This window comes from Papio anubis, chromosome 2 (assembly GCF_008728515.1).
Source record: "Papio anubis isolate 15944 chromosome 2, Panubis1.0, whole genome shotgun sequence".
Taxonomy (NCBI): Eukaryota; Metazoa; Chordata; class Mammalia; order Primates; family Cercopithecidae; genus Papio; species Papio anubis.
In genome coordinates this window covers 35125812-35269990 of record NC_044977.1, presented here as the reverse complement: position 1 = coordinate 35269990, position 144179 = coordinate 35125812, and the positions used below count along the sequence as shown (strand labels likewise).

Here is a 144179-nt window from a genome sequence, read left to right as displayed (position 1 = left end):
GATGTTCCATCTGTAGTTAAACTATCAGCTAAATGCAACCACATAAATGACCTCAGTTATGCTATGGAACAGAAATACTGCTCTGCTGAGTCAATCAACTCCAAGAATTGTGAGAAATGATACAGCCATTGCTGTTTTAAGCCAGAAATTTGTAAACTATAGCCTTGCAGGCCAAATTTGGCCTGCTACCTATTTGTAAATAAAGTTTTACTGAAACACTGGCAGGGTCATTTGTTTACATCGTATCTATGGCTGCTTTTGCATTACAATGGCAAAGACTACATGGCCCATAAACCTGAAAATGTCTACTAGAGAGTTTCTATAGGAAAAGTTAGCCAACCCCTGTCAAACTTCAGCAGTGGTTTGTCATACACAGTATATAAATGGAGCAAGTGGCTAGAGAAAAGTGTAAGTCTTTATTAAGTGAGCATAGGATACAATAAGAGAGGCAAAGGGAAGAAGAGAAATAAGAATACAAGAGAGAACAAGTGCCTAAAGGGGGAGATGAGATGCAGGAGGAGATGTGACCAAAAGAATGGGAAGATGAGGAGAAGGCAGAGGGAGAGAAATAAGAGGAAGAAGAACATCTCCTGTGGAATAGGTATAATAGTCAAATTGTGTTTGAAACTTGGAATTATTTGGTCAGTAACTATGAATTATGTTTTTGTTTTGTAGGTGGTCAGTGTTTATACTGTAGTTAGTAAAAGGATCAGTGCTATTGGTTAGCACAATATCCATTTTCCCTTAATCTGTTCCTCAGAGCTATGGGGTTGTTTTTTAAGTATAAAATATGCTCAGTTAAAATATGAATGACCCCATACTTCCTCCTGCTATGAGTGGCCACGTGACTGAGTTTCCCCCAAGATGTAAGCAGATCACTGGAAGGTCTTTATGGAAAGCCTCTTAAAAGTGGACAGACAACTACTGGCTTTTCACTTCCTTTTGCCCTTAGCTTTTGTCATTTCACTTTCCTGCCTGGAACATTGATACGATTTGCAAAATTGTAACCGTCATCTTGTAACCACAAAGATGGAAGCCCTGGCTGGAGATGGAGAAAGAAGAAGATAGAATGAGCCTCAGTTTGTAAGAGCACCTTTGAATGGCTACATCAGCCTTGAACTATATACCTTCATATTTTTTGTTACGTGAGATAAAGGAGTCCAATCTCTGTTTATGCCACTATTTTTCAGGTTTTTGTTACTTACAGCAAAAATAAATCATAACTGATATGGATAACGCTCTTGCTTTCCCTGAGTTATCCAGCCCTATCTTCAGAGAGTTGGCAGACAGAAGGATGAAGAGTAGGAATACAACATGAGAGCTGCTCTCTTTTTCTCTCTAGCTGTAATTTACCGTTGATCAAGCAGCCCTTGCTTTCATCATTTTATAAGTGATAAAGAGTAAGTGCATTCTTCTGATACTTTGGCTTGTTGTGAGTGAGAAATAGAAATTAAACTTAATTGCTGACAAAATTACATTAGACTGCTTAAACTAATGTACTGTAAATTGTCCCTAAATTGCATGTTTCTTATAATACACTACTCGGGTCGATAGAAGATTTTTCATGTTTTATTGTGGAAAGATCTATGGTACAATTAGATCAAGTACTCTCTCTCTGTCTTATCATTTTTAAAACCTGTGAATTGACTGACTGAATCTGTCAATGACTTTCAAACCAATATTCCCCTCTGGGGCGTTTTCTCTGACACCAACGAGCTTTCCAATTTTATAACACCAACTTGGTGTCCAACAGTTCAATTCTGACACTATCTAGAGTCAACTCAGATCCCACAGTTTAATGACTCCATCCCATAAGACTTCAGGCACCAATGGTAAGTTTCAGAGACCACCCATACTCTAACCAACTAGCTACGAATCAGAAGTTCCCATGACACCCTCCTGATGTTTGATAATTTACTAGGTTGGCTCACAAAACTCAAGAAAGCATTTTACTTACACCTAACAGTTTATTATAAAGGATACAACTCAGGAATAGCCAAATGGAAGAGATGCATAAGGCAAAGTACGAGGGGTGAGGCATGAAGCTTCCATGCCCTTTCTGAGCATGCCATCCTCTGAGCAAGTGGAAATGCTCACCAACCTGGAAGTTCTCCAAACCTCCTTCTTCAAGAGTTTTTGTAACCCATGGCAAGGCACAGTGGCTCACGCCTGTAATCCCAGTAGTTTGGGAGGCCAAGGTGGGTGCATCACCTGAGGTCAGGTGTTTGAGAACAGCCTGGCCAACATGGTGAAACCCCATCTTTACTAAAAATACAAAATTTAGCCAGGCATGGTGGCAGGCGCCTGTAATCCCAGCTACTCAGGAGGCTGAGGTAGGAGAATCACTTGAACTGGGGAAGCAGAGGTTGCAGTGAGCTGTAGTGCTCAAGCACTACAGCTTGGGCAACAAGAGCAAAACTCCATCTCAAAAAAAAAAAAAAGCGGGGGACAGAGGTGGGTGCATTTTCTAACCCAATCTCCAGCTCCTCCTTCCCTCCCCAGAGGTCAAGAGGCAGAGCTGAGAGTTCCCATTCGTTTAACACACATGTGGTCTTTCTAGTGACCAGCTCTTATCCTGAAGCTATCTAGAAGGCCCAACATAAATCACCTCATAAAAAGAGTTATCCAAAGGGGCTCTTTATGAATAACAATAGACATCCCTATCACTCAATAAACTCCTAGGGTTTTAGGCACTCTGCGCCAAAAACAGGGGACAAAGTCTAGAGTACTTTCTCCAGCGGTTAATGAGATGAGTATGAAATTCATAAAATTCTTAACTCTTACATCTTGATATGGTTTGGCTGTGTCCTCAACCAAATCTCAACTTGAATTGTATCTTCCAGAATTCCCATGTGCTGTGGGAGGCACCCAGAGGGAGGTAATTGAATTATGGGGCTGGTCTTCCCCATGCTATTCTCATGATAGTGAATAAGTCTCAAGAGATCTGATGGGTTTATCAGGGGTTTCCACTTTTGCTTCTTCCTCACTTTCTCTTGATGCCACCATGTAAGAAGTGCCTTCGCCATGATTCTGGGGCCTCCCTAGCCATGTGGAGCTGTAAGTCCAATTAAACTTCTTTTTCTTCCCAGTCTCGAGTGTGTCTTTATCAGCAGCAGGAAAAGGGACTAATACACATCTGTAAGAAGAAGCAATGGTAGCCAATTTAAAACCTTCAGATAATCCTTGTATTATCATTATAAAATTCAGATAATCCATGCTATCCAAGACTGGGTAATTTATAAAGAAAAAGAGGTTTAATGGACTCAGTTCCACGTGGCTGGGGAGGCCTCACAATCACGGTGAAAGGTAAAAAGGCACATCCTGCATTGGTGGCAGGCAAGAGAGAGAATGAAATCCAAGAGAAAGGGGTTTCCCATTATAAAACCATCAGATCTCATGAGACTTATTCACTACCATGAGAACAGTATCAGGGACGGTCTTTTAGATAATGGAGATGATTTTTTAGTTAATGTATACTAATTAAAAGAGGAAATCTATAAGGGACAACAGTTTGGTTCAACTAAGCTAATTGGAGTTCTGCTCCCTAGAACAGGGGTCCTCAGCCCCAGGGCTGTGAATGGGTACTGGTCTGTGGCCTGTTAGGAACTCGCCACACAGCAGGAAGTGAGCAGTGGGGGAGCTAGCATTACCACCTCAGCTCTGCCTCCTGTCAAATCAGTGGCAGCATTAGATTCTCATAGGAGCACTAACCCTATTGTGAATTGAGCATGTGAGGGATCCAGATTGCACACTTCGTATGAGAATATAACTAATGCGTGATGATCTAAGGTGGAACAGTTTCATCCTGAAACCATACCCACCCCACCCTCTCCATGGAAAAAATGGTCTTCCACAAAACCTGTCCCTGCTGCCAAAAAAGGTTGGCAACCACTGTTCTAGAAGAAACAACGGAGAAGTCCGAGATTTTGAGACTAAAATCTTCTCAGGCTGTCAAATGTGTTAAAGCTACTTCCACGGAGCTGTTCAGACCATGGATAGATTCTGTCTGAAGTGCTCTCTTATATATCCAGAGCCACCCACCCATCTGACTGCCTTGCCTGGAACTTTGTCTCTCTGACTTCAAGCACCCTTAATAACAGCTGCCCACCCTGACCCCATCAGATCCACATCTGCCCATCATTAATCCTTATAATCAGTTTCCTGATCCAATTGGTTGTCCATGACTTTATCTGACCTCAACTATCATCCATTTCAGTAGCATAACATGAGGCAATTACACACAGCATCTGTACTAACGTTGTTGCAGTGAGTCCCCTACTGCTACTATTTTAACTATGATAACTGCCATAAAAAAGGCACCCACATATATGCATTCACACACATACACACACACATACATACACACACCAATAATAGTGCAACACTCAAAAGTTATCAGGTTATAAGAAAGAAGATTAACAGAAAGTCGAGATAATTCTGATCCAGTTTTCTTTTTTAAAAAAGAAAGCTATATTTTTTATATAAAACATTCTCTTCAGTCAAAAGTCTTTTCAGGAAACAAAAGTCTTTTCAGGAAACAAAAGTTTTACAAAATTATTTTCTGTGACTACATGTACCAAGCATTTGATCAATTCTAATCATTTCATTAAAAAAATCAGAAAAAAAGTTAATTTTTCCCCAAATTCACACAAAAAGACAACTATTAGTTTACCGAACATTTAACTTCTGGCTAATGAAGTGTTGTGTATGCTCAGCCTAGAAAAGCTGAGAGCAAAACAGTGATACAGCAGTGGAATCTGACCCCTATAAAAAGATACGCAGTATTAAAGCTGGATATACAGTTAAGTAGAATTCATGAGGGAAAAAACAGACCAATCCACTTGCAAGATATGAGATGGCATATCTAGAATAGATGGTTAAGTATTTGGATGTGGATTACAGCTAATCCAAAAATACATAGGTGGGTATATATTTAAGCTAAGCACATTTAGGTAAATGCAAAAATGTCAGATGCATTTATTATGTCTTTGCTAATATGTAAAATATTTAATTTATACTAGTGTTTTGCTTGAGTTAATGCTATCAAAGAGAAGTAAGCAAATCAGAAGGCTCATAGAAATGTAGCAGAGAAAACTGAAACAGAAAAAAATAGGTTTTCTAACAAGACATAATAAATAAGTAGGGATATAAAATGAAAGCTGGCTAAAAAATAAAAAAGTACCAATTGCCTTAAAAATCTGTCCTAATAGAAGAAATGAAGAAAAGTAAAATCAACAGAAACTAATGGTAATAAGCAAGGTTGAAGATAAAAACTTGGTGAGTTGAGTATTTCTAAGCAATTGGAATGAGGGAAATGCATCTGAACTACAAAAGGCATAAAAGCTAGGAGCCAGTATACACTTGGCAATCTCATCTGTGTAGCTTTACTGAACTGACCAAAACACTGCCAATTTGTTTTGTTTTGTTATCTGCCATTATAATGAATAGTTACTGAGCAATTGATTGTATCATTGTGCACTTGGTTGGATTTGGTCATTAAGATGGATGAAATGATTGGACCAAGTGTTTCATGGTCTGGCGATCTTAGTCACCTTACTGACCCAATTGCATTGACCGTGGAGAAGCCTGACTGCCATGCATTCTCTCCATCTTCAATGGATATATTCTTATAATCCATAAACTGTACTTCTAGCTGTTTTCATGTTGCCTCTATTTTTTAAAAAGTCTCTGAAAACTAAGTTGCCGCTAAAGGTCTAAAATGAATATAAACTAATAACATAACTATATGAAGACACAAATCTGTAAGCATATTGTAGATAAAGAATTTAAAAATAGTACCTACAACTGAGATGCTTTAAAAAAAAAAAAAAAAAAGGTACAAGATAAAACTTCCACTATGGAATCATTAAATTGAGATTTGTAGATCCTGACATGCCTTTTTCCATCCTCCACCCACAGTATAATTTTAGGTCATTAAGTATAAATTGGATTTTATCAACTTCAGGGTATGGTGTCCTGATCTCCCAGCTGCATTCAATAGAGCCTCAAGCCTGTAGGCTTAGCCCTGTCTCCCATCCTGAGGCAGTGCTTATTGAGGCTGGTGAGGTCTTGAAATAAATCTAGACACCTAGACTGGAGGCCTGAAAATTTATCTATGACTGTTAGGGGTTTTTTCATGACTTACAACTGTCTTTTCCTGCCCGTTTAACCCGAAAACTGTAATTGCAGGGTGAATCGTAGGTGTCCTTGTAGCCCATGTTAGAGCTCTCCCCCTGATAATTAGCCTTGGCTGTGTTATCTTACTTCTGCTTAACGTACTTCTTTTTGGTTTGTGACCAGTTATCATGAGACAGGCATCCATCTCCCTATTCCCAGAGCCCAATTCTGCACTGTAGTATATCTGGCTAGAGCCTGGACCCCACCTGGCACCTGTCAGCGCTCCACCCCAGGAACTGGAGCTTTGCCTGAACTCATCCTTCTGGAGGGGATTCTGCAACATATGGGCACATCTCCCAGAACCATGACTGCCACCTGCCTGGCTCCCAAGGGCTCACCCACTGCTGTGCTCTGTCCTACCACATTGGACCTAGTGTCCAAGATTGCCTGAACCATGCCTGAACTTCCTCCGTGTTTTTCAGCTGGGCTTTGTCCTTGCCATTTCGGGAACTAACATTATAGTTTCATCTCCTTGGCTTCTGCTCCACTAGTCTGATGCTTCTAAAATCTGACATCTTTCCTATACCAAACCCCTTCATACCTCAACCTACTAGAAGTAACATCAAACTGGAGGCCCAGAAACCAGTTTCTAGCATTATTTCAGACACTAACTAGTTGTTTTTAATTTTCCAGTCTCAGTTATCTGAACTACAAAGTAAAAGCTGTTGGAGCACAATGCCAGAAGTTCCATTTGATTTTGATCTTCATTTATTCTACAGAAAGGCTTAATATTTGGTTTAGAAAAGTGAAGAAATTGTAAAATGAGCATTCATAAAGTTGGTGAGAAATGTTCCTGTTAGGATGACATAAAGGTCAATATTATACATTCTGATTTGGTTCTATTTAGTGTTATATTCATGATCTAGAAGGGAGTATGCAGCACACAGTGAAATTTGTAAATTGTATTAAAATTTAACTTATTGAAGACAAAATAATATAAATGGACCTAAAGTGCTTAGAAGACAGGTAGAAAATATTAGTATTTGGACTATAAAAATGCCAGTGAATATATCAGGGATAATATTATTCAAATAGACGTTACACAGGTAAGAAAAATAGTAGAATCCATGTCCAAACTATTCAAAGACAAGTTCCATAAAAATTTTGAATTAAGAAAGCAGTAGAGTAATATAAGATGAAAATCAATTCTAACTTGGAAACAGAGCGATGATTACAGAGTGACACCTGATCTTATCCCCTATGGCAACCAGGAGCTGTTTTCCAACCCCCTCTCTCTTGCTTTCCTTCAGCTATGAACACAGTCGGGGGAAAAGCAAGATACTTACTTTTCCAACCTCCCTGCTGTCCAGGTATGATCATTCAACTCAATTCTGACCAATGCAGCACAGAGTAGACTGCTGGGAGGATTCTGGGGAAGTTGTTACTTTTTTACAAAAGGGCCATGTATTGGTACTCCCACTTCCTCTCTTACCTGCCTAAAAAACATCTGTAATACCTGGAGCTGCAGCAACCATTTCACCATCAGAGACCACACCCAAAGGACGGGAGGAAGGCAGAAAGGGGGAAGGCACACACACACACAAAATGGTTAAAGATGTCCGAGCATACAAAAGTAAAGAGCTTGAGTCCCTAACGATGCCATCCATGAGATGAATAAATGCAAGCAACTACTTACCGCCATGCTTCTTATTACGGAATAATGTTCAACTCTTATTTTTATTTATTTATTTATTTATTTTTTTTTTCTCTAAGAAACAAGGTTTTGCTATGTTGCCCACACTGGACTCAAACTCCTGGGCTTAAATGATATTCCTGTCTCAGCCTCTTGAGTAGCAGAGACTACAGATGCACCCCATTGTGCCCTGCTTCAATTCTTAATTTTTTAAGTCATTATTAATTGGGTTCAGTTACTTATAGCTTTAAAGCCTTCCTGGTACATCCGTTCTATGCCTGGTTTTGCACATACACACATACACTCCAAAAAATTTTACCCAACAGTTATGAGTCTTATATAAATGGCAGAGTATAAGTAGCATTTCTGGTGCAAGGGAGTTGGGTTTAAGCAAATTTTATTTCTGTTTTCAAAAAATTAAAATGAGGAGAAAAATGTTTATTCATAAAACTAATGAATTTATTATTGGTTCATTAATCTAGAGTTGAATATTGCAGTTATGTTTTGAGAATAGAGAAAAAAGTACTAATCCCAAAGAACCAGCCTCTGTTCACCAAGAGCAAATCATGCTAGTTTCTATATTTCTTTCTTTGAATGGGATATAATGTATTAAATAAAGGAAAGTCATTCGTTCACTGAAGATTTACTGAGTGACTTAAGATGTGATGGGCCATGTGCTAAGAACTGGAGATACAAAGATAAATACAATTTAATTCCTTCCTTTCACAAATTTGTTACTTTTTTAGTTCCCCTCTAGTGATGAAAATAGGCAGGTAAATAAATACTGTCAACATGTGATAAATGCTTGACAGTGGCCTGTACAAGAAAGAATTGTAACGTATAAGAAATGGTGGTATGAGGAATGTCATTTTTCACAGAGGAGAGTTGGTTTTAGCTGTTACTCGGAAAAAAATGAGAATTCAATCACTAAACAATGGGGAAAATTATTCTGTGAATTGAAATCAGTGTGTATAAAGACATAGAAATAATTAAGCAGAGATATATTTAGAACATGCAGTAAATTAGATATTTAGGGATGTCATTGGAGAGGTAGGCAGACAGGTTACGTGATGATGAGGCATTTGGACATGTTTCTGACATGAACTGAGAGCCACTGCGGGGTATTAAGTAGAGGAGGACCATCATCTGGCAGGTTTGTTTCAGAAAGCTGATTCTGGTTGTAAGTAGAGGAAAGATTAACAAAGTGAGACTACAGGCAGGGGAAGTAATTGGAAAACTACCATTAAAAAATCTGACAAAAAAATGAGAATTTAAAGTATTGACATCTAGAAGGTTTCGTGACTTATTGAACGTGGGTGAAGAGAAAGAGAGAGGTTTCCAGGATATTTCTGGCTTGGGCAAGTGGGTGAGTGGTAGTCCTATAAACAAGAATAGGGATTGCAGGAAGAGGTGCATATTTTGGTGAGAGGATGCAGGGGGAAGAAAAAAATGTTCATTTTGGGAGAATGAATCATGCATATGGAGATCTACATTTGAAGCAAAATTCCAACAAGGTCTAGGCTGAAAATAGAGAATTTAGAGTCATACCCAAAGATGTGGTGGTGGTGGAAGCTGTGGGGATTGCTGAGAATGCCCAGGCAAGTGGAGACTGAGGAAGAGAAACCTGACAAAAAGAAAGGGAAGGCATCCAGTGATGGAGAAAGAAAATTAGGAGAGTAAGGTGTCATTGAAACCAAGGTAAGAGAAAATTAAAGAAAAAGCCAAACAAAACAGGAGTGGTTAGTCTTGAAGCTTCAGAGAAGTCATATAAGGTAAGAAATAATAAGGGTCCATATGTATGTATTTGTGTGTGTGTTGCAACTATGAACTTCCTGGTGAACCAATGTAGTGGTGAACCCAAAAGGCAAATTGCTGAGAGCTGAGAGTTGAAGATGGGGTGAACAAGTGCAGATGGTGGGCAAAGGAGTACAGTAAGATGGAGAACTAGAGTTGAAGGATAATGTTTTACTTATAAAGAGAAGAAAGAGGCTAGAGCCATCTAAAGGATGAGGCTAAAGATTCAGTTGAAAAGAGGGTGATGATATAAGAGATGGGATAGGAGAACCAATGTCTCTGAGGAATTACTGTGAGAAGATGATATTCCAAATATGGAGGGGAAACTTCCACCTCCACTTGGCCAGGTTCGGGTGCTGATAAGTCTGAAGGTGGCAAAGCAGCAAATGGGTGGAGTCCCTGCCTGAATGCATCTACTTTGTAAGTGGGAGCAGGGTCATGGTATTAGTCATCTGCTGAGAATAAAGGGGGACAGATGGAATAGTAAGCCCAAGGAGAGTGGAAAAAACTGAAATCTGCAATATGCCAAATGGGATAAAAGACAGAGTGGAGAAAAAAAAATATTTTCAGACACAGCTTATATGTTATGTTTATATGCTAGAAAGTGGAGGTAGAAGGAGAGGCAGGTTGAAAAGAGAGATGAGAGGAGGCATAATTGATGCATCCTGGAGAGTGTGATCAGCTTTTCATGGGGGAATGTAACCTTTTCCTCTGACATCAGAAGGAATTAAGTGAGGGATTTGGGACTCAGTTATTCACTTAATAAATAATGTTTCCAGAGTCTTATGCACAAGGTGAAGAAAGAAATTTGGACTAGATAAAAAGGCATTTCAGTAGGCAAAATACCTTGCTGAATCAATGTTGATTAATGATTTGATGTTTGTGTGGAGGGAGAATTCTATTTGCCTGGCCAAGGATTCTGTCCTTGGCTCTGTCCTGTAAGGTTTTTTTGTTTTTGTTTTTTGAAAAATTCAATACCTTGGGTAGGAAAATATAAGGCTTGCTCATTAAATGTGTACAAACAAGCCAGAAGGGACAAAGATGATGGAGATCTGGGATGACAGAATTAAGATTTAAAGAATATTGACAGAGTGAAATGATTGGTTTTATCTAAGAAGATAAAAATAAACAAGAATATATATCCAATATTCTATCCTGGTGAAAACAATGAAACAAAACTATAATAGAACTGAAAAGTTCAAGATGGTATAAAGAAATGTTTTGATATTCTAGTTGGAGTAAATTAGTGGTATTCTAGACATGGTAGTATGGGCTTTTGTGAGCCAATTTTTTCTTAAATTTATTTATTTCAGTAGGTTTTTGGGGAACAGGTGGTGTTTGCTAACATGAATCAGTTCTTTAGTGGTGATTTCTGAGATTTTGGTGCACCCATCACCCAAACAGTGTACACTGTACCCAAAGTGTAGCATTTTATCTCTCACCCCCCTCAACCTTCCCTCTGAGTCCCCAGAGTCCATTGTATCATTTTTATGCCTTTGCATCCTCATAGCTTAGCTCCCACTTATAAGTGAGAACGTACAATGTTTGGTTTCCATTCCTGAGTTACTTCACTTAGAATAATGGTCTCCAATTCCATCTAGGTTGCTGAAATTGCCATTATGTTTTTCCTTTTTATGGCTGAGTAGTATTCCATGGTATACCACATTTTCTTTACCCACTCATTGATTGATGGGCATTTGGACTGGTTCCATATTTTTGCAATTGCAAATTATGCTGCTATGGACATGCATGTGTGAGTATCTTTTTTGTATAATGACTTTTTTTCCTCTAGGTAGATACCCAGGAGCAGGATTGCTGGATCAAATGGTAGATCTACTTAAATAGTGTGGAATCTCCGCACTATTTCCCATAGTGATTGAACTAGTTTACTTTCCCACCAACACTGTAAAAGTGTTTCCTTTTCACTACATCCATGCCAACATCTCATTTTTTGATTTTTTTTTTATTATGACCATTCTTGGTAAGAGTGAGGTAGCATCACATTGTGGTTTTGATTTGCATTTCCTTGATAATCAGTGATGTTGAGCCTTTTTTCATATGTTTCTTGGCCATCTACTGATCTTGGTTTGAGAACTGTCTATTCAAGTCATTAGCCCACTTTCTGATGGGATTGTTTGTATTTTTCTTGCTGATTTGATTGAGTTGCTTGTAAATTCTGGATATTAGTCATTTGTCAGATGTGTAGATAGCAAAGATTTTCTCCCACTCTGTGGGTTGTCTGTTTACTCCTTTGATTATTTCTTTTGTTCTGCAGAAGCTTTTTAGTTTAAGTCCCATCTATTTATCTTTGTTTTTGTTGCCTTTGCTTTTGAGTTCTTGGTCATGAAGTGTTTGCCTGAATCAATGTCTAGAAGGGTTTTTCCAATGTCATCTTCTAGAATTTTTATGGTTTCAGGTCTTAGATTTAAGTCTTTGATCCATCTTGAGTTGATTTTTATATAAGGTGAGAGATGAGGATCCAGTTTCATTCTTCTACACGTGGCTTGCCAATTATCCTAGCACCATTTGTTAAATAGGGTGTCCTTTCCTCAGTTTATGTTTTTGTTTGCTTTGTCAAAGATCAGTTGACTGTGAATATTTGGCTTTATTTCTGGGTTATCTATTCTGTTCCATTGGTCTATGTGCCTATTTTTATACCAGTACTGTCCTATTTTGGTGACTATGACCTTATAGTATAGTTTGAAGTCGGGTAACATAATGTCTCCAGATTTGTTCTTTTTGCTTAGTCTTGCTTTGGCTATGTGGGCTCTTTTTTGGTTCCATAAGAATTTTAGGATTGTTTTCTCTAGTTCTGTGAAGAATGATGGTGGTATTTTGATGGGAATTGCATTGACTTTGTAGATTGCCTTTGGCAATATGGTCATTTTTTTATGAGCCAATTGTTAAGTTTTCAAGAATTTTGAAAGCCAGTTGGTAAACAGTCATTATTACAAATTAAATTTTATGAACACAAAATTAAATAAATATATTAAAACAATGATAAATACTGAAAATGCATCACTTCTTCATTATTATTATCTATTCTCTTGTGATTATTTATGTCTGTTTTATCTGTATGGTAGACGTACTATATAATGTTATGCTGTGCATCATTTTCCAGCTCTGCATTTAATGATGCTCATTGGTGGCTTGAAATATGTCATGGTGGGAATGTTTACATCATGGAAATTGAAAAATGTTACAAATAATACCTTCTCCTTCCCCCTGAGAGCCAGTCGTTAAACATTTAGCAGCCCATACCACTTAATAATTTCACAATTAATTGGTATGATGGTGAGACACACACACAGAGAGAGAGAGAGAGAGAGAGAGAGACAGAACGGAGCTCTTAAAGTTCTGTGATATATTATTTAATATTTAATATTAATTATGGCAGTGATTTACTCACTTTTCCCATCTCATCCTTTCTCACCTCAAATATAATTATTAGTTATGGATCCTACATTTTCAAGGATATAGATAAATTATAGTGTGTTCAAAAAAGATAGGAGAGTATCCAAAATGAGGAGACTCAAAATCTTGTAAAATGAAGACTAGCTCAAGAGATGTGTAGCATACCGAAGACTTGGGGAGGATGCAGGATTTGTATTAAACCACTTGCTGAAATAATATGTGAAAGTAATATTATTGTTGGTGGCCCCAAGGCATCCAAACAGGACTAAACAGGTGAACCTTATATGGAGACAAACATCAGTTTTTATAGGAAAGAATCTCAACAGTTGTTAAAAGTTAAAAATGAAAAGCTTTGGAAGTAATATGCTTTCCTTCAAGCACAGGATGTTTTAACATTTGGTAACATCAAATGGGGAGCTGTGTGGATTATCTTATAGGTATTGTCTAACCTGGAATCTTTGAAGTGCAGCACATGCAATGCAAATGATTGAAGTTAAGCAGAGATAAATTTCTGTGAAGCTAATTTTTCAAAGCTTATTAAGAGGGAGCCCATATCCTCATTGTCATTCAGACCATTAAACACATCCACTCTGATGGAGGTCCAAAAGATGACAATTTGCTAACATGAAGGAAAGACACTCCTAATATATCAGATATTAGGAATGAGAATGACAAAACTAATGAGAGACTTCCTTGATTAAAAGAAAAAGTAAAACTTCAGAGTAACTAGTTAGTGGTAGGAAAATAGACAAGAAGATGTTTTTGAGCTCCAACTTCAAAAATTGTAACCTTCCAATGCTGTATAGTCTAAAGAAATGAATTAAAAATGTAATTAATGTATGTATAAAATCACCCTCTTATACTCAACATTCATATGTGGATTAGGGAGACTATGGTATGGATCAAAATACAGTTGACCCTTGAACAACATGGGGATTAGGAGTGCTGACCTCCCACCCAGCTGAAAATTCTAGTATAACTTTTGGCTCCCCTAAACCTTAATTGCTAATACCGTGCAGTTGACCAGAAGCTTTATCAATAACATAAACAGTTAATTAACATATATTTTGCATATGTAGTATATATTGTAGTCTTAAAGTAAGCTAGAGAAAAGAAAATGTTATTTAAAAATCTTAAGAAAGAGAAAATATATTTACTTTTCATTAAGTGGAATGAATCATCATTATCCCCATCATCTTCATGTTGAATAGAATGAGGAAGATAAGGAAGAAGGAGCAACAGTCTTGCTCTCTCAGGGGTGGCTGGCAGAGGTGGAAGAAAATCTGTGTAAAGTGAATCTATACAGTTCAAACCCCTGTTGTTCAAGAATCAGCTGTATAGTGCAGTATAGATAGCTAACATTGTCTTAGAAGTTCAGTGAGGGACCTTTTTTATCAACAAAAAATTTTGAAAGGCCTTAATGGTGACGTGTTTGGTTGAATTTTAGAGAAGTTTGGGATTTTTAGATGAACAAAGGAATAGAGAAGTTGACGTAGAGAACTTGGAAGTAAAGAACTGAAAACCAGCAAAATAATTTTGGAGTAACTAATAGGTACTAGAAGCAATTTAAAGGAAGATCGAATGAAGATTATTGCAAATGTTTATCCCAGCCCTTTAAGGAGAGAAAATGGGGAAGTTTGTTCAGAAAATTCTGTGGATGGGTTACATTAGACATTCTAGGTGTGTTTCTGATACCTCCACTATGAAGAATTTTAATTTAAAGGAGAAGGGTAGATGGATTTCAGGCATAAAAAGACCAAGGTTGTTAAGTTAAAAAGCTCAGTTTTTGGCTTGACAGAATTATAGAAGGGTGGGGAAAGGGAACAATAACCCAAAGGATTAAATTACAGAACGAACTTCCCTCTTTGAATGAGGGTTGAAATCAGTGAAATGTATCTGTGCCTCAAGGCAAGAAAGCAAATTAAGTAAAATGATGCCATATATCTGAAATTTATTTTACCGTACAACTATAAATTTTGTAATATATGAAACCTCCCAACACTTCCCCAGTCTGTAGAAAATAGTGTATTTTAGAAAGAGGTATCATAAGGTGTTATAGTAAAAGAGGTATCATAAGACAAGAGAAGATAAAAGGTGATGCATTTAGGGATATGGGTTTTGAAGAAAAACACCTCTCTGATACCCTGTGTGATGACAGTTAGCATTTAATGGAACCCAAATGGAGAGCTTCATGTTTAAAGCCCACCAGAAAGGCTGTGTTTTATCATTTCTCCAAACCATGTGTATTCCAGAAGAAAATTTAGAGTGGGACAAATGCAGGATATGAGTGGACATGGTGAGAAATCTAGCCGAGTCTGTGCAGAACAAAATAACAACAGCAGATTGAAACAATTTGGTATTCTGAAAACTAGTGTTTGAAATTTAGCTAAACCAGCCTTCCTCCCTCCTTTTTTTTACCTTATTCTCCAGTTTTCTTCATTATCTCTTCCTTTCTCCCTCCCTCCTGTTTTTCTTTAATAATGAATTGTTTCTTGAAGATCCGATAGCTCTGTGTTCAATCCAAGAGGCCAGAATCACATTAACCAAGAAACTAATGTGGCCTAAGCTTCAGAGCTTCTCACTTGAATGGACCATGTGTCCATGGTTCTGCTTTTGTATAATATTTGAAATAGCAAAATATTTTAATAGCAATCCATTGAGACTGCTATCTCTTTCTGTTTAAACTTCCCCTCTGCAATATATCCCCTCAGGTCAGGTTGTGTTGAGTGGCTGTAGGAAATTTAGGAAATCAGCTAAGATGAGGAATTGTATTGGTATTACATGCAGATTGGGTTTAATGGGATATATTTATGTTGCAACTAGTGACTTTTATGTAGAGTTAAGTTATTGCCAGTCATCCTGGTGTAGGAATGGCTTCAAGTAATGCAATATGCCAACTCACTGGGCATTGTGACCAGAAGGGCAGGACCAGAGGTTGAATTACAATATAAGCATGTCATATGTCACCTGGCACCTGAAATGCATAGTAAAGATGAGAATCAAAGTTTGAAATGTATGAAGCCAGAAGCTGGTCTGGGAGAAATTCTTCTGATCATTACCTGTGTCAAATTGTGAGTGGGATAATTCAGTTCTTATCAAAACCTGATAAAAATCAAAGTTATTTTTATCAGAAATAAGTTTGATAATGCTGTGTATACAACTATAAACATACATATTTTCCTCTTTCAATAGCAATTGTTTGAAATAGAATTTCTCAGAATTCATGTGTTTTTGTATTACTGCTAGTGCCCTACACAACAAATACATCTGTACATGAAGTCTCCCGTTTTAAGACTCCCAACTCTCAACAGTAAAATCAAATCCAACTATTTTAGAGGAAATACTGGATTATCTTTCCATTCTCCCATAAAAAAATTATATTACAAAGTCATTTTCACATAAAGAGGTTGTTGAAGAGCAGAGAGCTAAAAATGAAAAAAAAATTATTACAGAGATCTGCCAGGCAGTTATTAGAAAATATTACATTTCTTAAATAAGGATCCCTTTCCCCATTGCTTGTTTTTGTAAGGTTTGTCAAAGATCAGATAGTTGTAGATGTGTGGTCTTATTTCTGAGATCTCTATTCTGTTCCATTGGTCTATGTGTTTGTTTTTCTACCAGCACCATGCTGTTTTGGTTACTGTAGCTTTGGAGTATAGTTTGAAGTCAGGTAGCATAATGCTCCAGCTTTGTTCTTTTTGCTTAAGGTTGTCTTGGCTATGCGGGCTCTTTTTCTGGTTCCATATGAATTTTAAAGTAGTTTCTTTCTAATTCTGTGAAAAATGTCAATGGTATTATAATTTAATGGGAATAGCATTGAATCTATAAATTACCTTGGGCAGTATGGCCATTTTACTTTGGGCAGTCTGGCCGTTTTCATCATATTGATTCTTTCTATCCATGAGCATGAAATGTTTTGCCTTTGTGTGTCCTCTCTGATTTCCTTGAGCAATGGTTTGTAGCTCTCCTTGAAGAGGTCTTTCACTTCCCTTGTTAGCTGTATTCCTAGGTATTTTATTCTCTTTGTAGCAATTGTGAATGGGAGTTCATTCGTGATTTGGCTCTCTGCTTGTCTATTGTTGCTATATAGAAATGCTAGTGATTTTTGCACATTGATTTTGTATCCTGAGACTTCACTGAAGTTGCTTATCAGCTTAAGAAGCTTTGGGCTGACAGGATGGGGTTTTCTAGATATAGGACCATGTCATTTGCAAACAGAGACAGTTAACAAATGGGGCTGGGAAAACTGGCTAGCCACACGCAGAAAATTGAAACTGGACCCCTTCCTTACACCATATACAAAAATTAACTCAAGACGGATTAAAGACTTAAAGTAAAACTAAAAACTATAAAAACCCTAGAAGATAATCTAAACAATATCATTCAGGATATAGGCACAGGCAAATATTTCATGATATAATTGCCAAAAGCAATTGTAATAAAAGCAAAAAATTGACAAATGGGATCTAATTAAACTAAAAAGCTGTTACACAGCAAAAGAAACTACCATAAAAGTGGACAGCCAACAGAATGGGAGAAAATTTTTGCAATCCACTCATCTAACAAAGGTCATCCAGAATCTACAAAGAACATAAATACATTCACAAGAAAAAAAAAAAACAAAAAAAAACAAACACTAAAAGTGGGCAAAATACATGAACAGACACTTCTCAAAAGAAGACATTTATGTGGCCCACAAACATATGAAAAAAAGCTCAACATCACTGATCATCAGAGAAATACAAATTAAAACCACAATGAGATACCATCACATGCCAGTCAGATTGGCGATTATTAAAAAGTCAAGAGGCTGGGCGTGGTTGCTCACACCTGTAATCCTAGCACCTGGGGAGGCCAAGGTGGGCGGATCATGAGGTCAGGAGATTGAGACCATCCTGGCTAACAGGATGAAACCCCGTCCATAGTAAAAATACAAAAAATTAGCTGGACGTGGTGGCGGGTGCCTGTTGTCCCACCTACTCAGGAGGCTGAGGCAGGAGAATGGCATGAACCCAGGAGGCAGAGCTTGCAGTGAGCCGAGATTATACCACTGTACTCCAGCATGGGCAACAGAGTGAGACTCTATCTCTTAAAAAAAAAAAAAAAGTCAAGAAACAACAGATGCTGGTGAGGCTGTGGATAAATCGAAACACTTTTACACTGTTGGTGGGAATGTAAATTAGTTCAATTCAACCATTGTGGAAGATAGTGTGGTGATTCTTCAAAGACCTAGAACCAGAAATATCATTTGACCCAGCAGTCCCATTACTGGGCATATACCCAAAGGAATATAAATCATTCTATTATAAAGATACATGCATGTGTATGTTCATTGCAGCACTGTTCACAATAGCAAAAACATGGAATCAACCCAAATGCCCATCAATGATAGACTGAATAGAAAAAACATGATACATATACACTGTGGAATACTATGCATCCATATAAAGGAACAAGATCATGTCCTTTGCAGGGACATAGATGGAGCTGGACGCCATTATCCTCAGCAAACTGATGCAGAAACAGAAAACAAAACACTGCATGTTCTCACTTATAATTTGGAGCTAAACAATGAGAACACATGGAAACAGGAAGGAGAAAACACACACTGGGGCTTGTTGGGAGAAGGGGAGTGGGAAGGAGAGGATCAGGATAAATAGTTAATGTATGCGGGCCTTAAAACCTAGGTGATGGATTGATAGGTGCAGCAAACCACCATGGCACACACCTTTACCTATGTAACAAACCTGCACATCCTGCACATGTATCCCAGAATGCAAAATTAAAATAAATTTAAAAAAGAAAATAATACATTTATTTTTCTGAATGTTGTGATGTTTGTGATAGATATCAATGTTTAAAAATATATAACTTGTGATTTCTTTCCTTATTCTACATAAGTATTAATTGCATACTTAACTCATATTCTTTTTCTTGAAGAAGGACCCCTCCAAATCATATACTCTTTAAGTCCAATAAGGTCCATATGTCTCTCTGCTGGAAACACCAACATATTGGCGTTTAAATTGTTTAAATTAAAAACAAATGTAAAACAAATTTAAAAATTGAGACGTGGTGCTTGCCATCGAGAAATGTGCATTTTAGGCAGGATACAGGCTTGTAAACAAATTGTCACAATACCGAAGGGGGAATACAAAAGAGGTATGCAAAAAGTTCTGTGGCTACTTCAATGACTAAGTCTAATGGAATGTTTTGATTTCAGCCTGTGATGGTGTGTTGGTGGTGGAAGTTGGTGTAATTTAATGGAATTTTTCACCTTACCTGCTTAATGCACTAGTAAGCCATGAGTTAGATTTGTTCACTCAATCATAAACTTCCTCTGGAGCTGAGTGACAGGTGAAGTCTTAACTTATGGGCTACATAGACAAAAATCTTCTCTTCCCATGCCACCAGCACAGGGCTCCCTCATTAAGATTTCTTTGTTCTGGAATATTGGCTATTGAGAAATTCAGGCAGCCTCCATGGTGTGCTGGAAGGAGGAACTTTGAAAGGACTTGAGACAAGTCTGGAAAGATGGGTGGAGATTTGGAGGGTCCCCTAAATCAGCCAGATCTTGGCTTCAGAAATCTTGTCTGCCTACAGGAAGCAGGGTGAATCCTGGCAGTGAGGACATACTGAAATGCTATCAACCTAATTAATATGGTGACATCATATCATAGAGGCAAGCCTCTCCTTGGAACCAGATGCAGCCATGTCTGCCTGAAAGCTTTTGGCAAGCTCTGCCTGGCAGCATCATCTCAGAACAACAATCCAGGTCCAGTCAGAAAATGTTTGCTGAGTACCTGTTATGTGCCAGCCACCAGACCAGGTGCTAGGAGTAAAAAGATGAATAAGAGAGGGCCCCTGCAAACAATGAACTTACATCTGAGTGAGGACAGTAAATAATATTAGTGTGGTAAGTGCCAATAAAATACTGTATCCTGCATGTTATGGGACCCAGAGGAGGTGAGCAAGTCTCTTCTGGGCGTTCAGTGAAGGCTGCTCAGGGAAATTTACTATTTGTCTGGTTACTGAGTTTTCAAGACTCATATGAAGTGGGTAAATTTTTCTAAGTATACGGAACAGAATGGCTTCAAGAATGGAAACAAGATGGGATGTTCATTGAATGATTTCTTCATTACATTATAAAGTGTAAAATGGGGAGAGGTAGAAGATACTGTCAGAACAGTATCAGGAGTCATGAATTCGAGCTTAAGCTTTGTCCCTCAGACCATTCTTTCTCAAAGTGTGATCCAAGTATCACTGTTCTAACCTTATCCCCAAATGATAACTATACACATTGCAGATTCAGAGCACTTCCTCTCATCTACTGAGTCCAATGATCTGTTAAAGAGCTCCAGAGAATCTGCATTTTTAGCAAGTTCCTCAGGCAGTTCTTTTGTGCGCTGAAAGTTTGAGACAGACTAATTATGGCACAGGGATCCACAGAGGGATTTTAGGAAGGGGAAGGGTGTTGTTTGATTTTCATTTTAGATAGATCCATCTGGGTGCAGTGTTGAAGGTAGAACTAAATGGTGGGTAAATACAAAAATAGCAAAACCAATTAGAATGTTATTGCAATAATCTTGGCCAGAAATGCTGAAGGCCTGTGTTAGAGGAATTGAAGAAGAAAGACTTAAAAAAGAATATTTCAGAGATAAAGATGGGCAGAACATTTAGGAGGAAATGAAAACTGGTTGGTTGTGGAGTGTGGTTGTCATGGAGTAGGAGGAGGTGATGCTGACTAGGGTGAATGATGAATCATGGGGCGCTTTACTAATACTGGGAATACAGGGAAAGGAACAAGCTGGCAGCCAAGAGGCCAAGTTGAGTTTTAGTTTGAGATTGGGGTATCTATGAGCCATCTGTGTGTATTCACAGCAAGTAGATGAATACCTAGTTCTAAAGTTCCTATCTGAGAGAGATTTTATTTAATGTTGTACCGCTGAATGCCAAGCCATGGAACAGGGCAAACATGAGTAATCCATATTTAGGGTGGTTTGGTGCTAACAGACCTTGAGAAATGTGCCCCAAACCAAGGTCATCTGAGCCCTGAATGCTGTTAAAAAGTATTTAAAAGTCCACAGGAGTATTGAAGATTTCCCAGTACACTCCTAGATATAATTATTGTTGCAGCTTGATCTGTATAGAGCAAGGATCTAATTTTGTGATTTCTGCTGCTGTTGCTTCTTCACCTGGTAAACACACATGAGGCATCTTCTGCTGTAGAAAATGCCCCACTATAACTGAGAAGGTGTGGAAACCAAGTGCTGTATGACTCTCACCACTGAAAAGTAAAGATTTTAATTTGGAGTTTTCTTTGTTTTGTTTTTTGTTTTGTTACTTTTTAGGTAAGAGGATGTTAGTTTAATGTCAGTGCACCTCCATGTTGTCCTACTTTACATCTTGGGTCTTGATGATATATTGTTTTCTGACCAGCTATTGTTATGGTTATGGTTTTTGAATTTCAATATTTCCATTCAGGATGTTTAAAAATAACATCTTGAGACAGCACAATGTAGAACGATCCTTTCTTCTGGAAAGACGTGTGTCATTCCTTGAATAGTTCTCACTATGGATACTTATAAATATCACACCTGGTTTACTTACTTATGCAGGTATTTAAATGACAAGTCAATTGAATTTATAAATGACATTTTAAGAGGATAAAGGCAAGGAACTTTCTCAAGCATTTTTTAGGCTATTGTTACCTCTAGTTTACCCCCATGATGGCTTCTTTTCTTGATCCTGTCTTTGAGTTCCTGAATCCTGAACATTTCTCAAAGTTCATTCTTTGGTCCTCTGATTTCTATAGCACACTGTAGCTCACAAAATGAATTCCCTTTGATGGCTCCAACAATGACCCGTAGAAAGACAATTCTGACTCTTGTTTCTTACCATCTGATCCTGTATTACTCTTGAATGTGTCAATGCTTTCATAAAATGAACACTTTCAAGCTTGACTCATCACCTTTCTCACAAAACCAGGTCCCTTTCCGACTTTTTTAATTCTCATTTTCCAGGCTGTCTAGGTTCAATCTCTGCACAATTTTTGGTTCTTGCATTCTTCTCTCCCTCCTAGATATTCTCCTGTGAGATAAAAGAAACAAAATATGTAAAGCACAAAATATGTGGTATATGGAACACACTAGGCACTTAACAGGTGACAGTTCACTTTTTCTTCCATGGTTCCTCCCAGATATAGCATTAGAACAATTCTATGTTTTTCTTAACAGGACCCCAGTTTATCTTTCTCACCATTTTATACTATACGTTACCAGAGGCATTCTTTAAAATGTCCCCATTCATAAATCTGAGGTCTAATACCTCGTAGTGGGGTGACTTGCGTCTCCCAAAAAGCTATGTCCAAGTCCTAATTCCTGCTACCACTGAATGTGAACTTACTTGGGGAAAAAAAAAGTCTTTGTAGGTAATTTGTAATGAAGTTGAGGATATCAAGATGAGATCATCTTGGATTTAGGGAGGGCCCTAAATTTGATGACAGATGTCTTTCTGAAAAAGGGAAAGATGGGGCTGGGCACAGTGGTTCACGCCTGTAATCCAAGCACTTTGGGAGGCCAAAGCGGGTGGATCACCTGAGGTCAGGAGTTTGAGACCAGTCTGGCCAAGATGGCAAAACTAATACTCTACTAAAAATACAAAAATTAGCCAGCCATGGTGGCACACGTCTGTAGTGTCAGCTACTCAGGAGGCTAGGGCAGGAAAATCACTTGAACCTGGGAAGCAGAAGTTGCAATGAACCAAGATCTCGCCATTGTACTTCAGCCCGAGTGACAGAGCAAGACTCTGTCTCAAAAAAAAAAAAAAAAAAAAAAAGAAGAAGAAGAAAAGGGAAAGACACAGGGATCCAGAGAGGGGAAGTTCTTATGGAGATGAAGGCAGAGATTGGAGTGATGTTTCTTCAAAACAAGCAACACCAAAGATTGACCACAGCCACTAGAAGCTAAGAGAAAGATCTGGAAGGTATCCTCCCTCAAAGCCTCCAGAGGGAACAAACCCTGCCAACTGATTTCAGACTTCAGGTTTTCAGAAATGTGAGAAAGTAATTTTCTGCTGTTTTAAGCTACCAAATTTGTTACCGCAGGCCTAGGAAACCAACATATCCCCTTAGCCTGATCTTGAAGATCCCTGTTAATCTGGTTTTAACCTACGTTTTCAACATTGTCTCCTGCCAGTATCCTTTACAGCTTCCCCCACTTCTGTATCCTTCCAGTCCCTTGATCATGCAGTGAATATTTGTGCATTTTGTCTTTTCTAATGTGATCCCTTTCCCTTGTCTAAAACTCGTATGTCTTCTCTATTCTTTCAAATCCTAATCCTGAAACGAAAGGCCCATCATAGTCTACATTGATTTGTTTCCTATTTTGAATGCTTATCAAACAATTTGACATTGAATCATATTTTGTACACACAGTGTTTGGTTTTCTTTTCACATATGTGTGACTTTCCTTGAGGGCAGAATGATTTTTGCAACATAGAAACTGTAGATTAAATGAGTGAAAACAGCAAGCATGGACAGAGAAAGCAGGTGTTTGAGATGAATTATGTCCCCCTTATTTGCAAATTCATATGTTGAAACCTAACTCCCAGTACCTTAAGATGTGACTGTATTTGGAGATCTTTAATGTGACCCTTTAAAGAGAAAATTAAGGTGAAATGAGGCCATAGGTGTGGGCCCTAATCCAATTTGATTGGTGTCCTTATGAAGGAGAGCTTAGGATACACAGGGACAAACAGTAGGGGTGCACATGCACACAGAGGGACAACCATACCATAGGCAGAGGCAGCAGAGGGCAGCCAGCTGCAAGTGCAGGAAAGAGGTTTGGAAAGAACATTCCTTTAGGACTCTCAGAGGAAACCAACTCTGCCAGCAGCCTGATCTTGGACTTCTAGCCTTCAGAACTGTGAGAAATTACATTTTGGTTGTTTAGACCACCCAGTCTGTGCTATTTTGTTACGGCAATGCTAGAAAACTAATGCAGCAAGTAAGAGGCTTAGATTAGGCACTAAAAAAATAAGAGAGGAGGCCGAGGTAAGAGGATTGCTTGAAGCCAGCAGTGTGAGACCAGTCTAGGCAACATAATGAGAACTCTGCAAAAATAAAAAATAAAAAAAATTAGCCAGGAGTGGTGATGTGTAGTTTTAGTTCTAGTTACTCAGAAGGCTGAGGTAGAAGATTGCTTGAGCCCAGGATTTCAAGGTTGTGGTGAGCTATGTTTGTACCACTGCACTCCAGCCTGGGTGACAGAGTGAAAACTTGTCTCAGAATAAAATAAAATTTTAAAAAAGGGAGAAATAAGACTAACATATTTTCTACCTGAATTGATGACATTATCTTCTCTCAAGTACCAGCCATAATCCTAAAATGGTAAACTATTTGACAGAGCCCTTAGTAAAGACCAGTGACTTCTGGGTTCATTATACAAGCAGTATCACTTTAGTATAAATTTCAAAGAGATCTGAGCGTGGAACTGGGACCTGGCCTCTACCACTCTTTATCTTTTTCTAGACTGTTACTATTGTCTAACCTATAGTCAGGAAGTTAATTGATAGTCTTATGAGTTAATTTGCTAATCTAAAATTGTAAAAGGGTTAGTCATGGGGTTTAAGCCTATGCATTTTCTAGGATTAGTTATAAGAGTACAAGGATTAGTAGGTCTATTGTGTTGTTGCTTGGCAAAAATCGGGACATCGGTTATTTTATTTTTTATATATTTTTGTAAAGCTCAGAGCAGTTTGTGCTTTCTCTTCCTTATTCTTTTGCCACCCATAACCGTCAATGTTTAGAGAAAAAGATGCATTAGAATTGATTCCGTGTTATGCAAATTAAATTTGGAATCTTAGGCTCCCAAATTGGGAGGTAATTTTTAAAGGTTCCTTGATAGAATGTAGTACGTCCAGCGGAAGGCATCAAAAAATGGTGAGAACCTTACACACTGAGATACCTGAGGGTAGTTGAAGGAGCAGACATCTCGTCAGAAATACATGGAGGGCTCTCTATTATATGAAAATATTAGCTTGTTCTCCATGGCTCTTGAGGTAAGAGTTGGGCCTAAAAGATGGATCTTGCTGATTTCATTTCAACATTGAATGCTGATTTCATTTCAGCATTAAAACTTCCACTATGTAGTTTAATCTCTTAAGGACCAGAAGTAATGATGAGTAGAGGCCTATTGAGTGGTGACTGATGTAGCCTAGTGGTTAAGAGCCTTTTAGAGTCCTAGCTTTACTACTTATTAGTTCGGTGACTTAGTCAAGGCACTTAACTTTCCCTAGCTTTGGCATCCCCATCAAAATGGGGTTACTGCTTGTGCCTACCTCATTTTGAGTATTAGATAAAATAACGCATGTAAACTGATGAGGAAGGTGATCCTGAGCTGAGTGGTTTCACGTATTTAGTCACAAATTTCATCAATGCTTGTGCCCAGTTTTAAGCCCCAGCTTGTTTAACTTCATTATGCCACTTTGTTTCCAAATTTCCTTCACATAAATAAAGGGGAAAAAATATAAATGGGATGGCTGAGGTGAGTACATTGAAAGGGAAAGGAGTTAATCTCACTGTTTAAGTTTAGCCACACAGTTAATGAAATGGCCTTATCAATGAAGTTATCCTGTTTAAACGCCAAAAGGAGCAATTTCTTCTCCATCATCCCAAATTCCCACCTTCTCTGCCTCCTCTCTTCATTACTCTTTAGTCACTAGCAGGCTAGGTAGGGTGCTCCTAATCTGCAATTGGAATGTTTCTGGTAGGAGCCATTTCTCACCTACTCTTTGTCCTCTTCTATCACTTAAAATCCTGGAAGGCTGTTCTGAAAGCAGCTGGGCTTTCAAAACTGGGCTCATTGTAACATTAAAAATTATTAAACTCAGAAACTAATTATGTTTTTTAATCATAAAATATGAAAACTAGGAAGCAAACTGGAAGAATGAAAGACCAAGTCAGCCGGATCTGAAGCGGGCCATTCTCAGGAAGACTACTGAGGAATAATTAAGGCTAATTTGAAGTATCACCTCCTGGGTATCACCATCATCATCCCCAGGTACCTGAGATAGTTCACTTTGAAATAGATACACCTGAAATTATGTTAAAATGTACTAAGCACTTATTGAGCTCAGCAATCCTGAAATATGCCTAATAGTAAGCTGCCTAGTTGCCACTTATTAACTAGGTTTATGTCTAGGAGGGACTGTGAAGAATAAGAGCTGTTTAATTAGGGGTACTTGTCATCACTAATGAACAACAAGAAATAGTTTTAAAACTTCTTTGAGATATTCACTTGCAAATGTCACCCGAGTTTCAGAAAAGTACAGTCTCTGGAGTAAATCTCCTATACACTCAGAGAGACTCTGTTGTGCTTTGCATGCGTTATATCATTTAGTCCTCAAAACATGTTGGCAAGGTTTGCATTATTATCTCCATTTTAAAGATGAGAAAATTAGGTGCAAAGAGCTTCAGTAACACACTCAAACTCATTCAACAATAAATAACTAAAAATTGTGCTATACACACTTTAAGAGTCACATGTTCCTCCCCCAAAATTATGAAAGGCCATAGAACAAATTCAAGAAGTAGGCTTCATGACATATCGTTTCTTCTCATCTCAGATGGATTCACTTTAATCTATCATGCCCACATTGTAAAATATCATTTTGATCACCGTCAATATTACACAGACCTGTTTCAATGTGCTCAGGTTTTTCAGTAAAATTAGAAGAAACCACATTTTACCAACAGGTATATGTGCATTAAGAAAAAAAAAAAAAAACTACCATGTGATTTTATATATGGATGCCAATTCTTAAACATTATTTATTATTTCTGAGCTCTAGTGCTTAGAATGTTTAAAATGCAATATATTTATGTGGATTTTTTCCAGGATATTGGAACATACATAAAATATGCTTGTGCATATCTAAGCTTTGTATTTATTTCAGGTTATATGTATACTGAGAAGAATATATAAATAGTGTATGATAGTTACATCTTATTTCATTTTTTGAGGGAAATTAACCTCCATAATTATTAACTATGCATAAAATGTAATGGCAGATATGACTTATATTGTATAGGACTGACTGCAATTCCTCTTTAGAAATAGTTGTTCTTTGCTTTTATAATACTAGGAAAAGAGGAGAAGAGTTCTTAAAGAAATACAAGGATTCCTCAAGCCCCTCTTCCCTAAAACATGCTCTATCATATCTCCTGGATTGACTGGAATATCCTTCTCTGCCCCCACCCCATTACCCTCTCAATGCAGTGGAAAAGTCGGTGGGTAATTGGGTCCAGATTGGAGGTGTTTAAATATTCATGAGGCTGGCAGGGGACTGGGAGGGGGTGACTGTCTAGAATGGGGGTAGGGGCTGGGGGAAGTGATTAGTCACTGAAGGCTAGCGAACAATTCCGAGAAAGAGACGGAGAGAGAGGGAAGAAAAAGACAGACAGACAGATACTCGGGGGGAGGAGAAAAAAGGAGAAGAGAGGGAAGAGAAGAGAGGACAGCGGAGAGAGAGCACCAGAGAGAGAGCGCGTGCTAGAGAGAGCGAGCGAGCATGTGCGATGAGCAATAGCTGTGGACCTTACAGTTGCTGCTAACTGCCCTGGTGTGTGTGAGGGAGAGAGAGGGAGGGAGGGAGAGAGAGCGCGCTAGCGCGAGAGAGCGAGTGAGCAAGCGAGCAGAAAAGAGGTGGAGAGGGGGGGAATAAGAAAGAGAGAGAAGGAAAGGAGAGAAGGCAGGAAGAAGGCAAGGGACGAGACAACCATGCTGTGCTGTATGAGAAGAACCAAACAGGTAGAGCTAAAGATTTTTACTTCTTGCTGTTGTGGAATAACCAGAGTACAGTATTTCCCTGTAAAGGCAAACAATTTTTTTACTGCTTCTGCTCTGGCCATGGTGCTCGCGCTTCCTTAGCATATGGTAACTGATGGTTGCATCCCAGCTTTTATTCTTTTCTGTCTTTCATGCTCCGGTTTTGGAATGCTGCTACTAATTAGGGTGAGGGTAGAAAAAACATGCCTGTTTGGCTAGAAATATTTTTTTTTTTTTTTTTTTTTTTTTGCTTATTAGTGAATGCTCAGCGTTTGAGGTCTCTGGTCTTGAGGGTGTGGACGTAGAAAGGGGTGTGGGGGAGATGATGTGGGCTCTACCTACAAGATGGGGAGGCAATTCTTTATATTATTTGCAAAAAGCAGGGTTGAGGAAATAATATGCAGGACTGAGTATTACCTCTCTGTCATACAATTTTCTCACATGTGCTGCGGAAGATGCCTTATTTCGTACATGCATGAGCTTCGAAGGGGCGCAGGTATTTATGGAAAAACGTGCAGGTCTTATTTGTTTATTTATTTATTTTTCAATGAATGAATGAAACTATGATTTGATAGATTTTTTTTTTTTTTAAGAGAAGCTAAGACAACTGGGGCTGGGGGAGAAATTGGCCATGCAGAAGGGGAAAATCCCCTTCCTTAAGATCAGCAGCCGATTGTGCACCAGCTGGTCGGAGGAGAGGGTGGACCACGCCCCTAGGAGCTCGGATGGGATGGGAAAGACAGCCGGGTGTTACCTGTTGGAAACCAGGTCTTGTCTCTTCTCCCTTTCCCTTGCTTCTTTCCTGGGATTGTCAGTGACCAGAGACAGGCTAACATCCTGGATAATAAGTATGGTGACTCATTTTCATCAGGAAGAGGGACACATCCAAGATTAGGAAGAATCAGAGCCCCTCCTTCCCTCCCCCACTGCCCAGGTTTTACAGCCATTTCAATTGCTCGCTTATTTCTTGAAAGACATTTTAGAAACTTGACTGGGGTGAGAGTGGGAAGGAATGACGAGTGTGGTATTCCGCAGCAACCGACCATGCCATGACAGTCTCCAAAAGAAGCTTTCAAACATTTGTTGGAATGCATTTGAGTGATTTTGGCGAAGGTTAAGGAGAAAAATGGGTGTGGGATATGGGTGAGTGTGTGCGTGTGCTTGACTGGGGTGGGGGTGGGGGTGTGGTGGGAGCAATCTTGGTCAAAGAAGCCCTTTGCAGACTGATTGCCTTAGGGGTGGGGTGCAAGAGATGGAATTTGGGTATAATTTCCAGTGCAGGTATTGGAAATTGGGCAATTTGTAATACTCTCTGAATCCGAAGGGGGTGGAAGAGAGTGGAGAAGAAACAGCCTGCCAGCTTAGCACATTTAGCCAGCGCCCTGGAAGGAAGGGTGGGGAGTGAGGATGAAGGAGAAGGAGCAGGAAGAGGAAGGGAGACTGAAGCAGAATGAGCAGAATGTCAGAGCAATGGGAGTAGAGGTTTGGCATAAATAAATAAATAAAGTAGCAGACATCCTGGATTGTGTGGGGCTATTTGGGGGAAACGTCGGATAGTGGGGGATTGAGTGGGGGGCAGTATTTGCAGCATCTCCTGAAACTGCCCTATGGTTACAGAGATTGATGCTTCCATTGGCTCATTTTATCAAACCAGGGCATTTTCTCTCCGTGTCCTCCTTCATTTTAATATATAAATGTAATAAATACAGGTGTCTGGGTTAAGAACACTGTCAAAGAAAAGTCCTGAGGTTATTTCACTGGTGAGCTGGGGAAATAAAATTTAGGAAGGTAGAGCACTAAGTAAGCCAAAGCTATCCACTTAAAAAGCTTTGATTTTGGAAAGAAAAATATTCAGGTTCAAAATTTGTTCTCACCCTATGTGTACGCATGCGAGTATACATACATCTCCTTTAATAAAGGAAATCATGTATGATTTTTAGAAAAGGAATTAGAGCTAAAGGAATTCCCTTCCCAAAATGAAGACAACTGCCTTCCCTGGGGCTCTATTTCAGCAACAGCCTCAAGCATTTACTCTGATGTGCAAAGTGATGAAGATAAAATTGTGTGTTTAGAGTTGCAGAAATTCTCATGTAAATGCATACAGCATCCACATACTTCATATGCTACAGTTGCATGTGTAAGTGTGGTTTCCACATGCCTCCCTGTGTTTTAGCATCATTTATATTCAAGAGAAAATTAAAGGTATAGAAATTGTCCTGTTTGCTCATGCATTTTATAAATGTGTACTTCTGTGTGAAATGCTCATGTCTCTTATATACCACTGTTGTGTATCATTCACATTAGCCAGTATTTAGGATACCATTCAATCAGACTACAGGAAATGGTGTATTCAGGGCGTGGGCTCACACTACACTCACTGGCATTTATGTAGCATGAGTACTTAAGTCTCACGCAGGTTGCCTGCTTGTGGATGAAACTCTATATCATTTATGACAAAATCCAGTGGTGTCCATCCTTCTGCTGGCAACTATTCATCATCTTAGTACTTAACAGGGAATAAAACAAGGGCAAAAACCTGCAAAGGTCTAAGCTCTGCCACACCCATAAAATCCAGCAGAAACGTGGGAGGGGGCTGAAGGGCTTGCACTTCCTTCCTCTTCCACTTGAGCGGCATAAAGAAGCAACCTTGGATTTCTAAGTTGGAATACATTGCCAGTGGGTGAGAAGAAAGCATAAATGATCTATATTAGCCATTAGTTATCACTATAGATTATTATAGCAGGAAGAAGAGAATAAGAATGGGGTAGAGACGAGAATATGGTAAAGGAGTGGGCAAAGGAGGAATAAAATAAAAGAATCCCTAAGATTGCCTTATGATATTCAAATATCTTGGGGTTTACTTTAAATAGCTTAATTGCCACGTGTATTGCAGATGATTAAAAACTTGGCAAGGTGTGAGCTATGTCTACAAAGCAAGAAAACTATGAGGTGTTTCTTTTGTTGAAAAATAATGACTTTAGTTTGTAATTGAAGTGTAAAGAATTTCATGCAAGCAAGTAGTCCCTCTACTCCCCAGCCCCCCATCCATGCCAACATCTGCTTTTTCCCTTATGCAACAAATAAATCTTATCTCTGAGAGTGTGATCTGTGGTTTAGAATTCCGACCTCTCTGTGCCTTTTCCTTGCAGTGTTGGGAAGGTATGGAAGGATGCTGCCTTGCTGCTTGGTGCAGGCGATTCTTCCTAGTGATAAATCGGATTCCTCCCAAATCTCTCTGAGCCACACCCAGTGTCACCCAGGGACTTAGTGAATTAATTAAACTGAACCATTTTATTTAATATAATTGAAGCTTCTTGTTCTTTTTTTTTTTTTTTTAATAGTGATTTTCACCACAGGTTTCCAAATTTAAACAGAAAAAACATTTGAAGGGCATTTCCTTTCTTTCTCTCTCTCTCTTTCTTTCTTTCTTCTTTTTTTTTTTTTTTGCCAAATTATCTGGACTTGCAGAGAACCTTAGAAAATTCATGGTGAGTCTAGAAAGTGTTCATTTCTGGTGACTCTATAATTCCTTCTAACCCAGGCCAGGGTGCATACACAATGAGCCCTGATCTCTCCTGCTGACAGAGTCTGTGTGACTCTCTTTCCCCACCCCCTCCCCTACCAACCCATGCTGAGGCAACTGGAATAAGAAAATGCAGAGTTAATTTTCTTTCTTGCTGAGCTGGCAAAACTACAGAACCCTCCTTTGATGTTTCACGCTAAAGGGCAGTACTCCTGTTCACTGAGAGGGAGAGTGGTTTGGGGTCTCCTTTGCCTCTGTCAGTGAAATTGCCAGTGTTATGCCTGGGGCTGAATTAATCCACAGACTTCAGACTTTTACCTGGCCCCATGAGGAAGGGTACTGGTGTTCTTTCAGGCAAGAATAGAGCATACATATTAACCAATCATATCGATAAAGTAAGACAAGTCTTCTTCTATTAATAGTTCAAAGAATGCACATAACCAGGTCATCTCAAGAGAAGGTACAGCAGCATTTAACTATTCACTTCCCTATTAGTATTAATAAAGGCATTAGGGCAACCAAGCAGTGGCTGTTGCAAACCAAACAAGTGATTTCATGCAGGAATTCTCCCTTTTGAATTTCTGAAGTTGCTTTTGTACCTTTGTAATAAATCTTCATAACATTTTCAGAAGTGTTGGGAAGAATATTATACTGTTGAGTCCTTAGTGGAAGCCACTTACTGACTGTGATTTGAATGAATCACATCACCTTGGGCTTCAGTTTCCTTCTGTAAAATGAAGAGTAAAAATCAAAAACCAAACACACATGAACACCTTGCTTACCTTAAGGATTTTTGTAGGGCTTAAACATACTTGATGTGAAAACAAAGATCAATATAAGAAATTTTTTTCTCCCCAAGTTTTGCAGTGTGAGGCTTGTCTTAGCGCCCCCAGCTTTGCAGGATGATCCAGTGCCTGCTATGTCTACTTTTCTCTGTTAGAGATGAGTTCCTTCTAGTCTTAGTTGAGCCTTCTTCTTGTGCTGTTGCTCCTCCCCGCGCCGTGTTTTCCCTAGAACCCCACTCCTTCATGCCCTGCTCTCTCTTGAGATTTCATCTTCTCGTGCTGCACTGGCTCCTTTCCTTATAGCTTATGAATATGCTTTTGCCTCATCTATTAAAAGATCCCCTCCTGACTGTATGTCCCCATCTCTATAGTGCTCTCACTCTCCCAAACAAAGTTCCAAGTACTCTCCACCCTCAGTTTCTCCTCTTGTTCACTCCCCATTCACTATTTCTTCTAGTTTAATTTGGCTTTGGTTTTCATAATTTCACTGAAAAACATATTCTGAAAGGATGCCACATCCAATGACCCTTCATTGCACATCTTATTTAATGTCTCTTTGGCATTTTGTGTTGTTGGCCATCCTTCTTCCTGAAACTGTCCCCTTACTGGGCCTGCATGATATGAATAGCTCTCCTTATTCTCCCTCTCAGATAAGACCCTGCTCAGTCTCCTTATAGGCTTCTCTTGCTCTCTTCACCCACCTCCCCAAATCTATGATCTCCTGGATCATAATCTTGATTCATTCCACTCTTCTCATTTGACTCACTAATCCTAGGTGATCTCATCATGTCATCTACGTCCAAATCTTTAGCCACCTGTGTGATTTCCAGATCTGTAGACCAGATATCTGTTTTTAGCTTCTGATCCATAGTTATCTTGGTCTAAGTGCTTCATTTCAGAGACACTCAAGTTTATTAGGTACAAAACCAAACTCAGTGTCTTCTGTTTTGTATCACACGTGATCTTCCTCACTATACTTATTGCTCTGACACTGTCCATCCAGCCTCAGAGCTCTAGGAACCTGAGAGTAATACTGAACGTATTTTATTTCAACTCCTATATCCAGTTTCTAAATCCTTTGATTCTTGTTTAAAAGATTGAATAAATCCTCTGCTTTTCTACCCTGTTTATATAAATAACCTGGCTCAGACTTTTCATGACTACTCATCTAGACAAAAGCAGTAACTTTCTACGTGGAGTTCTACCACCACATTGTTCTTTAGTTTACCTTGCAAATAACACCGCAGCTATCTTTACATGATGCAAATCTGGTTTTGTTATTTTCCTTGTTAAAATATAAACTCTTCAGCATGAATGACATAATCTAGTTTTGCCTGCTTTTCTAGTGCCAAACTCCAACCCTCACCCCTGCCTTTTTTGTTTTGTCACCTGATGATACCATGCCAAGATTTCAGGCCTTGGTGCCGTCGCTTGTACTCTGCTCTCTGCCCACATTACGCTTCCCTCTCCGCCTGAAATATTCCCACTTTCCCTGTAAGAGTTAGCTCTTTGAAGCCATTCTTAACCTTCCTAATTAAGTTTTCTTCTACCTTCTCTTTGCTCATGCTGTATTTTGTACTATCTCTATTATCACTTATTGCACTATTTGACATTTATTTTTCACATACTGGGTCCACACTGTTAGCTTCTTGGGGAAAAGGATGAAAACATAATTATTGTTTTATCTCTACCATAATACATGGTACATAAAATAGCTCATGTTACCCATGAATAATCTGTTTGCTAAATCTATATGGAACCAGGTTTATAGTATTTTCACAAGCTATAGCATATCTAAATGGACAGAATCACTAGGAGATTTTTTTTAAAAAATGTCTTGGCATGAAATTTTAAAGTGGAACTGATCATTAGTGATTCTTGTTATTCACTTATAGACATGACAGCCATCAGTTTTTAATAAAAGCAGCTACAAAATGAACCCATTTATAGACTGTATTTCTCTGAACTCTCATAGCTGGCACTGTCTCCCCTCCATGTCCTCCTCATCCAACAACCAGCATTATAGCCCCACCTTCTCTGGTTACCACAACCCTGGATCTTCACGTGCCCTTCCTTTGAGGCTCCAAGTACTTACACTCACTGCTTTGCTTCACAACTATTACAAATAGACCGTAAATCAATCTGTGTGATCCATGAAATAAATCAACTAAGAGTAACAAGATTTTTTTTCTTTAAATGCATGTAGTGCTGGCCTGTGCTTAGGTGTGTGTGCTCAAAAATTAATTTTACCTTCATTTGGATTTCTTTTCTTCCCTCTGAAGTATCCACATAATAATATTTCACAAAGAGAAATCATGATTGGAAGTACAGGGAGGGTGAATGGTAAGTAGTCCCTCAAATGACTGTTAAATGAATGTTAATATCAGATGAATTGGATTTTTCTTCGGCTTAAATAGACTGAAGGGACTTGGGTTCTGAAGTAGGCCTATTGTACCCAGCATGGAACATATCGCAACCACTGTTTTCCATGAAAACACTCTTGCCAGACACTAAGTAGTGTATTTTCTCTGACTGAATTGGCATGTCCTTGAGAACAGCAGAAAGACTAAATAATTTGTAAGTGAAGTTTGTCTTCAACTGGTAAGGTTCAGTAGTATTTGTCAATTGCCATACCCTCACTTGATATCTTGCTTACTGTTCCCAATCTCTTTGGCATTGAGTTTTTCTATTATTTTCTCCTCCTGTCAGACCCAGGTAGAGTTTTTCTGATTAAGTAATACCAGTTCATGCTAGTGTTTAGTGGGTAAGGCTATGGAAGGAGAACCTTAAGAAAAAGTGTGTTTCTTCAAACTTTCTAAAAAGTATTTATAGACAAAACAGGCATTTTAAGCTATGTCTGGCACATCTTAGATTCTCAATAAATATTTGTTGAAGGAATAAATGTAGGAAGGGTGGGAGCATCATGATGGGTCATTAGGGGAGATGTTTTGGGACAGATGACCATTTCTGTTTACCTGTTCAGAGTGGGCTTTGTGTAAATGCAAGTTCAGCTCTATTGGTCCCCCTCACAAGGTGGACGTAGTCAAAGTTCAGTTCCCACTCCTGTTTGCTTAGATCAGAGAGACACACTTGCAGTCATTTCATTCAGGTTTAGCATGGGAATGTGATCTTCCAGATTTCCTATCCTTATATTATTTACAGATCTTATTTTCTTAGATGTTGTTTGTTTAATGTCCTGTTTCATGTCTTTGTAGTGGAATAAACCCTTTCCTTGGGTTCTAGACCTGGTTCTGCCAATTGCTTGTCATGTGATGTTGGGTAAGTAATTCAACCTTTCTGAGACTAGTCTATTCATCTGTGTAGTGGGTACATAAAAAGAACCCTCCAAATCCTGTCTTACCTGTTTTTTAAAAAAAAGTAGGTTGGTGTGAGTCTCAAATGAAGAGATTATAATAAAAGTGTTTTGCAAACAATGTGTTTTTGAAATATAAGCTATTATTAATTACAGAGTTTCATAGATCGAACACTAAAGTATTCATGGCTCTAAGCAAACAAGGAGTACTCTTGCTCTCTGTATAGAATACACACATTCCCCATTTCCACCTGACTCCCATACTCTACAGAGCAAATTTGTTTTTTTTTTTTTAAGACGGAGTCTTGCTGTCATCCAGACTGGAGTGCAGTGGTGTGATCTCGACTCACTGCAACCTCCACCTCCCAGGTTCAAGCAATTCTCCTGTCTCAGCCTGTCAAGTAGCTGGGACTACAGGTGCATGCCACCACATCTGGCTTATTTTTGTATTTTTAGTAGAGACAAGGTTTCACCATGTTGCCCAGGCTGGTCTTGAACTCCTGAGCTCAAGTGATCCACCACCTTCGCCTCTCAAAGTGTTGGGATTACAGGCGTGAGCTACCACGCCCAGCTCAGAGTAAATATTAACCATGCCAATGGATGGGAACATAGTATCTCTTTATTATTTTCTTTGAAAACTTCAGTGACAGAATTTAGATAAGCCAATACTCAAAGTGTTATAAGACCCAAGGATTACTTCAAATGATTAGAAATACCCACTGTTTTTCTCTTTATCTTTCTCTGTTTTCATCTTTTCCTCATATTTAGATCTCTTTACTTCTTCATTTGCTAAGTTTGCTGCCTCCCCCTCTATACCCACCCCCACTTCACCTCTACACAGGGTTCTCTGCACTGGATGACCAGCCATGCTGTGCTCATATCCATCACATGAGGGCCCAATCAGGCAGAAGAGTGGAGAGAAAATGCAATGCTGGTTGGGAGACTGAAAACGTAGATACAGTTTGGTTGGGGGAAGCACATATGACTAACATTTAGAAATATTTTAAAGTATAATAACTGGATCAAATTACTCTAAGAGATTCTATTTTTCCTAGAAACCAAAGGTTTAGCATAAAAAATTTAGTATCGTACATATTTTGCCAAAATACTTGTATACAAAGGGCTCGTGTAGACTGCAATAGAAAGGTGTGTTAACTAGAAATTTGAAAATAAACCTGTGTCCAGAAGAAAATAATGATTTATTTAATTATACTTATAGTTGGTTAACAGTGAGTATCACCTTTAATCTTTCACTCTAGCTACATCCCTTACTCCCTCTTTCTTTCTTCTTCTGTCTCAGAACACAATACTTCTATTATATATGGGTTTTTTGATTGAGAACAAGTATCCAAAACCAACTTTCAGAGTCTATAAAAGGAATTCATTGGGAAAAAAAAAGTAGGGATCATAGGAAATTAATAAGTTGAACAACCATGCCTGTGGGAACCAGGGTAGAATTTCAATAACAGGAATTCATAAACTATTTATAGGGCCCTGCATCAAAAAAAGACTCAGTTATTAACAACCCCCACTATAATTCTAAATTCTAGATGATGAGAGAGAAAAAGAGAGATAAGAAAGAGACAGACAAAGGGAGAGAGAGACAGGGAGAGAGACAGAGAGGGATAGAATGAGGATGAATGAATTTTATTGGTTCTGCTTGGGTCACCTAGTTACTGCCACAGGGCCAATATCTCTGATTGGAAAAAAGGCTGGGTGACATAGGTTAGAGACAATTTTGGTAAGCCCACACTTGTAAATCTAGTGAGAGGGTAAGTTGGTTGAGAATTAGTCTTCTGCATATATACCTCTACGTTCACATAGTCCACATGTGGGTTAGCTACCCGAGTCAGGAGGAACTTATCTCAAATGTGGTGGACTATTCATTTTTCCTTTTAGTTATTTTCAATTTGGTCTGTATTACATATTATTGGTAGGGTTATTGTCACTGATGGCTCTAAAAGGAAGTAGTAACCGCACAGATAACTGAACTTATGAGCTTACACACGTAAAAAAGAAAGGCCAGAGCAAATCTCCCTACTGGTTTCAGTTATGGAGATGACAGACACTGGGTTTTCACCATCCTCCTGAGGCTTAACTCTGGCAGGTGCCACCTGTCTAGGAGGAATACTAGCTACCATATATTCTTGCTAATTTGAAATGGTGTAAAATCTCTTTTTCAGGTTGTGAGATCTAGTTTCTGCAAAAATATTGGACCATCATGGGTGTAAAACAGCTCAATTGGATTTATATTACAGAAATGCTACTCCTTGACATTAGTCATCTCATTTTGAATGTTCTTGAATTAATTCCAGCAATAATAACCACATTTATCTATTTTTAGCAAATTGGCACTTTGTAAAATATTGAGCTGTTGTCTCCATATGCACCAGTTTGCTCTAAATGTAGAATATCGGTAATTAGCCTTACATCCTTTATTTATAATTCCAGTTCCAATAACTATTCAAAAATGTTATTTTTAAATGAAAGTTGGAAAGACCCTAATATATTTTCATTAATGACTAGATAAAAGAGCTAGATAAGGCAAAGAAAAAAAAATAAACAGGCCGGGCGCGGTGGCTCACGCCCTGTAATCCCAGCACTCTGGGAGGCCAAGGCAGGTGGATCATGAGGTCAGGAGATCGAGATCATCCTGGCTAATACAATGAAACCCCATCTCCACTAAAAATACAAAAAAAAAGAAAAAAAAATTAGCCGGGCACGGTGGCAGGCGCCTGTCGTCCCAGCTACTCTGGAGGCTGAGGCAGGAGAATGGCGTGAACCCGGGAGGCGGAACTTGCAGTGAGCCGAGATCGCGACACTGCACTCCAGCCTGGGTGACAGAGCAAGACTCCGTCTCAAAATAATAATAATAATAAATAATAATACACAAAATGATCTCCAAAGGTTAAGCAAACTCAGAAATCGGTTGCTTTTCTTAAGTGGCTGCAGAACTTCTTAGTCAGCATAACTAGGCTTGACTAGAACCTGTGAGGATGCATATCCTCTTCCTATTCTTACTTAGCTTTGATTCCAGAACCAATTTATCAGGTTGGAATATAAGCTGAGAATTAAATTCCTCTTAATGGCCAAACTAGTTCCGATAACAGCTGTTTCCAAAGGATGTATTCTACAGGTCTACACAAATTTTAATAGAGGCAATTGTCTCATTATTTACCTAAAAAGGAAAGAAAGAAAAAAATTGACTGGATATAGTGGCGCATGCTTGTAATCCCAGAAATTCGGGAGGGTGAGACTGGAAGATTACTCAGGAGTTCGAGACCAGCCTGGGAAACATAGTGAAACCTTGTTTCTGCAAAAAATCAAAGAATTAGCTGGGTAGGTGGTGCATACCTGTGGTCCCAACTACTCTAAAGGCTGATGAAGAAGGATCGCTTCAGCCTGGGAGGTATAAGCTGCAGTGAGCTGGGATCACACCACTGCACTCCAGCTTGGGTGACAGAGTGAGACCCTGCGTCAAAAATAAATAAATAAAAATAAAAATTCCCCAGTTTCTAAATAATTAACTTGCGTCTAGATTTATAGGTCCATGTTGTACTGAGGGTAGCCCACTTTGGTTGTCCAGACTCTTACTAACATTCCAGTGGGGAAAGGAATAAGCATTGAGTTATATTTTGCGTGGACATTGCATTTCGGTCTTTTCTCTTTAAATCAATTTTAAAAAGTAATATTTTATTTGAGAGGTGGGAAGGACTAAGAGACTTCATAAGGGAGAATGATATTGTCTTACTTAAAAAATACCAATTCTTTCTTCAGTAAAATCCAAACTGGGAGTTTGATTTATTCAAACGTCATTTTTTTTCCCCCCCTGAAATGCACCATTTGCAATATTTCCTTAACTCTCAGGGACTTGTTTATCCTAATGAAAGAGAAGGAAATTGTTTTCTCTATCACCTGGGAAAGTTACTCTGGAGAACTCAGGTTGGTATTAAATATTCATTTGAAAAAGTCTTTCACGATAATCCTCTTAATTCAGTGTGCCTCAGGGCTTTGATTGCCTTTGGTTGAAAGACACAGGGTGATAGCTTTTTGATAACTCAGCCAGATTTGTGCATCCATAATGATGGACAATTAACTGGAGAGCTGTATAGAAAACCTAAGGACAAGACTTCCTTGCTTACACATTCTTTCTTCCATCTTAAACTTTGTACCTTACACCTCTTGAGTGAAAACAGTATGGAGGAGGAAATGAGGATTTCTATAATTGAAAAGGGAGAAGGAGTCTAGAGTTATAAAATAAAATTACTCAGTTTGGAATCGGGCCATAACCTTCTAGTAAAAACTGTCCTGGGATCATTAATGATCACAGATGGTTCAGACCTCACTTCTGAACATCATCTGGAAAACACAATAAGCCCAAGAGAAACAATATTCAGAAAAGAATCCAAGAAATACTCTGCAGGATTAGGAATGAAAAGGAAAAAAAAAAAAGTATGAGCACTAGTATGCTTAAATATGCATAATCAAACTTAGGACCCAATTCAGTTTTTATCTTCACTTAGTGAAAGGAAACTATTGATTCTTAGCTAAAAAGAGAACTGCCAATTTTGTTGTCATAGTTATTGCCGTATCTTATGCTAGACCAAATCTTTCAGCAATGAATGGTTTTCCTGCAAGCTTCTACCGTTCTCCTGTGTTATCATTCCCGTGTCATTGGAAACTGATTGGTTTGTGTACATACTTAAGTCTATTTTATTAATCATATCTTACCAAAATTGTTACTTTTGCTCAATTTGGGTATATAATAAAACTCCATCTGTAAAGAATCAAACCATAAGAACCATAGGAATACCAATAGGAAAATTAACTTTCCCACTATTCGAGGTCTTCAAACATTAAAAATACTATTTTTCCTTTTGCTCTTTGTGGTTCCCTCAAAAAGTGTCATGTTAAACTAATTATCTTCTTTGCAAATTAGACTTTCTACTCCCCTACTCTTAACAATATCTTTTAGAGATCCCAGCATATTTTCAGTTTTCCAGCTTATAACAGAAATAACCAGTTACTCTCCTTCCCTTATAAAAGTCATACTATCAGTTACCAAATTCTTTTTGTAATGTATTTCACATATGCTCTTTTCATCTTCTGCCAGCCTTTCTTAACCAGCATTCCAGAAGACAGCCAAATGCAACCCTTAAAGCCCTAGGGCCCTAATGTCCATATGTATGTAAAGAATTAATCCCTCTCTTGTACATCTAGATGGGTACCAGTTATAATACCATCCTTGGAAGAAGAGAAAATATCACTCATTTTCGTGTTCTGTGGTTCAGATGAGAAACTCCAGGTGAAAAGAGGGCTGGACAGTTACCAAAATTCTCTATTTTCAGTATCACCTCTACATATCGCCTGCTGGCTAATCTTATGTTTAATTCCCCCTTTTCCCAAATTTCAATGCTTTCTCTTTATTTCCAAGGTTAATTCTAATTTATTTACTTACAGTTGTGTTTCAAGGCTCCTTAGGATCTATTACCAATCTCCTATTCTTGTCTTATCTCCTACTGGCTCTGGCATTGACTAGGCTTGTGAATTTAAATAAATTTAGTCTCTCTCAGTTGTCATTTCCTTTTACGTAAAACGAAAGTATTGAATGAAATCATCTCTAAGGCTTTCCAACTTTTAACGATCAGTTCTATAACAAAATGCATCTTTTACTTGGATATTCTGTCCCACCCAGACTTAGTATAAATTTAAGTATTAATTTTCCTATACTTTTATTCATTGTTACTGCCACTACTTGAAAAGTCCCCTTTTGGGCCTAGCTCAATCTCACCTAAACTCCGGGTCCTGAATCAAGACTTATCTCATTTGTAAGGGCTTTCCTGATTAACACAGTCTTCCATGACCCGTTCTGCCTCTTAGATCTTTTGCAGCACATACTACCTGTCCCCTTGCTTTGACATTCACCAAACAGAGCCTTAGCCATCCGTTTGCGTTTTTACGTACCTGATTCCCCCAACTGGCTTGCAAACTGTTTAAGGGTAAGATATCCAGTATAGTGCATGACTCAATAAACATATTGTATCTACTCTGTGATAAGCTCTGTATTAGACTCTAAGGGAATGTACAAGTCAAATAATTTCTCAGAAAGACAAGTGGAACTATCTTACATTACCTCTCTGGGACATTTGACATCATGAAACACATGAAACATACCTTGCTTCTTGAATCTCTTTATTTTCTTGGCTTTCATAACATTTGTTTCTGCTGGCTTTTCCCATCTACACCTTTGGTTGCACTTTTTTCCCCTGCTTGGCTTCTCTTTTCTACCAACCTCTGAAAAGTTGGTGTTATTCAGCGTTTTGTCCTTATACTTGCACTTTCTTACTCAACACAAGCTCCATGAATAATCTAATTTGTGCCCATAAGTCTCACTTGGACTAGTGAATCTCAAATTCTCCAGGCTCTCCATCCAAACCTACTTCCTCAGCTCTAGAGCGTTATATCTTACTGTCTCTGGGAAATATTTTTCTGACCCACAGGAACCCCAATCTCAACAGGTCTTAAAAGTAAGTCACTATGTCGTGTTCCCAAATCTCTTCCCCTTTCTTATCTAGTCATGTAATTCAGAAACAGAACCCTTCATTTCTTCCTTATATCTTCTTTTTTTCCATTGGATGCTACTATTCTTTGGTTTCTATAAGTGAAAACCAAATAAATAAAAAACCTTTTCATTCCTTCCTTTCTTTCCTCCTCTCAAAAATACGTCATTCATGCAAGATGGGAGCATAGTAAAAATATAAATAAACAAAAGAAAGAAATATGTCTTGACTCTATCCACTCCATCTCCAGTCAGCTGTAACACAGCCATTTTTCATGGAGACTAACGCAATATCCTCCCCCTATAATCACCTTCTTCTACCCTAAACCCTTTACAATCCTTCCCTCAGCAGCCAGAGTGGTCTTTTGAAAAGTGTCTATAAGATTGTGTATCTCCCCTATTTAAAAATCTTTGATGGCATCCCATTCCACTTAGAATCAAAACCAAACTCATTACAAGGCCTAAGAAATCCTACATTATCCAGGCTTTGCCTCCCTTTCTAGCTTCTGCTTAACAACCATGCATCTCTTGGTCACAAAGTCTGTTGGCCTCTTTTTAGTTTTCAAAACACATAAAACATGTTCATTCTACAAGGCCTTTACATGTGTTGCTCCCTGTCCACAGAATACTCTTTCTCTGGCTCTTTACTTGAGAAGCCTTCCCATCTGAATGGTGTCCAAGTCACTCTCTAACACATCACATTTTTTAAAAATCTTTTTGGGATTGCTCTCAATCCGATTTTTTTTTTTTTTTTTAAGTATTTACTTTTCAATATTCTGGTCACTGCCTATCTCTTCAAGCTTTAAAACCCACCCCTCTTCACATTCCAGACTCTATTACAATTGTGTTATTTCATGGAATGACCCATATTATTTCATCCTTTCTCCCTTTCTAAACACTGTTCCTTTTGTCTGTAATGTCTTCCTTCCTCTCCTTTTCTACATGACACATTTCCTGTTTATTTCTATGATGTGGCTGCAGTTGTTTTCTTCTTTATGGAGACTCTCTGATCCTCCAGTCTGATACAATTATCCTTCCTTTCGTGCCTTCATTATGTCTAGTACATACCTCTATTACAACATTCAACAGACTTTATTATATGTATTCATGTATATGTCTATCTCTTCTGCTATACCAGGAGCTCCTTTCAGGGAGGCATTATGTCCGTGTATAGATCTAGTTGAATGTTTTGCACACTATGATTTCTCACTAAATTCGAGTTGAATAAATGCAGTCTACAAGAATGAACAAATACCAGTGTCCAGTGAGTAGTATGAGATGGCAAAATTTGGTTAGGACTAAGGCAAAGGTTGACCAGCTTACAATGATCAGTCATGGAAACTGTTCACTTCTGGCACAGCCCATAATTGGGCAGCTAATAGATATTTCACACAGAGCTAAGACCATACAGACTTGGATTTCACTCAACTGATACCAGCTGGTTACTTCAGCAAATAACGGTCACCATTTTATAGAGAGATACTTTAGTAGTCAGAAAGATAGCCATCCTTGACACTATAAACTTATTATCTAGGCTAAGGATGAGTATTCACTGTAAAATATACAGCTATATCATTTTAGCCAATTATTCTGTTTCCTAAACTTGGTGCTTAGGAAGCTTGGCCTTTCCTCACATTTAAAGCTTGTATCTTCTGGTACTCCTCCCACAGGAATCCTAGTGAGGTTTCAGATCTTCTCCTTTGTCAATAATATGATTTATAGTTGCATGTACACTGTCTCTTACCTTCTCTAGTTAAAAAAAACTATGTATAATAACGCTTAGTTATTGCTATTTTTTCTTGTCCCCCTTTATTACGGGGGAAGTATCCATCTGTCTGACGTTATTATATCTATCCCCAAACCAATAAACAAAGGATAAATACTAGTAAATTTTTCTATAAGGAAATAAAAGAACAAACGACCAGAAAAATCAATGACTTCTCAACACCTAACTTATATCTCCTACACACAAAAATTGAATTACTGGGGGAGGGATCTCGGAAGGAATGGGCTTCCCCTTATAATTCTGGTGAGGGAAAAATATCTCCAATTAAGTCTGTTCCCTTTGCAAGAATATTTAAGAGAATCAAGAAGGGAAAAGAATGGTCCATGAACATTAGGTAGCTATATCTTTTTGAAGTGAAGCTAAATAACATAGGAATTAAATATACCTCTTTGGGCCGGGCGCGGTGGCTCAAGCCTGTAATCCCAGCACTTTGGGAGGCCGAGACGGGCGGATCACGAGGTGAGGAGATCGAGACCATCCTGGCTAACACGTGAAACCCTGTCTCTACTAAAAAAATACAAAAATTAGCTGGGAGTGGTGGCGGGCGCCTGTAGTCCCAGCTACTCGGGAGGCTGAGGCAGGAGAATGGCGTGAACCCGGGAGGTGGAGCTTGCAGTGAGCTGAGATCCGGCCACTGCACTCCAGCCTGGGGGACAGAGCGAGACTCTGTCTCAAAAAAATAAAATAAAATAAAATAAATAAATAAATAAATAAATAAATAAATAAACAAACCTCTTTGAAGTCTAGATGGGAAACTTACACGCTCTCTTGAATTTTTTTTTTTTTTTTTTTTTCAGGAAATGTTAGTCTAAGTTTCAAACTGGTATCTTGGAAAATAAACTTTGGAAATACATCTCACTTGTAGGTTGGGATAGTGCTCACTCAAAAATAAAATTTAGGAAGGACCAAAAGAATATAATTTTTCTGTTTAGAGAATGGATGATCATAAGGAAAGCAAGGTGAAGTGCCCTTTAGCTGAAAAAAAATATGTCACTTTTTTTCCATTGTACTTTAAAAATTTTAATTATGTCAAAAGTGAAGAAGATGCATGAGTAGTTTGGGTTGCCAAGAAAGCAGGTAAGACAGGCAAGTATTCAATATTGAAGACATTGATTTGATGGGATATGGTAGAATTTTGAGAGACCCATCAGTCATGGGTAAAACCACTTAGAGCCTTTTCTGGAAGATAATTCATTTTCTTTTTTCTTTTCTTTCTTTTTTTTTTTTTAAACCACCGTGCCGGGCCCATTTATTCTTAACTATACTTCTATGAGGGGTGGTATTTTTAGTCTCATGAAGACATTACATTTTAAAGCCTATTTCTTTTCACTATACCAGTAATTTCCAAAATTGTCTGCATGTACCCTTTGGGGTACAGAATTGAGAAAAGAAAATTTTAGAAGCAAACTGTGAATGAGAGAGGTTAAGTAATTTGTCTGAGATCACACACTGTAGCTTTTACATTTTCTATTCCACTTATCTGGTCATACATTCCTTTGCTTCCAGTTTTCACTGGCTTTTCTATTAGGCTGTTTACTCAACAAAGTATATGTTGACAGAGTGGAATACAATTTCCACCTGAAGGCTCTGGACTCCTCAATTGATGTATACCCAGAGACACTGCAGTGTCAGTCCACTGTAAATTCAAATTGCCAGTAATTATATGATATTCCAAGAATACTCAACAAGTCTGGGTTACTCTGATTAAACCAAATTTCTTCCAAATTCTCTGGAACTAAGAAGGGGGTTTCCCTTGGATTCCAGTGAAGGGTAAGAGGTCAGGTCTATGTTGGCACAAGAAGATCGGAGATTAAGGAATAATGATGTTTACTGGGCCCTCTCTCTATGTATGAACTTTTATCACCACCTAACAATAAAACTGGTACTATTTTCTCCACCTGAAATCCTTGCTTGACTTTTCTTTCTTGCTTGCTTGCTTGCTTTCTTGCTCTCTGCTTTCTTGCTTTCTGCTTTCTTGCTTTCTTTCTTGTCTGCCTGCCTCCCTCCCTCCCTCCCTTCCTCCTTTCCTTCCTTCCTTCCTTCCTTCCGTTTCTCTTTCTCTCTCTCTTTCTTGCTTTATTCTGTTTCTTTAAAAAAAAAAAAAAAGAGAGAGAGATTTTACTACATTGCCCAGGCTGGTCTTGAGCTCCTGGGCTCAAGCAATCCTCTTGCCTTGGCCTTCCAAAGTGCTGGGATTACAAGCGAGAGCTACCACATCTGGCCCTGAAATGTTTTTTCTTCCATTCTACCAAACCACGTTCTGCCTTCAAAAATTCTGTTGAAAAATCACCTTCTTCATAAAATCATTTAAAACATTTCCTCATTCCCTACCTGGTTCCATATGGCATTCACTATAGTAACCTCCTTAGCAATTCCCCTTTTCTCATATTGTCTATGTGTGTGCGTGCGTGTGTGTGTGTATGTGTATACATACACACATAGGGGTGTGCATATATATATACACACACACATATATAAAAACACACACACACATATATATATAGAGAGAGAAAGAGTGCATTTATATGTTTTGTGCATATATTATATATATATATATACACACACACACACACACACAACGCTTTCCTGTTTCCCTAGAGACTGCTAAAAGGCTCATTCCTGAGGTTTCCCCTGTTTTAGATTTCACAAGGCACTATGCAATGCTTGCACATACTGGGTCCACAGTTAAAGCTACTAAATTTTTATTCAAGCTCCAAAGGAAAAGTTGTCACCTTCTTTGTCTTTATACCTGATGGTGATAATTATCACTGACTAGTAGAGCTAAAGAAAGCTTAGGAATTACCTAGTTTGTTTTTCTTTTATCTTGTATTTATTTAACCACAGCATCTTTTTGACCCAGATTGAAATGTTTCTCAGAATCCAATAATGTAAAACAGATAAAAAGGTGTTGCCACTAAAGCAGAGTTTGGTGGCCCAGAGATCTGTCTGGTCAGCTCCCTCCTCTCTCCTCTGAAACCCCCTGTTGAAGACTGGGGAGCAGTTTTGAAACACTGATCTACAGCCTGTCCTTCATGGTGCAGATGTTAGGAGGTTCTATGCTCAAGGCCATTCAACTCGAAACGGCTAAGATGGAATTTCTTCCCATGTCAGTGCTACTCTTTTCAGAGGAGTGAAAGAAGACCATACTCCCAACTCCTAGATGTACGTATGCCTAAATTTTCTAAAGTTAACTCAGCATTTATGTGATTCAGCATTAAACAGGGTTCTTTTACAAATGAAGACTTGGAAGTTATTTTTTTGTTTTCTACCTTTTGACTCTTACTTATTTTTCAATTAGACTGTATCACCAAGACCAATTTTAGAGACAATATCTCCTCTAATATTATATGAAAATCCTTTATTCATTCAAAAAACATTTATTAGTAATCTACCACGAGCCAAGAACTATGCCGGGTACTGGAAATACAGAATTTTTTTTTTTTTTTTTTAAAGAAACACTCTTTACCCTGAATTAGCTCATAGTATAGTGTGGTAGACATATGTGTGTCAATTTAAAAGTCTGTATTCTAGAATGTGCTCTTAAATAATTTTACTTAATCTCAGGTAGTATTTTCCTAATTGTTCAAGAATATTTCCCAGTATAGGCTTACACTAATGTTTCTTCTTGTATAGATGCGACTATCAACAAGCCTCAGAGGTTTGAGGGATAAATTTTGTAAATAATAGAACATCTATAGATCTACAGACTTAAGTAACACAACTCCAAAAGATTTTTAAGAATTAGATGTGTTAATACACCTACAATACTTATAATTATGCCTGCCAAATAGTAAGCGCTTAACATTAGTTATTACTCGTTATCATTGATGCTACTGTTGAAGATGATATTTTATCTACATTAAGTGAATCATATATCTAAATAGCTTTTTGTGGTGATTCTTAAAGGACTAGTTTCTGGATTTTGGGGGTATATGTGTGTGTTCGTGTGAATGTATGCATACACATCTGAAGTTCAATGAACATACAATTGGCAAATGAGTTATTAATGCCACTGACTTAAACTTTGCATGTCCTATGCTCTCAACACTTTTTAATGCTAATATACGTTGTTTCTTGCAGTCTTAGAACTCAGAGACATAATTAGCCTTATCTTAAAGATGTGGCTGATAAAGGTTGAATAAAATTTTCAGGCTGCCTCTACTTAGAAACCAGAGAGGCTCATCATTTTCAAGGAGTTGAAATGTAGACATCTCAATACCTAGACTCAGCCACTTTGTATCTTCAAGGAATGACGTAAAGATGCAATTGGCAGTTACAAATTATCTTCAGTGATGGTGGTATCCACTGTCTGTGGCTATGGTATCTATGGACCCATGTTCTAATCAGTTGGTGGTTTTGCCTTGACTGTGTTTCCCGGGTCCACCTTCACTTGGTTCCTGCCTAATTTTTGAGCCTGTTTCTCTAGCCTTTCCATTAATACTGTGAACTCTCTGATATTATCCTACTCCATTTCAAGTTCTATTGCTTGCACTGAAAAATCTTACTGATGTAACCCTGTACTCAGAAATCAGGTGCAAGCTGCTAATATTTTTCACCTGGATTATTGCAATAGTCTGGGAGCTTTGTACTCACTGTTCTGTCTCCCTGAAATACTTTGTTGCAACATATTCACATGAGTAGCTTCCTTACCTCTTCAGGATTCTACTCAAACTCACCTGTTTAAATCTTATCAAGGAGAAGTTCTCTCATTACCCTATGCAAAATGGCCACCCACCCTAACACTCCTTATCTGTCCTCTTTTGTTCTCTTTCATTTTATTTTCTACAACCCTTGTATCTACTCAAAATACTTATAATCTGCTGGCACCAGTGGTATGTAAACTCCGTGAGAGCTCCAATACTCTTTTGGTGGCTTATATTTCCTGGAACCTAGTACAGTGCCTGGTATATATCAGGTACTCAACAAATATTTATTTTATGAATATATGAATGCACTTAAATTATGTTCAGATGTAATAATAAGAATAAGCTAAACACGTGCTACAGCTAATGCATCCATTTCCACCTCCCTCCACATCCTTCCTGATTTCTGTTCCTTAATCTGAACCAGCAGTAACCCATATATTTCTTTCAGCCTAGCTGTCAGTCTAAGGTGTGTGATGCAGTGGATTTCCCAAGAGTGAGGAAAGAAGAATTTGGTCCTGCTCACCACTACAAAATGCCTATTTGTTTCTCCTTTTATATTTTAATTGTTTAACTATTTGGGGAGGATTGTCCTGCTGTGGTAAATTTATACTCATTAAATTGTCAAGTGTAACTGTATTATTTATTTATTGCAGGCACTGTAGGGGAAATGCTTGCTTTGCCACTGGCACCATCTGGCTTTGAGTGATTATTGTATTTTACCTGATAGTTTTTGGACAGGACTATCAGGGTGATGAATGGGTGAGAGTGGGAGGAGTTCAAACACTGGTTGAAAAAAGGATAAGAAACCTGTAGCAATAAGTCAGTTACCATGAGGCATTCTAAGCACTGAATAAGATAGAACATCCATTCCATGCCCTGTTTGCATTCCTGGTTAATCTTCAAAGAGTCAACATGGCAAAAAACATTCCAAGATAAAAATAGCAAGATCTTCTAGAAAAGATTTAAGTTTCAATGCAAAAAGAAAAATCCTTTATGGTTACTGAGTATTACTGAGTATGCTGTGAATCCACATAGTTGTGGTTGTAGCTAAAATGCTGCATATTTCTTTTCTCAGCATCAGTGATTTATAAATAGAGAAATTTTAAAAAATGAATCTCTGAAAACATTCCAGAAGAAAATTTGATTTGTGGGAACTGAAGGATAAAATGTATAATGGCAAGTGGCACAATGTCAGACACTGGGTTCTGTGGTTATAACCTGATCTCAAATCAAAACCCAATGCCCCTGGCATTCTCAAAGCTGGATCATCAGAGGTTTTGTTCCAGATAGAAGTGAGGTCATAGCTCTGCTAATGTAAGGTAACTTCAGCATGTCTGAATCCATCTAACAGTCTTGTTGAGGCCAGGAGCCTAAAGAAGCTATTCGATCTTTTTTTTTTTTTGAGACGGAGTCTCGCTCCATCACCCAGGCTAGAGTGCAGTGGCACGATCTCGGCTCACTGCCAGCTCTGCCTCCCGGGTTCACGCCATTCTCCTGCCTCAGCCTCCCAAGTAGCTGGGACTACAGGCACCTGCCACCAAGCCCGGCTAATTTTTTGTATTTTTAGTAAAGACGGGCTTTCACTGTGTTAGCCAGGATGGTCTAGATCTCCTGACCTTTTGATCCGCCCGCCTCGGCCTCCCAAAGTGCTGGGATTACAGGTGTGAGCCACCGTGCCCGGCCAAAGCTATTCAGTCTTTTATCTTTCTCCAAGGAGAAACGACTTTAAAGTGTATGTATTGTTGGCCCCTATATCATTTTTATCAACAGATCATCTATTGCTTTCATGGTATCTCAAGATTTAGAAGAAATTCAGAAGGCATCTTATCTATGAGTTATTCATTTATTCATTAGGAAATCTTTATTTAGTGCCTACTATAAATTAAAGGATGTAGATAAATATATGAATCAAATATGTCCATTCCCTTTACAGGATTCATTATTTTCCATGACATCCTTGTTAGGTTGGAGTTCAGGCTTTGGTGCAGTATCTCCAATATTTTTTGTGTTGATGCTAGTCATTTAATACAACACTTCTCAAGTGAGTAAAAGCAAATTAGCCTTCACTCAAAGTAGTGAGGCCCAATCAACTCTTGTCTACCCCTCATGCAAGAAGTCAGATGCAGGGATCAGAGAAGAATCAGAGTGGAAGTGCTGAACAGTTAACTTAGTGAACTCTTTCACCTTATCTTCTTGTTTTGGTTTCTGTCAGACTTCACTGTACCTGGTCATTCTTTGTGCTATCCAGAGATGGAAGCGAAATACTAAATTTTCATATTTGTAACCCAGTAAATACTAGTATCTTCGTGACAGAAAAACAAAACAAAAATGATCTAAAAGTCCCCAAACCTCTTAATATATTTTAGAACACTCTTTCTTTTTATTGAATGAAAACTTAACTCAGTTTAGTTTTGTTTGCATACACAAATCAAGCATTGGAATAAATATTAAGAGAGAAAATGAAATGACTATATCTGTAAAATGCTTAGAAATATCCCCAGAAAAATATTTCTTAAGGCTTTTCAGCATTGTCTGTGGCAAGATGTAAGGCATTTCAAGGTCTCACAAAATAAAAAGTAAAGTAGCATGCAAACATAGGCAGACACAAAACTCTAACTCCGGAATTTTAGGGATTTTTGAGATTTCTAGATTGGGTTTAAGATAATGGTCAATTGTCACTTATTGGAACTTTGGTTTAATAATAATTTTAAAAAATTAAGTGTTGGACTAACTTTTAAAATTTTAAATTTACTCCTATAACTAAACCATATTGGATTATGCCTCTTGCCAAGATTATTCTTAAACCATGATCTAAGAACCTCCTATTATTCTTTCACTGTCAGGATCCAGAAACTCAGTGCCAAGGGTAAGTCAGCCTTAGATAAACAGATTGTCTGGCCTAGGCCACCAATCTGTCCAACATTTGTGACCTATAAAGATTTTTTTCCTGCAAGCAATTCTGCTTATGCCAACTGTTTATATGCACAGTGGAAACTTCCAAAGCTGTCATTTCCTAGGTTTGCTTTGCTTGTACAACTAATTACTACTGTGTTAGAAATTTTTCTCGATTTATTAGATCCAAGAAAGACTCAATTAACCAGTGCCTTTTGGTCAAGGATAGTAGCTGAAGAATAAGACCTCAAGATCACAGCATTTAAACTTTGCACAGTGCATCTTGGTGATATGACAAGGATTCAGGGATAAGCCTGATAGGCAATATTGCCTTATAGGATAGGTGGGGGCTCAGAAGGGTTTTAATGAAAGAGAAAAAGAGAGAGAGAGAACTTCAAATCATACTGAAGAAATAGAGGAAAGCAGAAGTAATCTAAGACAAAAGAGGGAAAGCCCTTTGGATATCTTGAATTAAATATAAACCCTCAGAAATATTTGCAGTGCTCTAAGTTAGTAGATTGTCATTTCTTTTGGAGGCGACATAATTAGAATGGACCCCAACCACAAGAGACCTCTCCATTAAGACTCATTTGCGATTTGGCACCAGATTGCAAATGAGTCTTAATATAAAATATGTGTCAGAATCCCTCTTCTCACTCCACTTTATATGTTAAGTATCTCTTTTCAGGAAACTAAACAACCAACATGTATTTCCTGAACCCCTACAATGAACCAAAGTCTATTAGAGGTAGCATGGGGCATTGTGTTGGGGGCAGAGGGATACAAATCCCACCAACAAGCAGGGTGCTATGATTTGAATGTTTGTTCCCCTCACATTTCCTCTGTTGAAATCCTCATCCTCAGTGTGATAGTGTTAGGAGGTGAGGACTTTGGAAGGTGATTAGGTCATGAGAGTGAAGCCCTCATGAATGGGATTAGTGCCGTTTTAAAGAGACCCCATAGAGCTTCCTTAACCCTTCTGCCATGTGAGAACATGAGAAGGCTCGGTCTATTACACAGAAGGCAGGCCCTCACTAGACACCGAATCTGCCAGCACTTTGATCTTGGACTTCCCATCCTCTGCAATGGTGAGAAATAAATTTCTGTCGTTAACTACTGTTACCCAGTTTATGTTTGTTTTGTTTTTTAATAGCAGTGGGAACTAAAACAGAGAAGAAGGAAGGCTGATATTTAAGAAATATGTACAAATTAAGGAATAACACTCATAAAAATAACAAAACAAGGCAGTTTGTAATTAAAGTATACAAGTACTATAAAAGCTCAGGATTCACAGGAGGAGGCGGGGCAAAGTGAAAGCTTTAAAGAGGGAAAAAACTAGGAGAGTGCCCAGTATGAAGGGAGAGGAGAAGGCATTCCAGAGAACTGGGATAACATGGGGCATGGTCATGGAGCCTTGAGGAGACCATCCTAATAAACCATAGCCAAAAAAAGAAAAAAACAAAACAAAACCCAACATGATAGGGCAAGAAATTTGTGCCATTAGCAGCTTTTGGCTAGGGGAGCAAAGTGATGTAAAAAGCATTTATGGCACCTGTGCATGTAGGATTGCATGGGAGACTGGAGGCAGGAAGCAAGTTAAGAGGTTATCATTTGAAACATGTGTATGGAAGAGAAAATGAAACCATGGACTAGAGTGTTCATAATTGAAATATAAATGCGAAATGAATTGCAGATCTTTTGAAGAAAAATGGGTCATTTTCAGTGCCTATGACACATGAAGAAAAGTCTCTGCCAATACATGTGGTCCATGACCCTTTCAGTTTGGCTAACCAGTTGTCTGGTAGTCTAGGCTGTATGACGGTATGACAAGGCTCGTCATGGAAGTAATCCTTCTTTTACGCAATACACTGGGCCCTTCTGCAGATCTACTTGCATTCCATTTTTATTTCCCTAATTCTTGGACTGCTGGCTGTATACCTCAACCTTCTTTTCTGCTTCTGACTCCTTTAGGTAGACCCTATCTGATATGCTGTCCTTGCCTCTGGGACTGGGACTCCTCTATCCACTGGACTCTATCTCCTGCTCTGTTCTCTATCCTTGGACACCATCTTCAGCATTGAATTCCATTGTCCCATTTCCAACCTATTGCACCCTATAAGCCAGGAGAATCCCCCTAACTTGCCCTGTGATGGGTGGAGAAATAAATATGATTATAATATTTCTAGCTTAGATTTACTGGAATGGATGGGCTATTCGCAGAACTGATAAAAGAAAGAACTGATTTGGTGAGGAAGACAATGATTTTTATTTCCAGCATGGCCAGCATGAGGAAAACGTCCAGAAAGAAATGACTAACTGAAGGTCCGGAAGTGGAGGCAGAGGGTACAGGGGGCAAATGACTCAAAGGCTGATTGAGAACTTATTCATCTTCATGGCATTAGTTGAGGAAGGGTTAGAAAGAAAAGAGCTGAGAGAAGGGCTTACTCACCCTTCAATAGCAGAAGATACTTCATTAAGAGAAAAAGAAAGAGAAGTTAGTAAAAGCATATGGGATCAGGGAAGCCAACAAAAAGAAAGCTCTAAAATAAATGGTCAGTACTATTAAATCAGAGTGATTAAGAAGGATGAGAATGGAGAATAGACCATTGAATATAGGAATAAAGAGACCATTGATAACCTCCAAGTGGGTAGTTTTGTAGAGTAGTGAGGATGAAAGCTAGATTTTAAAGGCTTAGAAGAGGATTGAAGTGGAAGAAATACAGATAACTGGCATAGACCACAAATCTAGAAATTCGGTATTTCTCTCAGTCAATTCCTGCTGCTACAAAAATAATCACAGATTGGTTATTAGTAATAGAAATTTATTTCTCACAGTTCTGTATGCTGATCCAGGCACCGGCAGGTTTGGTGTCTAGTAAAGACCTGGTCTCTGTCTCCAAGATGGTGCTTTACTGCTGCACCCTCACATGCCAGGACAACAAGGAATAAATTCACTGTCTCAATACTTTTAATGAGGACACTTGCTGAGACCTCTTGACCTAATCACCTCCGAAAGGCCCCACCTCTTAATACTATTGCATTAGGGATTAAGTTTCAACTTGAATTTTAAAAAGACACAAACATTCAAACCATATCAGTGTTGAATGGAGAAAGAGAAATGTGATTGTAATGAAAAGGTGCTATTTTTCAAGGTAGGGAGAAACCTGTGTTAAAGCAAAGGGAATAATAGAGAAGGGAAGACTGAAAGGGTAACAGAAGAAATCAATGTGACATTAGAGAAGGGATAAGTTCAAATGTTTAGATCTCAGCAGAGTTCCTTGTGGAAAAATGATATAGCTTTGAAACAGAAAGGAAAAAGAAGAGGACAAGAAATGGGATGGTTTATATTCAGGGGATCCTGTCAAAATCCTGAATGTTGATGCTGCATGTGATGACTCCCACCTTTAATCCCAGCTGCTCGGTCGGGTGAAGCAGGAGAATTGCTTGAGGCCAGGAGTTCAAGACCAGTCTGAGCAACATAGTGAGACCCCGTCTCTAAAAAAAGAAAAAGAAAAGAAAATCCTGAAACCCTCCCCTCTTTTTTCCCTTAGTGAAGAACCTTGGTTGGCTGTTCAGAGTAAAAATGGGAAAGCAAAAACCTTCAGGGGAGTTTACTAACTGACAGGAATGAATTAGGCAACATTTTCCCAAGTGTTCTGTGGATCACCTGACAGTGTCTCCTGGAGAAGGTTTTTAAAATGATCTCTGGAGGAGACACTTCATTCACAAGGTCCTCAGATGATTATGATGCTTGCAAACGTCCAGGAGTGAGTGCCTTGTTGGAGGTGGAGCCATCTTGAAAACACTGACTAATTTAGGAACCTAGCGGGAAGCTACATTGTCTCTCATCCTGTGGTTATTTTTCTCTTCACATCCCTCACAGGGCTCCCTTCACTGGGTGTATTTCTATGGTAAAGAGTGCAACTTATCCCAGCATACACCAGCATAAGCTCTTGGTTAGGTCCAAAATATCAGGGAGGGCACTATAGTATACCTACAACCCAAAAGAAAACCTCAGTACTTATTATGTGCACACATGAAGTTTCAGAAGAATGTAAACCATGTATTTTTTATACTGAAATTACCTTTCAGTCCATTAAGAGTTTATTTGGGGTAGCCATATGGGATCCCCTTCTCTCTGTGAGCCCTGTTTCTTTTCTCTTTCCCTCCCATACCATTTCCTATTCTTCTGTTCCTCCTTCTCCCCAATCCCACTTCCATCTTCGACTTGAGTGGGGACATTAGATCTTAATGGTTCTGCGCATTGCACTGAGCTCTACCCTAGAGACTCAGCACTAGATTCTGCAGACACTAGTCAGCACTAGAATCTGCACATGTGGAAGATCCACAGGTGCTTTCTTGCTAACATAACCATCTCTAGTAGCATAACTTTGATATATAACTATTATTTTTACAAGTCACCATTTCTTACTCTAGTCTTACTCCTTCTAAAAATTAAAAGGGAAGGAAAAGGTGTGTGGAAGAAAGTAAAAACTGGACAGGCATGATGGCTCTCGCCTGTAATCTCAGCACTTTGGCAGGCCAAGGTGGGAGGATTTTTTTGAGCCCAGGAGTTCCATACCAGCCTCGATAGTGAGACCTTGTCTCTCCAAAAAAAAAAAAAAAAAAAAAAAAAATCAAAAAATTATCTGGGCATTGTGGCATGCCTCTGTAGTTCCAGCTACTTGGGAGGCTGAGGTGGGAGGATTGTTTAAACCTAGGAGATGGAGGCCACAGTGAGCTGTGATGGTACCATTGCATTCCACTCTGGGAGAGACCTTGTCTGGAAAAAAAAATAACAATAATAATAATAAAGAAAGTAAAATCCAATTCTGTCACACCGAGAAACCTTTTATTGTTTGGAACCCATATGCCAGGAGGCCCTCAGTAAAGCACGGTCATTGGAGGTGGGGTTCTGTAACATTATGAGTTTCTTGCTAAATGAAGTCAAGTCTCCCTCTCTCTCTCTCTCTCTCTCACACACACACACACATATGCATGCAAACTCATGCACATACGAAAGACCTGTTGTTTGAAAAGTATATCATTTGTTTTTAATTTGTTGTATGAATTTTTTTGTTCATTTGGCAGGATAAATTTTACTACCAGTTATCTAGGATGAGAGGGAGTCAACTTTGAACCCTCACTTGTTGCCTAACCTTGGCATCAAGAGAAAAATCTATCCTAAACTCAGTTCATATGTACGTTTCTATATTTTTCTTTCCTCTTGCTGCATTCCATTTTATTTACCAACATAGAAATAGAAGGTTGTAGTTTCTCTATTTCCTTTTTCTGATAAACACCTCAAAAGAATATAGTAATTTCCTCCATTTTTATCTGGCCCATGCTTTTCTTAAACACATGTAATCTGTTCTTCCCTCCCTCTCCCACTGTTCGAAAATTGCTTTCCCTGAGGTCCCTGGTGGCCTTGTAATTTGCATTTGCAAATTCTCAGCCTTCACTTAACATTTTTGCATTGACTCTGCTGAACACCCCTTCTTAGGATCCTCTCTACTCTTGGCCCCTGTTCTGGCGCTCTTCAATTGTTACTCCCCTCCTCTAAGCTGGCTTTATTTCTCCTCTGTCTTCTAAATAGAGGCGATACAAAAACACAATCTTAGTTTTTCTGATCTTTTATTTTTAATTCTCTCCATTAGAATTTTCTTCCACCTCCATAGCTTCAACTATCACCTTCTCATAAGACACTCAAGTTTATATTTCCTGTACTGAGATGCTTCTAGTTGCTTACCAGGTGTCTAGTTCCTTCCAAACCTTCACCATTGAAACTGAGTCCATCACCTTTCCCCAAAATCCATCTTTCCCTTTGAATTCTCCACAAATAAACTGTGCCGCTCATTTAATTCTGAAGATACTATCTTTTGTATTATTTATTGAATTCTTTCATTTGTTGTTACCATATGTAAACAGTAATTATTTTGAGGGAAAGAATTGTATTTTCTACATCTCTGTATTCCCGTATTCCTGATGATTCTTATCCAGCACTCTTTTGTGTGTGTGTGTGTGTGTGTGTGTGTGTGTGTGTGTGTGTGACAGAGTCTTGCTTGTTGTCCAGGCTTAAGTGCAGTGGTGGCACCATCATAACTCACTGCAGCCTCAACTTCTGGGATCAAGCAATTCTCCCACTTCAGCTTCCCGAGTGACTGGGACTGCAGGCATGTGCCACCATGCCCAGATAATTTACAAACTTTTTTGCAGAGACAGGCTCTCGCTCTTGCCCAGGCTGGTCTCAAACTCCTAAGCTCAAGTGATCCTCCCACGCCAGCCTCACAAAGCACTGGGATTACAGGCATGAGCCTCTGCACCCAGCCTCCTATGCGGTGTTCAATAAATTATTTTTATTAAGATGTCTCAGCTAAGTTCCTAATATCTTCCATATACTTCTCACTGTGGTAATTTTTGAAAGGCTTGACAGATTTTGATGAAAATGAATAGATATGAAGTGTAATTTTGGTTCAGACCACCATCTTGAGACAAATAGTAGCTACTAAATGTACTGACAGGAGAATTTCTATAACTTATTAACAGTGGATTCTGTACAATTTTATACACCCCTGCAACTGAATGTGTTCTGCTATTCAGAACTTCTGAAAGAGGAAGTTACCAGCCAAAGAAATTATAAGGCAAGTTGAAGGATCTAGTTAGGTTAGACTAAGCAGACACTCAAATGAGAGGTAAGGCTGAGCTAAAACTTCAAGACTGGGTTTCTATACCGCATCTGGGAGAATACTGACAACAGGGCATATAAATTTTTGTCTTTTTGCCCAAAATATGAGGTACTGGGCTGGGTGCGGTGGCTCATACCTGTAATCCCAGCACTTTGGGAGGCTGAGGGGGGCAGATGACTTGAAGTCAGGAGTTCAAGACCAGCTTGGCCAACATGGTGAAACCCTGTCTCTACTAAAATTACAAAAAAATTAGCCGGGTGTGGTGGTGCATGCCTGTAATCCCAGCTACTCGGGAGGATGACGCATGAGAATCGCTTGAACCTAGGAGGCGGAGGTTGCAGTGAGTTGAGCTCTTGCCACTGCACTCCAGCCTGGGTGACAGAGTGAGACTCTGTCTTAAAAATAAAATAAAATAAACAAAAGGGTAATTTTTCCAATGTCAAAGGAGACTAGAAAAAGTTTTTGAAGAATGGTGTCTGCCTCCACTTTGTGTGGCAGAGTGAAATACCACTATTTCACCAAGGGTAACCTCTGCCTCCTAAACTTTTATTTCTCCCAAGACTAAGTTTATAGATTCTTAGAATTAATGAGTTGAAAAAGACTTGGCCATCTGGTTCAAATCCCTTGTTTAGAGACTTGCCACCTGCTTCCTAATCCTGGTTGTATGTTAGGTTTTCTAATCTTGCCTCTGGGCCTTATCTCTGAAGTCCCCACTCTGCACTGGCCCTAGAGTTTGAGTAATTCCATCCAAATGTAGATATTGCTATTATATTAAAAATAACACTTTGCCTTGTTCATGTTTAATGAATTTTCCTATGAAAGACAGATTCATGTATCACTTTTCAGATACTTAACATATGAAATTAAAAAAAAAAAAAAATTGAGCCCTAATGAACATTTTCTACAATACGTGGATCAAGAGTAGGGAGAAAATACTGGTCTCCACATCTCCCCTTCCCACTCCCCCAACATCAAATCCACTGTCTATAGGCATTTATGCATTCCTTCTGTGATAGGATGATTTTGCCTCTTTTAAGGCTGAAAAATTCAATTCAGTTGACTCTCACAGATTTGAAGTTTTCTGCTGTGGTATAAAAAATACATCCATATTTCAATTGTTTTCACTTTAATTTATCAGTTGGCCACAATATGTATAAAACAGAATTGCCTGGTGCTCAGAATAAAGTACCAAGTGATTCAAATATTGACTATTCTATTCAATTTCAATATAAACTTAAGCAAGTCACATACTTGTCCACTTATCCAGTAGATGAAACAGCAAAGGAGGAGAGTTTATCTGAAAAGTTCTTCTCTGGAGAAAGATACTTAGAAAATACAAATGTTCCTTACTGAAGAGCCCAGCTCATCCCAGGAAGATCTGAGGAAAAGATGAGCAGACCCAATGCTACTTCAGCTCACCTCTCTTAGCAGTCTTTTTTTTTTAAAGCCCTGTTTTAATTGAACACTATGTTCCTGAGTCAAAAGAGTGCTTCAGTAAATCCGCCTTCCTGGGGCATAACGAATCACACACAGTCACACTTTCAGAAAGGCGAATCCTGCCAAACGTTGGCTGGACAAAAGATGGCTTTTTTTCCCCTCCAGCAAAAATTACTCCAATTGCTTGAGAAAGAAACACAGTATGTTTATCCCTGTTTACAGATGTTTAGCCAGTGCCCCTTCAGAGGGTCATGTTCCTATAAACAGCATCATGATAATTATATCCACTGCTGCAAAGAACAGATGTGTAAATTGGTGGTTTCTTGGGGGAAAATAATACCAAGTCCATTTTCCAGAAATGTACACAGTACAGTGCAGCTGTAACATTCTGTGCAGAGGTCTCCTTAGTATCTATTGCTGAGTGAGGTGACATTTAAAGAATATGGAAATTCATGGGGTGGCATCTAGCAGGGAAGTCCAGAGACACCTAGGAAATGATTCAGATGTTTTGGTACATGTAAAAATTTCTAGTGATATTGGGCAAATCTCCACATCTAAAGAAAGTAGTAAAAATCTTCGATTATAAAGTTTTGCAGGAAAGAAATACGTATTGAGTAGAGGGAAGGATTAGGAAACTTCTCATGCCCCACACACCTCTGAGATCTGTGTAACTTAGATATGAACTAAACTTTAGTGAGGTCAGGTTGCATCAAGGTGGTCAAATTCTTGATCTGTGAACACCAGAATATTTCTAAACTCATTGCTGAAGGGTCTGGCAGGGATTAGGGTTCCTGAAACTAGAGTCAATGGTTCCTTATTTAAAAAGCCAATGTTACCTTGCACATAAGAATTAGATGAAATCCTTTCTACTAATGAATTTATTTTGTTGTAGATACTTGCTTTTCCCCAGAATATATATTTATGTGACTATACGGTAATCAGTATTATCCCTAAAATTTAAAACATAACACAAACGTCAGTTTGTTGTATTAGAATAGCTATTGAACAGGTCTGTTATTGCAAATATGCATATCACTATAAGCTTCACTATCTTCTCTCTGTATAATTCTCTTAAATTATGTCAAATATGTGCAGAATATTATATACAGGGATCTAGTGTCTGCCTAAAGGATGGCATTTCTCCTGAACTGGGCTATCTGTACCTTCACATGTACCAAAACTTTGCATAAGACCAATATGTATTTCATAACTTAGTAAATGTGATAAAACACTGAAAGTTAATTTGCATTTACACTGAATATTATAATATTCAATGACATTATGCAAAACTGGGGGATTTTGCTTCTGGGACAGAAAAGCATAATCTAGTTTTTTCAAGCTATGCTTTTATAATTCCACACGAACTACCCAGGAGGACCAAGGCATGAATGATTGAAATACAACAGGAACAGTCTAGTCTGCTAATCTGGATTTTTCAGGCCTGGGATGGAAGGTTAATAAATTGAGACCTGCCACATGCCTTAGTCTAAAGCATGCCTTTGACACTAATGATCTAATTCAGTTATCTACTTGGTCCAAAATTCAGCCGTCTCATACTCCATGCCCTGGGGACTTAAACAAAAACACAGAAGGTGGTGAGGGTAGCCCCAGATCTATCTGGGGCTCTACTGACTAACTCTCTTGGTCTCAGTTTCAATGGCTATGAAATGACATGGTGTGATGGTCTCTTCTAGGCCTTGTGTCTTATGTTCAGTGGGTCTGTGCATGCTGGAATTTAGAATAGCGTTTCTTGGTCATTTGTGTGGGATGGCGGCTGCTGGGTATCCACTTGACTTGAAAGTAAAGAGGTAATAGGGTAGAAATAGAAAATTCTGAACTGTTTGAAATAAGATCAAGGAAGCTGTTTCCAAACAGGACTGTGGTTCAGGTCTAAGGACCACAGATGCAGCCCACTAGCACATTTACTAAAATACAGTAGCACATTTACTAAAATACAGGTTGGGCTCTTTATACCAGGCTCCCTCAATCAGCATCTCTGAAAGTTGAACCTATGAATCGGATTTAAACAAGCCTCTTTAGTGTAAATATGTATACTGAGAGTGAGGAACCCCTGATCTAGGTAAAAGAGGACTTTTTTCTGCTAATCCGAAATCTGGTTGGGAGAAAATTATGTAATCTACCTAAACTTTGATTCTGTAGTAATAGTAATGTTATCTTTCCATTGTTCTCAGAAAGTAAAAGTGTGAGTATCAGTGGAACAGCCCCTTAGAGAAGTTTCTTAGAAAAACAAGCCATTTCCTAGTAAAAAATTGATTGTATTTTAAAAATAAATTGTTAAACTTGAAACATAAAACACTTTCCCTACAGAAATATCCTAAAATTTCCAGACCTGTCTGTAAAACTCAGATTGATCCAAAATGTAACTGAAATTCTATGTGTTTGTAATGGAAACATAGAAGAAAATAATGTTACTGGGCTTTGGAGTGTAATAGAACCATTTCTTCATATATAACTTCATTAAAAATGCAAATATATAAAAAACTATATACACACATATTTGTGTGTATATATAATTTCCCTTTTCTAGTCTACAAGTATTGTGCTAGGCCCCCTCAACAGTACTGAGAATGAAAATTATAGCAAAACTCTTTTGTATTAGTTACTTTTGTGTCAGAATGAGATTCTCAAGATAAATGAAAAGAGGTATGGAGAAAATTATTTCTCATGATGGGCAAAGGTTGGAAGAAACACCATGTGGGGAAAGGGCAAAGATAAAACAGATAAAGAGAGAATAAAAGAGGAAATGAGTGGCTTATGTGAGCAGGTGATGAGCTAAAGTGGAAGTGTAGGAGAGGTGAGCTGCTTGGGTCTAAGGAGAAAGACTGCTTGGGTGTGTGTTCACCCACAGGCCGAAGAAAGGAACATTGGGTGAGAATGTGTCAACTACCCATAGTTACCACCAGATGGTGAAACTGATCCAGGGCCTCTTGGGTATTGATCAGTTTATGGGGAGGTGGGGAGAAGACTGTCTTTCACTTGTTAATTCATTAATTTCTTTCGCAAATATTTTTTCAGTACCTACTAAGTCCCACAGACTATGCTAGGAGCTGCTGTTAAAATGACAAACCAGATAAGGTCACTGCCCTCAATCAACTTACAGTTGGGTGAGAAGCTATCAGGTACAAGTATGGCCCTAGAACAAATTAGTCTTAGATTTCTAGTAAATAATCTTATGTAATGAGATTTGGCCTTGCTCCTTTGGTGACTTACCTGAAGAAGCCCTAGGCAAAACCAAAAGAAAGGCCCAGGAGTTCTTTTTCTCTACCATCCAGCCCATACCTCAGGGCAGCACCTGGCAGGCTTCTCTTCCCTACCCCTTGGTCTTTCATAATCCTATCTTCAGTCTTCCCTTAACTAAAAACGTATTTGCCTTTGGCCTCTTGCCTTCAAAATGTTTATCTTTGCTTGTCTGTTTTTTGAGACAGGGTCTCCACTGTGTCACCCAGGCTGGAGTGCAGTGGCATCATCATGGCTCACTGCAGCGTTGACCTCTGGGTTCAAGGGATCCTCCAACCTGTCAACTTCCTGAGTAGATGGGACCACAGGTGTGCAACACCACACCTGGCTTTTATATATATATTTATATATACACATATTTATAACATATATATAATAATATATTTTGTAGACACAATTGCCTTATGTTGTCCAGGTTAGTCTCGAACTCTTGAGCTCAAGCAATCCTCCCCACCTCCGCCTCCCAAAGTTCTGGGATTACAGACGTGAGCCACCGTACCCAGCCAAAAACGTTTATTTTGATTGGATGACTGGTATTAATCTGATTAACCAAAGAGACAAAGTATTACTAAATTCCTCATCCTTGGTAACATTTCCATGTTAGGTGTTTTTTATTTGTTTTTTTCTTTTCCCTAATGGTGTGGCCTAGTAACAGTTAACCTTCTTTAGGGTATTACGTACCTTCGACATATACAAAAGCTATGAACATTCAACACTGAAATAATCATATAAACTAAATATACTGCATACTACTTCAGGGATACTCTGAAGCTCATCCTTAGACCCAGACTCAAACAAAACAAAATACGATTTAAAGAACTGACACAAATCGTGGGAGTTTAGAGAACAACGTGACGGGCAGCAGAGGAGAGGTCAGGGTTGAAGCAAACTTTTTTTTCCCCCCCTAAGTAGGGCTAGTTCTGGCTTGTCTTCCTTCTCCCCACTTTGCTTCTTACTCTTGGACTTACAAACTGTCTGGTTTCCCTTCTCCAAGTCAGGGCTTCGTTTCTCTGCCTTGGCCTTCCTGCCCCGCCTTCTGCGTTCTGACTCCATGAGCCCCTCTTCGCGTCTCATTTTCTCCCTTCTTTAGGCGTTCCCTCGGCGGCTCAGAGTGTGATCTCATCTCTTTGTTTCTCCCCGGCTGCCGTCAGTCAGCGGCTCTCTGCGCCCCCGCCGCGCGGGCTCGGGGCCGTGCTGCGGGCGTGGCCTCGGCCGCAGAGACCCTGGGGACCGCAGGGCGTGGCGCAGCCTCCGCCCGCTGCCCGGAGCGACCCCCAGAGGCAGCCACCGGGCGCTCGCCGTCCGCGAGGCCCCTCCTCCAACTCTGCAGAACTCCGGGGAGGCCTCGTGCTCCCCGAACACCCGGGAGTTCGCTTTCATTTTAACGAACCTCCACAATCTCTTGTTTGGGAGATAATTGCTTCTTGGAGAACAAAAGCGTCAGCCCAGAGCCCCAGGTCTCTCCACGGGAGGAGGGCACCCAGGGGCGATGCACCGGGCTCTCGCCTTCGCCCTTCTTGGCCTGCTGGCCTTCACCTCCCACCCGCAGCAGCAACTGCAGCCGGCTTCCGCGGACTGAGCAGCCCTGGGTCAGCCAAGGTTAAGCAGCGGGTGGGGAAGAGGAGAGAAAGCTGGGTCAATTGGAAGTAACCTTCTCGTCCCGCCCAGTTTTTCCTTGCTTGGAGGCGGCAAAAAGCACTTTAGCATTCCTCGGACTGTGCGCCTCTTTCTCTAGCAGGGCCAAGGGAGAGGAAGAGCGGCCGGCAGGAAGGTTTCTTTGTCAGCAAAAGCGGACCTTTGGAAACTAAACAGCAATACCCTGTCTTTAGAAGACAGCACAGGAAAGAAAAACAGCTAAGGAGTCAAGGTCAGAGACTCCATTTGGAAAACAATGGCCCTTCATGATTATTACAATTTTTGAAAAGTTTTCTAAGCTTTTTCATTTGAACTTTCCATTTCTCACTATGAAATGTGGGTTCTACAGACAATTACACACAAGTTTCTTTTTCAGGGGAAGAGGGTAAATGAAACAGGTGGAAAGAAGTGAAATGATTGTAGACGTGGCCAAATTTAGACTTGGTGTGAGATTTCCTCTTCGCTTGGAAACACATGGCACCAGCATGCATTTGTTCATTCATTCAATAATGTGAATGAACATTGAACACCACGATGTGATGGGCTTTGTCACAGGCTGTAAGTGGCTTCAGGTCCACATGAAAGGGGAGCCAAAAATTAGAATAAAACATTAGAGAGAGAGAGAGAAAAGGGAAGAGCGGCAAGGTGTCAGGCAGCAAGCTTCTTAGGGTCAGAATGGGTCGCCATCCCTAAAAGCTGATGACTGAACCACTGAGACCAACGAGTGTAGACGGGCAGTGGAGAGACAATACTGCATCTGCCAGTGATGAGTGTAGGAAGCTCATGAGGGTTAGAACCTTCCCTCTCAGTTTACTGACCTCTTTTCCTCTTTAAATAGGTTGAAGCCAACTGTGGTAGAGGATAACAGTGATTCGCATATCTTATTTATTTATTTTTAGCAGCCCCCTCCCCCGCAACTAGGACAGTGAGTTCCATTCAGATTTTCAACACAGCTGAAAACTTGGCTTTAAAATTTGTGAAGGAAGGCATTTCTTTAGAATCTTTCACTTTTTCATCGCAGAGCCTTGGGGGAATGTTTAGCTTTTTGCTGAATCATGAAGGGTTTGTTACTGCATTCTGAGAGTGTAGGAATTAGGTGCCTAGAGAAAGGTGTCTGCTTTCCTGTCGAGGTGGTTTATTTAGCAGTTCATAGAAGCATGCGGGTCAAGTCATCCTGAACTGTGCGGAGTCAAGGGTCTTGCCGCATGGGAGGCTGGCCAGCGGAGAAGTTTTGTGCTCTCTCAGTTTGGTGATCCTCATGTTGTATACATATTCCAAAATTTCCAGTAATTATATACATATAATTACTTATATATATGTAATTTCACATATATATGTAAAATTTTAGAAGATAAGTGACAATACAGGCCAAAGTGTGGGGGAGACACTGTCCATTCCAGATACTAGAATAAGATCACAGATAACTTCTTAGATGTTTCTTTTCTAGGGAAGTAGGGAAACGGAACATATATACATTTGCACACAATTCAAACTTACACTTTGAATGTCTGTCTTAAATCTCCTAGTCAACTCCCTTAATGTACAGACAAAGAAACAGGCCCAGAGAAGTGAAGAGACTTTCATAAAGTCGGAGTCAGGTTGGGATATGTCAGGCCTGGCCGCCTTGCTGCTAATTATTTCTTGCTGCTAATTATTTCTCTGAATTTTATAATAGAGGCACCTCTGAAACTGTCTGAAACTTTTCATTTAAAGAGATGTTCAAAAAGAACTGTACATTTCTCAGAATGGGTGTGTTTAGTCTGAGTGTTGTCGGCCAGTGTATTTCATCTTTGAATGTGCAAAAGATTTATTAAAATGCAGATCCTGGTTCAGTGGGCCTGGGCGCGGCAACAGTCTGCATGGCCAGCCCAAACTGCCCTTAGTGGTGCAGATGTTGCTGGTCCACATGTGGAACGGCTAGGCTGTAGACAGCATCTTTCCTCCTTGCCTTTCCTTCTTGCTGAGGGAACAGCCCTGGGGATTTAAGAAGCCCTTTTTGTTTCTGTTACCAGGTCACTGTGCTCCCTTAGCTAATCTGGATACCTTTCACTGCCTTGTCTTCATCCAGATCTGAGATATTGTTAGAAATAGTCCCTAGAGCCAGGTGTCTTGAGCTGGAGGGTGCGATCCTTTGTCTAGTGACTTAGCACCATTTAACTTTGTTCCACAAAATGTTTCTGTCACACATAAGCAATTTACTGAACTCAGATGGTTAAAAAAACTCTTTTTCCCTCCACAAGTGTCCTCCCAGCTGCAGCTTATTGCACTCCCTTGCAGCTGGGAGTGCAGCTGGCATGCTGCTAGCTCACCGGCCTGGCACTTCCACTGGAACCCAGCGAGTTTTTTGTGCTTTTTTTTCAACACTGTCTTCTGTCCTGCACTTCTGCATGTGATGTCTAGATTTAGCTCTAAGTGCCTTTGTGCAGCATCTGAGTTGAGCAAGCCACTAAGATATAACTGGGCAGAGGTTCTTCTAAGGCAGGCAAACTTCAGTGTCACCCATTTCTCGGTTTTCTGCAGCTTGCCTGCTTTGGAAGGGTGGTTTGACTTAGCTTTGGTTTGTCAAGCCCACCGAGCTTTGATATGACTTCGAATTGCAAGTTTGGCCTGGGGAGAAGCTAGGGCTTTTTTTTTTTTTTTTTTTTTTTTTTTTTACCTAGGAGCTGTCAAATTGCAAACCACAGAGCGTGCTCACAAGAGAAGTGGCAAGGGCAGATTGGGACCATTTCATGAATTTCTCAAATGCCAAAGCAATGAATATCTTCTTAGCTTGATAAGCAATGGGAATGTCTAAAGTTTGTTTTTGGTGGGGGTTGGGGGGAAGGGGAAGGGCATATTGTAATGAAACCACAATTCTATTTTAGCTTACTCTGATAAAATATGTTGCACAGAGTGGAAGACAGACTAAGGAGGAGAGCTTCTTAGAGTGAATGTTATAGTGTTAGCTTTTCTTGTCAGTTTTAAACCTTAAAATATGAGAACAGTACTCCTAGGTAGAATTTCTGACATTTGGTAAAAGGAGAATCTTTGTCTAGGTCCTCCCTGCATACCCACTGCACTATTGCCACCAGCTACCTCTGTTATTGCCTTGATTCTCTGCAGTGATTTAAATCTTCTGTTGTATGTTTCTTGGGTGCTTCCATATCATGGCATAGTCACACAGATGCATACTCATTTACCAGAGGCTGCAGAGGTATCAGGCCACTTTGGTTCAGCTTACTGGGCTTTGATATGACTTTGAATTGCAAATTAGGCTTGGGGAGAAATTAGGGAATTTTCTACCTAGGAACTGTCAAATTGCAAACCACAGGGAGAGTTGGATACTGGATTTTTCTGGGAATCAACTTTCCTAGTCTTGGGTATAATTCTAAGCTGATACAGTAATATGGGGAATCCTTGGTTTCTGATGAATAAATCAGAATCCCGGTAAGAGTGGCGACATCACCTCTTGAACTCAGGAGAGTCTCCACCATGCAGCAACACATCTGTAAAGTTCCCCATTGTTGGAGTTTCACTAATTTGGTGCTCTGTACATCCCTTTGGGCTGTGTGATGTCACTTATGAGAGGGTGATGGCACATCTCATAGTAGTGTATATATCAAGTGGAAAGTTATTTTCGTTGACCTCAAGACCGCAGAATTAGACAGTATCTCCCTATTTTTATCCAATTTAGCCAAATTCTTTCATTCAAAGATTAGATTATTATTAATCACTAAATGCAGGTTCATATAAATTAATTCAGGAGTTGTAAAATTTGCTTGCCAGCTTTCCAAACCAAATAAAAGGGAATTTTCTTTCTTTGATGGCTCCAAAGGGTTTGGGAGGTGTGCTGGTGCTTTGTACCATGAACTACACAGTCATCGAACATATACAACATTTTCCCCACAACCTTTGCTGCATAAATAATATGATACTTTTTGAGTATCATTCGATTCAGAGCAATTTGTATGGCGTGCATGAAACAGCTCTAAATGGATTTCCTTATATACCTCACTATGATTGCGAAAAAAGGAACAGGAATAGTTGGTTCAAGTAAAAAGCAATGTTTAATTCAGGAACTCAGGCTGAATTTAAATCCTCACACTCAGGAATAAATTGCAGAACCTTCTCTTTACCACCTGCTCAACCCCTTCCTTCTGATAAGAATGCATAAGTCTGACTCTAGTCCATTCATTTGCTTTTCTCATTTATTAAATAGCCATAGTTCCTGACCTGATGCCCTCTCCCTCCCTCTTCTCCCAGTATTGCTTTCCTTGCTCTCTGGTATTTTTCTCTCTCGCTTTCAGAATTTAAAGGGAACCGTTCTGGTCTCTGGGATGTTTTCAACATCTCAAGTGTGAATTTTCCTTGTCAAAATCTTCACAAGGAAAATGAGTCACAGCATCACCTAGGTGACGAGGTCATAACACCTCGGCCCTTGCTTAAAAAATTTATTTCTACTTTTCTATTGTAAAGAGATCTCAAAACAGGAAGATAAAATTGGAGTGACAACTCTGCAGCCTAGTCTTTTAGACAGTGAACTAGGCCAGCATTGGCAGACACTGACGATGACAAAGTCCTGCTCTGAGTTATCCCACCCTGCACTCCACTTTTTACCTTGCCTGGGAGACTTGAGGAAAAACCTTCAGAGAGCAGATTGACCTAGTCCTCATTCACTTGGCTTCTTGACTTTCTGGCTTTCCGGGGTAATTTTACCTCACATGTAACCTGTACAAGTATTTTAGGTTTAAACCCTGGCTCTGACACTTACTAGCTGTATGACTTTAAGCAAATTACTTAATTACTTAACTAATGTCCTTCTACTTAGTCTTTCATTTATAAGATAATAGTACCCATTGCACAGTTTTGTTCTTAGAATTGAATTAGTTAATATAAAAACTATATGTTATAAATATGTTTAGGGGTGTGTCTATATCATATAAAAGTGCTTAGAAGGGTGCTTGACATATAATTTTAAAATTTGTTATTATTTTTATGTTCTCCAAGCATATGAAGGTATTTTATGTCATTACTTTTAAAGGTCACTTTTTTATATGTGTTGGTGGGAGGCATTTATTATTTTTTTTAAGTGTGCATATCACTGAAACATCCCTCTATGGAGCTATAAAAGAAAACTATAAAATATTTACTATAAAATATATAAAAACTATAAAATATTTACCATGTAATTCACTCACTCCCCAGTCTCCAGAAAGTAGCAGTTTTTACTTCACTTGTATTGTCTTCTTCCCAGCATTTTACAAATACTATTTTCTTTCAGCCTCAAAAAAATTCTGCACAATAGGTACTAGGATTCTAATACAGGGGATGAGAAAACTGAAATTTAGAGAAATTAAGTAATTTATCCCAGGTCATACATTTAAGCAATGAATGAGCCAGGATTCAAACTCTGATCTTTTGACCCCAAAACCATGCCAGGTAACAAGTAATCAATGAGTGTCAATGACTGATCATCGAGAGAGAATTCAGTGCCAAAAATGAAGAGGGTGTCAAGATAATAAGAACAAGGACAATAGCAACATAAGCAACAAGAACAAACTTAGATCCAAAATTAATAGTTAAAGATTTTTCTAGAAGACTGTGTATTTTTCCTTAAACTGTCCAGCAGCTTGGGGACAGAAATCTAATTAAAATGGAAGTCTATGCATGCTCAAACTACATGCCTTGTACCTGATACAATCCGCTTCCACCCCAGTCCCGAAAAAAGGGCATTCAGTTATTTTCTTCTACAAGTGGAAGAATATAACAACATACCTTCTAGAATCAAGGGAAAATGTAGAAATGTACTTGCTCTTTTTTTTTTTTTTTTTTAGATTTCTCAAATACTGTTCTACAAGGATAATCACTAACCTGGTGATTATTATAGAGTGTTAAGGTGTGTGCAAGTTGCTGCTGATAGATAGCACTGTCCCTGCAAAATCATCCCATGGGCCTCCCTCAAATAAATAGGTATACTTCAAAAAGCAGTATGCTTGCTATCCAAGTACAGTTTTAAGAAAAATCACTCAGCTCTCCCTTGCAAATGTGTTCTTTCCCTGAATGCCTCCTACACAGAGATTCTGGAGCCACCCCCTTCAGAATATCTGAAATATAGACCAATTTTGCTCATTAAAACTACTTCAAGTAGTCCTAGAGCTGATATTAGGGTTGCTACTTATTCAATAATACTTTTCAAGTATTTAGTGTTGAATTCTTAGATTGAATTTTCTATTAGCTTCCTTAAAATGTAAGAGAATGGAGGGCTAAGTTTAAGACCCATTCTACGAATTGTGAGGCTTTACACAATCTGTGTTTCCTTATTTTTTTAAAGGGGATGGCACACTTGTTTAGCCTTCTTCATTATAGTTCTCAGAGGAACCATTTTAAGTTGAAAGTACTTCATAACCCATAATGCTTAAATTTAAACCACTGTCATTTCCCGCCACCACAGCCTTTGGCAAATGGGGTCTTAAATTCCTTCTATCTCCCACCAACCAGACTTTTAGCATGCATTCTGACACATTTGTATATCCTTACTAGATATGAGGTACATAATATTCAGGCTTTACTAACTATCCAATGGGGGTGCATTGGATATACTTGGCTTGGCAATTTCAAATTATAATGATATAATTAGTACCAGATGTTCCTAAGCTAGTCCCCTACAAAATGTCTGGCAGCGTCATTTATAATTTTTATCAGGTTTGAGTATTACCACACATAAGCACATAGAGTAGCTCTCAGAACCTGCAGAGGCAATTGTTTTACTAGATGTGTGAGGGATATAGTTGGATCAAAGGGATAGATGCTGTATATGAAATAGTGGCTAAATGAGTTTGTGTGTGTGTGTGTGTGTATGTGTGTATGTGTGTGTGTGTGTGTGTGTGTGTGGTTGGGGGATGTCAGGTGAAGGGGACATATTTTGGGAATGAAGAGATTTCTAGTTTCAGTGAATTTCTGTCATCAAGCTGCTACACTAGGTGAAGATTTGGGGGATGGATAAGTTAGAGAAGACTGAGAAAGAATCAGTTGGTGTGTGTCAGGTGATAGTGGAGTGGGACAGTGATTTAACTTTGACAATGTAAACAGATCTTCCCCCTTCCCAAGATAAGAAAGAACAGAGTTGAGTATTGTGGCACATTTTACATGGTTTTCTGCTTATCTCTTTGAGAATAGATAGCTCAGTAGTACTGTAGAGTTAAACAGCTTTTCCACTCTCTGAGTGATGATACCTACAACCATCGAGATGAATACAGTCTCGTGACCAAATCTCCTCTGATATTTATCTCATCAACATGCCTTAACTTAGTGTCATGATGATGCAGAAATTACTCTGAGAGAATAATGGTGATGGCAATAACTATGATGAGAATAATGGTAGCAGCCACCCCTTTCTGAGTATGTACAAAGTGTCAGAGACTGTGCTGGGTGCTTTATGTACATTAACTCATTTGATTCTCTTATCAGCCCAATGGGATAGTTTTATTATTCCCCCAGCCTACAGATGAGGAACCTAAAACTGACTTGCCCAAGGTCAGGATCTACCAAGTAACTGGCAGAGCAGGAATTTAAACTTACACATGTCTAACTCCACAGCCTATGCTCTTAAGCACCAGGGAATATTAACTTTTATGGGAGGAGGACTAAGCGTGGGCTTTGTCATTCAGAAGCTGGATGACACTGGGCTCCTTCCTGGTTCCTCATCTGCGTTGATTATAAAACAGGCACAGTGATGTGTTCCTCACATGATCGTGATGAGGATTGAATTGAAATACTAAATGTACATACTGTGCACTTATACATGTAAGAAGAGAAAGGAGAATGACAGCTGGAGAGTGGCTTGATGAAGGCTCCAGCATGAGTAACCTGGAGCGAGAACACCCAGCCAGTGAGCTGAGTGCTGCCCATTTATACTCTCCGAGCTCCAACGCAGTGTGGCATGTGGTCATGCAGCAACTAAAAATAACTTTTTTTTTTTTTTTAGTATCAACTATGTGCCAGTAGTATTTTAGCCACTGAAGCTTAGAAGATTGTGAAAACCAGATAAAGTTCTGCTCTCAGATTGTTTATAGTCCAAGGGAAGATTCAGTTAGTAATAAAATAAAAACATATGGCAGATGATCATAAGAACTAAGAGGGAAAAGACAGAGAAGTGGACCAAGAGTGACAATATTTGAAGAAGGGTGCGTGGTAGAGTGGGTGAGAAAAGTCTCTCACTCATTTGTTCATTGAACAAAATGTCTCAAGTACCTACTGAGTCAGACTGTAACTTGTGAAGGGGGTTTAACTAAGAAAAAATAGATGAACAATCATTATTTGTTATAGTAGGAAGACTATAGTAATTTAAGTAAATACTTATCTTATTGCATCTCACATTTTTAAGTATCCAACAAAAGACACTTCACAGTGTCTTACCTGGAAGGAAGATTGTTTTATGCTAAGTTCCCTGGGCTCTGGGGCTCTCTTCCTGCTGGTGAGCTCCCACCATCTTCAGGAGCTTGGCATGTGCTTTGCTCTTGGGGTCTCTCAACTGGGAAGGATTTGCCGCTGGTGGTAGTATAGGAGTTTGTCTGCTGGTAGACTGCTTTTCTGTCTTTTTCTTGATGCATTGGCTTCCTGCAGCTCTTCTTCTGTCTTCAGTTGCTAGCAGAAGAGGCCTCACAGTCCCTCTCATGGACCGGTCTGTGATAGCCTTTTTGCCTGAGTGGTGGGGAGTTCCACCCTTTTGTTTCTAGCTCACAGTGGCTGCTAAAGTCATAGCAACCTCTCTGAGAGCAGAGTCTAGTGTCCCCCTCACTTTGCCAGCCCTTCTGTCCTTTGAGCCTGTCATTTCTTGAGGGAGTCAACATGTGCTTCTGCAATGGGCAGTGTTCATTAGAGGGTTTGCTCCCACTGCTCAAGAGTGGAGATGCTTCCTCCCAGGGCTGACTTCCCATAGGTATTTTCCTGAGTCTCAGTGATTTTGACCCTTGATTCAGTTACATGACTTATACCTATGTCTGCTATACCCCAAAGTTTTCTAGACGAGTTTAGTCAAGTTATTCTGTCTGGCTTGTGCCTTGGTACATGACCAGCATGATTAATGTGCCTCGTCGCAACACTGGGCCCTTCCAACCCCAGTTTAAGGAAGGAGACTTCCTTTCTTGAATAAGGGACTAGTTATTCCCAGCCCACTCCCCTTAAGCCTTGGAGAGCAATACACAGATTAAATGTAAATAGAGGGGAGCAGAGATTCTCCAGCAATCTCCCATGAATATTTTCATCAATTTTATTTATTTATTTGAGACAGAGTTTTGCTCTTGTTGCCCAGGCTGGAGAGCAATGGCGTGATCTCAGCTCATAGCAACCTCTACCTCCTGGGTTCAAGCAATTCTCCTGCCTCAGCCTCCCGAGTAGCTGGGATTACAGGCATGCACCACCACACCTGGCTAATTTTGTATGTTTAATAGAGACAGAGTTTCTCCATGTTGGTCAGGCTGGTCTCAAACTCCCAACCTCAGGTGATCTGCCCGCCTTAGCCTCCCAAAGTGCTGTGATTAGGGGTATGAGCCACTGCACCCGGCCATTTTCACCAGTTTTGCTAGTGAAAAAGCATATAAGCAGGGAGCAGTGCCTCACACTGTAATCCCTCCCACTGTAATTTGGGAGGCTGAGGCAGGAAGATGGCTTGAGTCCAGGAGTTTGAGACCAGCCTGGGCAACATGGTGAAATGTTGTCCATCTTTACAAAAAATACAAAAATTAGCTGGGCATGGTGGCACATGCCTGTAGTCCCAGCTACTTGAGAGACTGAAGTGGAAGGATTGCTTGAGCTTGGGAGGTCGAGGCTGCAGCAGTCATCTGAAATAGTGCCACTGCACTCCAGTCTAAGTGACAGAGAGAGACCCTGTCTAAAAAGAAAGAAAGAAAGAAAAAGTAAACAGACACACAGGAAAAATAGTTTTATTGATATGACTCTAACAAGTCAATAGATAAATATAAATCAGTTGTCTTTATCTTAGATGTATTATTATTTTCAAGTGCTTGTTTATTATTATGATCAATGGCATTTCTACAGTTTTGCTATTTCTCTCCTTGTTAAACCTCTGCTTACTAATTTCTATAATTGGGGAATCATATACCTGTTGTAGTCAGATGCTCTTGAATTCCACCAGAGAAGTGAAGGATTTTAACAAAATTGACAAAATGGAATCCAGATTTCTTCATCTATCATTATCTTTCAGAAATGGCACTAATAGAGATGCTCAGATTTTGGATTCATCCAACAAATATTAATTGAGCATCTACTTTGTGCCAGGCACCATTCTAGAAACTGGGCATTCAGCTGTGAGTAAAATAGGCAAGGTACTTCTCAAAGGCTGAGTTTTTTTCTGTTTGAAGACATAAATTGCAATATGTTATTTGCCTCTTCTATGTCTTTGTGGGACATAATAGGGTTATAGATATATAAAATAAAACATAACTTTTCAGAGTGGAAACTGAGTTCTACTCTGATAATGCTTTATACTATGTTGAAGATATAACCTCATATTATTTTGGAAGCAGGTGGATTGTACATGTTGAATAAATAATACATTAAAGTGGACTGAAGACCCAGCTTTTGATCACCAGCTCTTGTTTGAAAAGTTAACATTACTACCGCAGTTTCCAATATGAGACATTTTGTTTCCTTTTACAGTTTCATTGCTTCTCTGTGCATCCTGCTCCCCATTCTCCTCATCCCTTAGTTAGGTCTTCAAACCAGACTTCATGTTGAGGGATCCGGTGTATGCCCGCTGTGCCTTTTCATCTTTTTAAAGGACACTTTCTTCCTTACACCTGCACCGAAACCTGCAGTGACATTCCATCTATAGAACTGGAGGAGGCTGGCCCACCGTCCTCTCTCTCCTCCATAAGGGATATTTTACTGTGTTTTTGATCTTTGTCTAGGTTTAAAGAAAGTACAGAAGCTCCACTGTGAACTACTTTAATACTTGCACATTTTCCCTAAAGTCAATTGCCATGGTATCAATGATGCTTAAAAATAGAGTGAAATTTTGTTATGTGAATTTCACCTCAATAAATTATTAATAAAAAAATAGAGTGAGCCATAAGTAGGTACTTCCTAGATTTCATTTATATTTATCAGCGCTTTATTCTGGTTCCTTTACAGGCTGTACAAGATTCTGATAGGCATGAAAACTACAGGATGTTTAAAAAAATATTGCTTAGGATATCTCCGGCCTTTCAAGTTTGTTCTCAAAAATAACTTTGCTTGATCAAATGGTTATATTTTGGTTTACTAAAGATGTTCTCAGAAAGAATTTGTGTACATCAATGATTTGTAATACATTTAAAATTCAATCCTGTTTTTTAAAAATTTAAGTATTATAATAGTATTATTTATAGCTAGCAGAAGTAGATACAGGGCCAAGTTTTAATTTGCTTGGAAGGTTGAGGCGTTCCTATGATAATGGAGAAAAGTGAAATGCATTGAGGTATCCCAGATGAATGGATGATGTTATTTTTAGTTCTGAAAGTTAGCCATTCATGGATTTTTGCCTAGAGCTCTTTTGTAACATGTTGAATGCAAACATTTGGACATTTTAGAATAAATCTTAAGTTGTCCATTCCTCCTTTCCCCAAAGGAAAAGAAGACCAGAGCAACAATGTTGGATATTTAAGTAATTACTTCTTATTTCTGGCTTTCTTATCTGTAATTTTTAAATATCAGTTAAAATTATTGTTTATTCGTCTAATGGATTTAGAAATTTCATTAGTGTCAACAAGTTAGTATAATGGTATTCTTCATTTTCCAACCAATATTCATCTGAGATTTTAATGTTTGTTTAAAAAGTAGGGATGTTCTATACCTTGGTTTCCTTTAAGACATCATAAATTGCAGAGCTCTCAAACAAATCAAAGAACTATTAAGCCATAACAATAAAGATTCCTGAAAAACTTACGGTAACTCATAATGACACCCTTCCTACCTCTAATGTACTGCATTGGAATGTCCTCTTTACTTAATTCGTAGATATCAACAATTCTGTGTAAAAATTAAATAACTTTGAAATTCCCTCAGAAACATTTGAGTTCATTACAAAGCTTATTTGTGGTAAGGCTTAGTTTAAAAAATAAATCTATCTTTAGTGACATTTATGAGCTGACTTTTTAGCCATTTAGATACCAGGATTCTTTTTCTGGACATTTCATCTGTAACTCACAGTTTTAGAGTGTTGTCCTCACTTGAAAAGATGAGTGTAAGATCAGGTGTCTATTGCAAATTCCTGGGAAGTAACTGATTGTTAAAGTACTATGGTGTGGTTTAAGTGTATTTTCAAAAGGATTCTATATGGGTAGACACAGTATCCTTCCATTCAGTAGCATTTGTACAGTGCTTCACAGAGGCACTGAATATTTTTAAATGAATAAATGAATGAAAATGCTGACGTGAAGCCTTGTGGATTATCTACTACAAGTAAGTCCAAGCTATTCCAGGTCAGTCATGCAATAAAATTGGACTTGAAGGTAGGTGGGAGGGGAGAAGAGTTGAGGTCGAATACAAGCTGGGCCGCTGCCTCCCTCACTTGCTCTGTGAATTTAGGCAAGTCACTTAACTTTTCAGAGCCAGGGCTGCCCCTTTTGGAAAGTGAAAGTATTGTGCTGAATGTGCTGAGTAGTCTCTGGTTTCTCTGGGCTTGAATGTCCTTCATCTTAAGTAAGCTCTTCTATTTCTAGTGGGGAAAGGGTCGAAGTGTTCTCAGAACCTGGGGCTACTCCACATAGCCAGTTTTGGGAACTGTTCTTTTTCTCTTTAACAAAATACACAACAAAATACACTCCCAGTCCACTTTCCTTTATACTGTACTGTGAAAAGAATTTTACCAGGAAATAACCTGTAATTTAAGGAGTATTAATAGAATCAATTAGAAATACAAAAGAAAGACACACAAACACAATCCAGTGCTGTCTAGCTTTGAACCCAGTTTTACCTTAAAGTATTTTTATTTATGGATGTCTCTGTTCCGTCACTGAAGTCTGCCCTCTTCTTAGCCTGGTTTCTTTCCTTCCCTTTCCTCCCCCCTCTTCTTTCATTTCTTCATCTCCTCCCCCCTTCCCTTTCTTCCTCTCTCCTGCCTTTCCTTTCCTTTCCTTGGGTCTGTTTCTTTACTGCTATCTGGAAAAACTTCTATTAATTGTCTTTTTTTCCCCCCCAACTAATCTGTAAAATTTAGTTTTCCTAAATCTCTAATGATGAAGTCCAGCAGTTTCTCCAGGATGAGCTACATGCCTGTGGAGTACTTTGAGCATCTTTTTGGGGATAGTCACTTATTTGGGTACCTGGCTGTTATAAGACTGTCTTCCCCTCTCTCTCCTAACTCTTGTTTTTCATGATTCTCCCCCATTCTGCTCACTCCTGCTTCCCTTGAATTTCTTATACTTCTGGGTTGTTTAGGTGAGGTTTGTCTCACAATCTTGTCACCCTAGTCATAGATTCTGTGTTCAGAAGCTTAAATTCTGATTTTTTAGAAAATCAGAGTTGCAGATGCTTTAAAAAATTGAGAGAGAGAGAGAGAGAGAGAGAAAGAGGAGGAGAGAGAAAATTGAGAGCCCTTTTTTTTATCCATGTAATTTCTTTCTTTATATCATGTAGACTCTCAGCTTCCTTCTCTTTGTGATTTCCAGATTTTCAAGAGTTTCATCCCCCTATGCCTTATGTTCATAAAGAAAAGACAGAGATCTAAAATTTTAGCTTTCTTGAGTCACTAGGGAGCCTTTTGTGGACACCTGCCCCTTCTGAAACAATTGACTTGTCTACTTTCACAAAGAACAGTATTTGTATTAAAGAACCAGTTGGCATCAATACCCAAGTGCAGGTGTCCTAACATATAAGATGGTGCTTCATTCAGAAGACTCAAGATAGAGTAAAATAAATTATCAACATCTTGGCTGCATGCTCCATTCACAACTGTTAATTTTACAAGGTTATGCTTCCATCTCTGAGCAGAGAGCTCCTGGCAGGGACAGCTGCTCCCGTGTCTCAGATTGGGCTGTGCTCATCCCAGTAGGTGTCATCAAGAGCAGCAGGGTAGCGAGAAGGTGATAGTACATCAGAGAACTGAGTAGTGGAGGAGGGAGCAGCACGGGCCTCTCCAAAGTGCTTTTCACTTACTCCTTTAATCTTCGTGTATATACATGCATGGTTAACTAAGGAAGAAGGAAAAGTTGACTTGAATTTGACTGAGAAAATTATCAAACCTGCTTTTACTCTTACATGTATCTCTTTTTCAAAAATACTTTTGTGTATCCACTGGTATGTTGATGGTCGTATGCAGCAACAGGTCTGTATGCTTGTCCAAAGAATGTCTAACAGTCCCACATCATGATTAGCAGGAGCTGGGTCAGTGGGGCAGAGCTGGTTTGACAGGTGGAAAACTTGTCCTGAGTTGTTCTATATTAGCTTACCTCCTAAAATGGAGCAAAGGTCAAGGCCAATCCAAGATTGAGAACAGGCTCCGAACACGTTACATGATAAACACTCTTTTATTAGTGGTCTTTTGAGGGAAAGTTGCTATGCTGTTCTTTGCTATTATTTCTGCTAGAACAGTGTTCACAAAAGTGAACAAAAGTTCAATGCTCGAAAGTTAAAGAAATTTAAGAATGGAGACTATCAGTAGGCATGTTGGGGCACCATGGTAAACAATGGAACTGGATAGAATTTTGTGTACTTGCCTACACAATTCTTTCTATGACCATACCTGCTGTTCCTATCCTCTGATTTAATTTTCATGTGGAAAATAGTCATTTGCAGCATACATTAAGCTACAAATGTTGCCATCAAAAGGTAAAATTCTATATGCTAGTCTCTTAGTACTAAGATGGCTCTATTGATGATAATATGAACACATTTTAGGTTCCCAATTGCTTTGGGAATAAGGAATTGTGACTTAGTGAATATATGTTGCTTTTTCAAAAGGAGAAACAGTGTTTCCCATCATTTTTTAAAATTCAGGAATAATGGTCTTTTTTTATTCAGATTTTGAAGGTTTGGTATGTTTATTATTAATGTTGGACCACATGCAAGAGAAAGTTAGATGTTATTTTGTGACCAGCATTGTAAGTTGTCACATTCTGAACAAATCCCCTAAAGACGTGGAACTCATTTGCATTTTGCATAAAATCCTGATGGGATTTATGGTTTAAACTTTTACTATACTCTTTGTCTTGAATTTATTAATTTCCTTATCAGGCTTAAAACTTGAGGGGAAAGTAGACTTTTGCATACTATTTTTTTAAGCCATAAAGTTTTATACAAAGTCCTTCTCAAAAACCCTGAAAACCCTGTATCTTTCAGAGGTCTGTGATAAAAACCTGGGGTGAATGTGATTCGTGTTTTGTTTTTGTTTCTGGTTTGTTTGCTTTTTGAGACAGGGTCTTACTCTGTTACCAAGGCTGAAGTGCAGTGACGCAACAACAGCTCACGCAGCCTCTACCTTGCAGGCTCAAGTGAGCCTCCTGCCTCAGCCTCCTGAGTAGCCAGGACCACTGGTGCATGCCACCACACCCAGCTCTGTAGAGATGGGGTCTCACTCTGTTGCCAGGGATGGTCTCGAACTCCTGGGCTCAAGTTCCTCCTGCCTTCACTTCTCAAGGTGCTTGGATTACAAGTGTGAACCACTGTACCCAGCCTGTAAATGTGATTTGAGTTGTCAAAGTACATCTAAAAAAAAAGGCTGGTTTAAGTTTGACGTGGAGCAACATTGAGCTGGGGAAAGGAAATACATAGACAATAATGCCAGTGGCCGGATGCAGTGGCTCACACCTGTAATTCTAGCACTTTGGGAGGCAGAGGTGGGTGGATCACCTGAGGTCAGGAGTTTGAGACCAGCTTGGCCAACATGGTGAAACCCTGTCTCTACAAAATACAAAATTTAGTTGGGTGTGGTGGCACATTCCTGTAATCCCAGCTATTTGGGAGGTCGAGGCAGGATAATTGCTTGAACCTGGGAGGCGGAGGTTATGGTGAGCCAAGATCATGCCATTGCACTCCAGCCTGGGTGACAGACTGAGACTCTATCTCAAAAAAAAAAAAAAAAAAAAAAAGTTGCCAGTGATTCTGGAAGGTCCAAAGGACATTACTTTTCCCATACAATACTGTGGGGAAAAGATGAGGCTTGACTTGAACTTCCAGAGTACTGTTGAATTCTTAACTCCACAAACAGTGCCTGGCACAAAAGAAATCACTTAATAAATATTTGTTGAATGCTGAGATTTAAAGGAGAAGAACATCACTGGAGCCCTCTCCTTTTTTTCCCCTCTTTTCTCCACAAAGGTTGAAAAAAATGATGAGGACCAAAAGATTGAACAAGATGGTATCAAACCAGAAGATAAAGCTCATAAGGCCGCGACCAAAATTCAGGCTAGCTTCCGTGGACACATAACGAGGAAAAAGCTCAAAGGAGAGAAGAAGGATGATGCTCAAGCTGCTGAGGCTGAAGCCAGTAAGAAGGATGAAGCCCCTGTTGCCGATGGGGTGGAGAAGAAGGGAGAAGGCACCACTGCTACCGAAGCAGCCCCAGCCACTGGCTCCAAGCCTGATGAACCCGGCAAAGCAGGAGAAACTCCTTCCGAGGAGAAGAAGGGAGAGGGTGATGCTGCCACAGAGCAGGCAGCCCCTCAGGCTCCTGCATCCTCAGAGGAGAAGGCCGGCTCAGCTGAGACAGAAAGTGCCACTAAAGCTTCCACTGATAACTCGCCGTCCTCCAAGGCCGAAGATGCCCCAGCCAAGGAGGAGCCTAAACAAGCCGATGTGCCTGCTGCTGTCACTGCTGCTGCTGCCACCACCCCTGCTGCAGAGGATGCTGCTGCCAAGGCAACAGCCCAGCCTCCAACGGAGACTGGGGAGAGCAGCCAAGCCGAAGAGAACATAGGTGAGCAACCGCGAGGGTCAGATGCAATGGGTGGATGGGGAGGGGAGTTGCTATTCGGAAGGCCAGGCCACCTGGGTCATCAAGGGAGAGGAAAAAGTCTAGAAGGTGTTTTCCAGAAATCAAGGGAAGCTGTGCTTAATTTCCCAAAGTGGCAGGACTAAGAGCTAAGGTTACATTCCCAAATATCTCCATGCCTGAGAGAGGACTCAGGCAGGTCTGTGTAGCAGCCAGTACTAGAAAGATCTGGCAATTATCTTAATTGGATAGACATATGCAGTCAAACTAGATAAATCTGCTTTAAAAAAGTATTCTGTGTGCTGATAGACTTAGTTTAATAAGTAATTACTGAGGCTACATATATTATATGGATGGGAATTAGCTAATGTGATTATTTGGCTCTGGAAAATGCCTGGTATAAATACAGCCATCCTCTTCTTGATCCAGATTATCTAGTGTGTGAATTGCTGGCAGCAAATGTATAATCTCAGACCACCCTTCCCTATCTCACATTATGTTTCTGGGCATTCTCTCCACCATCAGTTGGTGAGTAGTGTGTGTATATGTGGGTATGCTGAGAGAATGTTAATTGTAACATTAATTGGGGTCAAACATAATTGGGAAAATAAGTCTGTCGATGTTGCCAAAAACAAAAGAAAAACCCCAAATACAGAATATGTTGTGAAGTCAAACATAAATAATCATTTTATTATTGAAGACACAACTTTCTACAATATGCATAAATAATTGAGGGTTCCTATGATTACAAAAAGGTACTGGATTCTCTTCAGTTTGGAACTGTAACTTGAAAGTTGGAGTGTTTTCACTATTACTGCTCAATTGTGCAGAATTGGAATAGAATATTCCCAGAGCAAGATAAATTCAACAGAGCTTTGTCCCTGGAGACTAGATCCTTTCCTCATCTCCAACACATCCACAGTGGTAAAGGAGGCCAACAGTTTCCATGATCTTTCTCTAGTCTAATATGACCCATAAATACTTTCCAGCCCCAAAGATCCTCAAAGATAAAGTTTCTTCTATGTCCATTTAAAAGATTGGGTTTACTCCTTTGGAAGCGCCTCGGTTTAACCAATGATGTTTGTCATCCAACAGTCCAAATACGGACTGAGCCACAGTGTGCTCCTTGGGAGAAAAACTATTCCATGGGAATGGTCTGAGAAATGTTTTGATATCTGACCATCAGATTGAGAAAGTAATGATTGGACATTTACTTTGATATACATTTCTCCAAAATCAGATACTACAATATGGTAGGTGGTATTCTAGATATTTTAGGTCTACACTTCTTTCATCTTATCCCTAAATTTCTGTGAATAAGATGCCAGATAATATTAATTAACATTGTTATTAGCATATTCCAGCTCTGGATAAATCATATGCTTCTTTTCATTTTGAATCTTTATTCTAACCACACAACTGTCCCAGGGGCCAGACATTGAGGTTTAGAAGATGGGAATTTTTCCCTGGAAAAGGTAAGGCATGTGATAAAAAGTGGAGTGTGAGTTTTAATTTACTCAGCAAAGCAAAACTGAACTACTTTTCTTTAGATTTAAGCTTTGAGCCTCAGATATAATGTCTGGAAATCACTTTGCATATAGACAAGTTATGTAATGTGTCATTTTCATAAATCTTAGAAATTAATCATGCTTTTAAATACAGAACAGATCTGACATGGCACAGACCATATTTTTTAACTGGGATTTCTAAAGCTGTGAGAAACAGAGACATGATGTTATTTTAGGTATATGCTTATGATTTGGGTTGATAGAAGGATTTCCTGAATCAGTAAGAAGTCTAATATATATTTTGAAAGAAATTAAGTTTTATTATTTTTCAGGTTATGATAACTCCAAATGAATTAATGAAATATTTTATGTAGTAAGTTGTCAACAAATGTCAAATAGTGAATATAAATTGATGAAATTTAAATTATAGATAATAATTTGTTCACTCATTTATATATTTCTCTTGCATATTTGCTTATTCTGTTCATTTATTTGATTAAAAATGTGTCTGGCCAGTGAAAGCAAACAGCACTCTTCTCTGCCCTAAATGTTACAGTTTCTGACTGAAAAATATCTTAGTTAATCAGACTTTATCGTGTGCATTCAAAGGTGATTGAAAAAAATAGGTGAAGTTCAACTTGAAGGTAATCACAAAGGGCAATTTACATTATTTCTTAGAGTTGGGTAGGTATTGTCCTCTTGGTTAGATTCAGAAATGCTGCCTGTCGTTTCTTTCTGGATTGAGGTATCTATTAGCCTTGCCTGCTCTATGTGACAAGCACAAATTACCCCGCTGTGATGAATCTCATGGGATCACAGAAGGTAGAGATGACAAGGTTATCTATCACATCATATCAGGTCCAAATTCCCCGGTGCCCTGTACTGCATTTCCTCTTTCTTCCACTGTATTTCATTTTAACCTGGGTTAAAGTAGCAGCATTTTCCACTGGGCTGTACTGTTTGGAAATGTGTGGCTACCATGGGTTACTTTAGGATTCTACAGCTGCCTGGAGGGGCATGGACAGACAGTCTAAGAGGGTGCAATAGGGTAAGGGGCAAAATAGGTACAAAGAGAGAATCCAAGAAAATAATTTCTGTCAGTATCAGGCTTAAAAATTTTAGATCAGATATGATTATTACTTTAATACCTATGGAAACGTTGCAGGAATTATAAATGTTATTTATTTTACTTCTTTTACTACTTACTACCCACCTGTTTGTTATGGGAGGATGTCATTTGTATTTTGATCTTTGAGGTTGGTTGATTATTGTCATTGTTTTAAATTCTCCAAGTATGTCCCCCTTGCCCTACTTTGCCACTCTGCCTGCCCGGCTCTTTATGTGCCTTGAACCAAAACATTTCAGTGCACCTCTGATAATGATTCCTTTAGAGGGAGAGGAGGATTTAAAACATCTGTGGGACACTGCCCCATTCAGCCATGAGTAGAGAACTTTCAAGCCCCCTTTAATGATTATGTCCTTGGGGTCTCTTGCCGAGCAGTGCCACTGTGCTCACTGGCTCTCAGTGAAGGAATTCTCTGTTATGTCTCCTCTTCTCCATGGTAGCCTATTGATTTTCCCCAATAGAGGACTCTACTGTGGTCATATTCAGTGATGTGGTACTACCAAGGTAACCTATCCAGAAGGCTATCAATCAGTGATATTGATTGGGTGACTGCCACAGGGTCCTTGACTGATGCTAGTTGGAAGTGGAGTTCTGAGTGACTTCATATGTTCTGCATGTTGATCTTGGCTGCATTGTATTTTCATGGTCTCAGTACATCTTGCAAATTGATGCCATCAGTAATGATCAAGAAAAGAGGGAGGAATTTCCTTTTGCCATTCCCTGAATAGAAAAATTAACTTAGTGTCTCCCTACCTCTCTTCCTCCTCTTTTTTATCCTTCCTTCCTCCCTCCTTCCTTCCCATTCTCTCTCCTTTTATGCTATTCTTCCTTTCTTTTTCCCTTCTCTTTATGTTAACTTTCTTCTGTGCTAGGTATTCGGGTCACCAAGATGAGTAAGATATGATCCTTTGGCCTCATGCAGTGGCTCATGCCTGTAATCCTAGCACTTTGGGAGACCGAGGCAGGAGGACTTGAGTCCAGGAGTTTGAGATCAGCCTGGGCAACAGAAGGAGACCCCATCTCTACAGATGATAGAAAAAATTAGCAGAGTGTGGTGGTGTAGTCCAAGCTACTCTGGAGGCTAAGGCAGGAAGATCACCAGAGCCCAGGAGATCAAGGCTGCAGTGAGCCATGACTGTGTGCCACTGCACTCCAACCTGGGTGACAGAGTGAGACCCTGTCTCAGAAAAACCAAAACAAAACAAAAACAAGATATAGTCTTTTGACCTGAATGAATTCTTACTTGATAGTGGGGGTAGTGTGACATTCAGGGAATGACATTGAAAACAATCATATTTATAATCTCAATTAAATTCTGCAATTGGTATGGGGTATTCTCTCTACCAATGCACTTTGGACAAAATATGAATGAAGCAGTGCTTCAGGGGCCAAGATGCAGTCTACTACTTACTATAAAAATGTTTTATAGAATGTGTGTCCTGATACTCAAATGATTAACGAAGAGAATGGAAGCAAAATTTATAATTTCTAGAATGATAATTATTTGTAAGAAAATGAAATACCCAGCTCATATTTCTGGATTAAAAATTATTTATGTTTCCCAGAACAATAGTTTCCCTAAGGTCCAAGGTAACAATCTATTTTTCAGCTTTCCAAAGGATAGGTCCACTTCTACCAAGCTGTGTGTTAGATGTGAGACTTTCCAAGGATATTTACACTTATTTGGCAGGGTGCCTCATGAGCAGTTTTGATTTGAAATGTGGTTTCAACCACTTCCTGAATTTATACACAGCTCACAAAGAATGAAAATTTTGGTTGTGGAAGTCCATAAATGCTGTTTATAAAACATGGCACCCTGTCAGATACTCAGTGGTATACCTCTTAAATACTGTTGATTATTAAGCTTTCATGGAGCACTTTCATATTGCTAGAGTAATCATTTTTATTGGCTTTTCTTGACAACAGCCCAATGTCATTTGATAACATTTTTCTTTCTATTTTTATATTCCAAGAATAGGGACAAAGTAAGTGGGTATTCTGGCCACACATACAGCCAGTGACAAAACAAGGGTCAAACTGATAGAACTCTAAATCCTCACCTTCACTGTAGCCCTACAGTTCTTTCTATTAAGGTGTTATGCTTTATCTCAGTTTCTTCATTTTCTTTTTTTCTTAGCTGTTGTGATGATCTGATGCTATTGGGAAATACCAACAAGGACCTTACTAGGACATTCTCTGTCCTACCTGCCCTATAATATAATAAGGGTAAAAGATCTTTGAACTGAAATAAAGAGACCAGGGTTCTAGTCTCAATATTTCTACCAACAAGATGAGAGATTTTAGGAGAGTTATTGCTTCTCTGGACCTCATTTGTGTCATTCTCAGGAAAAGGGACTACGATAGTTGGTTTTTAAGGTTTTCTTTCAAGAGTTAAAATATAAAAGTCTAATAATAGGTGGCACTTAATGAGCATTTATTAACTGCCAGGTACTGTGCTGAGTGCTATGTGGGGATTGTTCCATTTAATCATCATAACCACTCTGTGGTAGTAATGTAATAGTGTAATTTTCCCTTTCCTTTTTACAAGGAGAAATCTTAGCTTTAGAGAGACTATGGCACTTAATCATTGTTGACAGCTAGCAATGTTGAACTAGAAGCCTAACCCTGAGAGTCTGAGAGGTCACATGCTGAATGCTGACACTTATCCAAGTGATATTCTGGAAGAAACAAAGAGAAGAGAAATGTCTAAGGACCCCAGCAATGTGTTATAATATAAGAACATCTCTCCTTTGGATAATTGGATACTCCAGACTCTTCTCTGGGAATTATTAGGGATAGTATTTACAGATGGGTATCTAGTAACTACCAAAATTCCTGATCATAATTCCCTCACAGCCCTATCACCCCAGAATTATTGGGGATATTAAACTAGTTCTGAGTCTTAGATTCTTATTTCAAAAAACACTCCAAGGACTGTTTTATTAGACCTGAGAGAGCTATAAAGATCAGTTGAAATTGATTGTTCCTAACAGGTGTATTACTGACTCCATCAAATACATCAGTTATTCCAGGAGGATCTGCAAATTAAAAATTGAAATTTTAATCTTAATCAGATGAAAGTCATTTTATTTATTGTAGGCAATTGCTACCCTAAGTTTAGCTTATCAGAATTAGTATCATTTTTATATTCTTGTTTAGGTCTACCCCCCTTTGCAAGAGCATTTCCAAAGGATCTGGTACCTTTATAACTAAAATATTAAAGAATTTAATAGAAGAGACAAATTGGAGAGCAATCATTAACTTTTTTTTTTTTTTTTTTTTGAGACAGAGTCTCGCTCTGTTGCCTAGGCTGGAGTACAGTGGCACGATCTTGGCTCACTGCAACCTCTGTCTCCTGGGTTCTAGTGATTCTCCGGTCTCAGCCTCCCTAGTAGCTGGGATTACAGGTGCCCACCACCATGCCCGGCTAATTTTTGTATTTTTAGTAGAGATGGGATTTCGCCATATTGGTCAGGCTGGTCTCTAACTCCTGACCTCAGGTGATCTGCCTGCCTAGGCCTCGCTGGGATTACAGGTGTGAGCCACTGCGCCTGGCCCTTTAATTAACTCTTTAGTTAAAAAGAGCAAGTAGAAAAAAGACAAGATGAAGGAATGTGTTACAGAGTCACAGAACTCAAATTATTGAGGCCATTCATTCATTCTTTCATAGCTTATATTAAATTGTTACTATCACCTCATAAAAGAAGCTGAAAAACAGAAAGACATGTTCCTCCCCCAATTTTAAAGTTGTGAAACTATATTTGGAACTAAAAATTAATATTTCTTAAAATATAGACTATTATTCAGATATTAATACACATTCATAAAATATTGTTCATTTTTCTCTACATACATGTGCACACACACACACACACACACACACGACAATCTTGCAATGGTAGACCAGGGAGGCATCTTTGAAGTGGGGGATATAGGGCTTCTTAGCCAACCATCCTCACTTTTCCATAGTCCTTTATTTTCTTAACTATTAGATAATGGGCTTAAGGGATGGGGTTGATAGTAGAGAGGTTTAGATAGAGGGGCAAAGAATCTAGGAAGAGTCAATTCTAAGAAAGTTTGTTATTAGACTAGAGACCCAGAAGACAGCAAGAATATCTCAGTAGAGGTTTGTAACCCCATCTTACATTTGAGATTGAATATAAAGAGTTGAAAATGATGTTTTCTGATATGACTGGACTCCTGATTTACAATCCTCCTAACCCTGTCTCTGGATGGAAAACTCTAGCTGTAATAGCTACAGTGGCTATAGCCTATAGACAGCCATCATTTGCTATCAGTAGTTTCACTTCCATCTTACACTTAATTCAATATCAGTGTATTTCTATATGCTTTTATTTCATTAAAGTAATTAAACAGCTTCAAGGTTTAATAAAACCTTGGATGCTTATGTAGAGCAATGGATACATCTGATAGACATCTGATAAGCTTTTTAAAATTTCGTCAGTAGACTGTCATTAAAACATAAAGTATTATATAGACAAGCTAATACAAGCCTCTTCCAATTCTTCTTTTTTTTTTTTAACTCTACATTCACAGTAGTTGGATCTTTGACGATTAGTGAAATTGGCTAACAGGCCTAAGTGTGTGAATTGGGCTATCAAATGTCCTGAGAAAAGGTAGTATGGAAGATATACAAGTTAGATGTGATTACTCAGCAATCCTCACACTAATTTGTAATCTCCAAATCACAAATTAGAGGATTATGAGAATTAAAATATTTCAGGTTGATCATCTCACACCCCTCTACTTGGAAGGGAAATTGTAGTTCTTAACATATCTTCAGGGGAAGAAAGTATTCTAGGAAGGTTTTTTGCCTTTCTTTGTAAATCATACTCAACATAAATGTTCTATCCTGGTGGCACATACACGTGAAATAACTTTTGAAGGCTACCCTGTTTTATTTTGTTTTTCCAGTATGAGTTAGTAGAATCTTTTGGAATTTAGAATAGAAACAAGAAGCCATTTACCTAAAATGATCCCTCCTTACTGGGGCATGATGAATGTGTGTGTCTCTCAGATAAAGTGGAGATGAACATTTCTGTAGCCTTGGAAAAAATGTTCTCTTCTATGGTGTGTGACAAAGTGAAGAATATAATTTAGGTATGTTTAAGCACTGTATCCATGCCTGTAGTATACCCTTCTGCCAATTTCCAGGCACATATGTATACACTCACATTCAATGTGTAGGGAAAGGGCTGCCCAAGAATTTAGACTGTAGGGAAAATCTGGAAGAATGGTAAGTTCCACATTTTCGTCACCCTTCAGGCCCAAAAGAAGTAGAGAATGGCTCCAGGAACACCCCTCGTCTCTCTGAGGGTGTGTGGGAAGAGTAATGGTCCTTTCTCGGCTGGTCATGTAATCAGGGTATGTTTGTGAACCTACAGTGGGTTGGGGAGAGCTAGGAGTTGGGACTAAAGTTATCTAAGATGAAATTTATAGTGCCTAAAAATTAAAACCCTGGTTTGGCTAATTAGGGGAACGTTATCCAGAAAGAGTTCTTGGTGTAGAGGTTGCCTCAGCTGAATCTTAAAGGATAAAATACATCCAATGAAAAGGGATATCGTTTACTTAAAAATTTCAGAAACCACCTTTCATTCAAATTAACACACACATATAAATAAATTGATTCAGGTCATAATTTTGCAGCAGCTTTTTAACCTTCAGTGGAAAAAGTAGCTTCATGTCTGTGTTGTTTATTATTGCATTTCCTGTTGTTTATTATTGCATTATGACAATAATTTGAATGAATAATATTATGCCGTAGAGAAAATCCTAAACTGACCCAGGAAAATGAATAAGGAAGCTCACTGGAAAGTTCCATTGTTACTCAGGCCCATGTCATCCCTGAGGTTGCCAGAATTCAAACCATTTAGGGCTTCATAGACCAGTGTGAGCATTTTGCATTATATTCAGAAACATATTGAGAACTAGAGGAAGTCAAGGCTGCTTCCTACTGAAAGCAGGTGATTAATTTCACTCCAGCCACATGAATGACCTGTGGGTGGCCCTTGCCAGTGTGTGACAGGAACACCCAGGGAAGAAATGATCTGCCAGGTTCCTTGGCTTCTTTTCCTCATCTGACACAATTAAGTAATCTTTGCAAGGTGTGTAAGAGTCTACTGAACCTGCTGTTGCTCCACTATAGGGTGAATTGTTAATGTGTTCCCAAACCAACAGTGCTGGGACACAGACCAGTAAACAGGCTTTCCCACTCCTTAGTGCAAATGTAACTTGTGTACAGCCTGTGGGCTATTCAGATTACAGACCATGAGGGACATTGCCGTGGGAGGCTGAAAGAATTCTTCCGCACACAAAAACTGCAACTTAAAGTCACCCTCATGTATCTGGTAAAAAGACAGAAAGTGCCCCACTTTGTGAAATTCTATTCCAGTTTAAAGGGCTAAGAAAGCACAGAGTTCAGTAATGTGGTTTCAGCATTCTCCCCATTGGTGTAATCAAATCCTTTTAGAAGGAAAACCAGTGGTAGAAGATTTTTGATTTCCTCCTTCCTCTTCTTTTGATACTCGTGGTTTAATTATAATAGATTCATAAGAGAACCTGGCCCCTATTGGAAGATATGTTAGTTTTATTTTTCTTGCCACCAAGGTGTAAACCATTCATTATGATTTTATCAGATATCTGCAGCGGCGTGCTGCTAAACTGGCTCTCTAAAAAATGAAACAAAACTCTAAAAGCTTTGATTTGTAGTTTTTGCCAATTTCTATGGTATAAATACTCCCATCCTAGCTGATTTCAGGCTACTAATGTGTTATTTCCGAATAAGCAGTTGGGAAGAGGTGCTAATATCTTGCTCTCAGCAGCCAATGTTAGTCAGCTCCAGCATACCCCAAATAATTATATTTTAGCAATTTGATTAATTTTATTTTGATAATTCTAAAATACTAGGAATAGTAATTATCAACTTCCAAATAACGTATCAGTATAAAAGCATATAAATATCCATTTGTAAAACCACATGGTTATGTACATATATATGTGATCACATGAGAAGTATTTTCAACATTCAGTCTTTTCTGTTGAGCATTGTACATTTGTTAAAGGTTAAGGAAAAAAAGTAAAGTTTAGAATTGGTATTCTTATATTCAATTAGAAAAACAATTGCTACTGAAGGAATTCGTACATTGTCCTCAAAATTTGATCTGAGCTGTATCTTTTTAATGCATTGAAAGGCTTTTTATCTTTTTTAAAGGAAAGTGCATAATTTATTACATTTATGAGGTTATAATAAAATGGATACTTAGGAACTTTAAACATGAGTAAAAAGTAATCATCAGATATAAAATTCTCAAATCTTGGAACCCAAAATATTAAATTTTAGAATTTTCTTACAACCTCTTTCTCATGATTAACATAGTTTGAAAATTATTATGTTCTTTCATGAGAAAAGAAGGAAAATTTAAAAATAGACATGTTGATGGAGGCAATAGTTCTTCTCAGCTGGTTTTTCAGAGATGATTTCAGGGTTCAGATTGATTTACAACCATTTCACATTTAATGCAGAGGAAGAATTGACTATTTCCTTCCCTCATACTAATTTTTAGTGAGAAAGATGCTTTCAGTGCTAGGAGGAACATTGTGAAACAATGCCTTCACAGAGGTAGAATCAGATGAGTGACTAACTGCTGAAGGCAGACATTTTCAAAATTGTTAGCCTAGGCACTCTTTGCTCAAATGAGTTTAAAATATATACACTACACCCCAAAGGAGAGCTGCTTTGGTTGAGAATGATAGGGGAAAGTGGAGATGACTGAAAATGCCCAGAAATCCCTATTTTTTTTTTTTTTTTTTTTTGCATCTGTCCCTACCCTCTAAGTGGATCATTTCTGAGCCCTGAAGTACAGTTTGAAAAATGCACATTTAAGAAATTTCTCAGCTATTTATTGTGTACATGTGGACAGAAACAAAATAGTCAGTGCCAGTCGATCTCATTTACTGTACTCTAAGCTGATCTTTACAATGAGTATGGATAACTGCACCCATATTGATGATATAGTAGATTCCGTGTATTACTTATAAAGTCAACAGAAAATTGATTCATATTACAGTCCTATTTTTTAGTTGCAGATAGGACTGGTCTTAGGTAACTTCTAACCATGGTTTTAGGTAACTAAGCACTGTTCCATTTAATTTTAGTTCCATTGGTATTAAAACCATGCAGAATTTGTTCTCTAAATGATATTTTACAAATAGTAGTCCCAAAGAAAATTTATTTTCTAGAATCCTCAATCAGTGAACTTTGAGCTGTGTTGCTGGAGCCTGGAATTCCATGGAGCAGCATCTCAGCAGTAGTTTCTGGGAATTTGGGTTGTTTTGCAGAGGCCAGGTTAACAAGGATTGGAGTCCTATCTCACAATTCCTTACACCTCTACCAAACTATTTCTTGATCTTGGTTAAACTTTGATTTGACATTCTAACTAATAATAATTAAAAATTACTGTTTTAAGCTTAAGGCCAAATTCAAAAGGTCTTCAGTCTTGGCAAGATTAAAACTCAACATAATTCAAAACTCATCTTTTCAGGCAGGCACCCACTCTGTATTTAGCTTGAATTGTTTATTTCATAAACAGATACTGCTCAAATTCTAAAATTTGACTTGTAGTATAAATCATAAACAAGTGGAATTTGAATGACTCACCCAGGGTTACTAACCAAATTATTTTATTATTTATTTATTTATTTTTGAGATGGAGTCTCACTCTATCACCCAGACTGGAGTGCAGTGTCGCAATCTTGGCTCACCGCAACCTCCGCCTCCTGGGTTCAACCGATTCTCCTGCCTCAGCCTTCCGAGTAGCTGGGATTACAGGGATGTGCCACCATGCCTGGCTAATTTTTTGGATTTTTGGTAGAGACGGGGTTTCGCCATGTTGGTTTCACCAGGTCTCAAACTCCTGGCCTCAAGTGATCCACCCTCCTCGGCCTCCCAGAGTGCTGGGATTATAGGCATAAGCCACTGCACCTGGCCCCAAATTATTAAAATTATTATATCCATGGGTACTGGGTCTTTAACTTAAAAAATAGGCTAATAATGCAGTAATACTTTTTAGTTCTACTCCAGTGTGCAACATAATTGTATAAATAATGCATTCCTTCTGATGGGATGCAGCTTAAAAAATTCTATACAATTTTGAAATACCCACAAAAATAAAATTTCTAGAAGGTTAAAGGCCAAAATCAGTCTCAAAAATTCTAAAAAATCTGTTGCCTTTCTTTCTGCCACTCCTTAGCCCTAGTGGACGATAGCTGTTGGTGCCTCTGTTGAAGCAAGTGCCCCAAAGGGAAACATGCATGGGCAATGGGGCCAGTTCTTATTTAACTCCACGGACTGACATCCTCAATGCCTCTTCAGCGATTAACATCACAAGTGACACAACTCAACTGGGTAAAAGGGATAGGTCCCAAGATGCCATGCTCACTGTAGGCTTAGGGTTTGAGGGGACTACTTGAAAAATCACTCATACAAAGCTATGAATTTATACCTGTCCATATCAAAGCCCCACATAAAACCTCCCAATGCTTGCCTGCTTTTTGCAACCTGAATACAATCTAACTTATTTCTACAGCCTAGGAGGCCTCATGTGATCTCATGTGTTAGCTTTCTGATCAGATGTCCTTCTACTCTGCCCTTCTTCCCCATTCTCTAGCCCTGATAGCTTTCTTAAGGTCTCTTGAATGCATACAGCTTACTCCTGTCCCAGGGCCTTTGCACTTGCTTTCTCCCTTGAGCTTCCCATGGTCACCTCTTAGCCCTTGCCTCTTGGCACTCAGGTCTCCATTTGAATGTCCCTTACTCAGAGAAGACTTCCCTGATCATTTGGTCAGAACAGCACTACCCCTACCAGTGCCAACAGTTATATCACATTACCCAATTTATTTTCTCCATGGCATTCTTAGTGCCTAAGATGACTGTGTTTATCTGTGTTGTCCTCAGTTTCTCTCCCTCTCAGTAGACTTTTCATTTCTTGAAGGCTGCGTGGTAGCCCCAGTGCTCAGAATAAGAGCACAGCACATAGAAGGCTCTCAATAGACATCCACTGACTGGCCAATAATATGGATTGCACCTATGGAGAGATTTCTTTTCATAAACAGCTTGAAAAGGAAAGAACCATTTAATTTTTAAAATTTGAAGTCCCACAAGAAAAGCTAAGAGTTTTTCAGGCAAGTGTCCATTTTTATTGCTTGCAGCCCAGTTCTTTGGAATTTTATACATCAGCAACTTCTTTTCTGTGACCCATTTCTAAATATTTCCCAGGCACCCAGACACTCTGAGTTTGAATGAGGGTATTTGATTCAGAAGGAAAATTGGTCAGAATGTGAAAAAGGAAGATGGGCCCTTAGGAGGAACAAGGTAGGGATGTGGATAGAAATTCTTCATTTCCTATGGAGAAAAGGGAGAATAAGAGGGAAGAGTAATGGGATAGAAAATGGAGAAAAAAATGGGAGGAAAAAAAGCAGAAGGGGACCAGAAATCGATCAGGGGAGGCAGAAAGAATAAGCAAGGGGAAAGTGGAGAAAGAATAGAGGGTAGAAAAGAGAAAGAAGGGGTAATAGGCGAGAAAGCAAGAGGTGTGGAAGAAACAGGACTAGAGGGACGCTGAAGAGCAGGGGAAGGCACTGATTGAGCTGAGTACCAAGAGGTGGCCATGGTTTTCTTGTAGCTCTGTTTCTGACAAGCTCTCTGGCCATGGCCAAGGCCAATTTACCTTCCTTGCTGGTAAAAGAAGATGGTTTTACAGGATCTTCCAGCACTAGTGCTCTCTGTTCTTGGCTTCACAAACAGCAGGCCCTAAAGGGTTCCTTGGCAAATGGATTTTCTCTCTTTGAGCAGATCTAAGTGGCAGATGGGCACAGCTCCCCTAGGAGAGACCCCCTCCACCCCCTGCCCATCATTGTCTGAGCCCTTCTGCAGCTTCAGTCCCTAGCCAGCGCTGCCTCAACAAACCAGGAGATGTTGTCTCTGCTTGCTTCCAGAGAGGAAAAGAAAATGTCACGATTTTAAATGTAGGCCTATTTCGCTGCGAAGTTTCAGATTACAAGGCATGTTTCAGAAACATTTTTAACTTTGAACACCTCATAGAGAAACAGTCTTGGAACTGGACAGTTCTGAGTTCAACCCCAGCTTCCTCACCGCATGGTTTTAATGATTTGTATAACCTTCAATGTCTTCATCTATAAGATGTAGATTAAAATGTTACCCTTAAACAGTTGTGGTGAGGATTTAATGAGGTAACATATTTAAAGAATCAGGTATAGAGAAGGTCCTCAATTAATATAATTTTGCCTTAGTTTTTTTTTTGATAATCTGAAGTAATCACTTCTCATCTTCATACTCTTCTCTCCCCATATGAAGATCCTCTGGGCAAATCTTAAAATTGAAGATGGTAAAAGCATGGATAATCTGTCATCTTCCTGCAGGTAGAATAGTGGAAGAAATTATTTAATCCAGCAAATAAAGAGAACAATGATTTCTTGGTGACCCAAAGTAAAGTATTTCAAAGTATTATTTTGTATTCAAAGTAATACAAAAGATAAATGTATTATCCAATGGATACTGCAACAATAGACAAAATTGCAACAACCATGAATTTAGCCAAATCTCTTGCTTGGAGGCCTGCAGTGCAGGAAAAACATCAGAGAGGTCTTGGAATCAGACCTATCTATGTTTGAATCAAAGGTCCAGTCCCTAACCAGCTCTATGCCATTAACTCAACATCAGCTTTGTCATTGGGAAATAAAATATCTTTATTGCTGAACTTGGTGGTTGTCAGTATTAAATAGATCATGCATAAAAAGTGTCCATTATGGTATTTTATTGAACACATAGTAAGTGCCTAATAGAAAGTCACCATTGTTCCTGTTCCTTTCAGCTGAAGTTATTGGGAAACTTTTTTTTCTTTGGTACTACACTTGGTTTTATGAAGGAAATTAATGTGCAAATAGGACATGATTTATGGCCAACAGAGAGACACATAATGATTTGCAGTCTCCTCTGGGAGTCAGAGACTATTCTATTTGGCCTACCTTGTAGCTCAGCAACATTACCAAGTTCTTACATTATCAGTAATGATTGAGCCTGGAAGTCAGCCAAGGCCACCAGGTAGTGATGTTGGGTTTAATTTGGGCTTCATGTAATTGGTCCCTCAGAAACTGCAATCTAGGGATTCAATAGAAAACGTTGGGATACCTTAAGGGAAATAGCTAACACACTCTTTCCAGGTAGATACCAGCTATAACTTGTCACATCTTGGATTTCAATCCTACAGTCTTAGACCTAAAAGGAAACTTAAAAATTGCCTACGTCTGGGAACTGGATGGGCTTCAGGAGGGTTCTTTAATCTCCTAAGATTATTTGCAAAATATTATACTGTGTGTGCATATGGATGATATTCTTGGCGAAATGACCTTGTCTTTCGTCAGATACTCTACTGGGACCACTGCACAAAAATATGATCCACTATGCTCAAACAACCTCCAGGAGAAGTTGTGTGTGCCTGTGTTCTAATGAACAATGAAGCATGTTCTGGGATTCAGTTGCATGATCTGGCCATAGTCCCACAATGGGTTAACATCAGAATAAAGGAGATAAATAAACCCAGATGTCTCAAGGACTGTATTCTACTGTCATTCAATTAATTTGTACTTATTAATACGTATAAATTCCACACAGGCATTGTGAGGGATGTAGATTATAAAAGTGAATATCTGTTGTCACGAAAGTTACAGTCTGGATGGGGAGAAAAGTAAGGCTCTTAAAAGAAAACAAACAAAAAAGACTCCGGACCAATACAGAACAAAATAAGTTTGTGAGTGCTTGCAAACTGCAGTCTGTAGTTGTGGCAAAGGAATTCAGAGGCTACGATAGTGGGTAGGGTCTGAAGAAAAGAAGTGAGCATTATGATGAAGCATTGGTGAGGATACCAGCGGTAGTAGTTTGTGCCAGTGAGGAGAAGGTAGGGCATGTTAGACCTTGAAGTGGTCAGAAGTTTTCAGTCTTGGTCCAACAGCAAATAGAAGGTGGTTAAAGTTTTTACTTCACCATATTGTTTTTGCTCCCAGAATGACCCTGATGTCTCTATGAAGCGTACGCAAAGCACAGTGCACACTTAATGAATTCAGTTCAAAGACTATTAATATTATTTCAGCTTATTTGTTAAAATGACTTTATCTACTTCTAGACTGAGTTTTTGGTCATATATGAAGGACCAAAAAATCAAAATTGATGTAGGATTAACTTCAAAATAGGACCCAATCACAATAGTTGTTCCTGTTGCACTGCTATGCAGTTTGCCTGAGGTCATTTCTTTCCGGAGAGTGACGCCTGACGTGCCTGCCTTCCACTCAGCCTCCACAGCTGGGAACAGAATTACACTGGTGCCCTCTGCTGGGATGAAATGGGAAGCTCATCAGGAAACAATGGTGTCCTCGTCTTTTCAACGTAGAAACCGAGGTGGAGATTCCGGGTCCACCACAGCCTCCAGGCTGGATTCATTTAGTGTTCTCTCCAGGCCTCCCTGTCAGGTGTCTTCTTTGCATCATGCCTGAATTTATTAACCAAAAGGAGTAATTGGGCTTTTATTGTAAGAAGGTTGTCAGCTAATTTTTAAAAGTAGTCCAAGAAAATGCCACCCCCTTTCCTCCCGCGGTTTGAGAGCTGGGCCCTGCTTTCAACACACGCAGCGACTCATCTCGGGTGGTGGCTTGGCCATCTTGCTACAGAGCAATATATAGTAGGAGCCACGGGAGACTCTGGGGCCATTTTAAAAATCCTGTTGAATTATTATTATTCTTATTTTAATGGTGAGGAAAGCACATTGATATTCATTGCTGATTTTCTTGGCTCAAATAAACAGCATTAATGCTATGGTGTTAAATTCGATTTAGAGTGTCTATTCTGGTGTGCCTTTGGTACCCTGCTCAGCTGATTTTTCTGCTAGAGGTGAAAAAACATTCAGTTGTTATTAAGAAAGGGGTTGGGGAGTGCTAAGAAGGAAACCAAAAGAGAGAAGAGTTGTGAATTCTCATGTGTGCAAATTGGTAGTGAACTTCTAAAATAAAATGGTGGGGGCTGGGGCGGGGCAGGGGAGAGGATGGATTGAGACGATCCTTTCCAACTCCTCACTTTTATTTTATTTTATTTTGTTTAGGATCAATAATATGGACATGAAGGTCTGCCTTTGGTTTCCATAACAACCTGGCTTATTGAAAGACTGCAGGCTCCACGAATTCCCAATTATCAGCCTTCCAGGGCTTATTAATGGAGCTGAGCATCCCAGTGAGGCAGGCAGCTCATTGTTGGCACGTGCCCGGTGGGCTGGCGGAGGGTGGAGGAGATGGGAAGAGGAGATGTGTGGTGAGACAGCAGCCATTTGTCCCCCTGTCACTTGCAGGGGGGCGGGGGGGAGCAGTCATTCAGGAGGCTGTGAGAGCGTCTCTTGAAGCCCTGAGTGGCTGCGGCTGCTGTTACAGGCAGCTTAGAAATCGAAGCAAAGCTTGTTTTTCCAGCTCCACCCCAAAGCCATCTATCTGGAATAAATCCATATGAATATATCACACGCCCTGTATGTTTATTGAGCTTCTATAATTAATCGGGGCTTCCTCACAAAGACAATGGTGACTCTATATTTCTAATATTAACTCAAGCCTTAATTAAAATGTGAAGCCAACCTAATGCATATTTGATAGCTTTGAATTACTCAGTCTTTGGTTTGGCTTCACTTATTAGGCCCTCACCATAGAATAATCACAATAGCAACAATAATACCGATGATGATCAAAATACAGATAACATTTACTTATCTCGTGCCAGGCTTTCTGCTAAAAGCTCCACATGGAGTTTCTTGTTTAAGCTTCACAATGATCCTGTGATGAGGGGTATCACTGCTCCTTTTTTACAAATGAGGAAACAGAAGCAAGAGAACTTAAATGACTTATCTTAGGCCACAGGGCTAGTGAGTATATCGGAGTCTCATTTCTGCTCCCTTTATGTAATTATTTTTTATTACTCAACATGGGTATCCTCAAGATAGAAAAGGAACAGCACATTTACAGTAAATTTTGTGCTATCCGATGTTAACTGGGGAATGAAACATTCTGGTTTATCAAATATTTTGATTAATAATTGCTATCCATGTCATGATTGGATTTCCAATGGGAAAGATCTGGGATATAATAAAACATACACAACATTAGAAGTATAGTAATCACAGTCATAAAATGCTTCAGGATCATTATACAAACGTGAATTTTTATTGTAGTGCAGAAGTGTTCGTTGATAAAGACTTCTGTTTGACAGAATGCCAGTTGAACTGTTTTTATAGCATGGAAATATCAGTGCCTTAACACTTTTGAATATTGTAGATTTCAAAGTGCTTTACATAAACTACCACAGAAGTTCAATGTGATCAGAAAAGAAAAATTTTAGGATCTTTCAGAGTTAAAGAATATTAGTGCTTGGAAAACCTTAAATGCATTAAATACTCTGGATCCTTAGACTGTGCTTTGTAAAACTGGAACCTTAGACTAACTGGAAAATGGAATGTGACACACCCTTGAGGTGGTTCAATGCAAGTCTGTCATAAAGCACTGTTAAAATAGACCAACATTTCCAGAAGTTTCATCACAGTTTCTCAAATAACATTTTTTATTATTTTAGTCTCCAGAAGTGAAAATAGAACTTGTTTCCAAGGACCCCCAACTTTTTAAGAATTAAGAGAAGTGACAATATGGATTGCTTTATTTAATACTTAGCGAGCATATAATCTAAGCATTTTACGTGTGTCATCCATACACAGCAACCCTATGAGGTAAGTACACCCCAGTTTATAGACGGAGAACTCAAAGTACAGAGAACACATAACATGCCTGAGGTATCACATTTGGGAAACACATTCAAACTCAGGCAGTCTAGCTCCTGAGTCCGTGTTCTCAACCGGAGTTGTCTATACTCCCTCCAATTTGTTTCTTCCTATTCTGCTTTTAATCCACAACAATCACATCTACCTCCTACCCACTTCCCCCACTCCCCATCCAGTGAAACAACTTTAGCCAAACTCACATATGACCTCCACATTGCCAGAACCTAATGGCCAATTCTAAGGCCTCATCTTTGACCTAACAACAGCATCACATAGTTGATCACTTTCCACTCTTTGAAACACTTTCATGACTGCTTTTCCAGGATTTTACCTATTCTGATTATTTTTGCCAACCCACTGGCTAATCCCGTTTAGTTTCCTGATTTCCTTCCTTTTTTATTTCCCTGATTTCTAAATGTTGAGTTACCCCACAGCTTAGTTCTTGGATGTCCTCTCCTCTTCTCTCATCTACATTCTCTTTTTTTTCATTTACATTTATGTCTTTGGTGATCTCCCCGAGCCCATGGGTTTAAATACTGTCTACCATGTGATAAGCCCCAGTCTCCCATCTATAGCCCAGACCTCTTTCCCCACTTGAGACAACTGCTTACTCTAAATCTCAACTTGTATATCTAATCAATACCTCAAACTGAATCCTTGAAAACCAAACTTCTGTCTTTTTTCTCTGAACTTACTCCTTCTCCAGTCTTTCCCATCTCAGGAAATGACAAGTCCATCATTTCCTGATGGCCATATGTCTTAAAATTATTCCTTAATTTTCCCTTGACAACATTAAATCTATGAGCAAGTCTTATTGACTCCACCTTCAACGTATATCCAGAATCTCAGCACATCTCACTTTTTCTAGCACCCATCTCACTTCAGTAAAAGTCAAGTCCTTAAAGTGGCCTCAAAGCTCCGTGTCCAGGTCAGCACTTGGATTTCCTCTCCTGTTACTCTCCATTTTTGGTCTTTTCTAGCAATACTGATTTCCTTGCTGCCCCCCACCCCCACCCCAACAAACAGGTATGCTCATGTCTAGGGAATTTGCAACTTACTGTTCCCTCTGCCTCAAAACCTCCCTACTCTAGAAATTTGTAGAGTTCACCCTCTAACCATCTTCAGCTATCTGTTCAGATATCACCTTCTCAAAGCAACTTTCTCTTTGTTTAATATTGTCACCCCACCCTTATCCCAGCATTTGCCGTTCTCTTTCCCAATGTTGTTATTTTCAGGATTTTTTTTGTTTGTTGGTTGGTTTTCGTTTTTTTTTTTTTGACAAAGTCTCACCCTTGTTGCCCAGGCTAGAGTGTAGTGGTGCAATCTCAGCTCACTGCAACCTCCACCTCCTCGGTTCAAGTGATTCTCCTGCCTCAGCCTCCTGAGTAGCTGGGACTACAGGCACCCACCACACCCGGCTAATTTTTGTATTTTTAGTGGAGACGGGGTTCCACCATATTTGTCACGATGGTCTCGAACTCCCGACCTCAAGTGATCCACCCACCTCAGCCTCCCAAAGTGCTGGGATTACAGTCGTGAGCCACCACACCCAGTCAATTTTGTTATTTTCATAGCGCTTACTGCCGTCTAATATATTATACATTACATTTATTTATTTATAACAATAATATAAGCTTCATGAAGACAGGGTATTTTTGGTTTTATTATTATTTCGTACATTATGGTATTCTCAGCAACTAGAACAAGCAGTAAATGCTCAATAAATATCAATTCTTTCGATGAGTGAAGATACCAAGCACATGTATTAGGCAGTTCTGAAGGAACTTCCTCTCCACCACCTAAGCACATGTTTCCTCACCTTCCTTTGTCCCTGTACATTCTTTGGTGACTCATAGAGTTCTTACATGTAATGCCATCCTCCTAATGACTGGAAGATGGTGGTCGCTGGACAGCAACTATAACTAGGTTGTGTCTGTGGCATCAGGGCACCAGCTCCTTGTTGTAGCCTCACTGCTTCACAAGCCCTCCCTACACGGAGTCCAGGCCACAGGGAGGAAATTGTTTTATCTTTCAATGCAAAGGATATATCTCTAAAAGCAGAGAACCATTTTAGCAAATTCAAAACCACTGGGAATTCTGCCCAGACTGGAAATAGATGGCAAAACACACTTTTGCTTAGCAGTGAGCTGCCTTTCTTTTATGTTGAATCATCAAATCAAAATCATAGAAACTTTAATGTCTAACAAAGAGTCTCTGGCAGATTAAAATTTTCCACATATAAATTATAGTTAACTCAGCATTTACCTATTAGTAACCCTTTTTTAGTATGCTAAATTTGCTTACATATTGATTATAATTCAATGTGATTGGAGGGTTTTTCCATACTGGAGCATTTCTTCAAAGGAACCACTGCATAAAAATTCACAGAATATGTGTGTGTGTGTGTGTGTGTGTATAAAATCAGTTCTGATGGTCATGATCAGAGTCCAAGGATTAAGTCCCATATCATCCATTAGCTTTGCACAATTAGAAAATAGTTTTCTGACTCAGATTACTCCAGTAAAACGGTCTTCTCTTAGATTCTAACTGTAGTTGGTAAGAATAAAGGCAGAAGACTGTGAGACAAACAAATTTAGTTCGTATAGCTGTAGACAATCTTTGGTGAGAAAAGACTGCTTCTTATGTCTTTGGGGCTATGTTTGTATGTGGTGGAATTTAGAAAGTGGAGTGGAAAAGTGTGGGTAGAGGGAGGAAATGAACACATAATTAGGTGACGAGAGAGGTGAGGGTGTGGGAGTGTCTGTGCTACCTGAAAAATCCCAGTCCCAAAGGAAAGTGGGAAGGGACCAGGGTGACAGCAAGCAACTATAAAACTTTAAAATCTACGGACCAGAACTCCTGATAATAGGAATCTGTTTGTAAGTAAGAGAACAAAATATGTTTGTACACATAATGACTTGGCCCTGAACTGGTAATCCTTCATTTCTTGCTCATAGCCTCAACATTCCCACCACCATCCTCCATTGTTGGAACAGCTGCCCAACCCTTACCTATGACAAGAGAAAATGGGAGGAGCAGGAAGGCAGGACACCTTAGGCATAAAAGGCTGCGTTTCATCTTTACTGCTGAGTCCTTGTAAAAGTGGCAGCCATTCTCATGGATTGGAAATCCCTGCTCCTGATCTTAGGTGGACAATTGTTGATTGTGTCTGTCTACTGTGGAAAGATTTGGTTTACTGAGGAAGTACTTTGGCATTGGCAGGAGGTTGATGAGAATACAATCATTCTACCTCCGCTATTCATCTTCAGCATGCTGCATCCTGACACCTGCTGAGTAAGACAGATTTGTACCTTGTCACCACATGTGTGATGTGCATGTGAGAAACAGTAACAGGGTTAATGCCACTCTCTCACAAAGAGAATTTTGTTTTTACTTGTTCTCTCCCATATTGCTCTAACACCCTCTGTGCCATCACTCCCAACCTTCCTTCCTCTTCCCGTACCACTATGCGCCCACCCAGATCTCCTGAGAGTCGTTACTACTCAGCCCATCAGCCAAAGTTAGTGGGTTTCCATGGTAACCAGGCAGCTGGTGTCTAGACACTCTGAGCGATGCCTTGCAATTGAGCTGCAAATCTAGTTTCTATCAAACACCCCCTCTCTTCCCTCCTCCTCTTTCCTCCCATTTCCTTTTTATTTACAGCAGGCATTAATGCCAACACTGGATGGAGTTTCCTTTTGACAGGCCATTAAAGGAAGGAGGGGATGAGAGAGAGGGTGAAAACCCCCAACTTACTGTCTTGTCATATCAGTGCAGTGAGAAGACAACCGAGGTGACAGACTCTGATCTGGTTTGCTCTTTCTCCTTTAAGAAGGATTTTATTTAATTAAAATATTTTAAATTAGGAAACAGTGCCACTAGTCCATTGGGAGTCATATGCATCTTTAAGAGCCAGTAAAAGCATTTTCAGGATAGAGCTTGAGCTGATGGCACTGGGTTGAGGTAAAATTTTTTTCACTGTGTCTGGGCAATCAATGTAATTTCTCTTTCTATGATGCTCAGGGGAATTACATGCCCGTAGTATTACTAGATGGGAAACTATGCAATGGGATACAGGCAAGTATAAGAAAGGGCCTTAAATGACACCTCAGATCTGGAAAAGTCAAGTTTAACTGTTCCTTATTTGTCTCAAGAAAGAGAAAAGCAGCCTCCGACAGCCAGGAGCTGTCCTGGAGCCCACAAGTTAGCCTTAGTGTTCTCCTGTTAATATAAACAATTTTGCAGAACACCAGCATCAGACAAGGGCACTTTGTGTGATGGATCAGGACAAAACAAGACCACCATAGTAATCATGTCTGAACGCAGACTAAATATGCACATTGTCCAAACCATAAAATGTCTGAATATTTCCTCAGCCTGGCCAATATGAATAATGATGCTTACTTTATTCCTGCCTCTTCCTAGATGATATTTATTGAGATGCCTAAAAATAAAATTACTCCTGTTTTGTGACAGCATTCCAATCCAGAGCAAAGTTCTTTTTCCCTAAAACCACCTCCAAATCACCTAACACCTGCCCAAATAAAGCCCTTTCTAATCCCTTCTTGTGAGACACCTCATGATTCTCCATGGCATAGAGTCTTCCTAGCTGTAACATGTAAATAAGCCCACCTTTGCTCAACTCTATGTGTGTTCCTTTTAGTCTTGGCTGTAAGTGGTTGATGCTCCATAGAATTTCTCTCTGTATTATTATGTACACTGAAGTTAACTTCAGTGAAAAGGTCTTTTTCTCATTTTCTTCCACATCTAAATATTTTCTATACCATCTTTACCCCAAATTTATTGCTACACCTTCCTGAATTCACTAATTCTCCCTCTGAAATCTCATGAAAACCTAACACAGAAAACAAAATTAACTCTATTTTTTCTATCTCTAATATTTTCCCATTTTTGATCTCAATAATTATACAGGATGCCTCAGGGCACAGATGAGTTTATAATTATCTTTACTACTCATTGAGAAATTTACTACCTGAATTAGCAGTGATGACAAGGACATGTAGATCAGACTGACGGCAGACATCAAACATGACCCAGTCAAATGACAGTAAGACTATGACAAAATGTTTAAATTTAGTACACTTTTCCTTAAATCCCAAGGAAAGTTATGTTCCCTGTTTCAGACTCAAGAGTGTCAGATAATTTGTTGGGGGAGCAACCATCTCCTCTCCCTTTCATATTATGATCTATCAGCTTTAGATGACTATTTTAGCTACCACTATCCACAACAGAGAAGAAGTTTGGGAGAAGTCCACCTTGGGAACAGAATGACATGTTAAGATATGACTCTACTTGTTCTGATATTAGTATCTTCTCTGCCACCCACTGAAATGCCAGTTTGGTGTACTGTTATATATCCTCTCGGCCCCTCTGTAAGATCACTCACCACTCACCATCTCTTTCAGGTGAGTTCTTTACCTGGCTTTGGAATCAGTATCATTGTTATTCCTGGGGTAGGATCATTTAAAGAGCCCTACACACAATTGACTCAACACCAAGTCAAATGGTTCACACCAATAATTGGTTTCTTACTTGGGAACAGTTCCATTAACTAGACTTCTGCTTGGTTTACATTACCTACATTCCTATCTTATCTCTTTTAGTTTCTGGTTTCTCCAAGACTAAGGCCTAGTCTTATTCTCATCCATTCTCTTGGAGATGGTAATCTTGTTCTTGGACCTGTAATTAGGAGGCTCTATTGTTGGCTGACAGATTTCCCCAAATGTCCATGGTTGATTTACATTGGACTTTTTTAGTTGCTGTGTTCTACCAACCTCTAATGTATGTTGACTACTTCTGCTGTTGACCTTCTATTTTACTATTTCCCATAATCATAAACCTCAGACATTCCCCGCCCCACACCTGTCCTTCCTCCCATTGGCTATTACTGGTTCCGTGCCCAAATTGTAGTAGTACTGCTAGACTCAATTCTCTTTGAGTCTGATATATTTAACATCAATTGTATTAGTGCAATTCTTATTTTTAAATCTTTTCTTTCCATTTCTTGGCCTCAGTTAGAGAGATGTGCCTCTGACAAAGAAGAATCAACAGATATAGGTGCATTTGGGAGAGAGGGTTTTAAATTTGGACCACTGAGAGAATGTTAAGGCCAATCTGGTTACATTTGTACTGATAATAGTCAGGTGATGTCTCAAATAAAGATACAGGATTGGAGCCAGGAGTGGAGTGAAGATTGTACATAAATATTTGGAAGTAGAATTTGGAATTTGATGGATATGAGAGAAGGAGTTAAGATTTCATGATAAAGAAAGTAATATGCTTACAGTGATGTTTAAGGATTAATGATAAGACAGTGGTAATATAAATCAGGTGGTTACCTGGATAGAGGTCAGGATTGAAGTCATTAGAGGGAATGAGTTTTCTGGTACAGAGTCTACAAGGATAATGTAGACTTGAATCTTGGATTGTGGTCATGTTAGGGGACAGAAAGAGAAAAACTAGACCCAGAATGGCAAAAGAAAATCTAGAAAACAGCAGAAATAAATCCAGAATATAGTGCTCATTGAAGTTTAAAAAAAGGAATATTTTAAGAAGGTGTCAAAGCCAAAATGCACCAACAGTTAAGGAGATGATTTTACTTAATCTTTTGCAAGAGACTCCAGGTCTCAAGATCATGTCTTGGCAGGGTGGTTTTCCATTAGACTTTTATAGGAAGGAGTAGACAAGTCATAGGTGAGGTGATTTTGTGTTGTTTTGCAATCAAGGGAAGTCTAGTCAACTAAACAGGATTTGTTTCTCTCTGTGTGTAGCTCATTTCAAAGGAAAAAGCAATTCTAATCTCAGCTAAACATCCATGAGACAAAGAATGGAAAGTTAGAGTATCTGTATCTATTTTTGTCATCAGGTTCAGGCAAAAGGGGAAAGGTCTATATTTGCACTTGTTACAGGGAAAGAAGGGGATCATCCTTGAGTCTTACAGGAGTCCTGAGAAAGAGCTAACGCAAGTCATATGGAGAAGAGTGTTCTTCAAGGTTAACCATTTCCTGGAGTACAAAAAGATGCTGGAGATTTAAGAAAGCAAAAGGCTAAGGGACTTTCCTAATTGTTCCTGTTTTCTGGAGTACAATGCTCAGGTAAAGGTCAACAGTCAAAATAAAGAGTACTTAAGGAAAGATAAAGAATAATGGTAAATGAGAAAAGGCCTTAGGATTGGGAATATATATATTTATGAAATCAAGGAGAACACTTATTAAAAACAGTAAAGCTAAAATTCAGTTCACAGAGAAATAAGGAAGGAGAGGTGAGGAAAAGATGGCACAATTCCAGTTTATTATTTAGTGAAGTTTGATGATTGAAGAGGAAAATAAGATGTTTGTAACTTTTTGCCTTTTTGAAGGGCTATCATGTTCAAGAGAATATATTTGAGATATATTTGTTCTGTGTTATTCCAGACAACACAACCCCATAGAAACTTAGAGGGAGTAGATTTCAGCTGCGTATCTGAATAATTTACAGAAGAGCTGGAATGCCTATTAAAGCAGAGGCTGTCCATCTGCCTGGGGTATCATAGGGGATTCCTGCATTAGGTGGGGAAATGCTAGAGGATCTCCACAACCTCTTTCTACTCTGAAGTTTCTGTATGTATTCTGATGGCTTTCAAATAAATAGGATTTTGAAATAAGGTAGATAATAGGAGGCAGTTTCTAGATGTAAAGTATGTCTTGGAAAATGGCTTTATTGGAGAGGGAATAAACATTGGGTTGAGAAAAGTGAAGGATGATTTTTCAAATGGCTGTATTATATGATAGGCAGAGCGTACATGACTCTATAGTGCTATCCTCTAAAAACACGGACTCTCCATGACTCTTTGTTCTTTAACTGTTTATTGTTTCAGTGTTCCCAAATAGTCAAATCTATAACATTCTTTGCCACTAAAAATAAGTAAAGAGCTTGGAGATCTTTGACTAAAGAATGAAAAATCAGTACAAATACTAATATCACTTTTTCAATATAGTTCTGGTTGTGTTCCAGTGAGTGCTATTGATTCCTAAAGTGATTTTTTACTGAAAAGCAGCGCCATAATTTGACAGGCCCCAGGAAGCCAAGGCACACAATGACTGCAAAATGAATTGTCCCAGTAAGAGATGGAGATTGCATTTATTTACACACATGCAAGCATATAATACAAGGCTTTTTTGTTATCATAATATTTTAAAAATTAACTCCCAAACTGAGGTAAACCTTCACAGTTGGCTTTTTAACATTCTGCTGGCACTGGAGGTGAAGGGGGTGGTAGATGGGAAGAATTAGCTACACTTTTATTTCCTCTTCCTCAGGATAGTGAAATGATCTCTTAAATTCTTAGATATGACAGCATTTGTAGTAATTTTAGCTATCTCTGGATTTTCACTCTCCAGTAACTCTTAAGCCATTTAGTCTATGAAGCCTATCATAATCGAATGCTAACTATTCAACCTAAGTTACTAATTTTAGAGGTCTCCACTTATTTTCTTTCTGCATAAAATATCCACTTCACCTCCCACAATTTGAACATAACATGTTAGAATTTGATAAAACAGTAATCCTCAGCCATGATTCTGCAAGCTTCTGGAGTATCTAAAATTACTTTTGGTAGGCCTTAAAGCAAAATTATATTGAATTACCTTGCATTTTTCAAATGAAAATAGGAATGGAGGGAAGGAAGAAAGACGAGAGAGAGGAGTAGAGTAATACAGTACATTTAGGACTCTGGGAAGAGATGCAAGTTAAAATCAAGCAGTGTAATATACTCATTCCCCAAGGCTATGAAAGGCAATATGATCTAATGGAGGATCGCTGAATTCTAATTAGCTGTGTGTCTTTGGACAAGTCACAAAAACTCTTCATCTTTAGCTTTTCTCATAGAGAATAAGGAACTGAAATCAGATAATCTCTAAGGTCTCCTTCAGCTTCCGTTACTTTGTAATTTCATGAACAACTACAAGCTGAGTCTGTGACAGTATATACAGATTTTGTATTTTTGTCCTGATTTATGTGGCTTAACCATTTGCTTTGATAAAATTAACAAGACAACTGCCAAGTCTCTAGTTTGCTTTGTGCTGTGTAGATACAGCCATAAGGGAAAATTAAACAACAAAGATAAATAATTGTCTGGCTAATCTCAAGTACTACCCAAACACATCATGCCGAACCATGGCAAGGCATGAGCTGAATGAATATGACTCATAAATGCAGTGCTTTTATTTAAAAATTTAAATGTTACCCAAGCAATAGATATAAATAGGAAATATTTTTAGGCAGCTGTAGTCACTATTGGTGTCATTCTTACAGAGCTAAAATTATGTCTGGCTTTAGTTTCTGTATTTTAACCCTGGTGTCAGGTAATTAAATCATTTAATCAAATACCAGATCATGGGATTTGGCAAACCTAGGTCTGCTTTTGCTTTTAAAGGTAAATATTGGAAATACCAACTTTATAATAAAGAATACTAACTCATCATATATTAAAACATTTTAAATAATTTATTGAATTTTAAAATGGAAATCAGTATAACTGAAAGATAGTTCATTAACTTTCTCAAAGTCTGGCAGACACGAATTACTACAGTAACACTTTTATGACTGACCTCATTAGATGAGATCTAGGGTGACATTGTGGAAAACAATGGATATAATAGAAATACCTAAACATAAAAAACCCAAATTTTTGAAAAGGCTGGTACAATGCCTAAGCAATCATTCAATGAATGTGAAAAACTGTGAGAAGGAAAAGCTAAGAAAGTGGATTCAATAAAAAGTTACCAACAAACATGATTAGCCTGTTTAATTTTTCCTCACCTCTCAAGTATGGACCGAAATAATTAACATCAAATACAGGAGGTATAATTTTTTGAAAATTATTAACTTCCTCCAGAATGCAGCAGGAGGAATTATAGAAAATCCTTTGTGGAGGGTGGGGTCGGTGCTAACTTCAATCATGTTTGAACAAGATTCCAAAAGAAGTATGACATCTCTTTGCCTAGAAATCTTTCAAGAGAACAACCACTTCCTATCCCATTCGGATTCTTTATTCTTCAAAGTCTTCTGGGTTCCCTATTTGAGAAGGTCCAGAAACGAGAGATTGTTTTGCATAAGTAGAAAGAGTAACTCCATCAGCGCAGTCTTCTCAAAGGATTTCTCCTTCATCATATGCCTGTCCCCAAATAACTTCAGTACTTCCTGGAAATGAGAAGAACTTTCTCACAAAAAAGCCGAAAAATCTCATTGCATCTTACCATTTTCCTGAAACTTAAGGGATCAATTATTAAAAAGAAATCTTAGGGTCCTTTTCAAGTATAGGATTCCAGCATTATGATTGAACAAGGGAATTTTTCTTGAAGTTGGATGGAATGTCTTAAGCCTGGAGAATTGCCATTGTCTCTGTAACTTGCCTATTGGATGCAAGATTTACTACCCAGCTGGGGGTAGGCTGCGACTTGGCCTCTTACTCATTCAGTATGGTAAACATAGTTTTTCTACAAATGAAGCTAAGCTCAAAGATAAGGTTTTTGTTTGTTTAATCAACTGGCTGCTATTCTTTAGATGTGAAATAGAGAAGGTTGTTCTGCTTTTAAATACCATCGATGTCAGAAAAGTCTTTGCCCTTGAAGGCATTACTGCTTAGTAGCTTTAATTCTTGTATCACTGAATCATGACTTTCTTCTTTGCTGCCCTTCAAGTTTGGCCAGTGGTCACCTTTGCCTTTGTGATCATTTTTGGACTTTGGTCCCTGACCTCAAAGCCTTTTTCAAAAAACTATTTTTTTTTCACTCCACAAGCAGAAACTTTACAAGTCAGAGAGACTCTTCTCTTTCTTTGTCAGGATTTTTGAAGACAGTTTCTCTTTGGCTGTGAGTTATGATTGGATAAGCATAAATTAGAGGGGAAAATGTTGAAGATAACTCATTTATTACGCATTCATGTGAGCAAAGAAGTGGCATTTTTAAAATTTTATTGTCATTTAATGTTCATCGCAAGTTTATGAGGTAGATATTTTTATTCCTATTTTACTTGTGAAGAAATGGGAAAGCAGCGAAGATGCATATTGATTACCTATATGTGAAACCTCTTAGCACAATGCTTGGCACATAGTAAACATTAACCAATGTTAGATTCCTTCTAGTCATATTATAATGGCCAACACTTAGAAGCACTTACTTAAATATGTCATTTATTTATATGGAGTTTAAGTGAACATGTTTAATTGTCATAACAACCTCATGTGAGGTGGGTACCAATATTACGAAAACTTAGGCAGTGAGAGGTTAAGTAATTTACTCAAGGTCATAGTGTCAGAAGTAGATTTTATTTATTTATTTGTTTGTTATTTATTTGTTTTTATTTGAGACAGGTTCTTGCTCTGTCACCAAGGCTGGAGTGCAGTGGCTCACTGCAGCCTTGACTGCCCAGGCTCAAGTGATCCTCTCACCTCAGCCTCCCAAATAGCTGGGACCACAGATACATACCCAGCTAATTTTTAAATTATTTGTAGAGGCTGGGTCTCCTTATGTTGCCTAGGCTGGTCTTGAACTCCTGGGCTTAAGTGATCCTCTTGCCTCAACCTCCCAAAGTGCTGAGATTACAGGCATGAGCCACTGCACTCAGCCTGAGAGACAGAATTTAAACGTAAACACACTGGATCTAGAATCAACTCTCTTAACTACTACTCTGTACATCTAAAAATAGTTATGCTTATAGTAGATATCTATTTCTTACTTTGTTTTTATATATGAATACTTGGTTATAAAATTAGAAGATAGGTATAAAATTAAAGTTAGCAAAAAAATGGAGAATGATGGGATAATGATTTTCATGGCTATGAAACAGAATAGCATTGGGTTTCCTTTTTTATAATCCAATATTTTTAAATTTACAAACTTTTGCTATTTCCTTTGATCATGGTAACATTGTAGGACCACAGATGTTCTGCCTGAGGTAATTGAGGTTACTTCAATTACTTTGGTGACATCTACATGTCACAAAGCATTCAAGATATATATCTATATCTTTATCTGTCTGTCTATCTATCTATCTACATACACACACATATCCCAAGTACCTGGAAACATACTCTCCAGGCATGTTTCCAGGTATTTGTTATTCATTGGTGAACAAAATTAAAAAAAAAAAAAAATCTCTGCTTTTGTGGAGTTAAAACACCAACAAATGTATACTTTTCTTTTGAGAATTTAGTCCACAGTCAACTGAAGACTAAGAAGATACCGCAAACTGCGATATAGTGCAAGGCATACAACTTCCGTATGAGAATGAAGTGATGAATTCTGTTTAGTGTAAGCTTGGAGGTTGAAAATGTAGTTGAGCTGGGTCATAGGAATTATAAGCAGTATATCCAAATGAGTCAACCTTGAAGATTTACTACATCCTTCTCTGAAATCATTGGCTGGTCTGCCTCCCAACTCCAGTTTTTAATTTTTGGTTAAAGAGATATCTTTGGTCCAGTTCTCCATAATCGAAGTCCAAGAAGGGAATTCTTGTGAATGTAATTTATTGGTGGTAACTTATAAGAGAGTGAGAAAAGAAGACAGGGCAGAGGAAGACACCAGGCAAAGATGAGAGTGTGGGGGAAATGTGGCCTCAGCCTGATCCAACAGAGAGCTCTGAAGCACAAATTGCACCACAGCAGTTGTTTTGTCCAAAAACAAGGGTACTGGAGTGGAGTCACAGTAGGCAGAGGGGCATGACCCCTCAGGAACAAGGTTGAGGTGGCTCCTATTTTCTATCCCTTACCCACGTGTTAGGTGGGGCTGTTAGCAGCCAACACCTCCAGCAGCTGGGGGATGAGAGCATGGACCTGGTAAAGAAGATCTGAGAGGGGCATCAACAGCATCTACTACAAGGAATGTTGAACATCTGAAAGGCATGTGGAGGGATGGATGTAGAGTTGTAGAATATTTGAGTGGCAAGTGAGGGGACAGATGATACTGACAACTGGCTTTTTTTTTTTTTTTTTTTTTCTATTTCTTTTTGCTTAGTGGGACATTTATAAAATCTGAAACAGGTATTATTTATTTTTACTTCACTGAAAAATCTTAAATGCCAGTAGTTTAAATTTAGTAAAATAGAAAAAGCAGCACTGTCATTCAGAACCCCAGATTTGTGGTTAATTCTTGGAGGCAAGTATGAGACTGTCTTTTATTTTGATTAATGGGAACCTCTTTCATTTTAAGTCAGAGTCCACAGATTTACATGTCTTACTCCAGACACCCTGCCTCCTCTTGCTTTTCCAAGGAGAGTTATTTAGCATTTTTTCATGCCTTTAGGCAAAACCTGCACTCTCCAGTTCCCCACAGACCCCACTGCCAATTTTACCCTTGGCCAGATTTTCACATTAATGTTGTCTGCCTGGCCTCTTAGGCAATTGAGTTTGTGAAGGCTGGAGACTGAAATCCCAGCTCAGATTTTTGCCTAGCTGGGATTCTTCTTAACTGGGATCCTGTGGAGTAAAACAGGGAGATGTAGAGTTGAAATTACTGATGTGTTTCGTGTAAACTTCTTTTCAGAGTGTTAAACACATTTAAGTACATACAATTAACATTGACCTCCTAGAATTAAAGGTTGGTAAATTGATCATGTTCTAAAACAATAGCATAAATGTGCTTATTTCACTCTAAGGCCTATGTCAAAGAATATATGCTAATGAACCAAATCATAAATCACTTTTTCATTTTCAAGGTGATGTACAAACATTGACTAAGTAGCTTTTTAAAATGCTAATATGAAAAAAGGTTATTACTGGATAATCAGTTATATTGTAACTGTCCTTTATAGCAGATTAAAGTCTCAAACAGAATTCTCAATTTTTACTGCATTTTTCAAGTATACATGAACATATACATATATATATATGAGCAACTGATTTTAATGTTAATTTTAAACAGACGTTTTCAAACTTTTTCAGTTTATGGGTCGGTAACTTTTTCACGGCACTCCTAAACCTCTGCTTATTAGGTAGTTAGGTTCAAGGAGCTTAATAATAGTATATTGCACAGTATCCAACAGATAGTTTCTCTCAAATTTAAAACTATATATTGGCACTCCTGTGAGTTCACTGTAGCGCCCACGGATTCGTGTGTATGGTTTGAGAACTACAATTTAAAATGCTGATTCACTATAATGTGCCAAGCAATGTAGATAACTTATGGTTACCATATAAAATAAAAGTTTCCCAAAAGTTTGCTTTCTAGGAAATCACATTCTAAGTCAACCTAGAAAAATTATTCACCTACTCTTTTTTTTTCTGTAGATATCATAGGCTATACCTTGACCCAGTTTTTGCTGTGAAAATTGAGAAGTTTGAACTGAGTGAAATAAGTGTTAAATTCAAATTTTGTTTGAAAATAATTTAGATATTTTAACTCAAATATTTACAACATATTTGTTGGTTTTAAACCTGATTTAAACTGATTTGTGGAGTATTTAAAGAAAGAGAATAACAAAATCTTTTTCTGAGTCATTGATCAATATAAAAAAGCACTTCTATAGTTGAATTTCAGTGAGGTGGTTCTGCTTATTCCAGTCTTTGTTTTATAATTTGGTTTAGTTCAAATCTCTGAAAAATTCATTAAAAATTGTTTTGAACCAAATTTCTAGGATATATAAACTCTTTTTATTGAGACCAATTAGCTCTTCAACCTCTTGCTTGTGTCCATGGTTACAGTTCATAGCAAAAAATTTTCATTATTTAATGCCCCTTCATAGTGAAAACTGGGTAAAAAAAACATAGTTAATAATAAAATTCTGTTAAAAATGAACCCTCCCAAAATGAAACCTAGGTTCTACGATTTATGTCTACTCAAATTATTTAAGAATATAGCCTATGTTTGTTTTTTGTTGTTTTTTTTTTTTTTCCTTCTTTTCCATTTTTATGTTTGGTAAAATAATTAAACCAAACTATCAGCTTCATTGTCTCAGTGAATCCAGCCTGTCAAAGCATAAAGATAAAGCACGTTTTTGGGTTTTGAATGTCATCTGCACCAGTCCCCTAGAAAAGTATCGTAAGATAAAGGAAAGAGTACTGGGCTACGAGTCAGGAGTCCTGGATTACAGTGCTGCCTGTTTCAATTTTATGACCATAGAGAAATTACCTAATCTCCTACAGCTTCAATTTTCTTATCAAGAAATTGAGTGTTAAAGTATCTCTTACGTTCCTTCAAGCTTTAGGTTTCTGTGATTATACCATATATCAAACTTCTTAAATAAAGCTATAAATTCTTCATGGTCGTGTGTGTGTGTGTGTGTGTGTGTGCACTCGCACGCATGTATTTAGAATTCCCCTGGGAGAATAGAATAGTCCTTATTTCAAAAAGAATTCAGGAAATTATTTGAAGGGCAAGTGCTGTGAGCCAACACTGCAACTGTGATAATGGCCACTTGCAATCAATTTATGACAAGCTCATAAGAATTTGAAAATGCTGAGAGAACAGAGCTCCTGAAACTCAGGTCTTTAGAAGTCCATGATAAAGTTTGGGCACACATGGGATTTTTCAGTTCTAAATACACACACACACACACACACACACACACACACACTTCTACAGAAAGGAGGAAAGCAAAAAATCCTAGGTTGAAATGTCTCTAATCATCACTATTAGTTAACAACACTCACTATCACATTACTTTTCTATTCTTGACATGGCATTTCTCATAGTTTCTCAGTGCCATCGGAGCCATCAGTGTTTATCTTTAGGCTTACTCTGCATTCTACCTCTTCCCTCCCACTCCCAAACAAACTGAAGCAATGAAGCAATGCCTCAATAGACCCACAGATTCCACTGCCAGCTCAGCATGTAATTTAGCTGGGAGCAGAAATGAAGGAGTGGTTTTGACTGTTATACTAAAGTGAAAATACCCCTAATTTCTTGTTTTCATTTTCAACCTTTAGAAGTTGACTTATTCGTTGTAATGGTAAGAAATAAAGTTAACATCATTTAACTTAACATCTTTACTTCATCTTATTCCAAAAATTATTGAGGGCAAGTAGGCAAGCCATGTAAATTATTGATGTTTCTGCATATTTCTAGCTGGGGAAGAAGAGAGAACACTAATTTTTGATGATTTGGTAGACATTCTTTGTAAATAATGTTTTAAGAAGTTTTCAAGGCTAGTCAACTTGTACCTTCTTTGGCTTTAGTTTTAATTTTTAAAAAAATATCTCTGGGTTTTTTCTCCATTCAGATAAAAACACTGTCTTTTGTTCTGTAGACTAGAAATATTATATTGTGTCGTAGCTTTTATAAGAATAGCTGTCTTTAATTAATAGTCACTCATATCTTTATTTTCTGAGTACTGCTCTCTAATTAGTCACTCATATCTTTGTTTTCTCATCAGAGTCAGACTTTATGGAAACATTCTAGGGGAGAAAGTATCTTAATCATCTGTCTGGGAAAGAAGTTTTTTTGGGGGGAAGGGGAAGAATTGCTTTTTTCCTCTCAAGACTTGGCAGCTAGAGTTAGGTTGAGTCAATTTCCCAAATCCTTCGTTTCCTGAAGGTTGGATTAAAATTCAGCAAATCTCAAACCCCATAAATTGGATTAAAATCTCAACAAACTACGTTGTGCACTTTAGATTTTATAAAGCACTTTCAAATACCTCCCCTCAAAATCCAAACAACCTACGATAAGGTAGGGTAGGCATTATTCTTCACATTATGTGTAGATTAAGAAACTGAGACAAAGAAAGGGAAAGCATTCTTCTCTGAGGTCATATGGTTACTTAGTGGCAAAGTCTAGGCTAGAATAGGAATCAGCTTGGTCTTAGGCCTAAACTTGAGGAAAAAAGTAGACATGTAGATGACATATGGCAGATGTCGCTGGGACCCCATCATGCTGCCTCTGATTTTTCTTCTTGGTTACTCTTTGAAATCCTTAAGTATATAGTGTTATTAGCAAAAAGGTTATTCTCTCTTTCAAGTGCTTGGAAAGTAAGGAAGGAATGGGGGCAGAGGTGTTATTTGCATAATTCTCTTTACATCAAAATGAAATATACTGGCTCAGTGTTTTGAAAGAAACTTAAAATGTGAAACATGGTGATGAAATGAGCAAAATGTGGATTACAGTGACCACTGAAAGCCATGATCCAGGCTCCAGATGGACATCTGGTATATAGCTAAAGAAAAAGACTATGTGAGCAACAAAAGGGCCATATGTGAGTTAGCTGCCAAATATTTTTTTTATTATTATTACTTTCCTTTGAGCTTTTGAGGTGATGATGCTTGATATTCAAGAAAGATGAAAATAAAAAGGGAAAGGAAGCAAACACCCAGCCCATTGGTGATTGGTAGAGTAATTGTGGGCATGGCCCCAGGATGATAGCAGCTTCTATTTAATCAATGTTGACAAGGCTGGGGAGAGCTGGGCAGGTCCCAAGAGGTAATGTTTTACTCGGAAATCCACTCAACCTAATTTCAGTAATGTAGGGCTGTGGAGGGGCCTGGACTGGAGCCAGAAAACAGGGCCATTAGAGCTCAGCGTAGGCAATGGCAGCTGGGAACATCGCCATCCCTCCAGCAGCATTGCAACCAGGCTGCCTGGCTGAGCACACAAGCAGCCGCTGCTGCATATGCTTCTGGTATTTGCTCACCAACAGAATGCATCGACATGCTATTCTCACCCTTTCGAGGAAATGAATGGAATGCATAAAAGCAAGAACTGCTTCCAGACTCTATTTTAGCAAGAATCAGAGATCAAGTCTGGCATATATCTTTCAAGGACCACTGTGAAATTGTCCACCTAATCCGCTGAGTCTTTTAAGGCTACCATTACATTGTTGCAAACACATGCAGAGATAACTCAGATCTTTATTGCTGTCTTAGTGTGGTTTTGATCTTTCTTAGGAATTGTGGTTGTGGATCAAGAATATGGAAACTACTATGGTTTTTTCATTTTTCAAAATTTCTGCGATTCATTCAAGTTAGTCAGCTTTGCAAATCCAAGAGAAGTTACCCAGGACAAATTATGCTCCTTAGGGCTGAGTGCTTCTTATCTAGCTATTCTTTCCTTTACCATTCTTTCTCCAATAAACAACACATTGTTACAGTAATTTGCTAGCATATAAATTCCAAGAACGTAGAGGTTTTTGCTTTGTGTTTTCATTGCTGTGTCACCACTGCTATATTTGCAGTTCATGGAGCAGTGTGTGAACATAGTAAGACTCAATTTCTTTCACTGGATGAATAAATGAATGAACGAAAACATTTTCTTTCTTCCCTTCTGAAGGATCCTTGAACTACGATGCATCAATAATGTATGAATTTACTTTCTGTGATGTTAACTTTCTCCTTTTAAGTTAACACAGAAATGACAAAATTCATGGAGGCTGCCAGTGAACGTGGTGGTAATCTCTAAGCAGTCTTTGGGCTTGGAAGAGCAATGTTTTTGTCAAGGCTAAAATGCCATTGTTCTATCAGATTCTAACATTATCCGTCCAAATGACTGAATATAATTTTTGAGACTAAATCATGGCACAGCAAGAGTATTTAATCAACTTAATTAAATAATTTAATCAAGTTTTTGAGCCTCTAGCTTAAGCCTCTCATATATATAAGGTTATTTACTCCCGAAAATAGGACCATGTTCCATTTGAAAAATTTATGTCTTGAAAAAACTTTTTTCCCCTAAAAGGAAAAAAAGCCTAAACTACTAAAACTAAATCTAAAACTAAAACACATAATCAGTTTTTGTTTATTGTTTTTGTTTTAGACATATTCTGTTTTATAATAGAACCGGATTTGGGGGATTGATTTTTCCCTGGTAAAGATGGATTTGGGGAGAAGCCATCACTAGGTATATAATAGTAATAGCCTTAGGAAATTCATTCAGTGGTCGCTATATACATACACATGTGCACGCACGCACACACACACACACACACATAGCCCAAGTGTCTTTGGCTGCTATAATAAAATACCATAAACTAGGCAGCTTGTAAACAACAGACAAATTCTGCTAAGGGCCAGCTTTCTCTGTACCTTGCTGTGTCCTCACATGGTGGAAGAGACTAGCTAGTTCTCTGTTGTCTCTTTCATAAAGACACTAATCCCAATCATGAGTCCTCTACCCTCATGATTTAACTACCTCCCAAAGATTCCTACTCTTAGTGCCATCACCTTAGGGGGTTAGAATTTCAACATATGAAGTTTGAAGGAACACAAACATTTAGTCCATAATACTGTGACTCATTTTTGTTTTTCCTGTAATGTCTTTTTTTTGTTGTTGTTGTTTTTTTTTTGAGACAGAGTCTTGCTCTGTCGCCCAGGCTGGAGTGCAGTGGCTGGATCTCAGCTCACTGCAAGCTCCGCCTCCGGGGTTTACGCCATTCTCCTGCCTCAGCCTCCCGAGTAGCTGGGACTACAGGCACCCGCCACCTCGCCCGGCTAGTTTTTTTTTGTATTTTTTAGTAGAGACGGGGTTTCACCGTGTTAGCCAGGATGGTCTCGATCTCCTGACCTCGTGATCTGCCCGTCTCAGCCTCCCAAAGTGCTGAGATTACAGGCTTAAGCCACCGCGCCCAGCCCCTGTAATGTCTTAAACAAAATAACAGTACTAATATTAGGTTTTCATGTTTAATACAAGTAAAAGTACTATTTAGAGGCAAACTGAAAAAGAACAAGCATATTCTATGCTTCACCTTGCTGGATTTCAGCCCTCACACTAGCACTTCCAGGCTTTCATTTGCCAGCTCCAGGTCATTGCTTCTACTCACTTGTTCTATGTCACTTGGTGTTGAAAATCACACTGCAATCTTTCAGCCTCTGTAGCCTCTTCCTAAGTAATAACTGTCTCAGAGGGAGGTTGATCTGCTAGATGAGGAATGTGACTATTTACTCTAATTGGATCATGGTAATTGGAGTGACCAGCTGGCCTCAGTCATTCATTTGTCTTTGACATTCACCATGATGATCAAAGATTTTGCACAAAATACTAAAGATTACATATTAACTCATCTCTAGCATTTACAAATCATGTAATTAGTGCTGGAAAGTGCCAAGACCAGATTTTATATTACAGAAGACTAATCAGGATTCTTCCTTTCATTTTTAGCTGCTTTTAATGGGACAATTTTTAAATATTGTGGGCGTCAGGCCTGCATAGCTGTGGACTGGACTCCCTGCTTTAGTTATCACTCTGAACCACCCATTCTTTCTGGGCAAAGGTAAAACCAGGGAAAGCAACTAAAGGAAGAGCTGCTGTGATAACTGTGTCCTAGGTTGGAATTTACAGTGTGGCCTTAGGTAAACCCTTCAGTCTCCCTCTGTCTCAGTTTCCCCAGCTGTGAAATGGGGTGATTAAAGTAGATGTGAGAATCAAATGCAATGATACAAGTATACTTCGCACTATTCTAAGCACATAGTAAGAGCTGCAAAATGTTAACTATAGCTAAATACTTTATACAAAGGACCAGGTAAGTCATAATTCATAATTCTTTCCAGGCAGTTTTTTTTAAGCTGCTGAATAGAACAGGTAAGAAAATGTAGATGTAAACTAAACGGTCAACATTATTTATCACTGCAATGATTTATCTAGGGTTGACATCAGTGGGAGAATAAGCTAGCAATATCAAAATGTTCCCTCTAGTATTCAGGCTTAAATGGACCTATTTATACAAAAGTTGGATTCTGTTTATAATAAGTTCTGCTTTGTCAGAGGCTAAAACCTTTCCCAAACTCATATGCAGTCTCCTACCAAAGTAGAGCTAGCTAGAGCAGGCATATTGTCCATATCTGGCTATTGTTCCCTCATTTGGATGTAGAATTTTTACAAAATGTTATCATGAGTTCTTAGTTTATCTTACTTTGGAAGTTGTAAGAGATTGTTTCTTTACATTGTTTCCTCCGTCCATGTTTTATTTTCCTCCCCATAATTTCTTGGTGGTCTATAAAACTTTCACTGCATCCATTGACTTGATCCACTTTGTTTTCTGCCAACTAGTCATCCCTTCACTTAAAACAAAGCAAATATTTTGCTTAGTATTCAATAGTATCAAGTAAAAAATTACTTTAATCTCAGACAAAGATAGACCGGGCTTAGAATGCGGGCAGGTAGATAGATAGATAGATAGATAGAGAGTTTTATGTGTTCCAGCTAACTAACATTTCCTTTTGTAGCCATCAAATCGAGCTTCATCAATTTTAATTTTACGGTTTTTATTTTATACTTTGGAGCCAACCATTTTTCAATCTCTGAAGTTTTATAGGTTACTAAAACCCTATGGACCCTAGCTGCTTAGTTTCTAGTGCTGAATTGGTAAAATGAGTTTGGCCACCTGATATAATCAGAAAACCTGAACAAATAGACCTGAGTTTTAGTTCTGGCTTAGTCATAAGCAAGTCATATGATTTAGGGAAAGTTCCTTTATGCACCTAGACTTCAGTGTCATCACCTGTAAAATGAGGCTGTCCAGTCATTCCTTCACTCAACAAATATTTACTGAGGGTCTTTCCTGAATTAGGTTCTATGCTGGACATGGGATTCAAGGTTGAGCTGAAGTAGGTACTGCTGTTACTCTTGAAGAGTTCATGGTTTGGTGACTGGATGATCTTAAAGGGTCCATTCATTTGTAACATTCTATTATTACACATTTTATTGTCTTTTTTTGTTTATTTGTTTTTTTGATAGAGTTACACTCTTGTTCCCCAGGCTAGAGTGCAAAGACAGGATCTCTGCTCACTGCAACCTCCACCTCCCAAGTTCAAGCTATTCTCCTGCTTCAGCCTTCCTAGTAGCTGGGATTACAGGCATGTGCCACTATGCCCAGCTACTTTTATATTTTTAGTAGAGACGGGGTTTCACCGTTTTGGCCAGGCTGGCCTCGAACTCCTGACCTCAGGTGATCCACCCATCTCAGCCTCCCAAAGTGCTGGGATTACAGGTGTGAGCCACCACACCCAGCCCAAATTTTATTGTCTTTTAAAGGTATGTTATGAAAGGCTTTAAGGAGAGCAAGGATTTTGCTTTTTGTTTTTTTGTTTTTTTGTTTTTTTTCTCAGTACCTAGAAGAATGGCTGGCACAATGCAGGTGTCCAGTAAGAACTTATTGAACAAATAAGTTAATAAATACTTACATTTAAAATACTTTGAAGGATTTGAGAAAATGAATATGTATTGAAGCTCTCTCAATAGGGAACAGACAGAAAGAATTTCCTGTCATAATAAACAGATTTGTGCCAAATTTCATCTTTTGTCCTAGGACCAGGCAATGGATGACAAGAGAAAGTGAGAGAATTGGGAGGATTTAACTTGATTGTATTCCAACAAGGGAACAGAAAGTCTTAGAACCATCTGAATGTTCAAGTTTCTGTTTCTGCATTTTTTGAGTTTTGTTCCCTTTATTCAACAAGCATGCATTTCTCACCTTTCCCGGTCTACTTCCCTTTTTCTCTCATTTCCTGATCTCCCTCTAAGCACACAGAATAGCTCCCATATCTTTATTTTGGTAGGAGAGATTTGAAGTCTTCTCTTGCTCATAGAGCTACTATCTTTCTATATGTTTCTGGGTTGTGTAAACCAATATTATGTTTATTTTGCAGTTTGAAAAGGGCACTAAAAACATTGCTTCTTGGAACTGATAAGGATGGTAAACTACCTTGGGCATACTTGTGATACCAAAGGTTTGAGCAGGGTTGGGGAAATAAGCAAAAGAATTCCTGATTGTTTTAGAAGAACTTCGCTGAAATAAATCTGGAATCTTTCTTCTGGTAGAAAATTAAATAACTCATTAGTACACCAAAATTTTTATAATTCCTGAGGAATACGTAGAGTATTAGAATGATCAGAATTGAGTTAGTTTCATGCAAAACTTATACAGGTGCACTGTTGTTCAAGAGGTAATCATAGTCACTTTGGAAAGCCGTAGCCTTAAAAAAACCTTATGAGTAGTAGTAGGTAGCATCACTAGAATAATTATATTTTATGAATAGCTTATAGTGAGTTATGAACCCTATAAAATAAGTCAGACTTTAAAACCTTGGTCAAAAGTGAGTATTATAAGGTAAAGTTACCTATCGTAGCTGCTTACTTTATATACCAGACTAGTCTAGTTAGATTTTAAAAGTCTAACCTATTTTCAAAAAATAAGCATTTCTGCTACTGAAGAGCTTTAAAAGAATGTTTTTTGATAGATGTTTCAGAGAAGAAATTCCAGAAATGTGTTTAATAATGGTGGGTATAAACATTCAGCTGTATCTGAATGTAAATATGTAGCTGGCTGATTTAAAAGAGACATACATTTTGATGAGTTCTTCTAATGGTCTCCTTAATGACCCCATTTATCTAATCTCAACATCTACATACAGCAAAACTATTTTATTTAATATTCCTAGTTTAATCTCCTCAAAGCATAGCTGTATTATATTCCTTGCTCAAGGGCTTTCAAACTGTCTATTGTCTTCTAATTAAACACAAATTTGTTAGCCTAACAAAATTCCATGGACTTCAGTTTAGCTTTCCAAGAATAATTAGCACCTAGTAGCTGTTAAGAGGAGGACAAGCAATAACAATAGCTTCATTTTAAGACACAGGCATCGCCAATATAAGGGATTGAGGTGGGAAAAAAAAAAAAACAGTTAATATAATAGGCCTGGGACTGCTGTCCTTAGAAAAGCTTGTTTGTAAAGTTGACCATTGGCTGGCATCTGGGAACTTGGATTTTGAGAAGATTCTCATCATTCCTTAACTGATAAGAGTGGTTCCAGGTGCCTAAAACCATAGTACAAACAATGTGGTTTATGCCGAACAACTATTTTTCTTCTGGGAGTCTGAATTTTGTACCTGCTAGGTGGAGGGTGCCTACATGACCAATTACCAATGCAAACTCAGTTAAACTTCCCTAATAGATGACATCTTCCATGTGTTATGGTAATTTATTGCTGAAAGAATTAAGCACATCCTGGATGACTCCATGGGGAGAAGACTCTTAGAAACTTGTTTGGTTTCCTCCAAACTTTGCCCATGAGCAACTTTTTGCTTTGCTTACTTTGCTTTGTGTTCTTTCACTGCAATAAATTTTAGTTATGAAGCAGACTGCATGCTGAGTCCCATGAGTCCTCCTAGCAAATCACTAAACCTAGGGGTGGTCTTGGGGGACCCTGACACAGGGAGTTGATTGTTTGGCAACACAAGTTGTTTCAAAGCAAATGAATTCTTTTTCTACAAGCTAGCATATTAGTAAACTATCAGGTAGTGTTAAACTCGTTGACTGAGTTCTGTCGGGAAACCAAGGGAATATTTTTCTTCAAAAATACTTGATATCCTCCTTGTTAAGCAAAGCAGTACTTTCCCTATGGATAAGTGTATTCAGTTGGAATGTGCTTGGCTGCAAGAAACTGAAAACTATTATATTACAATGCTTTAAAGAGGCTAGTGACTTGTCTCTGAGGGAAGGTATCTAGGAGTAGTACAGTCACTCAGTGATGAGTTTTTCTTTTTGCTCCACCATCCTTAGTGTGTAGTTTTTGTCTTCATGGTCACAAGGCAGCTGCTACAGTGCCATGTATTGTTTGAGGTCCAAGTGATCAGGAATAGGAGAATGTGAAGGGCAAAACCCAACTCTGCCCTCTCTAGGGACTTCTACTTCTAGAATTGACCAGCGCTGTCCCGCAGGAGCTGAAAATTCAACTACTTCACTTTCCAATACTGGAAATGAGTGGTAAGAAATTTGGAATGGATGCTCGATGGTCCACATAAATTATCTGTCACAATTCTTCTGACACTAATAGAACAGCAATACAAGATTGTCATTGATTCCCTATGTGAAGATCCTGTATGTGGATACCTCGATTGTAAGGCTGAGAGATTAACGACCACAGTACCTTCTGTTAAGTGGGCTCCTTGTCACTCACATACCTTTGCTCCTGAGTTCTTCCATAGGTGCCACTGAACAGCTTCCTTGAGGTAAACTCTTCTGAACTTGGAACTTATATTAACTGGGATATTAATAATCTTTTAATCTTAATGCTGTTATGAAATGACATAAAAAGAAGAAATGCATTGCACCATTGTATGAACAGATAAGACAAAATACTAACTCTCTCCTTTTCCCCCCACCCTATCTTGTTTTCTTTCTCAGAAGCTGTAGATGAAACCAAACCTAAGGAAAGTGCCCGGCAGGATGAGGGTAAAGAAGAGGAACCCGAGGCTGACCAAGAACATGCCTGAACTCCAAGAAATGGCTTTCCACATCCCCACCCTCCCCTCTCCTGAGCCTGTCTCTCCCTACCCTCTTCTCAGCTCCACTCTAAAGTCCCCTCCTGTCCTGCTCACGTCTGTGAGTCTGTCCTTTCCCACCCACTAGCCCTCTTTCTCTCTGTGTGGCAAACATTTAAAAAAAAAAAAAAAAAAAAAAAAAAAAAGCAGGAAAGATCCCAAGTCAAACAGTGTGGCTTAAACATTTTTTGTTTCTTGGTGTTGTTATGGCGAGTTTTTGGTAATGATGATTCAATCATTTTGGGAAATTCTTGCACTGTATCCAAGTTATTTGATCTGGTGCGTGTGGCCCTGTGGGAGTCCACTTTCCTCTCTATCTCTCTCTCTGTTCCAAGTGTGTGTGCAATGTTCCGTTCATCTGAGGAGTCCAAAATATCGAGTGAATTCAAAACCATTTTTGTTTTCCTCCTTTTCAATGTGATGGAATGAACAAAAAGGAAAAAATTCAAAAAACCCAGTTTGTTTTAAAAATAAATAAATAAAGCAAATGTGCCAATTAGCGTAAACTTGCGGCTCTAAGGCTCCTTTTTCAACCTGAATATTAATAAATCATGAGAGTAATCAAGGTCCAACGGCTCTGTGTTTCTGTTCTACCTTCTCATTAGTTGGTTGGACATGCTAGGGTCTTACATTTCATCTTTTTCCTCTCCTCTCAGTTTGAGACCAACAACCCTGATAAAGAAAACACAGATGAAGCCTAAGGCTGTTGTCAGGACCAATAGCTCCAGCCCTCGAGGGAGACATCTGTTGCAGGCCTGTCTCCTTGGCTTATGTGTGGCTATCTTTTAACTGTGCCTCTTCACAGCTTCCCTTTATGCCTCTCTTTGTGTCCAAATTTCCCCACTTTACAAAGATACTAGTGATACAAAATTGGACCCACCCTAATGACCTCACTTTAACTTAACTGCCTCTGCCAAGGCCTCATTTTTAAATGAGGTCACATTCTGAGGTACTGGGGCTTAAGGCTTCAACATATAACTTTGGGCGACAGGGCACAATTCAGCCCACAAGAGACACTAATATATGACCAGCCTATCCAACATGGTGAAACCCCATCTCTACAAAAAAATACAAAAACTTAGCCTGGCATGGTGGCGGGTGCCTGTAATCCCAGCCACTCGGCAGGCTGAGGCTGACATTGCACCATTGCACCCCAGACTGGGCTACAGAGTGAGACTCCATCTGGAAAGAAAAAAAAAAAAAAAAAAGGACACTGAGACTCACTCTTACTAAAATAACCTCAGAGCATTTTCATTATTTAAGAGAAGTTTAGTTTATCCAATGAAAAGTTATTCTAGGTTTTACTAAGATAAATATTACAAAGAGGAACTGGGCAAGGTGGCACATGCCTGTAGTCCCAGCTACTTGGGAGGCTGAGGTGGGAAGATAACTTGAGCTCAGGAGTTAAAGTCCAGCCTAAGCAACCTAAAGTGACCCTGTCTATAAAAAATACGTTCATTATAGAAATGTCTACAACTTTTGGAAACCTCCAGGCTTTTGTTTTAATTAATTTATTTTACCCAAGTATTGAGCCAGTCCATTGCATCTTTATCAGCTTATAAATTTATGTTGAATTTACAATTCCTACACAGGGCAGCTATGAGATTCTTGATTAGTTATAATCATTGTTGATATCACTGCTGATGTTGATAGTATATAAAGAAAAGGTATACATTTTGCACATCCATTTCAAATTTCTTTCCAGTTTCAGTTTTTAAAATGCCTTCTATTAGAAGGTAAGTAGTTCTTATAAGAAACAAAGCAATATCTGAAGTATCTATGCTCTGTATTCCTACATTTTCTAAATCAATTCTGGTGCAGATTCTGAACATGTCATGTTCTGCTCTGGCCCTGAGTCTCCTCTCATAGACGTGCATGGCCAGGGGGTTCCCTTCAGCTTTCTACCCTCATCTGCAGATAGAACCTCCTAGCTAGGAAGAGAAAACTAAGTCAAAGAGAAAGTCCTCATACTAATGAAGATCAATGAAATAAGTCATCTTCGGAGTTTCAACCTGTACCTTGGTAACTATGCTCAGCTTTGTGTAGAGCTAGTGCTTAATTAATCAAAGAAAGGTGAAAAATGAAAAATGAGTCCTCACTGAATCAACAGGGTCTTTCCTTGGTCACTGACACTAAGTTGAATTTTCATTGGGAGAAACAACTCTAAAGAAAAAAGTTAGAAAGTATCAATAACATATATTAAAATAGTTTAAGAGTTTGATTTCATTCTGAGTTGGTCTGAATTTCATGGAAGACTTGGAAGCAAGAATGTCTGGGGCTCAGTCATGATCTGCTTAGAGTCTCATCAGATGTGGAATAAGTTATTGAAAAGATCATTCATAGATTGAAGTTATATCACATAGCATATCTGTCTACATACTGCTTTAAAAATTCTATTTTACCTCAAAGGTTTTTGTTTTGTTTTTGTGTTTTGGTAAGAAATGCTATAATCCCTTTCTCAAATCTACACCTGAAAGCAACATTCCTATGGCTTGGAAAAATTCAGCTTCTTCAAAACACAATTCTAAACTTCTTCTGCTGAATCCACATTTATACTGAAAACAGTAGTGTATGATCTTTTAGGCATATATTAATATATACTGTTTAGTGGTCTTATTACTTGTGTTAGGGTTGGGAATTTTTTTTTTAACTTATTAGTATCTAAATTTATTTCATTTATAAACTTTTGGTTCCTTAATAGAATTGTAAAGGTGGAGGAATACGCATTAGAGAGGCTCGTAATAGAGCCTCTAAGACACGATGGAGAGGCTCCCAAAAGACATACCAAGAATCATTGCAGCCCTAACACTAAACGCAAAACAACGTGACTCACACTTACAGACAACACACAAAGTCAGGGAGCAATTGGGATGCATAGGCCATTCAAGACACAGAAACATACGGGTTCTAAATTCTGTTCAGAAAGCATCCTAAGTTGTTGATTCTGAAACACCTAAATCTGGATTACTTTGAAAAATAAAAAATAGGTTGAGGACAAGTAAAAAAGACCTCAACACTGACAGGTGATTTTTTTCCAATAGTGTGCTCCAGACCCAACATCTCATTGATAGCAAAACCATCACGTTGTCTGTATGAAATAAGGTCTTTTGACTGAGCTGTATTATTTGTGTCTAAAATGTTCAGTTATGATGTAATACAATTTAAGTCTCTTTGAAGATAAAAGGATTTCTAAAATAGAACTCTTTGTCTCCATCACCCAATCCACATTTGGCTGATTTTCCTGTCTTTTACACTATCATCTACCCAGTGGCTTAGGTCAGAAATCTAGAAAGAAACTTGATTCCTCTTTTTCTTTTCACATAACATTTAATTCATGAGAGCAAATTTGCTGCTGCGGATTTCAAAAGAGAATAAAGATAAAATTTGTGCCTCTTGCGCCGACCAATCCTGCACTTTTCTTGGTCAGTTTGTGGTGATCTAAGGGTTCTTTTACAATGATTCCACCCCATACTCCGTTCAAAAGAAAAATCACAGAAGAATTAGAATACTCTGTCAGTAACCTGGGTTAGAGGCACTTGGCGTTCTCGAAAATGCATTATTCCCAATGTCAGACAGCCCCTAGAAGCCAGTTAGTTCTGCAGTGGCATGGAAGCCCAGACAATAGGAAAACCAGATTAATGAATAAGTTCCATACAGCATTATTAAGATCACCACAAGTTCCATTAATTTCTTTTTTTTTACCTTCCCAACATTGACTGTTGTCATGGAAACACAGCCTCTGTTAAGCTGGTTATAAAAATAACTCAATGATTGGTGATCCTCCTAGATAAATGTCAGCTAATGAGCATTAGAAACATGAGCGTCTTTAATTTTAGATAGAACTCTTGCCTAATTTTTATTCCTGAGGGGTCAAAGCCTATGTCTGCCTGTCATATAGGCAAGGCCTGCATCCATGTCTACTACCATTTTCAGCCACATATTTACCCTGCTATAACCTCATTTTTTCCCCTTTCTTCATGGATAAAAATTCCATCATCAGGAAGATTGAGCTATGAGAATGATGAGTTATTAAATCCTCTTGGAGAACATTATCAAGGTGGCAGAGACATTTTGAATGTACATTTTCCAGCAGATTGGTTACCTGATTTGTTTTCTTACAGGTATGTGTCATGGTTGGTAATTACAGCATGTTTAGTGTTACAGATATACCTTACTAAGTGCATTTTCAATGAAGTGAGATGCCTCTCCATAGAAGTGAAAAATTTCAGTTAATCTCATATTATATAAGATCTGGCTATGGAAGTACATAAATTGTAATGAAATTTTAAGTTAATTTGTTTGTTTAATTATCCAAGCAATACTGTTTTATTATAGAAAGGTAGAAAATACAAATAAGGAAAAAGATAAAAATAATCCAAGGTTTACTATGCAGAATTAAGCCATATTTATATTTAAAGATTCAGCCTTAGATAATATGTCTACCTGCCTAACTGCCTCCTCTCTTCCCATATATCATCCTCTTATTTATTTAAGACAAACATGGACTCATGTTATACCTGTAGTTTTATAAATAACTTTAGACATTTAACTGCAAATTTTTAATAATGTGTTTATAATATAATTTCATTAGCCAGATCCGTAAAAATGGAAAAATTAGGTCAAAGGACATGAGTACTTTAAACGCTTTTTATATAGATTACCATATTAGAGACAGAGGACTTTAAATCTTGTGGTTTCCGTTGTGACTTTCCAGTGTCATGCCAAGCCTCAGAAGCCTGAGACAAAAGGAAAAATGTGCAACTTTATACAAATGCTCTTTAACTTATGATTGGTTTATTGGTTTATGTCCCAATAAACCCATTGTAAAATTGAAAAATCGTAAGTCAACCTATTGTAAGTTGAAGACCTTTTGCATACACTTATCAAAGTATTGTCCCATAGTTTGAACAAAGTGAGAAAGTTAAAAACAGATCTACAAACAAAAACATGATTATATATAAAACCCTGTGTTGCCCAAACTGTTGATGTGCTGTTGTCAACCCTCATAAACATGCTTCCTGTTTGACTAGTGGACTGTATTGCTTTGCCAGACCAGTAAACTGAGGGCCGAGTGGAAGGGACTTATTCTATTGCACAATAATATCATCATAAAGCAAACAGTCTGTCTCTATTTAAAATTTTGGTATTTTGTTTTTCCATAGGTATTAATTTTGAATTTTGAAATATTATATTCAAATCCTTTTTTTGTTTTTTTTGTTCTGGTGAGACATTCTCACTCTGTCACCCAGGCTGGAGTGAAGTGGTGCGATCTCGCTTCACTGCAACCTCCATCTCATGGGTTCAAGCAATTCTCCTGCCTCAGCCTCCTGAGTAGCTGAGATCACAGGTGCTCGCCACCACACCCAGCTAATTTTTGTAATTTTTGGTAGAGATGGGGTTTCACCAGTTGGCCAGGCTGGTCTCGAATTCCTGACCTCAAGTGCTGCCTGCCTCAGCCTCCCAAAGTGCTAGGATTACAGGTGTAAGCCATCGTGCCCGGCCCCAATACTATCTTGATTACTCATTTTTTGATGTAACCTTACATTTTGCACTTAAGGCAAGTAACCTTAACTTGCCTCACCCCAATCCTGGCCCTGCTGCTCCCAAAGGGAATACTAGAATCATTGGTTCCCAAACATTTTCTGAGGACCATTAGGCAGCTGTGATTATGTGAGGTCTTAGTGACACCCACGGACTGTAATGTTTGAGAATAGATGGGGCATGCGGACCTGGGAATTAAGTATCTAATATTCCTAGAAAGTTAACAAGATAACTAAGAAATTTCCCTGCTTTTTAGAGAAGCCATTGCTATGAACTGACTGTTAGTGTCCTCTTAAAATTTGTATGTTGAAGCCTAATTTCCAATGTGATGGTACGTAGAGGTGGAGCATTTGGCAGTAATTACACCACGAGGGTAGACCACCCCCCAACCCCGATGGAATTAGTGCCCTTATTAAATGAGGAAGGGGCATGAGATTTCTCTCTCTTTCTTCCATGTGGAGATACAGGCAAGATGCGGCCTCTGCAACCTGAAAGAGGGCCCTTACCAGAACTTGACCATGCTAGCACCCTGATCTTAGACTTCCAGCCTCCAGAATTGTGAAAAATAAATTTCTATTGTTTATATGCCACCTAATCTGAGGCACTTTTGTTATTGCAGCCCAAACTGACTTAGAAAGTATAGATTACAAAACAGCTAGATACAGACAACAAGGAGGTTAGAAACTGGTTTGGGCTATGGAGAAATGAGAATTCATGATCTATCTAAACCCTCTGAAAATACATTAAAAACTAAACAAGAATAAAACTGGGTCTATCAAACCAAAGCACCAATTTATAATGCCAACCACTCTTCACGGTTGCACTTGGGAAGAGTACAGTTATGAAACTAGATGTGATCATTTGAAAAATTGTGTTCTTACTATGAAGCCATAAAAAAGAATGAGATCATATCTTCAGAGGGACATGAATGGAGCTGGAGGCCATTATTCTTAGCAAACTAACACAGGAACAGAAAAACAAATACCACAAGTTTTCACTTATAAGTGGGAGCTAAATGTGAGAACACACGGACACATAGAGGGGAACACACACTGGGGCCTTTCGGAGGGTACAGGGTGGGAGGAGAAAGAGGATCCGGAAAAAATAACTAATGGATGTTAGGCTTAATACCTGGGTGATGAAATAATCTGTACAACAAATCTCCATGACACCAGTTTACCTATGTAACAAACCTGCATTTGTATACCTGAACTTAAAGTAAAAGTTTAAAAGAAAAAGAAAAATTGTACTCCTGAAGAAGTTGATCAAGTAGAACCTTTTATAAATTGGAGTGTTGTGGGAAACAAGTACTAATTAATCAACTCGCCATGGGTGCAAATTTATATTTAAGTGATATATAAGAATATGGCTATTTCATTTTACATTTAGAAGTAAAAAGAATATAACTCTCTCTTGGAATTAGAAAAGAAGCATAGGAGGGAAAACATGCTTTAAAATTTTTTTTCTGCCACATTGCAAAAATAGAACAAGCATAGAAATGAAAGGAAGAACAATGGCATCTGTTTTTCTTTTTCTATCTTCCCCTATGCTTTCTCCTTTCTTCCTAGAGTAAGTAAAATGAGCACAGGATCTCCAGCCTAGGGACACTGGAGTGTTCACTAAGTAAGGGGAAATGGAGAGACAGCATGAGGGAGGCAGCACCCCTGTTCCAGCTTTAGCAGTCTCAAGATTCAGTGAAGGTTGTAACCATTACCTCCACCTGAAGGGCAACAGCAGCCTTTGCCTTAGCATCAGAGGCCACCAAGAGGATTCGACAGTGCTGCCTTTGCCTACTTTCTGACCTCCTGCCTCTGAACCACACTGCCAGCCTAGACTTGTGAATCCTGCCTTCTCCTTGATTTAACCCACCCTGTCTGCTTAGATGACTCCTGCCGGACTGTAAATTCCTTAGGCATGGCATGGGATATTTTGTCCTATTTGGTTCTGTACTCCAGAAGCATCTGAAAATAGCAGGCCAAACTCAATAAATGGATGAATGAATAAATGACTTCTAATTCTTGTCTATTAGTCTCTATCCTCTTTTTCCCTTCCTGTGGCTTCACAAACTTTTCATAGGGGTACCAAGATACAACTCAGGCCCCTTGTCCAAGAGGGAGAAATATTTCCCTGAGAACTCAGTGCTTTCACATATCATACCTGATGATGAACTTGGGGCAACAAACTACCACATGAATCTAAGTTGTATTCATTCACTAAACGACCAGCCGAGAGATTCAACCACAATGACCTCATTGTTATCCTTGTCTATTCCACTCCTGACTTTGTATTTTTGGCTTTCCATTACTTCATCCCTGCCTTTGCCTTTCTGCTTTTTTTTTTTTTTTTTTTTTCCTGGTTGGAATGCTCTTCCACAGATATTCACATGGCACTTTCCAGGTCATTTCTCAAATACTACCTTTCCATTGAAGCCTTCAAAGACCACCCCATTAGTATTTTCTACTACCCTTCCTATAAAAATATTTCAAATAGATGTAGACCTTAATTCTATTTAAAATACTATATCCTTTACTCAATTATTTTATTTACCCATCTTCCATTACTAGAATATAAGCTTTACAAAAGTAAGAACTTTCCCTGTTATGTTTATATCTCTAGCTCTTAAGACACTTCCTGACATCCAGTAGGATCTCAATAAATGGGAAATGAACAATTTTTATTTTAAGTATTTTACTTGCTCCTTAAAACTCGTTCTTTCTAACTGTAGATTCATCCATGGAGTACTGTCTTGTTACATTCCTTAGCAGGAGGCATCTGTGTTCGGGCCAACTCAGCATCTTTTCACATTCCTCTGATGATAAGTTACCTCTTCCTATTCTATTTAGCTTCAGTGGAGCCGACTCTGATTCTTCTCCTCACCCTCAACATAGAAGAGATACAAGAACCAGGTCTGGCCAATCAGACCATCACATCTCCTGGTGCAATGATTGATTTAAGCACAGACACATGACTTGAGACATGCTCTCCCTTGGAGCTTTCTGCCAAAGCTAGCAAAACAAACAAACAAACAAAACAAAACCCCCCTTTCATTTTGGTAGGATTTCTAAACAAGGGAATGTGAGTCTTCCATAGAGAATGGCTGTTTGCTCACCACATGGAGGGAGCCTTTCCAAGAAAAGAAAAAAGACACTCCTGGTAACATTTGTCCTCTAGATGTAACAATGCCTGAAGTAAGTACTATTCTTGGACTCTTAGTAATGTGTGTTGATACCCTTTTTGGCTTAAGCTTGCTTAAGTTGTATTTCTGTCATTTACAACTTAAAAGATTCATGACATATTAGCCTTTCCATGTTTGCCCCAGTCCCAGTAAACCTCTATGCATAAGTGACTCTCCAGGGAAGCTCCCACCCAGCTGGTCCTGACTTCTTGGCTCCTGGACATTTTCACAATATTTGTAGGATAAGAATAATATTTGTTGTCTAATGCAATGAGCATAGCATATCATCATTTCTCCCCCATTAGGTTGATAATATATTTTCTTTTTTTTGCTATTATTTATATTTTCTTTTATTTTAAGTTCTGGAATACATGTGCAGGATGTGCAGTTTTGTTACATAGATAAACGTGTGCCATGGTAAGTGTGTTGCTGCACCTATCAGCCCATCACCTAGGTATTAAGCCCAGCATGCTTTAGCTATTTTTCCTGATTCTCTCTCTCCCCTTGCTCCCTCGACCCCTGCAAAAGGCCACAGTGTGTGTTGTTCTCCTCCCTGTGTCCATGTGTTCTCATTGTTTGGCTTCCACTTACAAGTGACAACATGTGGTGTTTGGTTTTCTATTCCTTTGTTAGTTTACTGAGGATAATGGCTTCCAGCTCCATCTATGTCCCTGAAAAGGACATGATCTTGTTCCTTTTTTATGGCTGCATAGTATTCCATGGTGTATTTGTACCACATTTTCTTTATCCAGTCTATCATTGATGGACATTTGAGTTGATTCCATGTCTTTGCTATTGTGAATAGTGCTGCAATGAACATACATGTGCATGTATTTTTATAATAGAATAATTTATATTCCTTTGGTTATATACCCAGTAGTGGGATCGCTGGGTCAAATGGTATTTCTGGGTCTAGGTCTCTGAGGAATTACCGCACTGTCTTCTACAATGGTTGAACTAATTTACATTCCCACCAACAGTATAAAAGTGTTCCTATTTCTCCACAGCCTTATTGCATCTGTTGTTTCTGGACTTTTTAATAATTGTCATTTTGACTAGTGTGAGACAGTATTTCATCGTGGTTTTGATGGGCATTTCTCTAATGGTCAATGATGTTGAGCTTTTCTTCATATGTTTGTTAGCTCCGTAAATGTCTTCTTTTGAGAAGTATCTGTTCATGTCCTTTGCCTGTTCATGTACTTTTAAATGATATTGTTTGTTTGTTTGTTTCTTGTAAATTTTTTTTAAGTTCCTTATAGATTCTGGATATTAGACCTTTATCAGATGGAGAGATTGCAAAAATTTTCTCCCATTCTGGAGGTTGTCTGTTAGAAAAGCAACAAGCAATTGCTTTTGAAGTTTTCATCATGAAATCTTTGCCAGTGTCTATGTTCTGAATGATATTGCCTAGATTTTCTTCTAGGCTTTTATAGTTCTGGGTTTTATATTTAAGTCTTTAATCCATCATGAGTTAATTTTTGTAGAAGGTGTAAAGAAGGGGTCCAGTTTCAATTTTCTGCAATGGCTAGTCATTTCTTTCAGTACCGTTTATTAAATAGGGAATTCTTTCCCCATGGCTCGATTTTGACAGGTTTGTTGAAAATCAGATGGTTATAGACGTGTGGTCTTATTTCTGAGTTCTTTATTCTGTTCCATGGGTCTATGTGTTTGTTTTTCTACCAGTACCATGCTGTTTTGGTTTCTGTAGGCTCATAATATAGATTGAAGTCAGGTAGTGTGATGCCTCTAGCGTTTCTTCCTTTTGCTTAGGATTGTCTTGGTGGTTTAGGCTCTTTTTCGGTTCCATATGAATTTTAAAGTAGTTTTTTTTCTAATTCTGTGAAGAATGTCAATGGTAATTTAATGGGAATAGCATTGAATCTATAAATTACTTTGGGCAGTATGGCCTTTATCACAATATTGATTCTTTCTTTCCATGAGCATAGAATGTTTTTCCATTTGTTTGGGTCCTCTCTGATTTCCTTGGGCAGTGGTTTGTACTTCTTGAAGAGGTCCTTCATTTCCCTTGTCAGCTATATTCCCAGTTACTTTATTCTCTTTGGAACAATTGTAAATGGGAGTTCATTCATGATTTAGTTCTCTGCTTGTCTATTGTTGGTATATAGGAATATTTATGATTTTTGCACACTGATATTTTATTTCAAGACTTTGCTGAAGTTGCTCATCAGCTTAAGAAGCTTTTTGGCTGAGAGGATGGAGTTTTGTAGATATAGGATCATGTCATCTGCAAATAGAGACAGTTTGATTTCCTTTCTTCTTATATGAATACCCTTTATTTCTTTCTCTTGCCTGATTGCTCTTGCCAGAACTTCCAATATTATGCTGAATTGGAGTGGTAAGAGAGGGCTTCTTTGTCTTATGCCAGTTTTCAAGGGGAATGCTTCCAGGTTTTGCTCATTCGGTGTGATATTGGATGTGGGTTTGTTATAAATAGTTCTTATTAGTTTGAGGTATGTTCCATCAATACCTAGTTTATTGAGAGTTTTTAACATGAAGGTATTTTTAATTCTATTGAAGTCACTTTTTTGCATCTAATGAGATAATCACATGTTTTTTTCCCCCCTTTTTTAAAAATCATACTTTAAGTTCTAGGGTACATGCACACAACGTACAGGTTGTTACACAGGTATACATGTGCCATGTTGGTTTGCTGCACCCATTAACTCGTCATTTACATTAGGTATTTCTCCTAATACTATCCCTTCCCCTGCCCCCCACCCCATGACAGGCCCCAGGTTGTGATGTTCCCCACCCTGTGTCCAGGTGTTCTCATGGTTCAATTCCAACCTATGAGTGAGAACATGTGGTGTTTGGTTTTCTGTCCTTTTGATAGTTTGCTGAGAATGAGGGTTTCCAGCTGCATCCATGTCCCTGCAAAGGAGATGAACTCATCCTTTTTATGACTGCCTAGTATTCCATGGTGTATATGTGCCACATTTTCTTAATCCAGTCTATCATTGATGGACATTTGGGTTGGTTCCAAGTCTGCTATTGTGAATAGTGCTGCAATAAACATACGTGTGCATGTGTCTTTGTAGTAGAATGGTTTACAATCTTTTGGGTATATACCCAGTAATGGGATTGCTGGGTCAAATGGTATTTCTAGTTCTAGATCCTTGAGGAATCACCCACTGTCTTCCACAATGGTTGAACTAGTTTCATCAACAGTGTAAAGGCATTCCTCTTTCTCCACATCCTCTCCAGCATCTGTTATTTCCTGACTTTTTAGTGATCACCATTCTAACTGGTGTGAGATGGTATCTCATTGTGGTTTTGATTTGCATTTCTCTGATGACCAGTGTGATGAGCATTTTTTCAAGTGTCTGTTGGCTGCATAAATGTCTTATTTTGAGGAGTGTCTGTTCATATACTTTGCCCACATTTTGATAGGGTTGTTTTTTTCTTGTAAATTTGTTTAAGTTCTTCATAGATTCTGGATATTAGCCCTTTGTCAGATGGGTGGATTGCAAAAATTTTCTCCCATTCTGGAGGTTGTCTGTTCACTCTGATGGTCGTTTCTTTTGTTGTGCAGAAACTCTTTAGTTTAATTATATTCAATTTGTCTATTTTGGCTTTTGTTGTCATTTGCTTTTGGTGTTTTAGTCATGAAGTCCTTGCCCATGCCTATGTCCTGAATGGTATTGCCTAGGTTTTCTTATAGGGTTTTTTGTGGTTTTATGTCCAACATTTAAGTCTTTAATCCATCTTGAATTAATTTTTGTATAAGGTGTAAGGAAGGGATCCAGTTTCAGCTTTCTACATATGGCTAGCCAGTTTTCCCAGCACCATTTATTAAATAGGGAATTCTTTCCCTATTGCTTGTTTTTGTCAGGTTTGTCAAAGATCAGATGGTTGTAGATGTGTGGTGTTATTTCTGAGGCCTCTGTTCTGTTCCATTGGTCTATATCTCTGTTTTGGTACCAGTACCATGCTGTTTTGGTTACTGTAGCCTTGTAGTATAGTTTGAAGTCAGGCAGTGTGATGCCTCCAGCTTTGTTCTTTTGGCTTAGGATTGTCTTGGCAATGCTAAGACATATGAACTTTAAAGCAGGTTTTCCCAATTCTGTGAAGAAAGTCATTGGTAGCTTGATGGAGATGGCATTGAATCTATAAATTACCTTGGGCAATATAGCCATTTTTACGATGTTGATTCTTGCTCACCATGAGCATGGAATGTTCTTCCATTTGTTTGTGTCCTCTTTTATTTCATTGAGCAGTGGTTTGTAGTTCTCATTGAAGAGGTCCTTCACATCCCTTGTAGTTGGATTCCTAGGTATTTTATTCTCTTTGTAGCAATTGTGACTAGGAGTTCACTCAGGATTTGGCTCTCTGTTTGCCTGTTATTGGTGTATAGGAATGTTTGTGATTTTTGCACTTTGATTTTGTATCTTGAGACTTTTCTGAAGTTGCGTATCAGCTTAAGGAGATTTTGGGCTGAGATGATGGATTTTCTAAATATACCATCACATCACCTACAGACAGGGACAGTTTGACTTCCTCTTTTCCTAATTGAATACCCTTTATTTCTTTCTGTTGCCTGATTGCCCCGGCCAGAACTTCCAACACTATGTTGAGACAGGGCATCCCTGTCTTGTGCCAGTTTTCAAAGGGAATGCTTCCAGTTTTTGCCCCATTCAGAATATTGGCTATGGGTTTGTCATATATAGCTCTTATTATTTTGAGATACGTTACATCAATACCTAGTTTATTGAGAGTTTTTAGCATGAAGGACTGTTGAATTTTGTTGAAGGCCTTTTCTGCATCTATTGAGATAATCATGTGGCTTTTGTCATTGGTTCTGTTTATGTGATGGATTACGTTTATTGATTTGCATGTGTTGAATCAGCCTTGCAACCCAGTAATAAAGCCAACTTGATTGTGGTGGATAAGCTTTTTGATGTGCTCAAATTTGGTTTGCCAGTATTTTATTGAGAATTGGATTTGGTTTGCCAGTATTTTATTGAGAACTTTTGCATTGATGTTCATCAGGGATATTGGTCTAAAATTCTCTTTTTTTGCTGTGTCTCTGCTAGGCTTTGGTATCAGGATGATGCTGGCCTCATAAAATGAGTTAGGGAGGATTCCCTCTTTTTTCTATTGATTGGAATAGTTTCAGAAGGAATGGTACCAGCTCCTCTTTGTACCTCTGGCAGATTCGGCTGTGAATCTGTCTGGTCTTGGCCTTTTTTTGGTTGGTAGACTATTAATTATTGCCTCAATTTCAGAACGTGTTATTGGTTTATTCAGACATTCAACTTCTTCCTGGTTTAGTCTTGGGAGGGTGTATGTGTCCAGGAATTTATCCATTTTTCTAGATTTTCTAGTTTATTTGCATAGAGGTGTTTATAGTATTCTCTGATGGTAGTTTGCATTTCTGTGGGATTGGTGGTGATATCCCCTTTATCATTTTTTATTGCCTCTATTTGATTCTTCTCTCTTGGCTTCTTTATTAGACTTGCTAGAGGTCTACCAATTTTGTTGAACTTTACAAAAAAATAGCTCCTGGATTCATTGATTTTTTGAAGGGTTTTTTTGTGTCTCTATCTCCTTCAGTTCTACTCTGATCTTGGTTATTTCTTGCCTTCTGCTAGCTTTTGAATTTGTTTGCTCTTGTTTCTCTAGTTCTTTTAATTGTGACATTAGGGTGTTGATTTTAGATCTTTCTTGCTTTCTCCTGTGGGCATTTAGTGCCATAAATTTCCCTCTAAACACTGCTTTAAATGTGTCCAGACATTCTGGTACGTTGTGTCTTTGTTCTCACTGGTTTCAAAGAACATCTTTATTTCTGCCTTCATTTCGTTGTGTACCCAGTAGTCATTCAGGAGCAGGTTATTCAGTTTCCATGTAGTTGAGCGGTTTTGAGTGAGTTTCTTAGTCCTTAGTTCTAATTTGATTGCACTATGGTCTGAGAGACTGTTGTGATTTCTTTTGTTTTACATTTGCTGAGGAGTGCTTTACTTCCAAATATGTGGTCAATTTTGGAATAAGTGTGATATGGTGCTGAGAAGAATGTATATTCCGTTGATTTGGGTTGTAGAGTTCTGTAGATGTCTATTAGGTATGCTTGGCATAGAACTGAGTTCAAGTCCTGCATATTCTTATTAACCTTCTATCTTGTTGATCTGTTTAATATTGACAATGGGGTGTTAAAGTCACCCATTATGATTGTGTGGGAGTCTAAGTCTCTTTGTAGATCTCTAAGAACTTGCTTTATAAATCTGGGTGCCCCTGTATTGGTGCATATATATTTAGGATAGTTAGCTCTTCTTGTTGAATTGATCCCTTTACCATTATGTAATTGCCTTCTTTGTCTCTTTTGATGTTTGTTGGTTTAAATTCTGTTTTATCAGATATTAAGATTGCAACCCCTGCTTTTTTTTTTTCTTTCTTTCTTTCTATTTTCTTGGTAGATCTTCCTCCATCCCTTTATTTTGAGCCTATGTGTGTCTCTGCATGTGAAATGGGTCCCCTGAATACAGCACACTGATGGGTCTTGACTCTTTTTCCAATTTGCCAGTCTGTGTCTTTTAATTGGGGCATTTAGCCCATTTACATTTAAGGTTAATATTGTTATGTGTGAATTTGACCTTGTCATTATTGTGTTAGCTGGTTACTTTTTCCTTTAGTTGATGCAGTTTCTTCCTAGCATCGATGGTCTTTACAATTTGTCATGTTTTTGCAGTGGCTGGTACTGGTTGTTCCTTTCCATGTTTAATGCTTCCTTCGGGAGCTCTTGTAAGGCAGGCATGGTGGTGACAAAATGTCTCAGCATTTGCTTGTCTGTAAAGGATTTTATTTCTCCTTCACTTATGAAGCTTAGTTTGGCTGGATATGAAATTCTGGGTTGAAAATTCTTTTCTTTAAAAATGTTGAATATTGGCCCCCACTCTCTTCTGGCTTGGAGAGTTTCTGGCAAGAGAGCCACTGTTAGTCTGATGGGCTTCCATTTGTGGGCAAACTGACCTTTCTTTCTGGCTGCCCTTAACATTTTTTCCTTCATTTCAACCTTGGCAAATCTGACAATTTTGTGTCTTGGGGTTTTTCTTCTCGAGGAATATCTTTATGGTATTCTCTGTATTCACTGAATTTGAATGTTGACCTGCCTTGCTAGGTTGGGGAAGTTCTCCTGGATAATATCCTGAAGAGTGTTTGCCAACTTGGTTCCATTCTCCAAGTACTTTCAAGTACACCAATCAAACATAGATTTTTGTCTTTTCACATAGTCCCATATTTCTTGGAGGTTTTGTTCATTTCTTTTTACTTTTTTTTTTTTTTTTTTTTTGAGATGGAGTCTCGCTCTGTCACCTAGGCTGGAGTGCAGTGGCACTATCTCGGCTCACTGGAAGCTCAACCTCCCGGGTTCATGCCATTCTCCAGCCTCAGCCTCCTGAGTAGCTGGGACTACAGGCGCCTGTCACCATACTCGGATAATTTTTTGTATATTTAGTGGAGACAGGGTTTCACCGTATTAGCCAGGATGGTCTTGATCTCCTGACCTCATGATCCACCAGCCTTGGCCTCCCAAAGTGCTGGGATTACAGGCATGAGCCACCCCGCCTGGCTTCTTTTTACTCTTTTTCTCTAAACTTCTCTTCTCACTTTATTTCATTGATTTGATCTTCAATCAATGATACCCTTTCTTCCACTTGATCGAATTGGCTATTGAAGCTTGTGCATGTGTCACATACTCTTGTGCCATGGTTTTCAGCTCCATCCAATCATTTAAGGTCTTCTCTACACTGTTTATTCTTGTTAGCCATTCCTCTAATCTTTTTTCAAGGTTTTTTACCTTCTGTGTGATGGGTTCGAACATCCTCCTTTAGCTCAGAGAAGTTCGTTATTACTGACCTTCTGAAGCCCACTTTTGTCAGCTTGTCAAAGTTATTCTCCATCCAGCTTTGTTCCATTGCTGGCGAGGAGCTATGATCCTTTGGAGGAAAAGAAGTGCTTTGGTTTTTAGAATTTTCAGCTTTTCTGTTCTGGTTTCTCCCATCTTTGTGGTTTTATCTGCTTTTGGTCTTTGATGTTGGTGACCTACAGATGGGGTTTTGATGTGGATGTCCTTTTTGTTGATGTTGATGCTATTCTTTTCTGTTTGTCAGTTTTCCTTCTAACAGTCAGGTCCCTCAGCTGCAGATCTGTTGGAGTTTGTTGGGGGTCCAGTCCAGACACTGCCTGGGTATCACCAGCAGAGGCTGCAGAACAGCAAATATTGTAGAACAGCAAATATTGCTGCCTGATCCTTCCTCTGGAAACTTCATCCCAGAGGGGCACCCTCCTATATGAGGTGTCAGTCAGCCTCTACTAGGAGGTGTCTCCCAGTTAGGCTACACAGGGGTCAGGGACCCACTTGAGAAGGCAGTCTGTCCATTGTCCGAGCTTGAACACTATGTTAGGAGAACCACTGCTCTCTTCAGAGCTGTCAGACATGGACGCTTAAGTCTGCAGAAGTTTCTGCTGCATTTTGTTCAGCTATGCCCTGCCCCCAAAGGTGGAGTCTACAGAGGCAGCAGGTCTGGCTGAGCTGCGGTGGGTTCCACCCAGTTCGAGCTTCCCTGGCTGCTTTGTTTACCTACTCAAGCCTCAGCAATGGTGGACGTCCCTCCCCTTGCCAGGCTGCTGCCTCACAGGTGGATCTCAGACTGCTGTGCTAGCAGTGAGCAAGGCTCCATGGGCATGGGACCTGCTGAGCCAGGAGTGTGATATAATCTCCTGGTATGCCGTTTGCTAAAACTATTGGAAAAGTGCAGTATTGGGGTGGGAGTGTCCCATTTTTCCAGGCACCATCTGTCACGGCTTCCCTTGGCTAGGAAAGAGAAATTCCCTGACCCCTTGCACTTCCCAGGTGAGGCAATGCCTCACCCTGCTTTGGCTCACCTCCATGGGATGCACCCACTGTCCAACCAATCCCAATGAGATGAACCAGGTACCTCAGTTGGAAATGCAGAAATCACCCGTCTTCTGCATTGATCATGCTGGGAGCTGCAGGCTGGAGCTGTTCTTGTTAGGCCATCTTGGAACAGACCAATCACATGGCTTTTGTCTTCGGTTCTGTTCATGTGATATATTATGTTTATTGGTTTGCATATGTTGAACCAGCCTTGCATCTCAGGGGTGAAGCCAACTTGGCTGTGGTAGATAAGCTTTTTGATGTGCTGCTGGATTCGGTTTGTCAGCATTTTATTGAGGATTATTGCATTGATGTTCATCAGGGTTATTAGCCTGAAGTTTTTTGTTGTTGTATCTCTGCAAGGTTTTGGTATCATGATGATGTTGACCTCATAAAATAAGAGAGGATTCTCTTGTTTCCAAATGTTTGGAATAGTTTTGGAAGAAATGGTACCAGTTCCTCTTTGTAGTTCTGGTAGAATTCAGCTGTAAATCTGTCTGGTCCTGGGTTTGTTTGTTTTTTTGTTTTTGTTTTTGTTTTTGGTCGGTAGACTATTACTGTGTCAATTTCAGAACTTTTTATTGGTCTATTAAGGAATTCAACTTATTCCTGGTTCAGTCGTGGGAGGGTGTATGTGTCCAGGAATTTATCCATTTCTTCTGGATTTTCTAGTTTATTTGCCTAGAGGTGTTTATAGTAATATCTGATAGTAGTTTGTATTTCTGTCAGGTCGGTGGTGATATTCCCTTTATCATTTTTTGTTGTTTTTATTTGATTCTTCTCTCTTTTCTTCTTTATTAATCTAGCTAGTAGTCTATCCATATTATTAAATTTTTGAAAAAACTGCTACTAGATTCATTGATTTTTTGAAGAGTCTTTTATATCTCTATCTCCTTCAGTTCTGCTCTCATCTTGGATATTTTTTGTCTTCTGCTAGCTTTGGGGTTTGTTTGCTCTTGGTTCTCTAGTTCTTTTAGTTGTGATGTTAGGGTGCAGATTGGAGATCTTTTTAGCTTTTTGATGTGGGCATTTAGTGCAATAAATTTTCCTCCTAACACTGCTTTATCTGCATCTCAGAGATTCTGGTACATTGTTTCTTTGCTCTCATTGGTTTCGAAGAACTTCTTGATTTCTGCCTTAATTTCATGATTTACCCAGGAGATCTGTTGGAGTTTGCTGGAGGTCCACTCTAGACCCTTTTTGCCTGGGTATCACCAGCGGGTATCATTCAGGAGAAGGCTGTTTAAATTCCGTGTAGTTGTGTGGTTTTGAGTGAGTTTCTTAATCTTCTTCTAATTTGATTGCTCCATGGTCTGAGAGACTGTTTGTTATTATTTCAGTTCTTTTGCATTTGCTGAAGAATGTTTTACTTCCAATTACATGATCAATTTTAGAGTAAGTGCCATGTGGCACTGAGAAAAAGGTATATTGTATTGTTTTTGGGTGGAGAGTTCTGTAGATATCTGTCAAGTCCACTTGACTAAGCTGAGTTCAATCCTGAATGTCTTTGTT

The 144179-nt window shown here is 38.7% G+C and overlaps 1 protein-coding gene across 1 annotated transcript; it reads left to right on the top strand.

Moving 5' to 3' along the window:
- Nucleotides 1-27412: 27412 nt before the first annotated feature.
- Nucleotides 27413-125605, top strand: GAP43 (growth associated protein 43). The gene is made up of 3 exons (XM_003893954.2): nt 27413-27828; nt 80660-81257; nt 124904-125605. Exons 1-3 carry the CDS (start codon nt 27799-27801, stop codon nt 124990-124992), a joined length of 717 nt encoding a protein of 238 aa, XP_003894003.1. The 5' UTR covers nt 27413-27798; the 3' UTR covers nt 124993-125605.
- Nucleotides 125606-144179: the final 18574 nt, after the last annotated feature.

Coding starts and splice junctions, on each gene's coding strand:
- GAP43 (XM_003893954.2), top strand. CDS start 27,799: ATGCTGTGCTGTATGAGAAGAACCAAACAG. Junction 27,829..80,659: donor GTATGAGAAGAACCAAACAG/GTAGAGCTAAAG, acceptor TTCTCCACAAAG/GTTGAAAAAAATGATGAGGA. Junction 81,258..124,903: donor CCAAGCCGAAGAGAACATAG/GTGAGCAACCGC, acceptor TTTCTTTCTCAG/AAGCTGTAGATGAAACCAAA.